At 44.5% G+C, this 142,652-nt stretch overlaps 5 protein-coding genes across 6 annotated transcripts in view; 2 read left to right on the forward strand and 3 right to left on the reverse strand.

Moving 5' to 3' along the window:
• The window catches only part of LOC125018047 (protein NLRC3-like), an 18,735-nt gene extending 13,201 nt beyond the window's left edge, over positions 1-5,534 (reverse strand). The window contains exon 1 of the mRNA XM_047601685.1: positions 5,405-5,534. Within this exon, the coding sequence (XP_047457641.1) occupies positions 5,405-5,505 (101 nt within the window). The 5' untranslated portion in view covers positions 5,506-5,534. The remainder of the gene's footprint in view (positions 1-5,404) is intronic.
• An 18,064-nt stretch (positions 5,535-23,598) lies between these two features.
• Positions 23,599-29,664, reverse strand: LOC125018091 (ribonuclease inhibitor-like). Of its 2 annotated transcripts, none has more exons than XM_047601738.1 (3): positions 29,037-29,664; positions 28,063-28,236; positions 23,599-25,039 (listed from the first exon to the last, which is right to left on the reverse strand). In XM_047601738.1, the coding sequence occupies exons 1-3, from the start codon at positions 29,297-29,299 to the stop codon at positions 25,030-25,032; spliced, it is 447 nt and encodes a 148-aa protein (XP_047457694.1). In that variant the 5' UTR covers positions 29,300-29,664; the 3' UTR covers positions 23,599-25,029. The 2 variants fall into 2 exon arrangements, with proteins under 2 accessions (XP_047457694.1, XP_047457693.1); XM_047601737.1 differs by lacking the exon at positions 23,599-25,039 and adding an exon at positions 27,567-27,887.
• Positions 29,665-37,939: 8,275 nt separating this feature from the next.
• Positions 37,940-116,926, forward strand: LOC125018036 (kalirin-like). The gene is given in 69 exon segments (XM_047601651.1): positions 37,940-38,238; positions 57,115-57,189; positions 58,898-59,012; positions 61,289-61,481; positions 61,553-61,726; positions 61,967-62,050; positions 62,127-62,258; positions 62,370-62,492; positions 62,630-62,752; positions 63,354-63,545; positions 63,629-63,760; positions 64,320-64,550; positions 67,768-67,890; positions 70,733-70,924; positions 71,039-71,208; positions 71,364-71,538; positions 71,609-71,662; positions 71,664-71,739; positions 71,742-71,888; positions 72,210-72,376; positions 72,911-73,030; positions 73,699-73,767; positions 73,863-74,012; positions 74,449-74,598; positions 75,142-75,256; positions 75,739-75,854; positions 75,959-76,081; positions 76,168-76,350; positions 77,038-77,159; positions 77,254-77,320; positions 77,412-77,521; positions 77,605-77,674; positions 77,753-77,842; positions 77,960-78,052; positions 78,130-78,241; positions 78,598-78,788; positions 81,509-81,610; positions 81,696-81,844; positions 81,955-82,057; positions 86,387-86,465; positions 87,923-88,087; positions 98,745-98,954; positions 99,443-99,528; positions 100,025-100,165; positions 100,709-100,804; positions 101,849-101,961; positions 102,039-102,105; positions 102,527-102,630; positions 102,724-102,793; positions 103,313-103,399; positions 103,503-103,595; positions 103,978-104,028; positions 104,343-104,420; positions 104,490-104,675; positions 104,892-105,063; positions 105,335-105,567; positions 105,892-106,178; positions 108,783-108,957; positions 110,857-110,922; positions 111,004-111,031; positions 111,662-111,824; positions 111,899-112,020; positions 112,394-112,525; positions 112,764-112,925; positions 113,646-113,724; positions 113,804-113,855; positions 113,990-114,138; positions 114,224-114,362; positions 114,499-116,926. Coding segments are annotated over 69 exon segments (9,135 nt in total). The 5' UTR covers positions 37,940-38,171; the 3' UTR covers positions 115,069-116,926.
• Positions 116,927-130,145: 13,219 nt separating this feature from the next.
• On the reverse strand, positions 130,146-135,478 carry si:ch211-67e16.11. Its single transcript, XM_047601692.1, has 8 exons — positions 134,716-135,478; positions 132,871-133,095; positions 132,324-132,515; positions 131,998-132,168; positions 131,339-131,470; positions 131,082-131,248; positions 130,436-130,696; positions 130,146-130,356 (listed from the first exon to the last, which is right to left on the reverse strand). Exons 1-8 carry the CDS (start codon positions 135,107-135,109, stop codon positions 130,207-130,209), a joined length of 1,692 nt encoding a protein of 563 aa, XP_047457648.1. The 5' UTR covers positions 135,110-135,478; the 3' UTR covers positions 130,146-130,206.
• A 1,022-nt stretch (positions 135,479-136,500) lies between these two features.
• Positions 136,501-142,652, forward strand: part of ttll4 (tubulin tyrosine ligase-like family, member 4) — a 10,199-nt gene continuing 4,047 nt past the window's right edge. Inside the window, exons 1-13 of the mRNA XM_047601687.1 lie at positions 136,501-136,623; positions 137,615-138,066; positions 138,471-138,708; positions 138,855-139,079; positions 139,183-139,246; positions 139,806-139,933; positions 140,050-140,160; positions 140,491-140,567; positions 140,672-140,866; positions 141,000-141,082; positions 141,168-141,296; positions 142,093-142,215; positions 142,306-142,404. Coding sequence (XP_047457643.1) covers positions 137,695-138,066; positions 138,471-138,708; positions 138,855-139,079; positions 139,183-139,246; positions 139,806-139,933; positions 140,050-140,160; positions 140,491-140,567; positions 140,672-140,866; positions 141,000-141,082; positions 141,168-141,296; positions 142,093-142,215; positions 142,306-142,404 — 1,844 coding nt within the window. The 5' untranslated portion in view covers positions 136,501-136,623; positions 137,615-137,694. The remainder of the gene's footprint in view (positions 136,624-137,614; positions 138,067-138,470; positions 138,709-138,854; positions 139,080-139,182; positions 139,247-139,805; positions 139,934-140,049; positions 140,161-140,490; positions 140,568-140,671; positions 140,867-140,999; positions 141,083-141,167; positions 141,297-142,092; positions 142,216-142,305; positions 142,405-142,652) is intronic.

A 142,652-nucleotide genomic window follows, 5' to 3' on the forward strand; every position in this document is an offset into this window, starting at 1 on the left:
CTGTCTTATCGTCATCCTTTGTGTAGCAGAACACAGACTCTCCCATGAGACTTGTTTCTCCACTTGGCGAGGACCATGGCTCCTGGTTTGAGGCCGAAGGATTCTGAGGCTGGTAGGTGTGGCTTAAGCTCTCCTTGATTTCCATCTTGTTGAGGCAAGGACTCATAAGACTGGAGTGTCCTTTCTCGAGTATGTAGGTTCTGAAGGCGTTCACAGGCGAGGGTCTGTGTACACCATTGATGCAGACATCTCCTGCTATCACCCAGCCAAGGGCTAATCATTGCGCAAACGGAGCGTGTGGGGGTCCATTACGCTGCTCCAGGACCTTGTGCACTTGGATAATGTCCCTTTCTAAAAGAAGCAAGATCTCGGCCTTGGGTTCAAGAGGAGGTATCTTGGAGGCAAGGGACTTCAGGCGTGAATGGTACTTTACAGCTGCTGGTGTGGGGATCTCTGCCCTATTATCAGGAAGTTGGTCACACTCAATAAGTGTTGGGGGAGCCAGACTGGTCCTCTCGTCAACCGATTCCACAACAAACCCCCTCGCCCTACGGCCTGCAGTCTCTGACACACCTGCACATGTTCTGAGTGTGTAAGGGGAGTTGTCATCAGCTATATCAAACATCTCAAAGAAAAATGATCTGGCCAAAGACCTATTACTCAGGTCATCTTGGCTTTCCTGGTTTGGCTTTGGGATATACGTACACGAGACATATTTTGGCACATGATTTCCCTGTAGTGCTGTCTCCACAGACCTCTGTGCATGTTGAGGTGGCGATCGAAGAAGGAGGAAATCCCTCTTCCTCCCCGCATTGCTCTTCTGAGGGGCTGATAGCTCGTCTTGTCATCCAGGGTGCTGGGCTACCATGAAGGGCCGCGAGGTGCTTATCACTGTTGCATTCTGAACACTGAACAGCAGCTTTGCAGTCCTTAGCTTGGTGGGAGGTCGAGGAACAGCAACGAAAGCATATACCATTCTCCCTAAGGAAGGCCTTACGTTCCTCCAGGAGCTTCTCTCTGAAAGCTCTGCACTTTTGCAGGGAGTGTGACTTTTTATGAATAGGGCACTGCCTCTTAGGGTTATCTAATCCTTTGACCTTATCCCTCTGTTCAGTATTGCCCACCTCAGTTCTATGCACTGTTATAGGGGTTCTCGCGGTTTTCATTGAGAATCTCTCTCCTTTAGGTGGCATAAGGCTGGAGGCTGCAGCAGCAAAGCTTGGGTCATTTCTCATCTTTGCTTCTTCGCGAATGAAACTGGAGAACACAGAGAAGGGTGGGAAGTTGACGTGATATTGTCGTTCAAATCTTGTCCCATGCACCATCCATTTCTCCTGAAGGCCGAATGGCAGTTTCTCCAAAATAGGGTTAATGCCTCGTGCAGTGTCCAAGTAGGCCAGAGCAGGTAAGTAACCCTCCTCCTTGGCTGCCTCCAGTTCGAGGAGAAGATCACCTAACTCCTGCAGTTGTTGGGGGTCTCTATTGGAGACCTTGGGGAAACGTTCGAGCCTGTTAAAGAGAGCAGTCTCCATTGCCTCTGCAGATCCGTAGCACTCCTCTAACCTTCACCAGACCATACTGAGGGCCTCAACAGGGTGTCTGATATGAACTGACCTCACTCTCCTCGCATGCTCGGTGGATTCTGGTCCAAGCCACTTAATTAGCAGGTCGAGTTCCTCACTAGGTTTCAAATCTAGGCCTTCGGTGGCGTTGGAGAATGTGGACTTCCAAGCCCAGTAGTTTTCTGGCTTGTCATTGAATTTCGTCAGACCAGCTGTAAGTAGATCATGACGAGCAAGGAACTTTGCTAAGTCTGATACATTTTGACTGGATTCTCCAGACACATGTTGTCCGCCTCTGCACGGACGGTTGTTATCCTGTGTATTATCTCTGGGTGACCATGAGCTATTAAGTTCAGAGAAAGACTGTGGTGCGATCCATTCACTTTCACTTTTAGGTGTGAAATGAACCAGGGGGCATTTCGCAGAGGAAACTGCTTCAATAGGAGTTGTGGCTTGCAGTGTTAAACACTGCCTCTCACGTCGGCTATGTGGTTTGTGATGTAGTGGAGAATCACCAGACGGCTTAAGGTTAACAGCTGCTGAGGGAGTCTAATCAACCTTAGTTTCCAACTGTGGATCGTTTGACGACTGATTGGCGTTCACATAGGCATACTACTCTTGAACATACTTCTCAGTTCTCTCAACTAAATGATTCGATGAGCCTTGGTCAATATCATGGTCTCCAGTCAGCTCCGTCATGCCTGCCGAATCCATGGCTGCTTCAAAGACAGTGGCTTCAGCAAATGCAGCCCTTTGTCCTGCTGTATTGCCTCCAAAGTGGCCTCAAGACGTGTCTCCTCTACTTTCAGCTGAGCCTTCTTTACTTTTACATCAATCTCCATTTGTGCAAAAGATGCCCTGGCACGTGCTGCTTTAGCCTTGGCACGTGCTTCTAATGCAACCAAGCTAGCTGCTGATTTGTAGGAGTGCTTTGACGATTTTGATATCTTTGGTGAGCGTGAGCACTTTGACCAAATCTCATAGCTCTTTTCCTCTGCAGCTGACATCCTGGCTGTGGTAGTTGAGCAGGCTGATATCTCACACACCGTGGTAGAAATCACTGTTGAGTCTGTCTTTTTACTGTTCTGCCCTTGTCAAAGAGTCCCCTTCCTTAACTAGACAGACAGATAACTCCTTCCACACACTGAAGTCAATTTTATAATGGATTTATTGGGCATCACCGCTTCCATTGACAGTATGAGAATAGGAAAAAACTAAAATGAAGAAATAACGTAAAATATACAATTAGTGTGATAAACATCATTAATATACATTTCTAATATGTATATATGCCTCATTAAGCCTTCCTGAAACATATGGCTTACGAACATAGCTATCTGAGCTTAACAGCCTAGCTCAACATAGTAGGTTACATAGTGAGCAATCAATAACACTTAATACAAACCATGGCTGAACCTAGCCATCCACACAAAATAAACATCTAAACACAAATATAACCATCTTATTCAAACAGTACTTACAGACAATGCTTCTATCAGTGATTCCAAAAGAAGATGCTTTAACTGCTCAGTTCCCAATGTGCCTCTTATCAAAGAGTGAAAAGAAAATTCCAAGATGGCTGCCTACAGGGGTCAAATGACAAGCCATGAGGCCCACATAATGCAAACAAGAATAAGTGCCACCTAGTGGCTGTAGAATGAACTAAAAGTATAGTGGCTTTCCCCAGACCATAACACAAAAAATGTTTAACAATGCAAAATATTGGTGCAGAGAATGACAGTATGTTCAGTTATGTACAGAATTTCGGCAGTGTGGAGCAGAGTCCAGTTAAGACCCAACTTTAAAAGTGTCTACAAAAAAACGGGATAAAAGATGTGCCTAAAACAATAAATGAGAGGGTGAAAAACACTAAGGTTTGAGAAACACTATCCATTTTCAGTGATGTATTCATGTTACCGGCCTCAGGGCTAGTTGGTAACTGGGCCAGTAGCTATTTTGCTTCACAGTCCTGGATGACTGTGGAACAGTGAGGAATAAGACAAGTTTGTCAGTATGTGTCCTGCTCAGTCGCCATTTTATTCTGACGTGACCTGACCGATGTGGCTGAGCTGGATGTTCCCCACTGAACCAGCCATTATGGCGACACCTAGTGTCACAAAAAATCAAACGAAATTAAATGAAATGTAAAATGTTTATACTGTAGCTTTTTAAGAGTTTTTTTTGAAAAAATAAAGGGGGGGAGTCAACATTTAATTTGTTTTTAATAGAGGTCATTTTCCAACACTCTACATCCACATATTATCTCTAACGTTTTGCATTATTTTCCTCAGTCTGTAGATCAGTTTAACCAGACATGTCCTTCCGTCTAATGTGTTGTCTGGCAGACAAATAAAAAGCTTTTGGATCGGAAAGTACTGTTCAGTCTAACTGCCTCTCAGACCCTTTGTCTGTTTCAGAAACATTTCTAATCAGTCACAAACACTTCGCCTCTTCTCCCCTGCTATCCCCTCTGAGCCCCCCCTCCTCCATCTCCTCTACCACCTCAACCTCACCAGACACATTCACTCCACCAGTCTTATTTTCCACACCACACACATTCAGTTCATCTCCAGTCACACTGCCCCCACTGTCTGGATTCACCTCACCTGTTATATCTACCTCCCCCTCCATGTCCCCCTCTTCACCTGTCTCCTCTGCCTTACCCTCCGTCCCTCCTTTACCTGCTACATTTGTCTCACCTGCCACATTCACATCATCTTTAGCGCTGTTTTCATTTACATTACTCACATCCTCTGTCACACCCTCCTGGCCTGCCTCCTGGCAGGCCCTGTTTACTGATGCCCCCTTCTCCACTAACAGGTGAGCCTGTGACTCCTTCTTCACAAACAACACCACCAACCCATTAATTCGTGCTGTAGATTTCACGCACCCATGCCCGATCACATCACCCACCACCAGAGCTACCTCCTCCACGCCGCACAGGGAGCCAGATCCCACTTTGATCCCGTGCCTCCGTGTCAGGAAGGACCCCGTGTAGACCACGGCGTCCTCATGCGCCACAAAAGACACAAACTAAAAAAAAACTGAACCCCACTGAACACACAACTAAAATGAAAAAAGACACAGTGAAGTAATCACTGAAAAAAAATAGAAAATACAGAAAACCTTTTTCCCACTCGTTCTTTCTTCCTCTGGCATTCTTTTCCCTGGAAGAGGAAGATCCTATCAATCAACCTTTACTTATACATCACTTTTAATATATCAAAAATGTGACACAAAGTGCTTTACATTAAGCCGTCCCCCCATAGCCCAGACTCATTCATGCACACACATACTGTATATGTGGGAGCATGCTCAATGTCGCATGCTCCTACCCCACCCTAACCCACTCTTAAGATAAAATACAGTAGGACTGAACACTGAAGGACTGAGTGAGGAAACACTGTTCTTTAAGAGCCGTCCACACCGGGAGATGTCACAGGCCACGGCCACAGAGGACGCCGGCACTGAGCCCACCCTGACCCAGACAGACAGGGGACCACACCCATAAAGTCCTGGAGCAGAACCCCCAGCCCTCCAGGCCAGACTTAACTCCCGGTGTGGAGTGCCCCATGAGGAAAAAACTGGAGCTAAAAACTAAGAAACAACAGAGTAAAATATGAATAATACTGAAAGGAATGAACAAACAGTAAAAACAACAAAAGCATGGATCTAACTTTGGGAACAGTTAAAAGGCCAGTACAGGGGGACCTCAGAGTCTGTGACAGGGTAAAAGCAGCTCTGACAGATAAGAAGGCCAAAGGCTGGTAAGACACTTAAAAGACACTAGTAAAAGGACTTTAAAATCAATCCTGAAACACACAGGGATTGTCAACACTCACCCTGCTTCCATTTTCCTTCTTCCTCTGTTCTGTTGTTTCGACTGTCGAGTGTGAACAAACTGAGTGAACACTTTCACTTTCATCGCTCCTCCCCTCTCCATTTCTAGGAAACCAGATGTGTGTGTTTGTCTCCGTTGGCTTGAACAGGACAATTTTGTCTTTGCTTCACATGTTGTCACTTTATCTTCACATTAAAATCATGTCAGGAACTAATTTTAAACCAATAAACGATGCACAAACAATGTGAAAACCTTTGACTTTTATTTTACTACTGTTTCCCTGCCCTCCATGTTCTGTGTCTGTTTGTGTCTTTCTCCTCTGTCTGCACAGACTGGGCGTGGCTTTAATTCTACCACCACTCCCTCATTGCTCCTCACCGGCTCTACTCTCACACCTGCATCTCATCGTCTCATCAAGATCCTGCAGTATTTAACTCTTCTCCTCACCACACACAGCCAGTTTGTTGTGGTACCTTTTGTGTTAACTATCTTGCAGCCACACCCTCTCATTATATCTTTGAAATTTCTTGGATGAGTGTTTTTTTGGCTTCCTGGATTCACTCTCCTGTTCATCGACCAGACGGAGATTTCTCCAGACTCCTGTTGATAGATTTTGTGTTCGTTGATTCTTCAAAAGAAGAAGACTAAAACTACTTCTTGTTATTTAGAAAACATTTGACATATAAAAAATATCACGTACATGGACTTCTGTGATTGTGATGCTCACAAAAAGGATAAAATAAAACAGCATTCCAAGTTTATAAACTAGACCAGTGGCCTTCAACCCCCGGGCCGTGGACCGGTACCGGTCCATGGGTCAATTGGTACCGGGCTGCACAGAAACAATACATAACTTACATTATTTCCATTTTATTTAGTATCTGATTCTGAACGATGTTTTATTTTGGAAAATTACCCGACCATCTGTGTGACTCACTCTTGACACAGGCCAAGATGCAAGATACAAAAAATGTATATGTACAAATACCTCGGCACAGCTTCGATGTGAACAGGAATGCCCGGGTTTTTCCCTTGTATATACTATTATATACAGCTTGCATAGTGATCTCCCACACTTTTTTAATGATCATGGCAGCACTATGCATCGAGGAAAACAGGAGAGGCAGCAGATATCGGGCTCTGTGCAGGACATAGTGATTTATTCTAATATTAGCCGTGTTTTGAAAGAGCGGGGATTTGAGGGAGGAAAAAACTGGTGCAACTCTCAGCGGGAGGTCTGACCCGGGACTTTTGCTGATGTGAAAGCACCAAAGGTGAGTCAACCTGGGTCGTGAAAGTGGTAAAATACGCATTATCTCTGCTTCTGTCCCCTCCGACCGTCCCGACACACTACTGACTCCGCTGAGTGCGCACACACACACACAAAATCGAATAATTAATATTTAGAACCTGTGGGCTATAAAAATCATTTTCATTGAGGACTGAGACTGAGGAGAAGGCAAACACAGCTCCATCCCTAACCCTAATCCTAACCCCACTTACTACAGTTTACTACAGTAAATTGACAGCCACTCCAGTTAAAAAGTTTAAAAACTCCCACTTAGACGAGTCACTTTTTGTAAAAAACAGCTCCTAAAATGAAGGCAGTTCTTGAATATGTGACATTAAAACAGTTAAAAACTATTTCTGTTAAAATGTCTTTTCGGTTGCAGTCATAAAAGCAATGAAAGAGAGTTTGTCCACAGAAAGGACAGTCGCTGGATACTGTCGGGTTTATAATGGATGTAATAATGGCTGTTGATTGTGTAGAATCTTCTACTTCTACTGTAGATCTGCAGATCTTTTGTTCAGAGGTGGTTTATAAAATAACCTTCCACACTGGCCTCACTCCTTTGTCCATGTCCAACTTAGTATTCTACACTGTGTCCTCTCAACTGGCTGTTTGCCTCTGTTTAAGGAGTCATACACCACCTTTCCTTAGGCAGCGTATAAATCCACCACATCTGAGGCCTTTTATTCACAGTCTAAAGAATTTTCTGGTCTGTCAAATCGACTTCAGGAGTCCACAGGAGGAAAAAAAAAAAAAAAAAAAAAAGGAGTCCACAGGAGCTCAGCATCCTGGAGAGACCTGGTGTTGAATTGTCCTCTATGACTCCTTTGATGAGAGCCTCCTCTAAAAGCCAGTAAAGACAGGTGGTTGGCTCAAGTCTCTTCCAGTTAAAACTACTCCATGTTTTAAAAAGTGCTTGATAAAACCGAGGTAAAAGAGACATATTTAAAACCTTTGGATCCATTAAAAACAGTGCACTATCCAGTCCCAGTCCTTCTGTCCTTTTTAAAATACAACTTGCCACATCCCTCCACACCAGATCTTTTGGACCTAAGGTATTTCTGTAAAAACTGCAGTCTGAATGTTAATAATACCCAGTGAAATTAATCCCAGAAAAAGTTGACTAGCACGGTTTGTAGCTTTGCTGTTAGATCTTTAGGAGGTTCCAGGGGTCAAAGGGATGATGCACCCAGGTTATTAATACCCAACAGTAGACCTCTATAAGAAAGTTTGGCCTTCAACCAATTCCATTTATTTAATCTGGCTTTATGTTTTCTATTACACCTTCCCAATTTTGCTGTCTTGTGTTATTGTCCCCAAGATATATTCCAAGATACTTAAAACCATCTTTTTTCCACTTTCGTCTTGGTAGTCTGGGTGGTAGCCTCATTCCTTCAGGAATATGAGGAAGTCTTTCACTGAAAGACCTCAGCAGATCCTCATCCTCTCTTTATTCAGAGCTAAACAGCCCAGAATAAAAAAACAAAGTGGTCTTCAACATGACGTCGATTCCCGTGGAACACTGAGTTATCTTCACATCTATGTCAGAAATAAAAAGTCCAAATGTCCTTTAAGATGATTTCACATTAAACAGATGAGCTCAGTATCATTAACCTGATGTGTCAGTAGAAACAGGAAGCTGCAGGTCCTCAACACTAAACACTGTTCCAGCCGTTTGTAGCAGTTCTCTTACTTTGTGTCTGAAGGTTTAGATTCATCACTGAAGTCTGGAGGATGAAGTCTGGACTCTTCATAGACAGACATCTGGATCCTGGACACTCTGCTCTGTCCTTCCAACTTATTTATGATCAGAAGTTGATTGTGAGTCTTCTTCCCTCCATAGTCGATAAAGAGAAAACTGACTCAAATGATAATAATGTTGTGTCAACACTCACCCTGTCTCATCATTCAACCTTCTTCTGTTCACTCAGAATAAACCCTGAGCTCATTTCAGAGTTCACTTCCTACTCTCCTGTTCTCAGTGTTTGTTCACCTGTTCAGGTGAGCTCCTCCCCTCTCCATTCACAGGAAATCAGATGAGTTTATATGTGAGGATCAGACTCACTACATGACGTGTTCATGAGCACCACTTTCAGTTTGAGTTAAATGGCTTTTAATAAAGATCACTTTATCTCCACATTCAGATCATGTCAATAAAATGTTATTTTCCAGATTAATAAAAACCAAGAATCTCCTGCATGTTTGACTGGATCTAGGTGTTTGTGTGGGACAGGTGACAGTGGGTTCAGGTCAACAAGCTTTCATCTCAGTGTCTGACCCTCAGCGCAGGAGCCCCCCAGGACCGAGTCCTGTCACCCTGACCCCAAAACTTTCTCCTCCCATCACAGTTCACTCACCATCCTTAAATCCACTGATGACACCACCATAGATCTCATATCCAGCACCAAGCAGCACAGTCAGTGGAGGACAGTAACTCAGCGTCACCACAACAACCTCCTGCTCAGGACGTCCAGAAGCTCGAGACACAGAGCCCCAGGCAACATTACAACCTCCATCCATATCTCAGAGTAACCATCACACATTCATTTCTACATCTTCACACACTTAACACAATCATTTAACAACACTTGCAGCTGTAAAGAAAGTATTTCCAGAATCCTTAAAGACTCTTCTGAACATCTGGATGAAAATGATAATTAGTCTGTTGATGCACCACAGAAAAGAACAATTTTAATCATTTATATTCTTCACATGTTCCAAAGATATCAGATAGGAAAAACATTACAGGTTCATCTGTTTAACAGGAAACTAAATGTAAAGGCAGATTAGCAGTGATTGTTCAGGTGGTTTAGAACATGGTCTGAACATATAGTTTCTGTCCCTGTCAATGAAAACTGTGAATTATTATTTACTGTAACAGAAGGACTTTCATCTTTACTAAAATACGAAGGAGCTCAGGGTTTCATGTCCAGTTCGGTAATAAATACCAGTTTATCTTAGAATAAGGTGATAAAAACCACAGGCTGCCTCTGTAAAGACAGAACGTTTGGTGTTTGATCAACACATAAAATATCTGTTCTTTATTTTAGTGTTGATTTCATGTATTTATAGTTTGTGGTTAATCAGCTGATTCTGATTCATCCTGCAGGGGGCGCTCACACTACACAGTTTGGACCAAATGTGACAAAAACAGATCAAACGTTTAGGAACGATTCTGACTCTAACACTGACAGTAGAGTCAACCTGTAGTTCTTGTGCATTTCGAACCCTATTTATGTATTTTCTCTTAAGCTGTAAAGGCTGTTCTGTGCTGTTCTGTGCATTGATTTCTTTCTTTTGTGTTTGTGTCTTTTTGTCTGGCTTGGGTTTTTCATGCTGCACCTGAATTGCTCTTAGGAGGCAGATAAATATACATGCAGAGATGTTTTATAAATGTAGTATTTTAAGAGACAGCAGGAAGCAATAAGTTCAGACATCACATATTAGTGACAGTAAAAAAGAACATGTGACTAGTGTAAGTGTATGTGAGACATTGTGAGGTGCTGCAGAGTCTCTGACATATGCACTTATCCATATTAAATGATGGATTGTAGGTCTGAGTCGTCTGCGTTTGAATCAACGTCCATGGTGACACAATTAAAAGTCACGTTGCTCCTAATGAGCTGAAAGTCTCTCCCTCTTGTGTTTATCATGTGACCTTCTTTCTCATCAGAGGTTTGAACAAATGATTGGGCTGGATCAGGTCGGTCTAAAACAGGGGGAAATGAAACATACGTTTCAGGATCAGGAATGAGTCTGAAGTCCATTTGTCTTGAGAGCCTGGACCCCGACCATGAACCGTGCAGAGAAAGGAGATTCCAGGCTGGAGAGATCTGGGCTCAAATCTGGTGATGACTTGTATGTGCTCGGTGGACAGAGTTTTACACTCAGCAGTGAGAACATGACCCAGAAGAGCCACACTGTTCTTCTGTGGGTGAACAAACAAGGAGGTCGTCCACATACTGAATGAGAGCAGAGGCCTCTGCTAGTTGTAGTGAATCTAGTCTGTAAGAGGCTGATTGTAAATTGTAGGTGACTCACAGTAACCGTGTGGTGGACGGCTCCATGTATATGACCTGCCACTGAACTCAGAGTTTCCATTGAGTCGTGTGCATCTGGAGCTCTGAGTGCTCACCAGAAAACATAGGTCGTCTCTATTACTGTGTCACTTTGTCTTTGTTTGGTTTTTAACCTTTTCAATGAGAATGAATCAGAACTTTTACTTCTCACTCGTTTGAGAATTTGTTTCCGTTCAGATCCTCAGACAGAATCCCGCCTCTCGTCTCTGACTAATTTTGTGGAGGTAGAGGTGTCAGGTCGTCACCCTCACACCCTCAGACCGATGGTCCGGTCCAAGACTCAGGAGGATCCTGTTTGTTAGGAAAAATTCAACAAGTGAGAAGTTAGAAATGATTCAGACTCAATGATCACTTCAACTGGTTTGTTTGCTAATATTCAGCAGCAGAAGGAAACACAGAGTAAAACCCTGAGAGTCCACACTCACGTTGGTTCTGTGCTGGTGCACGTGGAGCTGATGGAAAAGTACTTTCACCTGCTTACATCTTATTTTATTTTTGCGGAAGGTCAGGAAAAAGCAAGAAAAGAACAGGAAATGTCAAGTTTAATACAGTTTTACACGATGATGATGAACTAACTGCCTTTGACTTGTGCTCATGAACTCATCTGGGCTAAAAGACAGAATATATATGAGAGAAGTAAAAATTAAAATATCATTTTCCATTAGGTGTACGTTTTCTGGGCAATTAGATAATTTCATTCCTGTTTTACCATCTTACCTGGTTCTGAAGATATGTACATGCTCTGCAAGAAATCTGCTGCTCTCTGCTTTGAATCACTATGGACACGATGGTGTGAGCTCATTTATTTGATTGTAGACATGTTAAAGAATATATATGAGATATTATTCAATAAACCAATTTATTTATAGTATCTATATATATTCTTTTTAATTGCAGTTTTCCCCATTATGATGATGAAGTGTAACAGTAAACACTTGATGTTATTATGACTCTGAACAACTGAACTAACTCTGGATCTCCTCCTGTTTTAAAAACATGAGCATGAAAGACACTGGAAAGTCCCACTGCTTTGACAGACAATGAACTAACCACCAACACTGGAACGTCCCACTGTTTTTAGATACAGCCAACTAACCATATGTATTTGCCGTCCTGCTCTTTACAGGCAGAGAACTAATCACACACGGTGGAATGTGGTGCTACTCAGTGGATCCGTCTATTTCCTGGGAGCTTCGCACTAAAGGACTCTGATCGAGAGATATTGATGAGTTCAGCTGTAGTTCCTCTGAATGCCACTAGGTGATGCTGTCTCCTCATCCACTCTGGGAATATCTTAATTACACACAGTGAACGAACCACACACTTTTTCTCAGAAACAGTCAATGAAAAAACTAACCATGAGTTTGCAGCAGATTTTTTAGTTACTCTGAACTAACCACTGATACTGGAAAGTCCCAAAAGGAAAGAAACCACAGGAACCGGAAAATCCTAACTGACTTAGAGACAGTAAATTAAACATGTACTCTGGACTGTCGGAATATTTTCAGAGACAGTGAACTAAACACAGACATTGGAAAGTCCTTTCTTTTACATGCAGACACTCACTATTCTTACAGACATTTAACTAACCACACCATCTGGATGGTACCTCTGTTCTTATAGGCAGTGAACTAAACACAGACTCTGAACACTCCCACTATATTTAGAGGCAGTAAACTAAACAAATTGTCCCACTATGTTTTTATAGACATTGAACTAAACAAACTTTTCTGGTGAGGACCAGTCCTCATCAACATCTCTTCATTAGAGTCATTCAGAGAGTCAGTGTGAAGCTCCCAGGAAATAGACGTGTCCACTGAGTAGCTGTGTCATACAGTAAATGAACAGGTCCAGTAGGATATGAATAGTAAGAACAGTCAGGAGTTTATGGTGTGTTTACTGTCTGTAAAAAAAAAACAGTGGGAAAGTGAAGAGTGTTTGGTTGGTTCACTGTATGTATGAAACACTGAGGACCCTGCCATTTATTCTATTTTTATACTCAGCTGATGAACTTTAGCTGATTTTATATATTGTAAAATATGAAAATTTCTTCCCTCAGGAATATTTAATTTAACAACTTTGTGGAAGCAGTGGCTCAGGAGGTAGAGCAGTCGTCCAATAACTGAAAGGTTGCCGGTGGTCGGAGAGGCCGTAGACACATTGGCAGCCACGTTTCTCTCAGTCTGCCCCAGGGCAGCTGTGACTACTGAGGTAGTTCACCACCACCAGGGTGAGACTGTGTGAGCGAATGAATAATGCATACAATTGTAAGCGCTTTGAGCATCTAACAATGGAAAATATAAATATAATATTAATGTCTAATATAAAACCAGTGCATTATTATTATTATTATTATTATTATTATTGCGACTTACTTGACTCAGTTAACTCGACCAGATCAGAACGCTGCACATCAGAAAGACGACACAAGCAACCTGAGACCTGGTTCAAAATGTATGCGTTTGACAACTTTCCTTGAGTCAAGGCCACAGACAAACCAGTCACGACAGCTCCTCTGAACCCCCTCTATTGCCCAGCTCACACAAGGAGAGGTCACTTCAGCACCGGACAGCTCCTCTGAACCCCCTCTATTGCCCAGCTCACACAGGGAGAGGTCACTTCAGCACTGGACAGCTCCTCAGCGACCACTACAACACGTTCCTCGTTGGCCTCCCCATCCAACTCAGCAACAGATTACAAATCATCCAGAACTCTGCAGCCCGGATCGTCACCTGTACCAAATCATCTGACCATATCACCCCTGTCTTCATCTCACTCCACTGGCTCCCCGTACATTACCACACTCAATACAGGAACCTCCTTCTAACTTATAAAGCCCTCTACAGTCTGGCCCCCACTTACCTGTCTGGCCTCTACTCAGGAATTTTCTTTTTACTCTGATGAATAGAAGTTAATTTATGTGTGTGAATGAAAATGGTTACAGTTTCCTTAATGAAATGTGTGATGTCCAACCTTTGAGGTTACTCTTACCCTGAATTTTATTTATTTTTGGTTGTATACACAATTGTATTGTTTTATCAAGACAAACACACACACACACACACACACACACACACACACACACACAAACCAGGACAGTCTGTGATTAGTTTTAGTTTAGTTTAGTTCAGCATTTGTGTCCCACTGTTCTTACAGACAATGAAGAGGTTCCTGTAATATCAGGAAGGATTTACTGTGGGAGTCAGCTACTCACTGGATCCGTCTATTTACTGGAAGCTTCACACTGACTCTATGAACGGACTCTGGTAGAGATGTTGACGTGGTCAGCTGCAGTTCCTCTAAAGGCCACGAGAAGGTGCTGTTTCCTGATCCACTCTGGGAATCTCTATTACAGACAGTAGCTGCGCTTCCATGAATAGAAAAACAGTCACAGTTACCACAAACAGTGAATTAATCTGAGGTCCTGGCCTCAGCAACCTGTCCAGTAAGTTCTCCATTCCTACCTGACTTTATGAGCACACACACGTGTTTCTATAATCATTAATTTGAGTTCTAGCTCTACCAATCTTTGACTGATGATCACTCTCTCATGTAGCACCATCAGCTGTATGTTGAGCTCTTGTGTGTTTCGTGTTTAGATGTTACATATGTTCCTCCTTCGTGCTGCTGTGGAGGTTTCATACTCAAGTCAAAGGCTCCAAAACCAAAAGCTTAAATTGAACATAGCGTTGGTTCTTGCAGGTCACGTCTTCCAGTGCAAATCAGTGGTTAACAGGGAGCAGCTGATCTGACCTCCTCACAGCCTCTGATTGGACGCCTGCCTCCAGAGCGTCTTATTAAACTCCGCCCTAGCGTGGCCTCTTCCTCTGCTGCCTTTCAGAAACCCACCTCTTCCCAGCGCCTCCTTGGCTTTGTCCATCGCATAGTTTCTGTTTTTCTGTCTAAGAAAAAAATCGGAGGAATCCTGCAAAGAACTCAGTTGTGTTGTTGCTGATTAAACGAAGATAGAACCTTCCTAACTCTATGCAGCAAAACTGTGGACTCCTCTTTATCTGTTGGAGGTTTTGGAACATTCTGCTGAGCTTTGGGCCTAGTTACCTTGAAGGCGGAAGTCCAGCTCATGCCACCCAAAGCTTCAGACAACATCACTGAGGATTATGTGACTGTGGGTCATGTGCGTGAATTGTTGGACCAGCAAAAAGATTTCTACAGAACTTTGCTTGAAAAACAGAAAAAAAGCTTCAAGACTTGTCTACAGACCATCGTTGATTCCTCAAACAAGAGGATCGACGATTTGTCCAAGCAGGTTAATGATTTTAGGGTGAGTCTAGAAGTGACTCAGAAGGAATTTGATGACTTCAAAGTTTCATGTAAAACCTGGTCCAAGTGCTGCAGTGAAACCAAAGCAGACATGGACACAATGTGCAGAACTTTGATCTCTGTCTCAGACGAGACAGATTGTTTGGACGACCAGTCAAGACGCCACAATATTGTGGGAGATGGTTTTAAAGAGTCTGGGAAAGAAAAGGTGTTTGAATCTGAAGAAAAAGTGAGAAAACTATTCAATGAAAAACTACAACTGGATCATTTCAAACAGAGTTGGACTGAACTGGGAAGCCAGTGTTATCTGAAAATCCATGTTTTTGATTGATAATATTTTAACAAATTTGTAAAGTGAAGAAACGTAATCTGGTGTCTCGTATTCTGACGTGTCACATCATTTCGCCATATTCCTGTATTCTTTAACTAAGATTAATAGACCTAAACATACAAAAAAGATTTAAAAAATGCATAAAAGAATGAGTAAAGTAAATATCTCTAAATTTATTATTAATATAATATTGCTTGCCAGTACTTCATGGACTGACCTTCATGAAGAAAATCATGCTGATTATGCACATCAACATTTTATGAAAGTTATAAACTGTTGTTTCAATGATTTATAAATTGGTTTATAAATTATTTGCTGAAACTCTTAAGGTAGAAATTGTACAGAAAATATGCCTCAAATCCTACTCGTCTCTCCCATAGTGTTTATAAATCCTATAGAAATGAATACACTCATTCCATAAGATTTGCAAAGGAGAAATATTTCAGTAAAAACTGATATTAAACCACATGGAAATAAATAAATCAGTTGTTGTAAAGAGGGAAAAACTGTATCAGAGCTGCCTTCTGTCTTTCTGGATGGTGAAAATTCTTTACATGATATAGCTCAAAAGGTTAATGATTTTAGTGGATCTAAAAGTTTCATTATTTAAAGCTGATGAGCCATGTTGTTCTAGCAATTATAGACCCATATCTATCTTGCCACGTTTCTCAAAAATATTAGAACAAATTATAAACAAGAGGATACTTTCATTTAGACTAATTATTTCTAAACACCAGTGTGGTTTTTGGGAAAAAATCACTCCACTTATATGGCACCGCTTCACCGAACTGACAAAGTTACCTCTGCTCTTGATAACAATGAATTCACTTGTAGTATTTTTCTTGACTTTTCAAAGGTGTTTGACACCATTAATCATCATATTTCCCCGTCGCTAGCAAACGTTAGCGCTTGTAATTGAACCCTGGACCTCTACTAGTCTGCTCCTACCTCAGTTTCATGAAGTGTGCTCCTGCAGGCTGTGAGTGGACCCACAGCCTCCGAAGAGCAGAGACTTACCTGAGAGTTCCAGCAGCAGTGGACCTTTTCCTGGGCCCTCGCCTGTAAGTCTCCTTTCCTTGTTGTTTATCTGCTCCCCATCACTACAGGCTCCAGGTCGAAGCCCTGGTGAGTAAGTGTCCTACGGCACACAGTCCACTCCTTGTTCCATATCTCTCTCTGTTGGATCCTGTCTGCTGGCTGTTGTCCTATCTGTTCCAGCCATGGCTCCACTCTCCTCTCCTTCTGCCTGTGGCAGCTGCGCCTGCCTGGCCCAAAAGGTCTCGGAGGTAGAGGGTAGAATTTCCACACTCTACCAGATCCAAGAAGCCGAGAAGCTCCTGGAGACCATGATCCTTGCACCACCACACCTTCACTCTAACGCCACATCTCCCAACACCACCTCTCCTGCCGTCACCACTCACTGTCCCATCGAGAGACCTCCTTCACACCTGTCTCTGATGTCTCCTGGACACGGCTCGGGACTAAACCTAAGGCTCCATTAAGTTCCACTCCATCACAACAGGAGGAATGGTCACAGATCAGTACCAGGAAAAGGAGAATGTCACCGCAAGCTCCCCACTTTCATCTTCATCTGGAGAACAAGTACGTTATCCTGGACCTGCTTGATTTTCCCTCCTTACCCATGGGATCTCAGCGTCCTCCTCCATCCTCCAGGCAGTCCCATGGGTCCTGCAATTCTCCATCATCACCACCTTCTCCACCCACTGCACCAGAGAACTACAGCACCAGAACCCGGCGATCCACACCAAGCTTCACACCTGCACCCTGGCTGGCTCCTGACCTTCTCATCTCATCCCTTCATCCCTTCGACAGTCTGAGCTCACCAAGATCCACTTCAACCGCCTTTTGGATTTTCTGCCAACCTGTGAACTGTCTGCATTCATCAGTGGTCCCATTCCCACTGTTGTTGGTGGAAATGGCCGTTCCAGCCGTATCCTCAGCCTGCACACCTGGCTTCAGTCCATCTGCCGAGCTCACAGTGTTGCCTTTGTGGACGACTTCAATCTGTTTTGGAACTGCTTCTCCTTCTTCGAATCAGATGGAATACACCTCTAGGTAGCCACATGCTAGCGGCTAATCTGCAGCACATTGTTCATTCATTCTTGTCCACAGTCTCGTCACCTCCCGTCTTGATTACTGCAACTCTCTCCTCTTCGGTCTCCCCCATAAGTCCCCCCATGAGCTCCAGCTGGTCCCAAATTCTGCTGCACAAATCATCACCAAAATCCTTTCTTCCCCAACATCACTCCCATCCCTCAGGAACTCCACTGACTCCTGGTCACACAAACAATTCAATTCAGAATCCTTCTGTACACCTGCAGAGCTATCCATAACCTCACCCCTCCATTTCTGTCTGATAGCACGCTCCCTCACATCCTCCTCCTTCCTCCACCTCCCTGCCCCATTCACCTCCTCCATGGGGAGCAGAGCCTTCATCCACTCTGCTCCCAAGCTCTGAACTCTTTACCCTCCAACATCCCTAATATTGACTCTCACCCTGTTTATTAGCCAAAACCAGACTCAAACCCACCTGTTCAGAGTCGCTGACTCACTCCACCCTTAACTCCAACACAGCCCCACTTTTGTTTTATTAAGTGATGCACATTTCTGTCTGTCGCTGCTTGAATGTTTCTTGTGTTTGCATGTTTGAACGCTGTTTCTTTGTGCCCATTGGTGAGTCTATCTACTGTTGTATTCATCTCTTCCTTTCTGTAAAGTGTCCTTGGGTGACTTGAAAGGGGCTTCTTGAATAAAATATATTATTATAATTATATTTTATTTGAAAAAGTGTAAAAATATGGTTTTCATGATGACCACATACAAATGGTTAAAAAACTGTTTCCAACTGAAAACAGTTTGTTTTAAGAGTTACTATTCTAGTAAAGCCAGATTACACTGTGGGTCCCACAAGGGTCCATCCTTGGACCATTATTATTTCTTATTTATATGAATGATTTGTTTAATGTTTCTAATATCATAATGTATCTCCAATAATATCTGCACATGACACAACCTTGGTTCTCTCTCACTGTAACTTCAACACTTTGATTAAGGAGGAAAATGCTGTTTTAACTGTCTGCAACACATGGTTTAGATTAAATGAATTATCATTGAATATATGAAAAATTTAACCCTGTTATTTTAAGCGGTAAACAAAAAAAAAACAAAAAAAGTGGTTATCTAAAATTCTAATAGAATCTGTTGAGAAGCCGAAGGTGTCAAACACAAGACTCCTCATTTTGTCAGTACAAGCTGTCTCCTTATTCTTTAATTTATCCTTATCTTTCATATTGTAACATAGTTTGGGCAGGTACATTTCCTACTACACTCCACTCTGACGCTGATATATCTGCCTGTTACAGACTGTATCATTGTAGAAGCTTCAGCTCAAAAACAAGGGCAGAGGTTTTTGTTCATTTTTTTTTTTTTCAAATCAACTAAATGCCCTAAGCCTAACCACAATGTAATTGTAACCTTTAACCCTCACACAGCCTCATGAGGACTGACCACAATGTCTTCGCTTTGCACAAATGTCCTCAATCGTATGGTGTAAAACTTAAACTGGTTCTCGAAAAGATAGCTGTACAAGTACACACACACACATTCAACCAACAACCACCCATCCACCCGCACCAAGATCGGAAGTAAAACACCAGAAGACACCTGCTAACTAGCATAGCCAACAGCAGTAGGGAGAATGCTGCACATCATTGGGGTTTTCAAGTGGGCATTTTCCTTCACGGATGTTTATTTAAGTTAGGCCCTAGACACCTCAAGAAGCCTTAACAGTGAGCTCCAGGGTCATAGAGTCACCCTCTCAATGCAGCCACCACACAACCACAGACAGATTAACTTTTCTCCCTCTCAAACAAACATAATATGATTATTCTCCTTTCTAGCACATGAGGAATTTGCTTCAACACGTTTTTCCTCAGTTGCAGCTGCAAAGCATTTCAGCAGCTGGTTGTGATGCCAGGTGTATCTACCTTGAGAAAGACTAACCCTACAACCTGTCAGAATGTGGCTGAGCGTACATACACAGGAACAAAGTGGGCAGGCAGCATCCTCCCCTAACCACTGGTTTAGGTTCTGGGGAGATGGCAGCACATCGTAAACTGCCTCTATCATAAATCTAATCCTACTAGTCTCCACAGCTCTCTCCACGACACCTTCATTTTCTCTACACTCTCCCACTTCACCCACTGTCCTTGCTTAGCCTGCAACACTGCCTTAGTGCATATCATTACTTCCTCTGGCCTATGAATTTCCTCCACTACCATCTTCCTCTTCTCTGTTACTGACACCTTGCTCCACAGAGGTTTCCCTGCACACAGTCCCAGGTCACCATGTCCTTACTGTACATAACCCATGATATCCCTGAGCCTGAGGGCAGCCTGCACCTCCTGAACCACGTCTCTTGGGTTCCACTTCCTCCCTGTTTTAACCGTGGGGGCTGTAGCCTGATACTGGATCTTTTGACTGAGTCATCTCCAGTCTAACCTTAGCACACTTAGACTCCTCTGTTAGAATAGTTACTGGGAGCTCCAGTATGTCTTTCCCATACAAGGCTGTGATGCTTAAGCAGCGTGGGACACCAAGTCACCTCCTAGTTAATGACTTAATCGTCTTTTCAAGCTTCTCAACCTTTGTCAGAGGGACCTCATACACTGTCAGTGGCCACATTAGCTGGGGCAATAACCCAAATTGCATACACCATAACCTCATCTTTCCTGGAAGCCCTGACTGGTCTATGCTCAAAATGCCTTGCATCATTTCCTGCCTCAATCCTTCAAACTGCACTCTGTCACTAAGCCTTGCATCATACCTCCTTCCTGGACTCTTCACTGGCTTCTCAGCGCTGTGGGAATCACCTCCTCATTTATAACAAACTTCTTACCTACTACCTTTTCTTTAACAGCTGAGATACTCCCAGACTTACTCGGCTTCACCTTCATCATAGCCCACTGCGAGTTGCTGTGTAACTTATGCAGCAGTCTGCTAGTACATGAAGCAGTAGATGTCACAGTCATCATGTTATCCATGTAGGCCCTAACTGGGGTGAGACGAAACCCTCCATGCAGCTTTTCTCCACCTACCACCATTTTCGAGGCCCTAATAATCACCTTCATTGCCATTGTAAAGGCTAGTGGAGAGATTGTACACCCTGCTATGATGCCTACCTCCAGCTTCTGCCATGCTGTAGTATATTCTGCTGTCGTAAAGTAGATCTGTAAAATATGCTTTGACTAGGCCTTTGATACTACCTGGGACTCTAAAAAAAGATTAAAAAGCTTCCCATAACAAACAGTGAGGGACTGATCCAAATGCATTAGCCAGGTCTAGAAATACAACATGCAGGTCTCTCTTCTCTCGCTTTGCTAACTGAATTTGGTGCCAAATCCTGCTGTTGTGTTAAAAAAACGGGAATGGATAATATTTTGGAGATAGATGTTAACTCTAGAACCAGTTTTTGTTGGGATCCAACAAAAGACCTATATAATGTAGACCAACGTCTGTCAAGGTTCTCAGTCATCCAGGTCATGGTAATCCAAAAAAGCGTTGAATAAGGTCAGCTGGACTTGTAGAATTTCTTGAAGACGTTTCGCCACTCATCCGAGTAGCTTCTTCAGTTCTGATAAACTAGGACAAAGGACACTCCTTTGAGGATAACAACGTCAAAGTCCTGGCCAGAGAGGACAGATGGTTTGAGAGAGGAGTTAAGGAAGCCATCTATGTCAAAATGGAGAAACCTTCTCTAAACAGAGGAGGTGGACTGAGATTTAATTTACCAACTATTTATAATTCAGTTTTGACTTCTGTCCCCAAGAAGTTTCAACAACATTCACACATTGAGCCTCCAGGTTCCCATGGACAATAGCCTCGTTAGAGCTCTATTCATAGGGTAAGTTAGCCTAGGCACTCAGTTCCCCCCATTCAAGGACAGGTAAGTATCAGCCATTATGGTAATTAGTGACCCCAGTTTCTGGTCAAGCAAGTTTCTGGTGGGTGTTACCCACAGAGTTTTTCCTATTTAAACCTCAATTTCCCACTAGTTTATCAGAACTGAAGAAGCTACTCGGATGAGTGGCGAAACATCTTCAAGAAATTCTACAAGTCCAGCTGACCTTATTCAACACTTTTTTGGAATGTAGACGAACAAGATGAGAAATATGTAAATATGATTGAGTGAACCAAAAAGCGTTGAATAAAGTCAGCTGGACTTTGACGTTTTGCCACTCATCTGAGTGGCTTCTTCAGTTCTGATAAACTAGTGGGAAATTGAGGTTTAAATAGGAATAAACTCTGTGGGTAACACCCACCAGAAACTTGCCTGACCAGAAACTGGTGTCACTAATTACCATAATGGCTGGTACTTACCTGTCCTTGAAAGGGGGGAACTGAGTGCCCAGGCTAACTTATCCTATGAATAGAGCTCTAACGAGGCTATTGTCAGTGGGAACCCGGAGGCTCAATGTGTGAATGTTGTTGAAACTTATTGGGGACAGAAGTCAAAACTGAATTATAAATAGTTGGTAAATTAAATCTCAGTCCACCTCCTCTGTTTAGACCCAGACAAAAACAGAGTAATGTAGTGTTGCTGTTCAGTGTAGTGAGGAATGTACAGACTTGTACATTGGGGAAGCTAAACAACCCATCTATAAATGCATGGCCCAACACAGGAGAGCCAGCTCATCAGGAAACGACTCAGCAGTCCACCTCCACCTGAAGGACAAAGGACACTCCTTTGAAGATACCAACGTCAAAGTCCTGGCCAGAGAGGACAGATGGTTTGAGGAGGTGACTGAGGAACTTCACAGACATTATGGAGTGAATGACGGCAAGTCTGCAGCTGATGATGGAAATGTTTGTGCAAAGATGGACTTGTATTTCAAGGTCTTTGATGGATGCGATGATGTGATGGAGTACTGATGGAAAGAGATGGGAAGAGATCTGATTTCCTCTTTGGAAAATCTTGCTCAGCCACTATTTACAGATATTTGCTCCTTTACCTTTCGTTGATAGTGCTTTTTGCTTTTATTATTAATATGATAACCATTTTACCTTTTCATTTACCTTATTTGCTACATATTTATTCCTAGCTTGCTTTATATTTACCAACTGTATTTTTATACTATGTCTTTATGGCTTAATTTATGTGTGTGAATACATGTAAGAAGGTATGCGTATGTTTGTGTGGATGTGTGTGAGTTTATTACCTATTTTTATCATGTGTTTCTTTACTCATTTTATTTAACTTGTTTATTCTATCTTATATATCTTATATACTCTTCTCTACTTTTTCCTTTTTATTTTAATTTATTTAAAGGTTCTTTTTTGCTGTAACTTATGTTGCTATACAGCCATGTATTTATTATATTTAGTAATATTTCAGGAAATATATGGTAAAATGTTTAAATAAAATGTTAAAAAGAGATTTATACGAGATATTTTCTGGACTGAAGGTTTAAACCAAGGGTGTCAAACTCATTTTAGTTAAGGGCCCACACTCACACACTTTGATCTCTCGGGGGCCAGACCAGTAACACAATAGCTTATTAACTTGTAAATAATGACAACTCGTAATGTTTCCCTTTACTTTAATGTAAAGAAATATAAGTACGTGTAATGAACAACTGTAAATTTCTTATGAAGTGCAAGGTGCAAGTGCAGTTTCTTGTTTTATTGAATATTTTCAGCTGTTATCTTCAGTGTAATTTTTGCAAATTCATCCCACGGGCCAGATTGGACCCTCTGGTGGGCCAGTTTTGGCCCCCGGGCCTTAGGTTTGACACCCGTGGTTTAAACACTTGACCACTGAGACCAGGCTCCAGTTTATATATCTCATGCATTAAGTAAAATGATATACTTAAGTTTCATTATTCATCTACATATTGAGGTCGGGTGATTGTAGAGGAAAGGCTTCTTGGTGTTCTTTGATTTTCAAGTGTTATTTTCTTCTTTCTTGAGGTGTGCTTGGACTGTTACGTATTGAGCCAGCAATTCTTGGATATTTGACATTATATGGTTGAAAATGTTACATTTAAAGCCTCTAGCCCACCCCCTATAATGCATCAACCCAAATGAACATTTAAGCTTTGGACTGCTGCTTCAGTATGAGGTTTATTCAAGCCTCAGGCTTTATCTGCAGCTTTCTTTGAGGTCACGGGTTACGGGTAACTGCAGTACTCTTGTGGTTTTTAACAACTTTTATGTCACCTAACTGCTCCTGCAGGTTTTTGAGAAATACACCAATCACAGTACATGCAGTACTAATGTACAAGGACATTTGCACAAAAATATTAACTTTCACTTACAAAAGTAAGCTTATTCAAGAGAAACTCAAAGATTCAAACTCTGACAGAAGAATATCAGATTGACACATGTGACACATATAGAGACTGAATATTTCACTGAGTATTTCATGGCAGCTGGCTTTCACACTAAATATAACACAATGGTGATCCAGAGATATTCTGCTTTCTGCATTCTTTTGCAAGACAAACTTCATTACCAGCAATCTCTGTGGAGACATGACGGAGCAATATTCTGTTTTTGGCACTTAAATACTCAGTGGAGAGACAGATAAATCAATCACTCTTCATTTATAGAGAACTTTTCATACATAAAAATGGAACACAAAGTCCTTTACATTAAAAACAAACACCCCTACCCCCACCATGCCCCAGACCCTTTAAGTGCACACACACAGCATACTACACACATAAAAGTAAAATATGAATAATACGCAAAGGAACAAACAAACAATAAAAACAAACAACAAAAATAAATTAATTCATTAAAATAAGAGCAATTAAAAGCAGTAAAATGGTAAAATCCACATACATGAATAAATAGCTAAATAATATAAATATTGAGAGCATAAATCATAAGAATTTGGCATTCCACTGGTTCTGAAGAAGCTCGGATAGCCTGGAAAGATTTGAGAATCTTTCCAGGAGTGGAGTGGAACAGGAAGAGGGCTGATAGTGGGACGAGGAGGGGTCCCAAGGAATGGTGTCTGCTGCTGAGGGAGAGTTCATGGCTGAGATGATCCTGGATTGTGTGGCTGCAGTATCCATGAAGTCAGCTAGGAGAGAGTCTTTTTTCCGGAGTTCATCTGAGAGCCGTCTGATATCCTCTCTGAGGTTAGCAATGTCTCTCTTCGCTTTTTGACAGTCCACACAGAGCATAGCAGTGTTAAAACTACCACACATGCTAGCTTCAGGATGACGAGCGGCTAGCTCGGCTCCTTTTCCTCCAAGCATGTGTGCTTTTTGTAAAATATGACTGCACGTGGCACATACACAGTCCAACAGCGCAAAATTGTAAAAATCCAGAGTTGAATTTAAACAGCTGCTCCATCCAGAACTTTTCAGAAGTTAAAGCAAAGAGCATAAACAGAAACACATCTATATGCTGAGTGAGTGAAACTGAACACTGGCTGCATCACTGTGAGTAGAATGTGTTTTAGTTCATGTTTCGGTTGAACATGTGGTTTATTCTGCAGCATTTATCTGAGTCAGAGTCTCTCTACACACAAGCTGCTGCTGCTTCAACCTCTGGATCATCAGGACACAGCTCATCCTCTCTCAGCTCACATACCGTCCTCTTCACAAACATCATCACCTCCATCTGTAGAGAAGAAAGAAGAGAGGAGATAAATGAGCTGTCGTTCATCAGCTGTCAGTCAGTGACGCAGCTCATCCAGTATAAAGAGCAGCAGGGACTTCTGTCCTGTTCAGAGCAGCACTGGAGAAAATATATAAAAATGTGATGAGTGGACCTCAGCAGAGGTTCTGCTCTGTAGAAAGAGCACATGGTTACTAAATGTAATGCTGCTTCTGTGATGTGCAGGCTTCAGTCAGACTGATCTCAGAGCTGTGATCAGTTGTTGATCAGATGTGATGAATGACCACCACTGTCTCTATACATCTTGGAAGGCTGTCAGCTGGAATCCAGCTTTATTTCCTGGACACATCAACACAACAACAACAGTCGTCTTCACATCAACTCAAACACATGATCACAACAAGCTTCTGGCTCATCTGATTGGCTGACTGTTGTCTCTCTCTCTGTCTTTCTGTCCAATCCTGAAGCCTGTCTCCATTCTCCTCTCACAGCTTCACTGAGAAGCTGCAGGTTTACAGGAAACACTGGATCTTTGATACTAACTGTGTTTAGGACAATACTGATGAAAGCAGCATGGACTGACTGGAACCCTCTACTCACTCCAGAGTCTCCAGTTTATAGTCTGGACTCTCCACAAGATCAAGAAGCTGCTTCACTCCTGAATCCTTCAGGTCTTTGTTGTTTCTCAGGTCCAGATGTTTCAGATGGGAGGGGTTGGACTTCAGAGCTGAGACCAGAGAATCACAGCTGATCTGTGACAAACTGCAGCTCCTCAACCTGAATGTAGAATAAAATATGTAGATTAAACCAACAGTATCATCAGAGTCCATGTTTCCACAACAGTTTTATTTTCCAGCCACAGTGAGACTCATGGCAAATGTAAAATAAATACAACTGACATCATATCCACTCCACACTTTAATGATATCTACATACATATATAAACCAAATATATACATAGTTTTCATCTATTTACACTGTTTTATTTATCATCAAATCAAATCAAACTTTGTTTATACAGCACTTTACATGCAAACATAATTCAATATCTTTCTCTTGTCTTCTGTGCTGACTAACTCCCTCGAATCTAACACTGGACATTTCCTACAGTTTCTGCTACAAACACTAGTCTTGAACTAAAGGACATTTACAGATTCATGGAGGAAACTTCTGGAAGAACATGAATTAGATTCATTTGGTGATTAAACATATCAGATCTACAACAGTAACAGACAGTGAACTGACCTCAGAGTCTCCAGTCTACAGTCTGGACTCTCCAGAAAACCACACAGATGCTTCACTCCTGAATCCTTCAGACTGTTGAGACTCAGGTCCAGATGTTTCAGATGGGAGGGGTTGGACTTCAGAGCTGGTCCCAGAGAATCACAGCTGATCTCTGACAAACTGCAGCTCATCAACCTGAATAAAGAATAAAAGATGTAGATTAAATCATGAATAATTCAATCAGATGTGTTCAGGTTTTAAATGTTCAGCTCAACATTGCTGTGTCCTAATGGCCTTTAAGCTTCATTAACTTTAACATTTTCTGCTACAAACACTGGTCTTGAACTAAAGGACATTTACAGATTTATGGAGGAATGTTCTGGATGAAGATGAATTAGATTGAGTTGGTGATTAAACATATCAGATCTACAACAGTAACAGACAGTGAACTGACCTCAGAGTCTCCAGTCTACAGTCTGAACTCTCCAGAAAACTACACAGCTGCTTCACTCCTGAATCCTTCAGCTTGTTGTCACTCAGGTCCAGATGTTTCAGATGGGAGGGGTTGGACTTCAGAGCTGGTCCCAGAGAATCACAGCTGATCTCTGACAAACAGCAGCAAATCAACCTGAATAAAGAATAAAAGATGCAGATTAAATCTCCTCAGACATGTTTGAGTGACTTTGTCCTTGTGTTATTGTGGATCTCCATCACGTCTTCTACAGACATCATCACTTACTGATTAAACCCAGTAAAATGTAACACCAGTTGTAGCATCCCTTCACTGCTTCTCTGTGTATTTTAGAACAGATGTTAAAGTTTCAATGATGACTTTCAGTCTGGTGTGATGTTGGTCCCTGGTTGTGTCTCTGACATGTGAACCCTCCTCCAGTTGAGCTCTGTTACTAATTCCTGGGTGGAGGCTAAAAACCAGAGGAGACTCAGTCTTTGTGGTCAGAGACCATTGACTCTGGAAATGAGCTCAACCTTTTGTCTGCAGTCATTCCAACAGAGTCCTGTCTCTTCTCCAGCTTCTGTTTGAAATCCTCCCACTGAGCCTGAATCCTGCTTTGTTGGGATGTTTGGGCCTGTGTTAGGCTGCTGTTTAGGACTCTGCTTTAACACACACCTCACCACAGCAGCTGTGTGGCTTGTCTCTGTAGCAGCCATGTCAGCTTCTGATCCATCAACATCATCACAGCTCCTAACTTCATTTCCAAAAAAGCGTTGAATAAGGTCAGCTGGACTTGTAGAATTTCCAGCTGACCTTATTCAACACTTTTTTGGATTACCATGACCTGGATGACTGAGAACCTTCACAGACATACTCCTAACTTCATCTTCATCCAGTTTTCCATTCATGTCTTTCTCTTCTTTCTCTGACCTGTCTCTCTGTCAGACTCTCTGCAGCCTGTTTTTATCTGCTATCATCAGATCTTCAACAGCCTCATTCACATCCTCACACACTCTAGAGCCTCATCAGTCCTGACTTCATCTTCACTGACTGATGGAGCACAACATGAACCTGTGGAGGCTCACATCATCCCCCCGTCAGGACTCCACTTCTGTCACCTTTAAATGAACCCTGCTCAAGTCTTTCACTTCCATTTGGAGCCACAAGGAAAAACTATTGTTCAGACATTTGGAAAAACACAACATTTGATAAAAAGAAGAAACTCATTCAGATTTGTGCCCATGGAAATATTGAACATTTATCAATGAAAGAACATTTGCCACATCAGTCAATGATTTGAATTGATTAAATAAAGAAAACCTCCAACAGCTCCAGTCAGTGAACTGACCTCAGAGTCTCCAGTTTACAGTTTGGACTCTCCAGTCCAGCAGACAGATGCTTCACTCTTGAATCATCCAGCTCATTATAACTCATGTCCAGCTTTGTCAGATAGGAAGGGTTGGACTTCAGAGCTGAGGCCACAACTTCACAATGAGTCTCTGAGAGTCCACAGTAAGACAGTCTGTGATTAGAAAACATATAAAATCTGTTATAAAATCAGATCATTAACATTGTAGATCCAGACTGAATGAGCATGAAACAGAGTGAGGTGATGACGATGCTTGAGTGAACATGACATTTCTTTCTAAGAGGTGAGGTTACAACTGAATGTTACTATTTGTGTTTCTGTATGATGAGCTTACAGCCTGAAGAGAATCTAAAAGAAAATGAAGATGAATCCAAACAGAACTAAACTGATTCATCCTTCATAGAATGTCATGTATAAAACATCTTGGGACAAATAATGTAAAAATATTCCTCTAATAAAATGACACTTGTAATTTGACTGTGGTAATTGTGTCCTATGTAATCTCAGTAAAACCACTGAGGCATCCCCCAGCATCCTCCATGGTCACCATGACATCAGTAATCTTTGGAAAATGATACATGATACAGATCTGAATTTAAACCACTAAACTCACTGAATAAAGCAAACTATGAAATGTTGTGTGTCTCAAAAACCTCCAGCACAACCTCCTTCATTAGTTTTAACAGGGCTACATGAAGAAATGGTTGAGAGGAATATAGAGTCTAACAATTATTATAAAATACATCAATACCAGGTCACAACCAACCAAAATAATCTACATTTTTATACTAATAGTATTTTAAACAGCTTCAGAAATCAACTATTCCGATATAATGTATGATGTTTGAGGTAAAACTAATAATAATGACACTAATGTAATCCTGTGTAAACCTGAAGAACTAAACTACTAATATCCACTGATTGACTCTATTAATGATCACATCAGGACTCACTCAGCCTTTCTGCAGTTCCTCACAGCTGGGATCAGTCTCCATCGTCCCTCCCATGATGTTCTGTACTGACTCAGGTCCAACTCATCTAGAACCTCCTCTGACATCTGCAGCATGTAGGCCAGAGCTGAGCAGTGGATCTCAGAGAGTTCCTTCTTTGATCTGTTCTCTGACTTCAGGAATTCTTGGATGTCCTGATGAACAGAGAGGTCGTTGGAGACAGTGGAAGATGTTGATGCATCTATCAGGAGAGATTTCCTCAGCATTCATCTCCTTCAGGGTGTTGATGGTTCTCTGGATGATTTCTGGACTGTTCTCTGTCTGACCCAGCAGACCTCCTAAGAGTCTGTGGTTGGACTCCAGAGAGAGACCATGAAGGAAGCGAACAAACAGGTCCAGGTGACCATTTTTACTGAGCAGAGATTTCTTCATGGCTCCAAACAGGAAGTCATCCAGAGACTTAGCAGAGACATGGCGGCCTTTTTTCCTCAGGAAGTTCTCCACCACCTCTGTCTTCTTGTTGGTGTAACAGTGGAACATGTAGACTGCAGCCAGAAACTCCTGAATGCTCAGATGAACAAAGCAGTAGACTGATTTCTGGAAGATCACACTCTCTCTTTTGAAGATCTCTGTACAAACTCCTGAGTACACTGAGGCCTCTGTCACATCCAGACCACAGCGCTCCAGGTCTTCTTGGTAGAACATGATGTTTCCTTCCTCCAGATGTTCAAACGCCAGCCTCCCCAGCTTCAGAAGAACTTCCCTGTCAGCCTCCATCAGCTCCTGTGGACTCGTCTCATGTCCCTCATGGTACTTGTTCTTCTTCCTCTTTGTCTGAACCATCACAAAGTGTGAGTACATGTCAGTCAGGGTCTTGGGCAGCTCTCCTCTCTGCTCTGTAGTCAACATGTGCTCCAGAACTGTAGCAGTGATCCAGCAGAAGACTGGGACTCCACACAGGATGTGGAGGCTCCTGGAGGTCTTGATGTGGGAGATGATTCTGCTGGACAGCTCTTCATCACTGAACCTCCTCCTGAAGTACTCGTCCTTCTGGGCGTCAGTGAAGCCTCGTACTTCTGTTACCCTGTCAACACATGTAGGAGGGATCTGATTGGCTGCTGCAGGTCTGGAAGTGATCCAGACCAGAGCCGAGGGAAGCAGGTTCCCCTTGATGAGGTTTGTCAGCAGCACGTTGACTGATGCCTTCTGTGTCACATCAGACACAACCTTCCTCTTGTTTGAAGTCCAGTGAAAGTCTGCTTTCATCCAGGCCGTCAAAGATGAACAAAAGTTTCCAGGCAGCCAGCTGCTCTGCTGTGACCTTCTGTAATGTTGGATGGAAAACATGGAGCAGCCTGAGAAGACTGTACTGCTCATCTTTGATCAAGTTCAGCTCCCTGAACGAAAGCACAATCACCACACTGACATCTTGGTTTTCCAAACCCTCTGCCCAGTCCAGAGTGAACTTCTGCACTGAGAAGGTTTTTCCAACGCCAGCGACACCGTAGGTCAGAACCACTCTGATGTGTCTCTGTTGGTTGGATAAGGCTTTAAAGATGTCGTGGCACCTGATTGGAGTGTCATGGAGGGCCTTCATCTTGGAAGCTTTCTCAAGCTGTTTCACCTCATGTTGGGTATTAACCTCTTCACTCTGTCCCTCTGTGATGTAGAGCTCAGTGTAGATCCTGTTGAGGAGGGTTCCTCTTCCTCTTACATCAGTTCCTTCAGTCACATGTTCACATCTCCTCCTCAGACTGATCTTATGTTCACCTAAAACCTCCTGGAGACCAACATCTGCTGGAAAGAAGAACAAATGTGAGACATAAAGAAAATCATCCCTGTTTGAATTCACAGAAAACTATTTTTTTTTTAATTCAATATGCAGGATAAGGTGTGTAGGTTAGAGAAGAAGGAGACGTTAGCAGGAAAGCTAATGTGGGCTGTTGTTCAGAGTCCGTGTCTCTTGTGTCTCAGGCTGCTGTCTGGCTGTTAGTCAGTCTGACTGTCTGTAATACACAGCATTCACTCCTCTCTGTCCTGCTGTTATTACTCTGGAGCAGAAACAAAGCAGTGACATTTCACTGGGAGTTCATTGAGAATGATCTTTATAATGATCTTAAATCCCCATGATGCAGAACACAACAATGAGTCTGGATGAAATCAACAGGTTTTCAGAAAAGAGTCCATCAGCAGACAGATGTCCAGTCTTACTTTGTCCAGTGCTGCTCTGACTGGCTGTCTGCAGGCCTGGTCTTGTCCTGGGTCTTTTTCCACACTGGGGACAGGAGGAGTGTCCTGATGAAGCAGACTGGTCCCAGTATGAGGTGATGCACTGTCTGCAGAACCAGTGTCCACAGCTGGTAGAGACTGAATCCTTCAGGACGTCCTGACACAAAGCACAGCAGGACAGCTGCTCCTCCACAGAAACAGGACTCCTCTTCCTCTCTCTGTCAACACATTTCTTCATCACTAAAATCATTTGCAGATTGAAAATCTTCACAGACTTCAACACTTGGACAAAATTTATCTGAATATTGATGAGTGGACATTGTGAAATGGAGGTTCTCAGGTTTTACTACAGAAATACCATCAGTACTTCCTGATTCTAAACCCAGACTAGGATCTTACCTACCTGCACTAAAACATCTACATCATGACTATAAATCTTTCAGCAGAACATTTCTGTTTCATCCTGAAATCATCATCTTACAGGAGACACAGTCTCTTACTTTGTGCCTGAGGGTCCAGGTTCTCTGAAGGTTAGAGGGAATAATCCTTTGGACCCGTCACTCTTCATAGACAGACATCTGGATACTGTAGACTCTGCTCCATCCTCCTTTTCCTCCATCTTCTGGACTTCAGTCATTCTGAGGTAAACCAGTAACACTCAGTGAGATTACATCAACTTCAGTTATAGTCAGTCTTCTCCAGTCACACGATTTCTTCATTCAACCAGAAACCTGGTTACCACGATACAAGGAGAAACCAGCCAACCAACCACCGGACTCCACCTGGTAACTTTTAAAACGTTTTTAAACCATCCTGATGAAATGTAAGACCTAACACGATTCCTAAAAGCATGAAGATCAGTTTCAAGTTTGGTTTGGAAATTTTGGTGAGACCATGCAGGAACATCTTACAATGCAATCCAGCAATACCCCAATCAATACCCTCACAACAAAAACAAAGTAGCAAGTGAGAGCAAGGACGACATATATTATCAGATCAATAGCGCCACCAAATGGCAGCGTTCAACATCTGACCATATCAAATACTTAAGATCAAAACAATAACATGACAACAATATTTCATGGTTCATGGTGTGAATAGTGCACACCCAGTACACAGCAATCAATATATAAAGTCACCACACATAATATCCCACGGACATACTGTCATTTCAGCACCACAGACAGATGAACAGTTCTGTGAGGTTGTGTCTTCTTGCTGTGAAGCATCAGTGCTAACCACCACACCACCAAATCACAAGTTCCAGTTTTAACCCACAGCCTTCTCCCTCCCTGTCTTTATACTATCAAGTGAATTAAAATGTGTCCAGTCTTTACTCCGTTTTCTTTCATTCATTTTTCTTACCCTTTCTAATGCATGTAGTTACTGCCTCTGTCTCCCTGCCTCCAGTTCATGTGCTACTGTGCTCTGTGTGTTGCCTGTGAGTAACCCCTCCCTCCTAAGGACGACCAATTCTGCCACTATAAAAAATAAATAAATACACGAATAAATAAATAAGTACCTACAGATATGACATAAATGTTATTTATTTATTTATCCATGTATTTATTATGTATTTATTGATGCACGCACAGCATGCACAACAAACTGTTATTCGGATGTTATTTGGTTGATCAGTGAGTGCACAGATCGACTGCACATGCCTTGCTTCAGCCAGCCAGGTCGTCTGATTAGAAATGGCACAGCAACAGCAGGCAGGAGCTAACACAGACATGCCGGTAATAAAGAGTAGATGCCGTCACATTCATAGACATAAAGCGTAGACACAGCATTGACTGCTCCAGTGTGAGAAACGTCATCATCTTGGACTGGTCTTATCTCAGCCTCCAGCTGCAGCTGCTACGGTGCTGAAGCACTGGACTGGAGCCCTGTGCAGCTTCTCCTCTAAAATCAGTGGAACCAACAAAACAGGACACGAGGAATTACTTTTCACAAGTAAGACTGAACATCTCTATTGGTTGTTGATTCAATAGTTACTGTCCTGTAATAATCTGTTCAATCATGGCTAGCTAACTAGGGCTAACTCATTGTTAGTGCTAGTTATAAAAGTTATGCTATGAAAGTTAAATCTATGAAACTTTATAAATCATGTTTTTATAACAGATGCAAATGAAATAAGCCTAACGTGACTGATATAACACTGAGACTGAAAGGGAGTTTTTCCTTCAGGCAGCTCTGGAGGTTTCAGGACAGTTTTTGTAAAATGTCTTGAGACAATTTGTATCGTTACTGACGCTATAGAAATAAAATTTAAATGAACAGAATTGACTAGAGCATGTTGTAGTAGAACAGACAGAACGACTGTATCCATCTCTAGTAAAATATTTCTCATGTCTCATAGCCACTCCACCTACTTTCAGTGAAGAGAGTAAATGTGCTGTATGATACAGGTGCAGCCAGGATCATTCAATCAGAGCCTCAGGTAGGGTTCATGCTCTTCTAATTACAATGAATTCTACACATATTTACTATATTAATGTATATATTATTGTATATGTGTGTATATATTGTATGTTGGTGTGAGGCAGCACTTCGAGCTAAGCAATTTTGCCTGTTTATTTTGTACTTTCTCACGAGACCTTTGGTTGGAGTGGTTTCTCTTTGTAGAGCTTTTACTGTGAATCTTTGTACTTTTGCCTCATTGGTTTTCCTCCATCTGGAGTGATTGTTTGTTAAATAAAGTTGGCTTCGGCCGTACCTCACTCTGCGTCTGAGTTCTTTGTGTCCGGGCCTGACACAAACGTCATGTACCTGGACACAGACTCAAAATATTCTGTTACTGTTAAACCTACTGTCTGTGTGCAAAGTATGAAAATACCCGTTCTGAACGTAACTGATCGTCCTGTCCTGATAGTCACACATCTGATGTTTGCAGCAAAGAAAACCGCAGGAAAATGGTTTGAGAATCCTGTGAGTTCTGGTCACGTTCATTCCTTTTCAACAGGTGAGTGAATGGAGCTGATGACTCCCCAGCTCCACAGACATGTATACATACATAGTATATATGTCTATGGTCCTACAGGTGGTAGCAGTCAGTGTGGCGTCTACTCTTAATTCCAGGGGTGTCGCACTCTTGTTAGTTCAGGGGCCACGTACAGAACAACATGATCTCAAGGGGTCAGACCTTCAAATAATGACAACTTCAAATGTTTCCCTTTGTTTTAGCACAAAGAAGTACATTATGAAAGTGTTTGCATTTAATGAACTGCACTATTACAAAATCTTTTATGAACAACCCTGTTTCTTAAGAAACAGGGTTGTTCAATTTCTGCATGTCTCAGTGTTGTGGGTTTCTGACTGTGTGACAGACAGACACGGTCGCCTCTTATGAACTGCTTCCTCCAAATATCCGAGGGTCGATCTGTCAATCACACAGGGCCCACTGCAAAAGGTAAATAGTTCTGACTGACAGTGTTACTTTCTGCCATGCTGCACCGTTTCAAATCACACTACCCGGCTGGCTGTGAAAAGGCATGCGCAGTCTACATTTCATTGTGTGTGCATAAATGAACACATAAATAATTAGATGGATAAATACATGGCACTTATTTCATGTATTTAGTTTTTTTTTTTTGTTTGTTTTTTTTCACCAATCACGTTTGGCTAAAACAGAAAAAAAGACCAGAAAAAACACTAATCGCCTCCCAACGACGTGAAGCGGCTCCGGACATTTTAATGAGGGCAAAGTTTATTCCTCCTTAACTTAGGCGCAACAACATTTTTGACACAGGAAATTGGAAAATGTATAAGCTGACAATCCTCGTCTGCACAGCAGCGCCCTCTGGTGGCAGCGTGACCCACCGGACCCTGATGCAAAGACGCCACCGATGAAGATACATCTAAATAAAATCCGAGTCTAATGTGTTCCTTTAATGGAAAGCATTTACCTCTGACTTCTGACCTAATTAATCCAAATATTACAACAATGGGAGCAGATGATCGGCCTCAAACAGACCAGACTGCTCAGAGACTCTGCAGCAGTCACACGTTTGTGTGAATGTTTAAATTGAAAAGTGTTGAGTTCTGACTCTTGTTCCCTCTGCAGTCCACATGAATACAATAATAATAATAATAATAATAATAGTAATAATAATAATAATAATAATAATAATAATAATAAGAAGACTGTCAACACTCACCCTGCGTCAGTTTTTGTCTCAAAATTGAGCCTAAACAAACCGAGTAAACACTTTCACTTTCCTTGCTCCTCCCCTTTCCGTTTATAGGAAATCATGTGTGTGTCGCTCACATCCTGGACTCCGATTCAGAAACAGGAACTGTGAGCTGAGGGCAACTCTGGGTTTTTCATTTCACGAAGTTATATATGACAATAGATATGTTGCGCATACATAAATAAATAATGTTTATATTAATTATTATATTTATATTTTATTCGATATATATAAATGAATGATTAAAGTCTTATTACATATGGGAGAAATATAATGACCGCCCTCTGTCCGTCGTTGCCATGGTGACTCGTCAGATCAGGGCTCCGTTGATGGTGGCTTTTTATAGTCGTGGGGTTAGTGCAGAACTCTGAGTGAAGATAGTCTGAGTTGACTCAAAGCAAATCACCTGTTCTGAAACCGAACACTTTCCTGTCTCAGGGTCAAATCAGAGTTTAGTTTTTGTGTAACTGTCGCCTGGACTGATATGACGTATTAAAACACTAAACAAACAAACTAAACCAGTGACACTGGACAGTCCAGCTTCTTCTTAGAAACAGTAAACCTACTGTCCTACTGTCCGTCTCTTTGCTGGAAGCTTCACACTGATTCTCAATGTATCTGACACACCTGAGTTATACTGATGAGGTCAGCTGCAGTTCCACCACAGGCCAGAAGGTGGTGCTGTTTCCCTTCCGCTCTGGGAATCTCTTCTTCTCCTCTTTCCACAAATAAAGTAATTTCAGTTTTAACGCGATGATCAGTTCCACTCTCCTTAATATTCTGTAGACGACTGTGACGTATTTACTTTAACTTCCTGAGACAACGCTCAGCTTGAATCAAAGAGCAGATGTGTTGCTGCTGTTTGGGCCTCTGGTGGTGAAGGAGAGAACTGCAGTCTGGTTTCTCACTTCATCCACTTGTGGACTGGTTTCTCAGGTGTGACTGAGAAACCAGTTTGACGTCTGGGTGACTTGGACTGGATCAGTCCTGTTTTTATGAAATAAGGCGACTTCCTCCTCTTTCCTTTTGTGCAGCGTAGAGGAGAAACCTGGAGGTGGAGCTGAGGGACTGATGATGGACCCACTGAGCTCCTGTGGTTCCTCTGGTCTAGTGTCCCCTCCTCCTCCTCCTCCTCCTCATGTTTGATTCTTTCCGTCTCCTCCAGATGTTCAGATTAACTCTGGGCTCTGATCTTGTTGAGTTCTAATCAACTTTCCTTTCCTGGTCTTTCTGGAAATGTCCAGCACTGACTGACCTTCATTGTCTCCACCCTTATGCTCTCCTCTGGCATTGTTATAATTCTTGTTGGACTTTTTTTATTTAATCATTTTGGCTGAGCCCAGATGTCATTTATACTCTCGTGATGTATTTTGCACAATATGGACACCTTCGTTTGCAAAACAGCCATAAGATCCTCATACATCAATAATCAATATATATTGTTATCACAAATCATTTCCCCTAAATCAAACAGTAGGATGATGGGGCTTTGGTGGTAATTGAACATGTCAGCATTGACCATTAGAATTGATTTGATTGTGTTAGTTTATTAGTATTAACAGAGACTCCCTCATAGACTTCCATTCAAACCACATTTTTTAACATTGCTGCCATTCCCGTATGAAACCGTGCATTCTGTCATGTTAGTATTTCATTCAGAAGAAAACTAGTGATGGTTGATATTTTTCCGTGTCCGTGGATCCGTGGGACTTGGTACCAGGGGCTTCACGTGTGCAGGCGTTAGTCGTGACCTGTGTGTTATGTGCAGTTGTATCCACAAGGTGGCGGCAGCACACAGAGACAGAAGATGAGGAAAAATGAGGAAGAGGAGGATGAGGAGCAGCTTCTTCGTACTTCATGCCTTTAGAGCTGTTCCTCCTTTTTATGGTTCATTCATCTGTTCATCTGATCATTGTCTCCTCGTTCTTCTTTCATCTGTTTCTTCGTTCAGTTCATTGAGGAAACCTGGTGAGAAGTGATCAGTCAGCGGGAGCTTTTTAGATATAAAAAGAATAAATGAATAAAACAATAAAGAATAACTAAATACAGCCATAAATAAATACAATAACTTAAAGAAATAAAACAATTAACAAATAAATAAAATAATACATACACAATGAATACAAAACGAAATGTTTCATTAATAAGAAAATGAATAAATCAAACACTAGATACAGAAAATGTTTAAAGGAAATGATGAATATATATGTATATAATTAATAAATACAGTAATACATAAATAAATGTAATAATAAATGAATTCATTCAAATTTAAACTAAATAAACAAACAAACAAACAAACAGATAAATTAACGTTGATGTGCTGAATGAGTCTTTGTTTGATTTTAAAACTGCTGATAAAGGTCAATGAATGAGAGAGAAAGAGAAAGAGGGAGAGAGAGGGAGAGGGAGAGGGAGAGGGAGGGGAAAGGGAGGGAGGGGAGGTACGGGAGAGGGAGGGAGGGAGGTAGAGAGACCCTGGCGGACAGCGGAGAGGAGGTTGGACCGGGAACAATAGAGAGAAACGAAGCCAGCCCTGAACCAGCAAAGAGACGGACGAACGAAAGGAGGAAAGAAAGAAAGAAAGAAGGGAAGAAAGAGGGTGAGGGTGATGGAGGCAGAGCGAGGGAAGCGGGGGACATGTGAGGAATAAAAGCGCCGAGGCTTCTCCGTCCGTCTTTGTCTGTCGCTGGATTTTATTGAACCGGATTCCGGTATGAACCCCGCAGAGGCGGCCGAGGAGGCGCCGAGCGACCCCGACACGGATGCCTTCTACAAGCCGGGTAGGAAGAGCCAGGGGCGCGCGTGTGTGTGTGCGTGCGTGTGCATGTATGCGCGTGTGAGTTGATGCTCATCGTCTCCACAAAAGGAATCAAATCAAACCAGCAGCTGGAAATGTGTCCTGCACGCTGGAGGAGGAGGAGGAGGAGACGACATGGAGGACAGAGAGTGTGTGTGTGTGTGTGTGTGTGTGTGTTAGTGTGTGTGTTTACGTGTGTGAGTTACCGTTTGTTGTACTGATGCATTCAGGTACAAAAAGACAAAACACAACATGTCTGGTTGGTCCTGATGTTCACATTTGACGGGGGATGTCTCCTGTCAATCAATCGATCAATCAGTTATCTAATTGGTTCATTTATTAATCAGTGAGTCAGCTCGTTAATATTCCTCCAGACTGATGTTTGTTCTGCTCCAGCTGAGAGGAGACCTGTCTTGGTTTCTAGGTAGATTTCAGGAACTGATTGTGATCTGGATCCTTGTGAGGTTGTTGAATTGATCTCGTGAAGGGATTATTAAAAAGCCTGGAGCCAGCTGTGGATCAGTGACTCAGAGTCTGATCAGTCTGGGACAGACACACCCTGACTCCGTCAATCCTGCAGAGACACTTCAGTAAATCAAACGCACCCTTTCTGTGGGAGACCCCGGGTGGGACGGAGGGGGAGCTCCAGGACTCAGGTCTCCATCACATCCAGAGAAAATCTGCTGCAGAAACTCTGGAGTCAGTTAGACATATAGACAGATAGCAGTGAACATGATCTTCCGCCCTGAGGATCATGGGTAGTGTAGTGCTTACAGAGGCTGAGAGAAGGTGACAGACAGGTATTCCTGTGGATGGTAACCAGTTATGGTGAGGTTTTAGTCTTCTGTCTATGAAAAAGGATTCACTGCTGTTTATCCTCCTCCAGTCCACTCCACAGAAACACTAGATTTTCATTTTCAAATTGATCTTCTACCTCCTGCCTCCTCTGGTTAGACACCTGAGGGAGGAACAGAATCTCCACGCTTTAAAAAGAGTCGAGAGTTTTAAAAGACGGCCGCTGAAATATCTCAGAATGAATCAGGATGGAGGAGATCAGCAGCAGAGGATGGGTCTGGTTCTGGGATGCTTCAGTTCATTTAGAGACGTTTCACTTTGGAAACATGTGGCTCTACTTTCTCATCTCTCATGAGTTTTTGCTTTTGCCGTTAGACTTTTTAAATCCAATCAGAGTTGGAGCTTCTGTGGTGTCCTGGATCTCCGGTCCAAACCTAACATCCTGCTTCGTAACCAGAAGATGCAGGGTTTGATTTTTATTTTTTAAAAAAATTGTCAAGATTCGAGATATTTATTGTCATGTGAGCAGAAAATAATGTATTAATAAAAGAAATACACAGCCCGACCAAAAACAAAAGTCTCCACCTGGATGTAACTGAGCTCATAGTCCAGCGCCTCCTGGTGGATCATTAGTTCAGCAAGTACTTTAAGACCAACTGATGCAATGAGGAGCTTCTCATTTCTTCAACAACCATGTGTAAAGACAGAAAATGTTTGTCTGTTGGAGAAGATGTTAGTCTGGAGGAGAAGGGTCAAATCAGTGGCTGCATCAAGCAGAGGAAACATCTAGAAACTCATGTCTAGTGTCTACTGTACCAGTCTGGGGGCTCAGTGCTATGATGTGGGGGGCTCCAGACCTGAACCCAGAGAGAATGTTTGGGATGAGCTGGAGACTCAGACTCTGACATCATCAATACAAGATCTGAACTAAAAACACTAGATGGAAGAAACCTGGAGACACTGGAGAAGCTTCTTATTGAACCAATGGAGTCAAAGCTGGAGGAGCTCCGCCCACAGACTAGAGGGGAGAAGCTAAACCCACAGACTAGAGGGGAGGAGCTAAACCCACAGACTAGAGGGGAGGAGCTAAACTCACATACTAGAGGGGAGGAGGAGCTTTATTGTTGTTGGTGGTGACTTCTTTTTGGCCAGGCTGTGCATAAAACCTACAAAGACTAAAACTTTGAAATAACACGAGGAGTCTGAACCCTGAAGAGCTTTAATCCTGAGTTTAACTCTGGGCTTCACGCTGCAGATGGCGCTGATGTGGAAGTGGAGCAGGGCATGAGTCCGTGTTTAAAATAGTGTAGAAGCTTGTAGATTCATTAGTGGAGCTTCACCTGAAGCTAAAGCAGAGGATGACGAAGACTCTGATGGTTGTCTTCTTCATCCTCCTCCTCCGTCACCATCTGGTGCTGACGCTGCCAAACACAAAGACGGACTGCAGCTGAGAAGGAGATTGGCTGCAGTCTGCCGTCCCTCCAGGACACGAAGGCCTCCAGGACCCTGAGGCAGGAAGGAAACAGTTTGACTAGAAACGTCCTGATCAAGTTATTTTACCCCTGATCTGAACGCAGCCATAAACTCCCTAACCCTCTCTGGATGGTTTGTCTCCAGGAAACTCTTCTTTCTCTTCTTTTAAACAGCGTCCAGTGTTTGTTGTTGTTGTTGTTTGACCTGAGTGAACTCCGTGGATTGTGTTTAGATCATCTCCTGCTACCACCTCCCCACACATCGTGTTTCTGTAACAGTTTAATGGAGCGATGCTCTAAATTTGACTGTCTGAATGAGGTCCTAGTCCCAGCGGAGAAAATGGAATAACTGACGGGAACATGTCCTCCTCCTACACACTAGGGGGCGATGTGTGTCTTTTCAGTGGGTTAATATGGTCTCCTTTCTGGTTGACCGATTACATCATATAATGAACAACTGGAGTCATTCATTTAAACAACAACCAGATGGATAATAGTTCAGCTTTTTAATCTCGTATGTAATGTTTGTGCTGCTCCTGGTGCCGATATGTGACTGTGAAAGGCAGACAACAACTCCACATGCTGTTAGAAGACTTCAACAATATCATGTGTTCAATGCTGCTCTTTGTGACGTCGCTACTGACCCAGACATGTGTCGTGGACAACACTTGTGTTCAATAGAGTCAGGAAAACATGTCTAATCGTCACAGCGTATGTCGTTACTATTTCAGATATTTGTAAAGGGAGGAAAGACGATGTAAAGCGTGCACTCCAGTCCTTCACTGAGCAACATGCTACCAGAGAGCTATTCATAGAACCCAAAAGATACAGGAAACAGGGGTTTAAGGCAGAGTATGGGGCAGTTACTGTGTGCTAATAAAGCAGTTGCTTAAGTCTGCAAAAGAAAGCTGCATGACACACTGAGGCTGGGATCACACACCAGTGCAGCATGAGCACACGTTGTCTAGTTTAACTCTGACTAAGGCATATACATGCTGGAGAAAACTGATTTCCAGTCTCATTATCTGGGTGTCTTAGTGGGATAGGAACGATTTTAGTTCGAGTAGCGTGTTTACGTGCAGTTAAGTTGTCCAGTTAAAGTCGGATTAAGGCAATAATTCGTTTTTTTTTTCACGTGCAGGTAAACGTACTGAGTGGCTCACACCTCCATCATTGCGTGGTTACCACCAGGGCTCTGGCTCTTCTTCTACTGCTACTTTATTGTCTTTTACTTCTTTGTCTTCTACTTGAGTCTCATATTTGTTTGAACTTTTTTAACTTTATTCAGTTGTTGTTCAGTTTTTCCCCAAACACTGAAGCTGTCAGGACATCTGTACAATAACTAAGAGAACAAAGAGTGATTTTGTTTGGAGCCTTTTGTTCGCTGATGTTTGAGGAAGATGACTCATTCATTTGAGACGATGATGCACAAAGAAGCAGGAACTTAAACTCAATGTACCAGCTCTCATTAAAATTCTCCACTGTGTGTGGGGGCACCTGAACGCCTCGTTGATTCCTCCTCCTCCTCCTCCTCCTCCTCAGTTTCTTCCTCCTAAAATGTTCATGGAAAACGTCCTCCACAGTATCTGCTCGTCTGTCTGATCTCTGTCTAAATTGTGGTTGAGTTTCTTCAGACTGTGGGTAGATGTTGTAGAAGGAGGCGTCAGGTGGGAGGTCGTGGGTCACAGAGACAGATCTGACCCAGAACCATGTTCTTCTTCGTCCTCAGCTGTTTGTGATCATCCTGGTCATTCTGCTTTATTTCCATTCGTCCACTGGTCTACTGAGTGTAGAACAGCCTGAGCTCCGTCTCTCTGGACTCTTTGAATATATTTGGTAAAAATTGAAACTCGATGCGATGTCTGATTCAGACCTCACCACACCGAGGTCTCGTTGCATGCGGCTGAAACACTTGGGACGTGTTATGAGAAAGTTTCACTGCTTTAGATTTTGAATCAAAATAAAAGGAGTAACTTTTACCCAGAGGAATGAAAAACATCCAGAATCAGTCAGAACACGGCGCCTCTCACAGGAAGATGACGGCGGCTCCGTGTTATGCTAATCAGCTGGTTATAAATAGGATCCCGAATTTTCAGGCGGAAACAGGAACACACACATTCATACCTACACACACATGCAATCAGACCCAGACAGATGCTCTGATTGAGGCGACCAGGAGCCTTGTTCTTCTTAGTTCATCTATGGGAGAAGGCGAAGTCGGTCTGAGGCTGGAGGCAGGTGAAGCTTCAGTTCCTGTGTGTGCAGCTTTAACCCTTTATGGGGCGAGGAATCAAATATGGTAACTTCCACACATAATTTTAAATTGTGTCATTGTCTCTCTCAGTGAGGTTTATTGTCATGTGGTTTTCATTGAGCCAATCAGAGAAGATCCAGGAAATGTTGTCAGGTCTAATCAGGGTCTAATGTGGTCTACAAGGTCCCCCTCTGACCTGGTTTATTAGGAACCATGAAGAAGAACAAGTGTCCTAATGTTGTTGACAAGTGTCTGAATCAGCTCTGATGTTCTCATGTGTTCATCTGGATTTAACACAGGAACATTAAAGGATTTGTCTTTTTATGCCCTGAAATAACACTCACATTTTGAATTATTCAGTATTTCGATGAGTGTCCTATAAAGGGTTAAAAGCTGCATGGCCGACGTCATCAGAGTTCATTTTCTCAGCTTATCTGCTGAAAGCCATGAGTAACGTCTGTAGCCATGGAGACGTTATGTAGAGACGAAGAGAGAAGCTGCTCTCGGGGAAGTTTGCTGCTCCTGGAAGTGTGAGGGAGACGGTGGAGGACCGTCTGCAGACGTCTGGGATGGACGGCTTCTTTATGGAGGTTGTATTTAGAGCAGCAGTGTATTTGTTAAAGGCTGAATATCTGTAACTGGGCAGCAGGGTTTTAAAATGTAACTGCATCAGCTTCTGTGTTTCCATAGTTCTCCTCCATCAATAACCAGAACCAGCCTGGTTCAAGAGTAGAGGTTCAGGTTATCTCCTAATAAATAAATATCAGGTGAGGAGTTTGTTCTCCTTTTCTTTCTTTCTTTCTTTCTTTCTTTCTTTCTTTCTTTCTTTCTTTCTTTCTTTCTTTCTTTCTTTCTTTCTTTCTTTCTTCTTCTTTGTCTCTTCTGTTTTCGGCAGTGTTGTTTCCTCTCTGACCTCTTTGTTATTTCAGTTCTGCAGTGATGGGTGTCTTCATGTAAACATGTGTTGCCCTGGTCCTAGAGTTGGTCTCCTGGAGCTTCCTGAAGTTTTTCCTTCTCAAAGTCTGGAATCACTGCAGTTACACATCGAACATGGTTAGATACTGGGTTCTTCTTCTTCACCTCCTCCTCTTTCTTCTTCTTCTCCTCCTCCTCCTTCATTCTCTCTTCTCCCTCCTCCTCCTACTTTTTCTTCCGATCCTCCTCCTCCTTCGCATATAGAGACGGGCTGGTCCGCCTACATTCAAAGTGTTTGTGGACTCTGATGGTGGAGCTGAATGCAGTTGGTCTGAAGTGGATCAGTTACAGTCAGGGTCGGTGCTGACTGATGGGATGAGATGTAATCCAGTCACCTCGTGCTCCTCCTCCAGGTTTAGAGGCAGATTAACGTGCAGTCAGACTCTCAGAGACGACAGGAGGTGTCTTCGTTTAAATGAGTCGATGCAGGAGGATCACAGCTAATGACGGGAAGCTGCTGTTTGAATGGAGCCTAATGACACCACCCTGTCTAGTCCTGGAACATAAACCAGACCTTCATGATACGTCTTCAGTGAGTCCAGGTGTGAGCCCACAATGAGTCCTGGGTCTGTTAAAGACCACCTAGTGAACATTCATTCATCCACGTCTGTTCATTAGTAATGAGCCTTTTAACAGATTCTGGACCCGGAGCTGATGCTACAGGACGGTCTAGGATTTAGGGTCCGATACTCACACTGGTGTGTGATACATGACGGCACCAGTGCAAACAGCAGTAACCACACGAGAAGACGTAGATTTCACTGATTCATTTTGGTGCTTTAGCTTTTTTTGTTCCTCCCAGAACTTTATTGAAAACAAAAACAAAAGTCACGTCAGTTTTTCTCCTGCATGGATGGAAGTGAACCTTCAAAATGTCTCAGACCAAACGTTTGTCTAAAGTTTGTCTGGACGTCAGCTCTAAAGATGGAACTTCTGGAATTAGATTCAGCATTTTACTAAAACACCAGAAATCTAGTGTCTCTGCTGCTTTGTCTTAGTTTTATTTATATTATTTAAATTAATATTCTGTTCAACTTGCACGTCACAAAATACCTTAAAAATAAAAAGGCTCCGTTTTTGGAAGTTTCTATTTTTCATTCTTCTTTCATTCTTCTTGTATAAAGCACTTGTTTAGTTCTGTAACGGTACCCGTCCCTGTGGACGCGTCTGAAGACAACAATAAAAAACAAACAGAAACACACGTACGTATTCTGCTGTTTAATATTTTCATTTATATGCAACAGACACTGAAGTTACCAAATGTAACTGAGATGAACACGTCAGGGCTCTAACGAAGCAGTAGATACTGACGTTAATGAGAAGAGAGAAACAGATCCAGATGTCAGTACATAGGGCAGGTCTGGTTCGTCCAGAGCCGTGAGACATGTGTCAAATGTCCTGATCTCCACGAGTTCTTGTTTGAGTTCATAACTGGTGTCACTGTCGCTGTGAAGCTCAGTCTGCTCTGTAGGTGAAGTGGAGACATCGGTGAAGGGGGAGGACCATATCAACGTGTCCTTTTAGATGGCGGCAAAATCCAGAAACATGACTGTTGCGTATCCCTTCGTTTGCACACCTGGAGCCAACCAGGCCGCTTCACAAAGCTGAGTGCAGGGTTGTGTTAGTGACAAATGTCTCTGGGAAAGTTGCAGCTTCGTCCCAAAGGCCTTAATGTTTTCAGATAGTTGGTTCACCGGCTTTTCTGGAAGCAGCAGCATTCGTTGTCAGCTTTCCTTTTTCTACTTGATGTATGCGGCTGCGACCGCCTGCAAAGCTGTCGTTGTGACGACCCCTCCCAGTAAAGAGACGGGCGTCACATCCTGGGCTGTGACTGGTCCCTCATCTTCCTCTTCTTCTTCTTTGAGCTTTGATGGTAGTTGACAGACATTTGTCGACGCTCCCTGAGCTACATGCTCCAGTTGTGCGCTGGACTTTTAGACTAAATGTGGGGGTCACATAAAATCCGTCTCCGTGTTTGAAGCTTTAGTCGCCTGCAGGTTTAACTGTGAAGGTCCAGACAGATTTATTTGACTTAAGCAACAAATGACGACTGAAATATGAACAGATAAAAACTGAGAGATGCAGCTGAGAGACAGACGTGAAAAGAAAAGGCTTTTGGGAAGACTTTAGTAGCATTACGTTTAGGCCAGAAGGGAAGGCTTTGCTGGTTTTCACATATCCAGCGGTTCTCACCTCCATCCAGGACCAGGCTCCATGAAGCTCACACAGCGTCCTGTTCCTTTAAGCCAGGCTTCAGTCCTGAGTCACGATGAGGAAACTTGGGAGGAGGAGGAGCTACGCATCTATTATTGAGGAGTGTGTGTTTGTGGGTGAGGGTGAGGGAGGAGGGAGGAGGGAGGACGGAGGAGGGTCTCACCCCTGCTGTCATCAGGAACAATAAGATGCTGCTGAGGAGAGGAGGGAGGCAGGGATTCCCTCCCTCCGTCTCCCTCTTTGTCTCCCACTCCCACACCCCAGTGGCAGATGGGTGTGAAGAATAAAGTGTGTGTGTTTGTGTGTGTGTGTGTTTTGGTGTGTTTGTGTTTGTGATGTTGGGGTGACAGACAGGAACAGAGAGAGGCAGCTTAAGTGGATTAGCTCTTATTACCCACCGGGGGACAAACGGCTCAGAAAGAGAGAGAAAGAAGAGTGTTAGATGGATAAATACAAAGAGAGCATTTCCTCCTTCTCCTCCCCCACCTCCTCCCCCCTTTGTCCCCTCCCTCCTTAAAAGCCTTCCTCAGACAGCTGCAGCCATGTGGTGAGTGTGTAAATGTAATGAGCCTCAGTTCTGACTCTAATCGATCACAGAGACCTTTTAAAGACACGCGTGTGAGGAGTGTGACCAGCTGATAGACTACATGTCATTAATGGCCGTGGGCAGGTGTGTGTGGGACACAGGAAGCTTTCACCCTGATCGACAGAGCACCACAGGGCTGTTAGAAGCCACACAGGATCAGTCTGACAGGAAACGGTGAGAGCGAACCATCCACTGGAGCTTCTTATTTGTTCAGTAGCTCACGCTGCAGAGAGAAGAAGTCAGACATGTCCGACGCTTTGAGGAGTTCACAGGTCGAACATCCTTAGAATAATGATGTCTTCTAGGAAATGATTTCCCCTCAGAGTTCAGAGTTGACAGTGGTAAAGAATCTAAGTCCTAAAGAATCTTAAGAATCTTCTAAGGTGAGATGTGTTCAGAGCAGGGACGTCCCCAGTAGACTGCTCTAAATATAAGGTTTTAATTGGTGCTGTCAAATGCGTAAAATGTTTAATCAGATTAATCTCAGGGTTGATAATCACAATTAAATATCATACACATTTGATCTATATTAAACAGACTCAAACACTGAACGTGTTGATTGAGCTCCTTCAACAACTTTTTGTGTCTTTTTTTGTCCACCATGTGTCCACATTTCCTCTCTATCGCCTCTGATTCTACCCGGCTGGTCTTCAGCAGATGGTTCCTCCATATGAGCTGGTTCTGCTCAAGGTTTCTTCCTGTTGAAGGGATTTTTCCCTCAGGCTGCTCTGGAGGTTTCAGGCTGGTTTTTGTGAAGTGTCTTGAGACAATTTGTATTGTTATTGGCGCTATATAAATAAAACTGAATTGAATTGAATTGAAATTAGTGTGTCCCTGTTGCTACGGAGACAAACTAACTTGTGGACATTGTCCAACCAGAGCAGAGCTGACGCTTCTTATTGAGAACAGTGTCTCCCAGTGAACAGTGGCTGCAGGAGTGGACACATATTAGCAGCAGCATTGGCAGCTTGTCTTTGTCCTGGTTTGTCTTGGTTTGTCTCCAGCTGTTAGCCGCGTTAGCCCAAGTGCTAGCAGAATCCCCGGCTAACGTATGCTTGGCTTGGTTCATGTGCTGTTTGAAGCTGGAAAGAAAACTCCTTCCTGCAGAGTGTGATGATACTTTATGTGTCTCCACTGGTCCCTCTTGGTGTCTTTGTCCTCAAATGTCCCATGGAGAGGACCAACGTGCTGTTTAGCGTCTTCCATCTTTATGGGTTGGTTCTGCTGCCTGTCACTACCGGATCAGCTGGTGCTAACGCTAACGCTACTTGGACAAACTGAGACACGTTCACAGTCGTTCTGCTGCAGATGCTTCATTAATCACATTAATCAGGATCATGATTAATTAACGAGTTAACTTTGACAGCTCTAGTTTTAATAAAGCAAACGGGGGCAGCCTGTGCTACGTTAGCCTAGCTTAAAGCTACCAGCTGAAACGGTCTCGCCTACATTCTCATGAATGACTTCCTGTCTTTGAGGCTCTTCTTTTTTTTCTGTCCTGCCTCCAGTCTTCTCAAAAATGTCTGAGCACTGATATTGTCCTCACTGAGATCTCATAAAGAAAGCAGCCTTGATGAGTTTCAGACGATCTCAAACATTTAGCCTTGTGTTGTTGCTGGTCCAGTTCCGGACCTCTGGACCTGGACTCAGCCCCAGACTGGTTCTCTGCCAGGGATTTGTTCTTCAGCTGTTTCATCTGAGAGTCTCTCCTGATTGAACCAGACTGTCCATCTCTAAGTCCTCAGTCTGTGTGTAAATGAGCAGCAGCGCCACCATGTGGTCAGTAGAATATTGTATCAGCTGCTGCCTCTAATGGATCTTTACCTACAACTGGACCAGAACCAGGAACACATGGTTGGAGACTTGGAGACATGATCCAGATTTAGGAACAAGGCAGCCTGTACTAATGAATTCATTAATTGTGACTGAATTAGATGTATGTAGTTAGTTTCAGGTTAAAGGTGCGTGTACATCTGCCCCCCCTCCCCCCAGCAGTCGCTCATTAGTTCACTGCAGTCGGTAATTAGCCTCTCATCCTGTACGACACGGCAGTAAAACACTTTATTGGCTGCTCTTAGTAAACAAGGAAACTACTGTGTGTTTTTGTGCGTACCCGGGAAGAAGTCGAGCAAACGAGGTCTAGGAAAAGCACGTGTTCTTTATAAACTGCGATGACGACTGATGAAAGTATGAAGGGATTTCTGGTGTGGAGTTATTTCGGGATTTTGGCAGATGGAAGAAAAAGTTTTTGCAGTAAAAATAGTTGAGGGAAACTGGTCATGGTTTTATTCCTTGCTTTCTCATCAAACTGCCAATACGTGGGTGACATACAGTACTCTCTACAACACAGGTGTCAAACACGCGGCCCGTGGGCCAAAAACAGCACACCAGAGGGTCTAGTCTGGTATCCCTGATTTGTAATCCACTGTCGTACTCTAACCTCACGAGGCTGACACATCAAGATGATTAAATCACTCACAGCACAAAACACTGTGAAATCTCATTTTAAAGGATATTTTATTAAATGTACTTACTTCACTTGTTCTTTGCATTGAAACAAATGGAGTTGTCTCTACTTATAGGTTATTGTGCTGTTGTTTTACTGGTTTGACTCCACTTCAAAATCAAATAAAACCAAATACAATGAGTTTAACACCTCTGTTCTACAACACACTGTTCCTGAACGCCTCCTCTGCCCAAACAGGAACAATTCTGTTAGACAACAAACAAGTTCATTTCTCTCCATGACACAGTCTCCTTGAACCCAGCGCTAAACCTCCACTTGCATGTCTGACAGATCCAGGAGACTTACAGGGAAATCCTGCCATGTCTGTTTCCACCTGATGCTAATGCTGTTTTTATGAAGCAGGACGTCCGTCAGCGAGAGGACGACTTCAGGAAACGCCTCTTGTTCTTGTTTGTGCTTCTGGAGACAAGATGAGGATCAGAAACTGTCTGACAGAACAGAACACTTTTAAAGACTTTTAAATCCCTGAGCCCGAGACAACTGCAGCTGGTTGATAACGACGATTATGCTAAAGATAAATATGGATAAGTCTTTAGTTTCACATTAACTTTGGTTCATTTCTGTGTGAACACACTTGGCCTGAAGCTGCTCTCTGGTTTGTTGCCTCACATTTGTAATTTTAGCAAATTACTTTATTAAACTGCGTGTTTGACCCTCAGCAGATCGTTAGCTTAGCAGAGCGTGAGGAGAGGTCAGCTGAGGTTCAACTTTTGCCTCCTAGCTAACAGCTAGCTAAAAGCCTCTCACCAAAATTCAACTTTCTAGCTTTCTAACCTTCTTCAAACCTCCTGCTAACCCCCAGCTAACAATAGGTCTTTCTAGCTTCCTAGCCTCTCAGCTAATAGTAGCGCTTCCTACCAAACAGCTAACAGTAGCTCTTCCTAGCTTTTTAGCCTCCCAGCTAATAGTAGTTCTTCCTAGCCTCTCAGCTAACAGTAGTGCTTCCTAGCCACCTAGCTAACAGTAACTCTTCCTAGCCTTCCAGCTAATAGTAGCACAGTAGCTCTTCCTGTAGATTATGAATGATGAATCCAGACTACTGCCACCTGCTGGTATGAAGAGTTATTTCTTCTCAGGTGCAGAATGTTTGTACCAGCTGGTCATTGGCTGTTTGTGGCGCGTTCAAGTGCAGCTTTTTGGTCCCGACACAGGAGTTGTGCGTTGTTTGATGTCCAGGCCTTACGAGAGCGTATTCCCCAAATGATTTATTTATGTTACTCACCAGTTTTCTGGTTTACTGACTGTCCTCGGTTTAACTTCAGCTGACATTAAAACTTTGAGCGTCTCGGAGAGAAGATTTAGCATCCTGTGGTTTGGCTCAGCACTGTGAATCAGTGCGTGTCACTCCAGTCAACCACAGTGGTTTCTTTGCAGGAGACTCTTGCTGCAGTTGTGCATTGATGTGCATTGAAATCCTGAATTTCATTCATTCTCAAAGTTCATAGTTTCCATGCAGACTGAACGAGTGGAGCAGCTGGGGCTGATTCACAGCTCTCCCTCTTTCATCCTTCCTCTCGTCCTCTGTGGTAATTCTCGGCGACGTTTCTCTCCTGCCTTTGCTGTTTGGTAGTGCTTCTACCTTCTGGTTGTCTCTGAACCGAGCTCCAATTAAACCTCATTCAGAGGAGGCGGCAGTCACACAGAGCCGTACAGGAACACTTGTGTCAGGCTGTAATTGAGTGAACAGAACCTGGCTTACTGCAGCGTATTTATAGAACAGAGAGAAAGAGAGTGGAAACATTAATCCTTTATACCATCTGATCTTTGTGGCTTTGCAGCGACCATCTGAGAACGTAGTCTCACTGTTTTTACGCTTTTGATGCTCATCCAGAATTCATTAGGGAGTAGAACATTATTAGTGAGACAGCAGAGAAAAGGGCAGCGTGTGATCCTGCTGCCTGCTGACAGGCCGAGCTGGATGGAAACCAAAGTGAGCCTTGTCATCTCTTTAACAGGCTGCAGCTGAAGCTTTGAGTCGACCCTGTCCAGGGTAGCGCTGCCCCGGAGGCACGACATGAGGATCAACTCATGTTTTAGTTTTACTTGGCTGCTGCTAACATCTCTAGGCTCGTGTTGCCCTCCACTGATGCATTCTTATTATTCTTTCAAAAACCGAGTGTAGATCAGCCAATAATAATGCTGAGTGAATCTGTTGTGTTTCAACTCCTCTTGCATGTGCAACGCTGTATCACCTGTCAGATTTTTTTGCGAACTTGTGCTTTTGTGAATTCTTTAAGTAGTATTTTATTAAAAAAGTTCTACAAACAACATTTTTGAACACAGAGAGCAAACCCCCGTCTTATAAACTCTGTTATCTTTTTAAAAGCTATTGCTCCATTAAGCTGAAATAAGTAGATACAATTAACCACTACCTTAGCATAAATTAGCATCAGATTAGCATCAAATTAGCCTGTCCAGTGAATATAGTATAAAGTGACCTCAGCTGTTAGCGTTGACTGCTGCATTAGCATGAATAACAATATACTAACGCTTTTATATGAAGACGAAATTACACTGTCTTAGCAATTTGTTGCTAACTTTAGTAGCGAGTGTATGTCCGTCTAAAGTAAAATACTGTTAGCTGATAGTTAGCATGTAACATAAATAAGATGCGGTGGTTAGCTAACACTATCCGCTGTGTTCAGTCTAATGAAAATAGTGTTAGCTGAAGCATTAGCATGAGCAAGATAATCTTCTATGAAATGTTAAGAACGTTTACAGAATTGTGACTTGAATTCTGTAAACGTTGTCAGCTTTTATGATTTTATTCAGTTTTGTATATTTTTTGTTTGTCTTGTTGATGCTCTGCCCGGCTCCACCCACCTCCATCGTCCTGTGGTTACAATCACGTATTGATCGTCAAAAGCACCTATTATTATATAAAACCACGACTAATAATCATTGGTATAATGCGATGCTTTGTTGATCCAGTGAATGCGGCGTTACCACACTCTCACATTCCAGCTCTGACCGCTCAGTCTAAGTTTTCCTCCTCTCAGACAGCTGCTGTCTGGAGACTGAAAGCTGATCCAGAGACAGAGTGAGTTTCATCTGATAGCTCAAACACGTGTTCCATGTTTTAACATTTGGTTCCTTCTCGTCTCGGCCGCTGACGTTCCTCGAAGAACGCGCCTCTGCTTCCTCTTGACCTCTGACCTCTGGTTAATCATGTTCATGTGTGCGTGAGCGCCTGAGCGTCCAGCCGGGTCTCCTCCACGTCTTCACTTGTTATTCCTTTACAATAACTGAAACTGTCCATGAGAACACACATATATATATATATATGTAGCAAAAGGTTGCTAATAGACAGGGCTTTGTTCCACTGTGATTGTTTGCATAATGGAATTCCTTCATTTGAAAAGTCCAACAGCTACTGTTCAGCTCCAACCAGTGGATCCAGTGGATTTAACACAGCAGTGTCACAGCAAAAACTGAAATCTGTCTGAGACGAATTATCTTAAATCCAAATAAAATATGCTTGTATTTGTTTTTTTGTGTTTGTTTGAGCATTTGACTTAGACAAACTTTATTAAAAATAAAATAAATTAATTAAAATGTAATATATAAAATTAAATAAAAAAAATAAAAAACGAATAAAATAAAAATAAAAGTAAAGATCGAAGTAAAGTAAAATAAAACTAAATTTCAAGTAAAAATTACTTTAATAAAATATAAGTAAAAGTCTAGGAAAATATATTATAAATAATTAAATAATTATATAAATATATTAAAGTACAGTAAATAAAAATCAATTGTATCGGCAAAACTGTACAAAACCTGCATAGGAACAAGTTCTTTTCATCTCATTACTGTCTCAACTCTTCATCTTCTATTAATATAAATCTACTTGTTTCTAGTTTGGAGCCTGAGCCATTCACACTGTTCGCTATCTTTAGCTAAAGATGCTCCAGTTTGCTAATCAGCTGTTTGAATCCAAAATAAACACACTAACTGTTTATCCGACATCGTGCATGTGCTCCAACTTACGCTCAACAGAATTCTTTCTTTTATTAGTCGATCTAAATAAAATTAAAGATAAAATGCTCCGGTGATGTTTTAGTGTCAGTGTTTCCAAATGAAAACCTGTGACTCCAAGAGGAAAAGGCCAGAGTGTGTTTTCAGATCTAAGGTAGAACATAAATACTGAACCCTCCCACTGATGGAGGAATAAATACAAACAGTCGGGAAACAGGAACCAGAGAGTCGTCGTTTTTACTTTTATTCACTTCGATGTCAAGAAAATGTAGTTTTCTTTGTTTCTTTGTTTTATGTTTATGTTGTTGACCGCAGCCTTTGACCTGAGTGGACTCAGACTGAACCTGGTCCAGAGCCTGAACCTGGTCCAGAGCCTGAACCTGGTCCAGAGAGGTCCAGTCTGAGCTGCTGGTGTTGTGCTGAGTCAGCTGCCTCCAGATGGCTTCTCTCCATGAGGCTGGAAAGCAGCCCTCTCGATGGCGTCACCCTCCGACAGACGCTTCCATTCGATTGGCTCCTCCTGAATGAGTCAGAGAACATAAACACTCAGCCCGATAAAAACCCTCCAGGAAGTGTGTTTTTTTCTCCTCTTGTTTGGATGTGACAGATGAAGTAGTTCTACTGCAGCCTCGGGAATGACTCACACGTTCATAGAAATGTTCAAGGTCTTCCTCCACAGTATTCTGGGTTCCACGGCCTTCGGCTTTACGGCTTTAATGGGAGGAGGAAGAGCTCATTGTTGTCACCGTGGTAACGGCAGAACAGCTGAGAGTCTCTGGTTTTCTGTCCCTAATAAGATGGACTTCTCCTTCCTTCCTTCCTTCCTTCCTTCCTTCCCTCTTCCCTTCCATCCTTCCTTCCTTCCTTCCTTCCTTCCTTCCTTCCTTCCATCCTTCCTTCCTTTAATGGTTTAATGCTCATTGTCGTCACCATGGTAACAGCGGTAGAGCTGCGAGTCTCTGGTAGTTGTAGTTTTTCAGACAGAGGCAGAGTAGTGATGGATGTGGTTCTCCTGTGAATATATTCAGCATGAATTATTCATGTTCAGTGGTGCTGTCAGGTGAGTCCAGGTGTGGCCGGTGATCTGGTCTCTAGAGTCCAGGTTAGAGGAGGAGGGAGGACGTCACTGACTACTTGTCACTCGTGAGGTGTTCTAACATTAAACTCGTGTCTCCGTGGCAACACACGAGGGCTGGTTGTCGAGGCAGCTGTTGCCGCGGCGCCCACAGCCTCACCTGTTGCCCTCTACCCGGGGTGAATGTGACACATGCTGCAGCCAGTTTCTTTTTTTTTAATTTGCATGAAGCCGTTATTGAAAATAATTAGAGGGAGCTCTGTGGATGTGGGCGGAGCCGAGTCCTTCAGTCTGTCCACACGTCAACGTAAAGCTGGCGTTTATATCCTCCAGCAGCCTCAGCATCATCACTTTACAGTTCCTCCCCTGAGCTAGCTGCTAGTGGCTAGCTGCTAGCCGCTAGCTAAACTCTCCTCCTCCTTCTTCTCCTCCTACTCCTCCTCTTCTGTTTTCTCTTCTTCTTTTCCTACTTTTATCTATTCCTCCTCCTCCTTTTTATTCTCCTCCTTCTCCAGTCACAGAATATTAATAATGTTAATAATGTTGGAGTATTTCAGTTGTGACAGAGACTTTCTGAGCGACATGAACTCTTATTGTGACTGTGACTGTGTCTCTGGCCTTTTATCCTCTGCAGTGAGTTCAGGTGAAGCCAGAGACACAGAGAAGACGTCTGAGCTCCGTTCATGTGTTTTTAAGCTTCATTCAGAACGTGCTAACATGCTAACATGCTAACATGAGCGTCTCAGGCGGACAGCGGCTGGACAGCAGCAGAAGGAGGAAGACACTGAGCTCAAGCTGTTGATAAAGTGTTTTGTAAAAGATTATGTTCTGGAAATGAAGACAGAGACACTATGAGAGGTGAAGGACGTAAACAGGAACTAGTCTGCAGCCTCAGCGCTCACAGAGGCCATTTAAAAATCTATATGAACAGAATAATTCAGATTCAGATTTCAGGTTTAGACCTGGTCGGCTCAGACACAAGTAACAAGAAACTGCATCACAGGTTAATGCCCATGAACTAAAAACAGATGCTCCTCCTGCAGGTCCTTAGAACGTAGAACCGCTCTCCTAAAAAACAAATTAAATAGAAATGAAATGATGCAGTTACGGCTTCTGCTCCTCCAGCGACTCCTTGACTTCAGACACACCTGAGGACATGTGGACAGAGGACAAACTCTTACCTCTAACTCTTTACACTGTGGCCCTTGTAACAAGAACCTTTAGAGACATATTTAGTTTTTTATGTTGTTCAGGATGAGAACAAACACTCAGGGTGTGTCATTGCGTTGTGCTGCTACACAGTAAAACAAGTTCAGGTTTTTTTTGTGCGTTGACAGTTGAAAGTATTTGCATAATTCTCTTTATCTGCTCTGTCCTGGTTTCCTGGTGAGAAACAGCACAGGAGAATAATTCATTAAAGTATATAAGCCATGAAGCGATAACATATTACATTAACTGTTTTTCTTCAAAAAAAAAAAACTGGAACTTGATTGATTGATTGATTGATTGATTCATTCATTCATTTATTAATTCATTCATTGATAGATTGACTGATTGAGCTGTATTTATTTAAATATGTTCAAATTAAAAAGATAAATGATTGTAAAATAAATCATAGGGGAAAGAAATGTGCACTATATTTGAAAAGGAGCGGGAGGAAGTAAGTTCAACTTAAATGCTTCTATATTTTAGTTTTTACGTTCTTCAGTGAAAAATAGAACAATAACAACAACCAGCAGAGTGAATGTGACTCTGTTTCACACATATATTCACTGAGTATTATATATTTAATCAGGTCTGAGCTTCAGATCTATCTGGAACTCACAGACGTCTTTCTTGGATCCACCAGACAGAAGACGTTCCGATCCAGATGCATGAATTCGTTTTTCCGTTTCTCTCTTCCTCAGATGATAAAATGAATGTGACGATCAAAGTTTAGATCAGGATCAATTATAACTGAAGGTGTTTTGCATGTTCTTTTGTTTTTTTTTTTGGATTTGAGGTCAAAGGTCGGACATTAGCTGTTAGCAGTTTTATCATTAGCCCATTACAGCTGATGCCTAAACAAGTTAGTGTTAACACAACTGTTTTTCTATGCAAGTAATTTACGTTTTATTACAAAGACAAACACAGAGACACACTCTCATTTATGATTATTATTGTGACTAATCATTTTTGGTTGTTTTATTTCTGGAAGCTAATAGTAAAATTATTAATTAAAAATAACGTGGCCCTGAGGCTCCATCTCAGCCCCGTTTTAAATACGTTCCAATGACGGACGTGCATTTAATAATAAATGACTTTATGGAGTAGTTTGAAATGTAATCGCTCCAGTGGTGCAGACAGAACATTCACATAGATAGATAGATAGATAGATAGATGGATGGATGGATGGATGGATGGATGGATGGATGGATGGATGATAGATAGATAGATAGATAGATAGATAGATAGATAGATAGATAGATAGATAGATAGATAGATAGATAGATAGATAGATAGATAGATAGATAGATAGATAGATGGATCATCTGTACCTGATGAACTGAAAAGCCAAACCATAGTGTCATGAACGTGAAGCAGGTACTCAGACTGTGCGTGGTCAGTGTCTCTCTACCTTCCTCTCTCTGGTTCGATAGATTTTGCTGACTTGGACGTCTCGCTGTGGAATGTGTAGCAGCCAGGACTCACACAGTCACAGCGGGACGCTGGACATTTGGACTTGTTTTCTACCGAGGGGAGGGTAGAGACAGAGAGAGGTTTCATAACATGACAGACGGATGAACAGATGAACTGAGAGAAAAATAAAGACATGTTGGCTTCTTCTTCTTCTTCTGTGCTCTGCAGACACATCATGTGATCATGTATAAAAAGGTAAAAGGTAACAGCAACGTCATGCGTGTCCGGGTTCTCTCTCTGTCTTTTGCAGGAATGTTGATCTGATAATGGGATTAAATGCTAAAAGTTTTCCTCGGTCTCTTCACAGGCTCGTTCAGGACTGAAGGCATTAAGGCGTCTGATGTCCTTCCTGTCTTAAAGGAGAAAGTCGCCTTCGTCTCAGGTGAGTGTCGGTCAGAACCACAGACCCTATACAAATATGAAGCAAAGCTAGTAGAGCTCCCCCTGGTGGCTGGTCATAAGCTCCACCCCCTCCAGGTTAGTGGGTGGAGTTTGGGCCAAGCTAAACCACCAAATACACATAATGGCAACAAACAGTTGCCATGACAACCACTCCATAAAAAGGTCCTGTGATTAATTAACATCAGTGAGTCTGGAGGAGGTGTGGGCGGGGCATTAATATCGTGGCTCCGCCCTCTAACCGTACTGATCAGACTCTGGCTACAAAGTCACAAGATGGCGCCGTCCATATCCCCGAGAAAATAGAACCTGACAAGCAGTCAGTTTGGACCAATGAGAGGAAGAGGAGACGGGACATTTTCTTTCAGAGTTCACTGGTAGAATTCACAGTTCATTGGTCCATCAATGATGAGCAGATGCAGCAGAACAGGCCCAAACCAGGACATTAGCGCCCCCATGTTTCATGGAGGGATGAGGTTCTGATGCTGGAATGCAGTGTTGGTTCATCTCCAAACATTTAAACCAAACTATTCTCTCTGGTCTCATCTGTCCACTAAACATTGTCCCACATGTCCTTTGTGGACAGAGAGCAGTGTCTTTGGTTGTTGAGTGGATTCATCAACATGAACATCAGCCAATGTGAGAGAGGCCTTTAGCTGCTTAGAAGTTCCCCTGGGTTCCTCTGGTTCCTCTCCCACTATGATGGAGTGATGTTTGTTGGTGGACCACTCCTGTGGAGGGGAACAGTCGTCTTCAATCTGTCTGACTCTCTGTGGATTATTTGTGGCTTCCAGACTCTTTACAGATGGTTGTGGAACCTTTTCCAGCCTGATGAGCAACAACAACTCTTTTTCTGAGCTCCTCACAAATCTCCTTTGATCTGTTGTCATCACACACTTCAACACAAACATGAGACAAATCCCTGATTTATAGAAACTAAACCAGGACCTGAGTCTCATCACGTTGATGGAAACACATTTAATCTAGAGGAGCTCCTGTCTGATATTTAATATTGGCTCATTTTAGTTTAATATTGTGTTTCTCTATAGACTTTCAGGAAGTTTTGAGTCATTTTTATGAAGAAATGTAGAAAACTTAAGGATGCATAATACTTTAAGGGAATATGTTTGTGTTTCTTGTGTAAAACACAGATCATGTTCAGACTGAACTCAGATGAGATGAGATCAGAGTCGTGTTAAAGCTGCAGAGCTGAACATGAACCTGAGGGAGTTCAGCCTGAGCCAAGACAAGCAAACGGTCTGAAAAAGGCCAAACAACTGAACAGGTGGGGTGAAACCAGAACACAGCTCCCCTCGGTGGACGAGTTTGGTTCTGCAACCGCTGATGCGGTTGCAGAACCAGCGTTTCCATGGAGACGGAATAACAGCAGATCCATGAGTTTTACGTCTAAACACCAGCCACTGGAGGAGTTTATACTGATGAAGAGGAGGAGGAGGACTTTGAAGAGATTAAGAAGGAGCAGAGGAGATAAATGAGGAGGTGGAAGAGTGAAAAGAAAGTAGGGGGTTAAAAAGAAATTTAGCAGGAGTAAAAAAAAGATCAAGAGAAGAAGTTTCTTTCTTTCTTCTTCCATTCACGGATGCAGTAAACTACGTCTGTAGAACCTTTTTCTTTTTCTCTTTTTACTGCTGCTGATAAACGAGGAGTCGTGGTTTGTTCTTTCTTTGCAGGAGGTCGAGATAAACGAGGAGGACCCATCCTGACGTTTCCTGCCCGGAGCAACCACGACAGAATAAAACAGGAGGAGCTGAGGAGGCTGGTGACCTACCTGTCCACGGTCCCCAGGTACGCCAGGGCCCGGTAGAACCCAGCAGAACCCAGCAGAACCCGATTTAACCCAGTAGAACCCAAAAGAACCTACTAGAACTTGATTTAGCCCAGTAGAACCCAAAAGAACCTGGTAGAACCTGATTTAACCCAACAGAACCTGATTGATTTAACCAAGTAGAACCCAGTAGAACCTGACTAACCCAATAGAACTCTTCCCTTTTTTCTTTCTTTTTTAAAATCAAGCGTAGTTTGTTCTTCTGGTTTTTAGAATCCAACTAAACAAATGCCCGGGCTGTTCTAAGAACCGTTCTATGAACCGTTCTGTGAACTGTTCTGTGAACCGTTCTATGATCCGCTCTATGAACCATTCTGTGAACCGCTCTGTGTACCGTTCTATGAACCGTTCTATGAACCACTCTGTTAACCGTTCTGTGAACCATTCTATAAACCGTTCTATAAACCGCTCTACGAACCGCTCTGTAAACCGTTCTATGAACTGTTCTGTGAACCGTTCTGTGAACCGTTCTGTGAACCGTTCTGTGAACTGCTCTATGAACCGTTCTATGAACCGTTCTATGAAGCTCTCCACTCAGAGCCGGGCTGGTGGAGTGGAGGGTGGAGAGCATGTCGAGTGCTTCAGGGCCGTCCTCGCTGTGGAATCAAACGCTCCTTTATTCTCTGGGGAAGCAGAGAAGAAGAGGAGCGTTTGATTTACAGCCGTGTGAAAGCTGCAGTGTTTGCAGCAGACAGCAGCCGGCCGGTCTGAGCACGCTCAGAGGAGTCAGCCCCCAGCGCGGAGTTTAAATGATTAGAGATGCTAACAAGCACACATCAGGGCCACTGAGCGCTAGCATCAGACAGAATAGAGCCCTCGGATTGGCTGACAGCTCAGGGAACCAGGAAGTGATGAATGTAAACACAGAAGCCTCAACTAATCAGCTGATTCAGGGGAGAGAACAGTAGCTCCTCCTAGCTTCCCAGCTAATAGTAGCTCCTCCTAGCCTCCCAGCTAATAGTAGCTCCTCCTAGCCAATAGTAGCTCTTCCTAGCCTCCCAGCTAATAGTAGCTCCTCCTAGCCTCCTAGCCAATAGTAGCTCCTCCTAGCCTTACAGCTAGTAGCAGCTTCTCCTAGCCTCCCAGCTAACAGTAGCTCTTCCTAGCCTCACAGCTAATAGTAGCTCTTCCTAGCCTCCTAGCTAACAGTAGCTCTTCCTAGCCTCACAGCTAGTAGCAGCTCCTCCTAGCCTCCCAGCTAATAGTAGCTCTTCCTAGCCTCACAGCTAATAGTAGTCCATCCTAGCCTCCTAATTAATAGTAGCTCTTCCTAGCCTCGAAGCTATTAGTTGCCCTCCCTAGCCTCCCAGCTAACAGTAGCTCTTGCTAGCCTGCCAACTAACAGTAGCTCTTCCTAGCCTCACAGCTAGTAGCAGCTCCTCCTAGCCTCCCAGCTAACCGTAGCTCCTCCTAGCCTCCCAGCTAACAGTAGCTCCTCCTGGCCTTCCAGCTAACAGAAGGCACATCCCTCATAAACAGGCACATTTATTTATTATCCAGAGCTCTACTACTATTATTTTTGGGAGTAAATTGTTGACTACAGCTTTAAACTGAACCAGAATGGATTGAGTGTCTATCAACATGTCAGATGTCAAATCAAGGGTGCACACGTTCACAGATCCAGATTCTCATAAATTAACGTCAGGACGTCGGTCAGTGTCTGAACCACAGCAATGAATAAAATTAAAAAAAAAATGAAAATCTGTGTCATCCCTCCATCCCTTCGAGCCTCGCTCTGCTTCCTCCTGCTAACAGAGCTACTGTTTCCATGGAGACGAGTGGGGCCTCCTTGTAGTGGATGTGCTGCTGTTTCATTCATATTAATGAGGACCTGAATCCTCTCACACCTTAAACTGATCCACGTCTTATTGAAGGTGAAAGTGTTAAAGCTGTAGTTCAAATTAAAACTCCCACCCTGAACCAAATATAAAATAATACTCAAAGAAATAATTCTTCAGAAAAGAGAAATATGTTACTGATTCCTCCTCATAGCTCTAAGTAAATCATCTTCATCATCCCTTCTGTTGTAATTTAAATTTTCCCTAAAAACCTGAAATAGTTTGTAATATAGTTTGTAATTCACACTTACTCATGTCCTCTAATTAGTCTGGCGTTAGTCCATGTGCTGCTCCTGTAGACCCCAGGATGTTAACGGCTGTGTGTCCCTTTCAGATTGACGCTATATGAATGAAATTGAAATGTGACATTAACCGTTAACGTTCCGTCTCGTCTCCAGCGAGGACGTCTGTAAACGTGGCTTCACCGTCATCATCGACATGCGCGGCTCCAAGTGGGAGCTCATCAAACCTCTGCTGAAGACGCTGCAGGAGTTCTTCCCCGCTGAGATCTGCGTGGCGCTCATCATCAAACCCGACAACTTCTGGCAGAAACAGAAAACCAACTTTGGCAGCGCCAAGTTCTCCTTTGAGGTGGGTGCTTCGGTTTGGGGTGTTTGGAGACGTCCCCGGGTCTCGGCTAACGGGACGTGTTCTCCCTGTAGACCAGCATGGTGTCTGTGGAGGGTCTGGCCAAACTGGTGGACCCCTCCCAGCTGACGGACGACTTTGAAGGATCCCTGGACTACAACCACGAGGAGTGGATGGAGCTCCGAGTGTCTCTGGAGGAGTTCATGTCCAGCGCCGTCCACCTGCTGTCCAGGCTGGAGGACCTGCAGGTGACTCCTCCTTCCACTCCTTATTACCATCTACCTTTCCTCCTATTCCTCCTTCACCTCCACTCCATCTATTTCTCCTCATCCTCCTGTCTCTGTCCCTACTTCCTTTTTCCTCCTTTCCTTCCTCCTCCTCCTTTGTAAATTCGTCCCCTGGGGCCTGACTGGGACCCTCTGGGGGACCCGATGTTGGGTCGGGGGCCTCATGTTTGACAGCCCTGGATGGTTTTCTGTGACTTTCAGGAGCTTCTGTCCAAGAAGGAGTTCCCTTCAGACGTGGAGGGATCGCGGCGTCTGATCGAGGAGCACACCCAACTGAAGAAGAAGGTGAGAACAGGAGCAGAGACCTGCAGTCTGAGGAGGAGCTATAGCTTCTTCACCTCCTCCTCCTCCTCTCCTGTAGGTGCTGAAGGCTCCGGTGGAGGAGCTGGACCATGAAGGCCAGAGGCTGCTCCAGTGCATCCGATCTAGTGACGGCTTCTCAGGGAGGAACTGTATCTCAGGTTCTGCTGACTTCCAGAGCCTGGTGCCCAAGGTTTCTACCTCCATTTATCAGTGTTTAAAAAACAAAACGAATAAATGAAGCAAAGCCCCGGACTCTGTAGCTGTAGCTGAGTCTTTAGTGAAGTCTGACGTGTCCTGACAGGTGGCCAGTCTCCTGGATAAGCTCCACTCCACCAGGCAGCACCTCCACCAGATGTGGCACATCAGGAAACTGAAGCTGGACCAGTGCTTCCAGCTCCGGCTCTTTGAACAGGATGCAGAGAAGGTCGGTCCTGGGAGAGAGGGAGGGAGGGAGGAAAGAAGGGAGGGAGGGAGGGAGGGAAGGAGGAAGGGAAGGTCTGATGCTGTTTTCCATCTTGATGCGTTTCTTCGTCCTTTAGTCTGGTTGTGTCCTGTGTGCAGATGTTTGACTGGATCAGCCACAACAAGGAGGTGTTCCTTCAGAGCCACACTGAGATCGGCCGAGGATACCAGCACGCTGTGGAGCTGCAGACCCAACACAACCACTTCGCCATGAACTCCATGGTAGAGATGAGTTATAATGCTGCTTCCAGCGTATCAGGATCAGTATTTAACAGTATTAAAACTGTGTGCAGGGCATGGGTTTGATACAGCTTCTTTGTTAGGTTTTGGTTGGTGTTGCATGCTTCTATTTTGAAGAAGTAGGTTTGTACTTTTATTTTGAAAATTCAAAATAGGATTCCCTTTGGTCCCTGATGGGGCCTTGATGGGAAATCCTAACTAAATTTTGATGAGTAAGCTCTCAAAATTAAAAGTAATTTGGTGCTTTTATTTTGAAAGTGTGATGTAGGTGGGGAGGTGACCGTTGCCATGGCAACCCGTCCCTTTAAATGAGGGGTGAAAGAAAACATAAACACATTATTCTTATTCTTTTTTGTTCATAATTTATATAAAGCTGATTAATGTTAACAATCAAGGCTTTTATACATAAATGAAAAGTTCTTAGACAGACAAACAAATAACTAAATGAAATGAAATGAAATTACCAGGGGGCAGTAAATCATCCTGCTGGCAGTAACAGTAAAGGTTCAAACTGGTGCTATGGTTTCACCCCTGTTATTTATTCATTTATCATTATTATTATGTTTTTTTTCTCCCATCCCAGAACGCCTACGTGAACATCAACCGGATCATGTCGGTGGCGAGCCGCCTGGCGGAGGCCGGCCACTACGCCTCCACCCAGATCAAACAGATCTCAGGTCAGCTGGACCAGGACTGGAAAAGCTTCGCCGCCGCTCTGGACGAACGCTCCACCATCCTCGCCATGTCCTCCGTCTTCCACCAGAAGGCCGAACAGGTGAGGGAGGAAGGAAGGAAGGAAGGAAGGAAGGAAGGAAGGAATGGGAGAAAGGTTCTCATTCTCCTCTCTGCTCGTCCTAGTTCCTCTCGGAGGTGGAGGCCTGGTGTAAAGTCTGCAGTGAGGGGGGGCTACCTACTGAGATGCAGGAGCTGGAGATCGCCATCCACCGCCACCAGAGCCTGTATGAGCAGGTCACCCAGGCCTACACCGAGGTACAACCCCCACCCCCCATCATAGACCCCCCATGGCATGACATTACATTTCCTGGTGATGGCTGATGAAACTGGAGTATAAAGATGTAAAGATATAAAGATGTGGCAGCAGCAGGGGGGAGGTTCAAAGGAAAGATGGAATCACCTGTTAATTTACAGGCTCCTTGCTTGTCATGTCTGATGTCTGTGTGGTGCTGATGGACAGCTCCTTGAATGATTGATGTGTGGTGCTGATGGACAGCTCCTTGAAAAACTATAATACTGAAGGTGTAGCCAGATGTTACAGATGCTGTGTTAGCTTTAAGTTCTATCTTCAATAAAAAAAAAAGGTGCTCTGAGAATTCATTCTGCGTTCTCCGTATTTGTTGGAGGAACGCTCTGAAAAATCTTAGAAGTGGGGCCTGAGTTGGAAAAGGTTGGGAATCATTGATCTAGTTGTCTGGTTGTTGACTTGGAGACGTGATCCATATTTAGGAAGGAAGGAAGGAAGGAAGGGAGGGAGGGAGGTCAAACTTCCTCCCGAGCCTTTGACCCTTGACCTCTGTATCTGTGTTTGCAGGTGAGTCAGGATGGTAAAGCTCTGCTGGACGTCCTCCAGAGGCCTCTGAGTCCCGGAAACTCTGATTCTCTGACGGCCACTGCCAACTACTCCAAAGCTGTCCACTGCATCCTGGACGTGGTCCACGAGGTTCTTCACCACCAGCGGCGGCTGGAAAACATCTGGCAGCACAGAAAGGTCCGACTGCACCAAAGGCTCCAGCTGTGTGTGTTCCAGCAGGACGTCCAGCAGGTAGGAGGCGCGTAAGCCACCGAGCTAGCTCGACATGCTAACCCACGAGTGTCAAACATGTCTCATCAGGTACGCAGCAAGGAATTCTAATGGTATAAGGGAAGATTCATTTAAAAATATAGAGGATGCTGTGTTGTGGACATGGTGGACGGGTGTCAGTCTGTTTGATTAGTGATGTTCAGATTAACCTGCCTGGTTAACACAAACTGGCTCACGGCACTTTAGATTATCCAGCCTGAATCATCTAGAGCAGCATGAAGGAAAAACTCCCTTTAACAGGAAGAAACCTGGAGCAGAACCAGAACCAGAACCAGAATTAGAACCAGAACCAGAATTAGAACCAGAATCAGAACCAGCTGATACGGAGAGACCCATCCGCTGAAGGCCGGGTAGAGACAGAGACTTCATTTATTTTACTATAATCAAATCGGGCTGAATGTGATGGTCCTCTGACACCTGAGGCCCTGAACAGTGATGCTTCAGTCATGTGACCAGTGGCATGAACTGCTTCAAACATCCCTCAGCTGCTTCAGATGATTCACAGGAATCAGGTTGAGATGAGTCTTCAAAGTGAATAATGAGTCCAGAGAGATTTGGTTTGACAGTGATGAATCCAGAACAAACATTCTACAACACAACTAAACCATGATACCAGGATACCAGATGAGAATAGTCGTGACATAAACACTGGTGTAAATCAGTGAACGCTGATGGAGTGTAGTGCCGACATAAATCAAAATCAGAGCATGCGTATGGAGCTAGTGGCACGTTGAAAGTCAACAGTCTAGTGTTAATTATTTTTTATATGTTTTATTTATAATCATCTTTAAACCACATATCCATGTGGTGCAGTCGAACAGGAATGTGTGTGTGTAGCAAATCAAGTCCCATTCAAACATGAACCAATGAAAGACACGTCTCCATTGTTCTACATGTTATTGTCCACTAGGTGTCCTCATGGAGCACTGTGTCATGAAGCTTCGAGGAATGAAGCTTTCTCTGAATCACGTGTCCGTGGCCGTCGCTCCTCAGTGAGGAGCTTGTGTTGAACTCCACTCACCCTGGAGTCAGACGGTGCAGTGTTGTTTAGAAGTGTGTAATCATGTGAACAGATGTTTAGACGTGTGTGTGTAAGCAGAACACACGAGAGAGTTCATTCATCTCTGCTGTGTGTGTAATGAGAGCATTCCTGAGATAACACACTCTCAGATTAAACACTGCGTGGGTCTGGACAGCTTTTCCACAGAGTTTAATATCACACCCATATATTTCCTGAGGAGTCTGGAATCGCTCTGAGGAGCTTTTTATTTTGTATCATAGTTGTGATGTTAAAACGTTAAAGAGCAGAGCTGCACCAGCTCCGCTTAAAGATGTCGGATGTCGGGACCCAGCGTCGGGCTCAGCGCCGTCCGGCCTGGTAGTAAATATTTACAACCAAAGCTCCAACTAGACGCTGCTACACCCAGAGTAGCTAAAACAGATGAAACGTGACGGAGCGTTAGACGATGCCAGTTTAGGCTCATCATTCTTTGACCCTGTCTGTCTCAGATGAACAATACACAAGTTGTGTTACACTGCTGCTGTTGACCAGAGGGTAAAATCCTCAGGTAACTTAATGTCGGGACTTTTTACTTTTTATTGCAACAGTTACACATCCACAGTCACAATCCACTGCACAACGTCAACAACAACTCGAAACCACAGTCTTTCTTAAAGGGACGGAGTTATTTTACAACTAAAAACAAAGATGCAGAGAACTTTGAACACTGTGGACACCTTCTCACTAAACTGACTCCTTTTCCTCTGGTCCATCTGTAAAAATGTGTTTTGGTTTGTCTTACTTCACCGTACAGTATATAAACACCTCACCACAGGAGTCTCTGAAGGACTTAGGAGCTAGTTCCACTTTCTACCTGCCTCTTATGTCCTGTCATAGATTTAAGACCCCTGGAGGCAAAGACAGAAACACCAAACATGAACTACACAACTAGAATAGCTTTGTTTCTTGGATGATGCTGAGGTTGTGTTTCCCTTCATTAGGGGTCGTACTGACTGCAGCTTTCCTAAAACAACAGGATTCATTTTAAATGTCAGAGCTTTCCATCCAGGATTCATGATGCCTCTGCATCTTCTGACGTTAACTGTTGGTCACTGCTGATGTTTTTTGTGAAACTCGTCTTTCTGAGGGTGAAGTCATGTGAGGTTATCTTTTTGGGAAGAACCTGGATGGGAGCAGTTGGGTCTTGGAGCTGGGATGAGGAGCTGAAGCAGCTCGTCTGTCTGCGTCTCTTGTTTCTTGTCCAGGATTTTGTGGAGACACGTCAGCACATTGAACTCATTCAGAATAGGAGCATTGTTCCTGCAGTCACGGTGCATTTAATGTTTGTATGTTAAGGCCTCGCAGAGGCAAAGTTAAAGACCTGGCAAAGATTTAAAATGAGACCCGGGAGAGACTGTGAGAGAGTGTTTAAGAGAAGGAAGAAGACAAAGAGAGAGCAGAGACTGAAGAAGAGATCACATCAGGCCGTTAGAAATTCACTGGAAACAAGTCTGATCCAGTCTGAGCTGTAACTGCAGGAGATATGTGACCCCAGAGAGGAAGACGAGGATGAAGCAGGGAAGGAGAACATGGGAGGCTGTCGTCCAGCCGGTGACGTTACTCTGACACCATGAGGACACTCATGTTCACGAGACACGATGGACTGGTGATCTTACGCACATTTTAAAGTAGACCTGCTCCTCTAGGCTCAGCTAGGAGCTACACACAGACTCTCACAGTCTTCAGGAACTACTACTACTCCCAGTTTAGCCCGGTTGTTGGTTGTTGGTCAGAGGCTGAGAGTCTCCCTGGTCGTGTCCTTATCAGAGTCCAGACCAGAGATGTTAACGCCAATGGAGACACTAGTGTCAATGCTAATAAGGAGGCTAATGGTGATGTCCATGATGATGCCAATGGTAATGGTAGTTGCGATGCTAGTGGTAATGTTAATTGTGTTGCCAATCATGACAATAATGGTGATGCTAACAGCTAGCATGTCAGCGTTGTTACCCATAGGGTTATTTTAGCTCATATCGATCTGTTACCTGTTAGATTTCTGTCAGTGCTCTGCTCTAAGTGGGCATTAGCATCCTTTAGCAGCGGTTAGCATCATGAGCGTTTTCTGACTGTTTGTTCAGAGACGATGTCTTGATGCTGGCTGTCCTCTCTGTCCTCCAGGTGATGGACTGGATAGAAAACCACGGCGAGGCTTTCCTCAGCAAACACACCGGAGTTGGGAAATCCCTCCACCGAGCCCGAGCCCTGCAGAAGAGACACGACGACTTCGAGGACGTAGCTCAGGTGAGTCCATCGTCCTCCCTTTTATTGTCTCATAAAATAAAAACACTCCTTTTAACAGTTTCTTCTTCTGTTTTGTCACTGTCATCTCTTCCTTACTTCTCACCTCTAATTATTGAGTAATTATTATCATTTTACGATGTCTAAAACAGCGCCCCCTAAATGTTACGTAGTGAAACAGTGGTGAAATACGATGTGACACACTGTTGTTTTCAAGGGGGCCAAGTAGAGAAATAGAAGAATGTTGAACAAATCAGGTGAGGCCACTGTCATGACACTGCTCCCCTGTGATTGGCCAGGACTGTATCAAAGGAGGCCACGCCCACTCGTTGGCCTCTATCATCAAACCGTGGTATCGTAGTCATCATCGCGTCAATGAATGAAATAAGGCCAGATTCCACTCACTTTCATTAGTAAAATGATTAAGTGCAGTGAGTGCAGTGCAGAGATTTGGAGGATTTAGTAAAAATTAAATTTTACCAAACTACCTCTGTAGCAACAACTTCAGATAATATCTGACGCCTGAACTCGAGCCTGGTACAGAGAGGAAGAACAGTTTTCCCACATTTAATGTGGAGAATTACGTTGCTCTGAGTGGTTGCTGGTAAACTTCAGAGGTTATTTTACTGGCCACGTATTCTTTTTTCCCCAAAAAGTATATAAAGTTTTTGCATCACTTGGCTTCCGCAAAACATAAATCCACACACCACTGCCTGAATACGTTTGCCTCCTTCATCCTCTGTCTCTAAACCTCGGTCCAGGAGTCGGAGACCCGGCTACGGGTCAGGGCCAACATGAAAAACTCCAGGTTCTATCAGAAGTTTATTCTCCTTCTCTGCAGACATCTGTTAGTAATCTGGCCCTGATTAATCCCAAATTTTCTAAACCACCGTGCCTGGCAGCAGGAAGCATGAAGACGAAGCCTCTGCAGCACCATGTATGGTCACGAGGTTTTCCTCTGAGATTTAATCCATTCCTGCATTTCACTGCTCACAGCATTGGAAAAACAAGACACAGAAACCTGGTGAGGTTCAAACTCTCAGGAAGCATCAGAGGATATCATCAGAGGTAGAACCAGCTCAGGTTAACCTAAACTAGTTCACATTAACCCAAACCGGCTCATATTTGAGGTTTGCAAATTATCTCACAGGAAAGTTACTGCAAGTGCATGAGGGGTCCCACAAGGTTCAGCTCTCGGCCCTTTATTGCTTCCTATATGTATATAAATAACCTTGGACAGAACATCTTTTCATTTCTATGCTGACGACATCTTCTGCTCTGCATGTCTATGCTTTTGACAGGAACAGCTGTGACACCTGCAACATTTTTTAAATGCAGAGAAAACTAAACTTATGTTCTTCACCTCTTCAAAAACAGTAGGATCAACACTGACTGATGAAATGGTCAACAAATAGAGTCTACTTTTAAATAGCAAGGATTTTTGATTAATAACCATTTGTCTTTTAAGGAGAACATTCAGTATGTCGTAAAAAAGCTGAGGATTTTATTACAGAAACAAGTCTTGCAAGTCATTTTTATCTGTTATTGGCTTTGGAGATATGCTGCATGTGAATGTGTCTGTGCATTGTCTTCATGTGGGATAGTTTATATCATGCCTCACTGAGATTTATTACAAACTGTCTCTTGCCATCATTCACTAAAGTAAAGTCATCGTAAAGGTTCATTTAAAAAGCCATTCTGGGTAAAATCCCTTCTTATTTATCTAAACTTAACAATCTCCACCAAATGGACATTTTGCACTTGGTTGTTCCAAAAATAAGAACAGAATTAGGAAAGAAAGCTTTTAGGTTTTGGGCACCAGATGTTTGGAATAAGCTTCAATCCAAACTCCATCTATGAAACCTCATACCTGTGACTCTATTTAAAGCCTGATGAAAGCAGAGTGAGTGTTTAAATGATGTTCTAATGTAACATGTTTTGTTGTTGTTGGTTTATATCTTTTAATTCTGTAACTGTGTTGCTGCTACGTTGGACAGGTCTCCATTGAAAAAGAGATCTCAGTGGGACTAACCTGGTTAAATAAAGTCTAAATAGATCAAATTAGCCTCAAGCATCTTAACCAGATAATATTAGCCTGGATCAACTAATGCTAGTCTAAACCATAGCATAAACCAGCAAATATTAGCATAAACCAGCCTATATTAGCCCAATATACGCTCTACATTCTTATGGAGGATTCGTTACATTAGTTTCTGCTCTTTGTAAACGCGTCCATTGCTCCGGCCTCTAATCTGAATAAATTATTCACCACGTTGGCCAGCAGAGCTTCAGCCCAGGGATAATCCTGTAACAGAGTGCCTTAATCCTGTAAAGAGTGGTTGTGTAATCTGGTGTTTACTCTCTGGATTACGATTAACCTGCAGAATCTGCTGTGGATTACTCTCATTGGAGACAGACGCTCGCTTTGTTTCAGTTTTAGTTTTTGTCATTTGTGGAGCAGAAAATATGTTGAGGCATAAAACTAGAAAACCTAAAGCTACGTCTTCATATGAAAGGATTTGTTCATCATCTTTGTAGCTGACAGCTGGTCTCTAGGGGACATCCCAGTCTCTGGTTGCCATGGTAACCCCAGTGTATACTCACTGCTAAAACTTAGTCCAATGAGCCACAATGTTAAGTTAGTGTAATATAGTTATGTACCTGCCTGCACGGTTTAGTGTGTGTTTGCTGGAAAGACTTGAAGCTTTAGGCAACATCAGGACACACTGAAACATCAGGACACACTGAAACATTCCTAGCCTCTATGCTAATAGTAGCGCTTCCTAGCTTTCTAGCCTTTTCTTAATGAAGATGACGAAGATGTCCTCCTCCTCCTCTTCCTCAGAACACATATACGAATGCAGACAAGCTTCTGGAGGCGGCCGAGCAGCTCGCTCAGACCGGAGAATGCGACCCAGAGGAAATCTACAAGGCTGCCAGACACCTGGAAGTCCGGATCCAGGACTTTGTGCGACGCGTTGAACACAGGAAGCTGCTGTTGGACATGTCTGTGTCCTTCCACACACACACCAAGGAGGTGACTAATTAATCCATTACTTAATTCATCCAACCATTAGCAAACAGCTCTTCCTAGTGCCCCACTTAACCATTGATGATGATGGTGATGGTGATGATGTATTTGCGTCTCCAGCTGTGGTCCTGGATGGAGGAGTTACAGAAGCAACTCTTAGACGACGTGTCCTGTGACTCGGTGGACTCGGTCCAGACTCTGATCCAACAGTTCCAGCAGCAGCAGACGGCGACGCTGGAGGCTACACTCAACGTCATCAAAGAGGGGGAGGAGCTAATGCAGCAGCTCAGGTAACAGCCACACCCCCTCAACACCTTGACCAACATTCACTGGAACTAGAAAGGGTCAACAGCTTACCAGCCTCCCACCTCCTCCTTCCTCCTCCTCTTCCTGCTTCCACCTCATCCTCTCTCCTCTCTCCTCTTACCTCCTCCTGTCTTTGCAGAGATGCGGCCATGTCGACCAACAAGACGCCTCACTGCAGTTCCATTGCCCACATCCAGGGGGTGCTGCAGCAGCTGGACGAGGCTCAGGGCCAGATGGAGGAGCTGTTCCACGAACGTAAAATCAAGCTGGACATCTTCCTCCAGCTGAGGATCTTTGAGCAGTACACCATCGAGGTGAGAGGACGGGAAGCTCGGCTCCAGTCTCAGAACCAGAGTTCAGTCTCACAGCGCCGTCTCCCAACAGGTCACAGCCGAGCTGGACACCTGGAACGAGGACCTGTCTCGTCAGCTGAGCGACGGCGGAGGAGGAACAGGAGGAACAGGAGGAACAGGAGGAGGAGGAGGAGGAGGAGGAACGGGAGGAGGTGGCACCACCTCCTCCGGCAGCTCGGAGGACATCAGTGTGGCGGAGCAGCGTCTGAAACGCCACGCGGAGAGGAAGGCGGCCATGAACAACATGACCTACGAAGTGATGCAGCAGGGCCAAGACCTGCACCAGTACATCATGGAGGTCCAGGCTTCAGGTAACGTCCAAATATCTAGGCCCATATTTCCCAACCACAGGAACCACAGGAACCAGAGGAACCACAGGAACTTCTAAGAAGTTAAATCTTTATAACCTCTTACAATCATTACGAACTTTACCTTTTTATATCGTTTCCCTTGTCTACCGTATTCTAGTTTTTGTATCTTTTTGAATCTTCTGGACTCTAGGGACCAGATCAGTGTTCACACCGGGATTAATAAAGTCCTGTCTTATCTTGTCTTAGAGGTTAAAGTTCAGTTGTAGTAAATAAAGAGCTGACTATGGTGACGAACGTCTAAACGTTGTGGTTCTGTCTCAGGGATTGAGCTGACGGGGGAGAAGGACATGGACCTGGCCTCTCAGGTCCAGGAGCTGCTGGAGTTCCTCCACGAGAAGCAGCAGGAGGTGGATCTCAACACTCAGCTCACCCACGCCCGGCTGGAACAGAGTCTGCAGCTGCGCCACCTACAGGCCGAAGTCAAACAGGTAAATTGTCACTGACAGCCGGAGAGGAGCACAAATCTGAATCCTAAAAAAGGAAAACGATGCATTTAAGTCTTTGTCGTTAGAATCGAGGAGAACACGCTGCTCCTCCTGCAGATGTGAACATGCTGAGTGTTTCCACGAAACGCCGCTGCAGATGGAGGCTGCTGAATAATTTATCAGCGTCATGGCAACGTGCTAATGACACACACACAGCTAGCACTGCTACCCTCCAGCCATCCACCACCTGTACGACTCAGCCCAGCCAGGAATCACAGATCATTTAGTTCTGAACTAAGTTACAAGGAGCTCACAGCACACACTAGACACAAGGACTCAAGATCACCATGAACACTGGACCATTTGATCTAATATACAAGAAAAGGATGAAATTCTGAAGGATGTAAAAACCTTTAAGCGGCTTCCTTAAGTGTTCCTTGTTTCACATGTGACAATAGTGTTAAAGAAGGAAAGAGGAGGAGGAAGAATGAATGATTCTTCATCCAGGTCTGATCTAACCTGTCTCCCTGTGTCCAGGTGTTGGGTTGGATCCGTAACGGTGAGTCCATGTTGAACGCCAGCATGGTGAACGCCAGCTCTCTGTCTGAGGCCGAGCAGCTGCAGAGGGAGCATGAACAGTTCCAGATGGCTATAGAGGTACACGTCCTAATTACTGCTGCTAGAACCAGGTTTACTGCAGCTCTGCTCTAATCATTCCAGCGTGGGTCGGCTCCAAGAGGAGGAGGAGGAGGAGATGGATGCTCTGCATAATTATTTCATTGTGTTCTTATTTAAAGAACAGGAGGGAAGGAAGGAAAGAGGAAAGGAAGGAAGGAAGGAAGCTTAAACTCTCTGTTTGTGTGAAATCTGCAGATAAATAGACAATACCACATAACGATGAAATATAGTAAAAGATGAAGCTGCAGCTGTGTGAGACGTTCTCTTTGTGTCTGAATATTTATTAGTATTTACAGAGGTAAATATGTGAGTACATGTGTGTAACTATACAGTATGGAGCAGCTTACTGCCTGTTTTTAAATCACTTCATTTAATTTTTTATTGTTATTTTTTGGTTGAGAGAAGGTCCACTTAAAGCCCTGGATGACTTTGGTGGTAGGTGAGAGGAGGGGCGCTGCCCCCTAGTGGCGCCATGAGGGACATTAATAAAATATTATTAACATCAACCAAACAGGTTCTTTAAAACAAAGACTGAGCAATCACACCTAGTGTCACCAGGAAGGAAGGAAGGAAGGAAGGAAGGGTCAGTGGTGATGATGGTGATGATGATGATGATGATGACAGTAACCAGGTGTCCTCTCCTTCAGTCTCTCTTCCATGCCAACTCCCTCCAGAAGACTCATCAGAGCGCTCTGCAGGTCCAGCAGAAAGCCGAGGTAAACCCTGTCCCTCCGTCCCCCCCATCCCCTATGTCCTCTACTATCACATGTCCACATGTCCAGCTGATGCGGAGTCCGTCCTCTGTCTCCAGATGATGCTCCAGGCCGGCCACTACGATCCGGAGGCGATCCGAGGCTGTGCTGAGAAAGTGGCCGTCCACTGGCAGCAGCTGATGCTGAAGATGGAGGATCGTCTGAAGCTGGTCAACGCCTCCGTGGCCTTTTACAAGACCTCTGAGCAGGTGCTTCCTTCCTTCCTAGATTAGATTTATCCAGAAAGAAGCAGAAATAAATATAAATCAGTTACATTTCTGTACGTTTTTTGGACATGGACATTTCTGTCCTTAACGAGGACTGAAACGTGGTGGCTATGTTAGCCTAAACAAGAAAGAAAAGAGCAGCTGTTAAAATGATCCAGGTTCTCATGTAGAACCTCTGGTCAGTTCAGTGTAAATTATTCGTTCACAACATTTTTACTTTTGCAAAATTATCAATGAATGTGTTGTTTCATTAATAGCAAAATAATAATAATACATTTTACTAGTTACTTAAATCCATTTCAGAGCCTGGACGTTCTTACTTTTACTTGAGTAAAGGAGTACTTTTACTTTTTTACACAAGTGTCTGTACTTTTACTTCCTCTTACCTAACCCTGGGACATGTCCTCTGTTGGTCCAGGTGTGCAGCGTGCTGGAGAGTCTGGAGCAGGAGTACCGGCGGGATGAGGACTGGTGCGGTAGTCACGATAAACTGGGAAGTTCAGCCGACTGCGACCACCTTCTCCCTCTGATCAGCAAACACCTGGAGCAGAAAGAGGCCTTCCTCAAGGTCAGGCACCTCCCACTGCCACAGCTCCACAGGGGAGGGGCCTAAACGTCCCAGGGGAGGGGCCTAAACATCCCAGGGGAGGAGACCCAGTGGAGGACCCTCCTACTGTTACAACTCCACATGGGAGGAGCCTAAACATCCCTGCAATGGGCACTGCCATCTTGACCCCATGAGCTCATACTTAGCATAAACAATACAATTCCAGCAATTTAGTTAGCTAAAATCAAGATATCAGCGAATTTAAGCAATATAATTACATAATAATAATAATAATAATAATAATAATGTTAGCTGCTGTGTTAGCACAAACAGGCCAATAATAGCCAACGGTAGCCCATGAAAGATAACCATGTTAACCTCAACCAGCTAACAGTAGCCCATGAAAGTTAACTTAAATAACTGTATTAGCCTAAGTTGTGCCTAAACGAGCTGATTAGTCTGGCAGATCTTAGCTGGAGCAGATTCAGCCTTTTTACAAATAGTCCAACTTGCCTTTAGCTTCCCGCTAACAAACGAGCACGGTGTCTTCCCTCCATGTTGCAGGCGTGTACTCTGGCTCGGAGGAACGCCGAGGTGTTTCTGAAGTACATCCACAGGAACAATGTGAGCATGCCCGGAGCCGCCGGCCACACCCGAGGACCTGAGCAGCAGGTCAAAGGTCAGAGACATTCAGTCCATGAACACATTCAGATTCACAGAAATCAAGTTAGACTCCATTCTATCAGGTGGCTGGACTGGACCCCCATGGTCAAAAAGATTCTGAACGATAAAACAGGTGGAAGAGGAAGTGATCTCCAAAAGGCACGAAGTCACAGATGATAAAAAAAATCTATTTTCATCTTTCACATTTTCAGAATAACAGGAAAGGAAATAGGGCCACAGCAAAAGTTAGTTTTGACGTGACAGGATGTAAGGGGAGGGGCAGGAAGTAAGAAAACCCAAACTCATCAGCCATAACATTATGACCTAATAATGTCCTAATATTGTGTAGGTCTCCAAAACAGTTGTGACTCATCAGAGAACGGAGATCGTTTTATCTTCTACTTGCTTAATTGTTCACATGGACAGATTTTGTTTGTGACCAGGGGTACCTGGACGTTTGCATGCCACTGTCTCTTCATGCTTTTGTTCTGCGTGCAGCCATCCTGAACGAGCTGCTGCAGAGAGAGAACCGTGTGCTTCACTTCTGGACGCTGAAGAAACGCCGGCTGGACCAGTGTCAGCAGTATCTGGTGTTTGAACGCAGCGCCAAGCAGGTCAGAGGCCACCAGGGTTTAACAGGACTTTAGTTTAGTTCAGACGCCCCAGAGACTAAAGACCAGCTGTGTGTTCATGACTGTGTTTGTGTTTGTGTGTGCAGGCGTTGGACTGGATCCAGGAGACAGGTGAAGTTTACCTGGCCACGCACACGTCACCTGGAGAAAGCAGCGAGGAAACACAGCAGCTCCTCAGCGACTACCACCACTTCAGACTCTCGGCCAAGGTACGATCAGCAACGAGCTGGCTTCTCTTCTGTCACCTCTCCTGGTGTCATGAGACATTTTTATGTGTCGTTTCGTTCTCTGACAGCAAACCAAGGAGAAGGTGAAGCTGCTGATCCAGCTCGCAGACAACCTGGTGGAGAAGGGTCACGCCCACGTGTCGGAGCTGAAGCGATGGGTTAGCACGGTGGACCGAAGGTACCGAGACTTCTCCCTGCGCATGGCCAAGTACCAGGAGAGTCTGGAGAGGAGGCTGGGGGTCAGCTCAGAGGTGAGGGCACAACTTCAGCTCCATTAGATCTGAGCCCGTACTCCTAAAGATTCTCCTAAAGCATCCTCTCATTTAGCTCCTAACTCAGCCTGAAGTTCCCAGCGAGGACTCTTCTGGTGCTAAGGTCCATAAATGGAGTCACATCCACAGACTGAATCCTGGAATCTAATCTCTATGAGACTGAAGAGAAATAAATAGTGTGTAAACTCAGGTCCACTGTCTCAGTGTTCACATGCTGATAGTTGGATTCATTTCCATTCATGCTGCTCATTGTTGCTCTTTTTCTCAGACTTCATCCACTAGGATCAACTCTTTGCTCTGAGAATCTTTAGGAATACAGGTCCAGCTTATTTATTCTACTGAAATGTTCTTTGTTGGATCTGCTGCTGTGTCTGTGTGTTTGTATCATGTCTGACACGTGAACACATTTGAGGCTCTAATAGAACAAAATCCTGGACAAGTTTGACTTTGAGACATTTTTAGGACTTAAAAAGACGACATCAGGTCACAAGGTCACGTGTTTGTACCACGTGTTCATTCATTTACATTGTCCTCACCAAATAAACAAATACATGAAATAGATTAAGATGGTTATTAAATGTTCTTCAAGCTTCTTAAAGGTTATTAGAGGTTCTAAAGGTTCTCATGGTTCTTACGTGTCCTCTGGTTCCTGTCATTCCTGTGCAGGACAACAAGGACCTGGAGCTGGACATCATTCCCGCCAGCCTCACCGACGACCCTGAGGTGAAACTACGTGACCCCAACCATGAGATCAACGAGGAGAAGAGGAAGTCTGCCAGGAAGAAGGAGTGAGTCTGAAGAGGAGACAGACACTTCTTTCTTTCTTCCTTTCTTTCTTTCTTTCTTCCTCCCTCATGCTTCTTGTTTCTGATTGGCCGTCAGGTTCATCATGGCCGAGCTGCTGCAGACAGAGAAGACGTACGTCAGAGACCTCCAGGAGTGTCTGGAGGTGAACACATTAATAAAGCATCAGCTCCTGTTCCGTTCTGTTTGAGCCAGGGAGAAGGTGCTGAAGGTAAATGTTTCTCTGTGTGTGTCAGACGTACCTGTGGGAGATGAGCAGCGGCGTGGAGGAGGTTCCTCCGGCCATCGCCAACAAGGAGAACGTCATCTTTGGCAACATGCAGGAGATCTACGACTTCCACAGCAAGTCAGTTTATTTAGATTATTTGGTTTCTGGTTTTAAAAACGAGTGCACGGCCCATCCAGAGACATCTGTGTTTGTCTGGACAGTATTTTCCTGAAGGAGCTGGTGAACTACGAGCAACTTCCAGAGGACGTGGGTCATTGCTTCGTCACCTGGGTGAGAGTCCTCCATGTCTGGGTCGAGCCTGATCAAAGTCTGACATGAATATCTAACCCGTCCTCTCTGTGTGCCCAGGCTGATAAGTTCCACATATACGTGGATTACTGCAAGAACAAACCAGACTCCAGTCAGCTCATCCTGGAACACGCCGGCAGCTTCTTTGACGTGAGTAAATCTTCATTCATGTGGAGGGAAGGAGGTGCACTTCACCTGCTTCATCAGCAGGTGGCAGCGTTGAATCAGATTTCCAAGGTTTGAGTTTCAACATTTTCCTGTGAGCAGGACATTCAGCAGAGACGAGGACTGGCCAACTCCATCTCCTCCTACCTCATCAAACCGGTCCAGAGGATCACCAAGTACCAGCTGCTGCTCAAGGTCCATCAGCGTCGACACACGGCAGCTTCAAAGTGCTCACGCTGACAGCAGCTTAACGTTAATGTGTCGTCCTGCAGGAGCTGCTGTCCTGCTGTGAGGAAGGTAAAGGGGAGATCAAGGATGGTCTGGAGGTGATGCTGAGTGTCCCTAAGAGAGCCAACGACGCCATGCACCTGGCCATGCTGGAGGGTAGGGCGCCGCCATATTGGTTCAGTCACAGTTTTATCTTTCACAGTTTCAGTCAATGAAGAGTCACTGAACAAATATAGAGTAACACAATAAACCAATCAAGCCTGAAATTAATTAGATAATTAGCTTCTAAATATAAATAAATGTGTGCTAGTGTCAGTTTAAAGGTAATAATGAAAAGCTGACAACGAACTACATTTATGGACAGTTTTATCCAAATGCTAAATGCTAATCCATTATGAAAGAGTTTTCACTAGTCAAAGACGTCTCATTTAACTGTGGTAGCAAACGTCTGTGAAGCTGTTAATGTCACTGAGGGGCAGGGTTGTATATCTGATTCCTCCTCCTCCCCTCAGGCTTTGAGGAGAACCTGGAGGTGCAGGGTGAGCTCATTCTGCAGGATAGCTTTCAGGTGTGGGATCCACGCTCGCTGATCAGGAAGGGACGCGACCGACACCTCTTCCTCTTCGAGTTCTCTCTGGTCTTCAGCAAAGAGATGAAGGACTCAGCCGGCAGAACCAAGTACCAGTACAAGAACCGGCTCCTGGTGAGTGGCCATGGCCTCCCTCACCAGTCAGTCAGTCTGACTGTATGTCCACGCAGAGATGGGCTGATGGGCTGATAAAGTCTTGTGAAGCTTCTCACTGATTGAGCTGATTAAATATTTGAAGCTTCAGCCTCAAAGACGAACCAGTGACATCTAGTGGTCATCTGCAACTATAGCAGCCACCAACTTCCAAACCACTCACACATCAAGTGTGATCGGTACATCTGCATCAGTGCAGATAGTTTCCTCATTTCCATTTTATTCCTTTTAAAACCTTGACCAGTGTCGTCTCAGACTCATTTCATTCACACATATTGAGGCTGTGCAGAATAATTTACAATATTAAGAACATCTTCATCTAAAAAGCTACAAATTGCTTAAAAAGGACGTGGGGATGGGGTCTAAGACGCAGGGTTTTAATTGTTTTCTAAGCGTCTAAGAGATCTGATCTGATCCTCTGTATTTACTGCTGAAGTGGACTAGTCCTCATGTGGCCTCACAGACATTCTGCTAGAAACATTAAAACCTGCGTTAATTAAACAAGCGATTGAAGTAAAGGTTTCCTGTTTCTCCAGGAGGTGTTGTGTTGGTCGTGATCACTTTCAGTTTTAATGGGGCCTCTGTGTCACGAACTGATCTTAGTTTACTGTTGAAACTAATCACAAACCGTCTAAACATCAGCTTTCACCTGAAACATTTTTTCTGAATATTTTCCCTCCTAGCTTGGAGTGCATCGCCTTTAACTCGGCCAAGTGTTCTTAATATAATATCTTTAATATTCAACTTTTTTCTCTTTTTGGTTCTGCTACGTTCCATATTTACCTGATTATTGTTAATACTTTTCTATATAAATGAAAAAGATTTTTTGGTGGCTGTTTTTCGTGTTATTTGTTACTCTTCGTATTCTTGTAGGCCTGTATATTTCATTGTCTCCATTTTTCCTCCCACTTCACCAGTGAGTCACCTGTTTAAACCCTGGTCACTGGGTTTTTGTTCTTTGTTCTCCAGGTCCTGCAGCTTTTCATTTAAAAAGTTCTTACTTTCAACAAGGTAAACGGTCTGTCACTTAAAGGTTAAGATGTTTCCTGACGTTCGCTCTGGAAGATTTCATTGACAGTAAAAAAGACACAGAAGTGATCAGAAATGCTAATGTCCCTGACTGAAGTGACGCATGCTGACAGATCTACCATCTAAACCACCTACAATAATTATTCTCTCATAGCTGATGTAAATGATAAAAAGTTCTGAGTTCTGGTCCTACAAACTAATAAATAATCAGTGATGATGAATCCACCTGTTCTTATCTACCAGGCTCCTGTATAGTTCAGGTCATTTACATTCGGAAACGCCCTGAACTGACCATATGTGGCAGCAACAAACCCTTTAAGAACGTGTGAAGGGATTTTTTTTTATTGTCACTGAAATCACAGCAAAGAGGAAGAGTCTGTGCGCCGGAAAAAAATCACTGCTGCAAAATCAACAAGACTCTAAAGGATCATCTGACCAACATCACACAAACTTTACTGCAAATAAACGAGGCGCTGAAACAGATTGATGCATCGCAAATGTTAAATACATTTAATTAGAGCAAATTAAAATAAAGGTAAATGAAATTTCTCACATTCCAAACATTTACACTGAAGTTTGTTTCTACAGCAGCGTTTAATAGAGACGTTATTTGTGTATTGAATGAATCCTTCCCTGTTCACGTAACTGTTGTGTGGTTTATTGTGATGTGGGTCAATCTATGGCTCCATGTTATGTTTGGGAATCCAGCAATGGCCCGAAATCCTGGTTTAATTTGATCCTGGGATGATTCTGCTCAGTGTCGGCTGTGAAATGTCGCATATATCTCTCCAGAGGCCGAACGTCCCAGTGAGGACAGGAGATGAGCGCTGAGCTGGCTCTGATTTAAAACACGACTCTTACATCACGGATAAATCCATCAGCGTGTTCTAGATGAAGCTGTGGAACAGATCAGATTAATTAATGATACCTGAAAACACACATGTCTTTTATAGCTGGTCGTGTTAATTATTCAAAGTGTCTAAACTAAACTAAACTACCGACTGAACATGTTTATAAGAGGCCGGTAACATGTGGTAACATGTGAAGTTTGAGAAGCTGCTGAACGCTGAGACTATGTTAATGCTTCTAAGTGTAGTTCCACTTTTCTACCACTAGTTTGTGTGTAGCAGTCAGAATTGTGTGTAAATTTACACACTTTTCTATGCACAAGTACAAACTGATAAATGTCAGACTTTGCGTTGGATGTTCTCGCGCTCTCAATATGTCAATCAATGCAATATGTCATCAGCTTCTGCTTTCATTGATAAAAGTCATTATAAGATTCAACCGACACATTTTTATCAGGTGAACAAAACAACTTTGTTTTTTGACTGTGTGTCAACTGTGATTCCTCCAGAACAAAAACCGCCACCAGAGAGATTCTACAAACTTCCGAGACTGAAACCATGAATGAAAAATAAAGCTCCAACATGTTCATGACCAGCATCTACTTACTTCGTCCTAAATAGGCTGGAATAATACGAGTTAATACTATTCTCTGAAACCGAGCCACTGGTTTAAAGGGTGGTATGGGTCCAGTAGTGAGGTTCTTTTGCCTTGTGAGTTACCTTCTGGATGTTTGTGTGTTACTTAAACTCACCCCATTTGATGGACTTCAGCCTCCTCCTCTCCTCCTCGTCTTCCTCCTGCAGACTTCAGAGCTGGGAGTGACTGAGCACATTGAGGGAGACCCCTGTAAGTTCGCTCTGTGGGCAGGAAGAACGCCTTCATCTGATAATAAGACGGTGCTGAAGGTGAGAGCATTTAAACTAATTATCATCATTATTATGATTATTATTATTGTCTGATTATTCTGACGGGGGTCATGTTGCGGTGCAGGCGTCCAGTGTGGAGGCCAAGCAGGAGTGGATCAAGAACATCAGGGAGGTGATCCAGGAGAGGATGACTCACCTGAAGGGGGCGCTGAAGGAGCCTCTTCATCTCCCTAAAACTCCGGCTCTGAGCAAACCCAGGAACAGCACTAGGAGGTTAATCTCCTTCTTTTATTTCCAGTAGATGTGAACCTCACTGGTCACGTGATATTGATTCCTGGCTTCCTGAATGTTTCATATACGTTTATATAAATGTGTGTATCCAGGGACGGAGGTGAGGACGGAGACAGCCAGGGGGACGGCAGCAGCCAACCAGACACTGTGTCCATCGCCTCCAGGACGTCCCAGAACACGATGGACAGCGATAAGGTAGAGACTCCTCTGGTCCAGGCTTGTATTCTGGTGGTCCAGGCTTTTATTCTGACAACAACACACAGAAACATTAAAAACTACAATAAAAATACTGAAAAGATCAGACGGCACAATAAAAGCTTTAGTTTAAAAAGGATTAAAACCTGTAGAGTGACGGTCGGGTGGGCCGGCCTCTCACAACAGGTTCAGGTGGAATCTAAAAATGAGTAACGGTACAGAGGTGGAGTGGAACCAGGATGACCAGACCTTTAACTTTAGACTTTTATCCTTTAGATCTCCTCCTCCTCTTTTCTACCAACATATGTTCTGTTGCACATAAATATCTCAGAGTGTTTCTGCTCCTGATGTTGTTGTTCTAGTTTATTGTTTCTAGGGTTTAGGAAAGTCCTCCTCTCTCTATTTCTGGATCCTCCTCCTCCTCCTCCTCCTTCTTTTTGTTGTTCTGCTCTGGTTTATTGTTTCTAGGATTCAGAAAAGTCCGTCTGTCTCTATTTCTGGATCCTCCTCCTCTGTTTTCCTGAAAACTTTAAGGAGAAAATTGTCTCAGCTGAGGATCATGATTCAGCAACTAGATCTGGTTTTAACTCCTCACATCCTAAAGCTGGTGTAAGGCCGGTCTAAGGCCGGTCTAAAGCCGGTCTAAGGCTGGTCTAAGGCTGGTCTAAGACTAGAGTAATTAAATGAGACTCTAAGTTTGCTAACTAGTCACAGAGTTAAGCTAGTGTTGATGCTGAGTTAATGCTAATTCTGCTATGCTAGCACTTATCACCTGCTGGTGGCGCTGTTGTCTGTGCTACAGATGCTAATCATGAATGCTAACAGTTAGCATTGTGAGGACCGGTCTGAGTTGAGTCCTGCTGTCTCCAGTGAGGGCGGAGGCTGTAAACCGTCTGTGACCTAAACACCAGCCACTGGAACGAAGCTTTAAATCTAAATTTAATCAGACTCAGACTCCACCACAGGAAGGACTCCATCAGACCAGAGACCAGAGACCAGACAGAGACCAGAGAGTCCACATCATCTAAATGAACTCTTTGTCTCAACACGTCGTCTGTTCTCCTCCACAGCCCAGTTCATTCTCCTTTTCATTTCTTCCCTCCTAGTGACATTTGCTAGATTAAGGAGGCTAAACATGAGTAAGAGGGGCGGGGCAGGACCAGGACCGGGACCAGGACCAGGAGGAATAAATAGAGGAGGTGGAAACAGACGTAAACCCACAAAAACCCCAGAAAACAAAAACAGAAAAAAAAACTCCAGTGACACAAGCTTCAGACAAACAGAGTGACAGAGACTAGAGGAGACCTCATGTGGACCTGGTTTACACTGGTCCAGGTCTTTGTTGTGGACCTGGTTTACACTTGTCCAACATGTGTGTTTCCTCATGAATCAAATCATTCAAACTGAATCTGTACAGTAGCCATCTGCTGGTCACATGACACACACACTCTCACACATAACACACACACATGACACACACACACACACACACACACACACACACACACACACACACACACACACTCCCATATGACACACACACATAACACACACACACTCACATATGACACACACATTGGAGACACACACCCAGTGGGAGGACGTGTTGTTGTGAAGCTGCTTCCAGGGAGAAATGTGAACACATTGACCTACACACTGAACTACACAAAGCTGTGGCTGTTGGTTCAGGGAGGGAGAGGGGAGGGCGGGGGAGGGAGGGGGGAGGGAGGGGGAGGGCGTGTTTGTGGCAAAGACACAACCGAGGGAGTTGTCAAAGACGAAGGGAGAGAGAGAGGGAGACGGACGAAGAGATCGGACGATGCCAAAGTGGATCAGCTTGAAACTGTTCAAGGAGAGCAGCAGAGTGAGTAGACTCGTCTGGACCAGGGTCAGAGCAAGACCTGGACCCTGGAGGCTCGGTCTAGGTCTAGGTCTACTCAGGGTCTGAACCGTGGTGGCTCGGTCTAGGTCTAGTTCTGGTTCTAGTTGTGGTCGGGGACTGTGATAAATAAGTTATGATAAGTGGTTGGTCTCTTCTTTTAAAGCTGCTGGTTTCTGTGTGTAAAGCTCAGGTTTTTACTGTGCTGCTTTCAGACCAGTCGGTTGGAGTCCAAAGGTCAAAGTTCAAGAAGCTTCTTTACTTCAGGTTTAGTTGTTGGTTTCTGATTCACTTGCTGTGTTTCCATTCATTCTCAAAATGATCCGAACCCGAGCGTCTCAATATAAACTGATAATGTCTAAAAACCTCTGAACTATCTGAAGCTAAAACACGTCTACGCTCTCATGAGGTGGTTTTCAGACGTATCGATAGAAAAGGACAATGGAAACACTTTTTTAGTGTTTCCCAGTCACCACGTGGTCACGTGACCACAAAGTGACGAGAATTTAAGAGAATTGTGGGAATTATCACCAGACAAGACTTTATCGGAGTTAAAACACCCTTCAGTGGAAACCAAGAGACTCTGGACTTAATCCACATTCCACAAGTGTCACTTTTATTTTGAGAAAAACTGTGATAGAAACACAGCTACTGATAAAAGTTGATGGCGCCTCTGGAGTCCAAAGAACATGACGCAGCATCAAGACGCTTCTCACTGAGTCTCTGTTTCTACTTTAGTAGAAACTTCAGCATATAGATCAGTTTACTAGTGTTTCTAGACCAAGTAAAACTAGACTGGTTCTAAATAACAGGCTTTTTCCTGAATATTGTCGTCATGTTTGGTTCACGGAGGAAAACGCTAGCAAGAGGAGAGAGCTAGCAGGAGGAGAGAGCTAGCAGGAGGAGAGAGCTAGCAAGAGGAGAGAGCTAGCCAGAGGAGAGAGCTAGCCAGCTACACATGATAGAAAGAAACACAACATTACAGCCCCTTTCCTATTGGTGGAAACATGCATCCATCAGCCAATCAGGACATGATGTGTCAGTTTAGAAACATTTAGACATTATTACTGATTGGACACCTGATAGTTGTGGACATGGTCCTAAATAGTTTTAATGGAAATAGTTGTAAATAACTAAATGTGTTGATGAGCTTTAGAAATGTCCAGGTTAGATTTACATTCTAAGTTCTAGAAATGGTTGGTTCAACATGTTTGTGGTTTTCTAACTTGTTCCTCCTGGATCTGATGGTTCTAGTCTGGTTTGAGCTCCAACGTTTAATACAGTAAAGTCACACAAGTTTATCAGAGAAAACTTGGTCCAGATGTGGACAAGATTCAGACTGGTTCAGGTCTCTGTTGTGGACCTGCTCAGACTTTTAGAGTCCAGATTACCCCAGAGCAAGGAGCTGAAACCAAAACCACTCTGGTTTCTTGGTCTGGACCCTCTCTGGGAGGAGTTTCCGTGGACTAGAGGTGGATCTGACTTTTCCAGGAAGGTTCTCTGTGCTTTCATAAAGCTGAAAATAAAAAGTTATGAAACCCGGAGAAATGGAAAACTCTCCAGTTCTGACCTCTCTTAAAGGTTTTACTTTCCCTGGCTTCTGGAAAATAATGTAAGATTGGAGAAGACAAACAGAAACGTCACAGGACAGGGACAAAAATATGCGGAAAATAAAAATGAATAAAAATAATAACCATCGGAGTCTTTTAGTCTCCTAGAAGAATAAAAACTAAAAACCAATTAAAACACATTTCTACATGAGAAAATAATAATAGTAATAATGAACAAATAAACTTTAAAGCAAATTAATTTAAATTCAGTTCAGTTTGGGTTTTAGACTGGTTCAGGTCTTCGTTGTGGACCAGGTTTAGACCGGTTCCTGGAGGTGAAGCGTAGTCCCAGAGCAGCTTCAGTCATCCATGAAAACTCAAAACACCTGAGAGAGAGAGTGTGTGTGTGTGTGTGTGTGTGTGTGTGTGTGTGTGTGTGTGTGTGTGTGTGTGTGTGTGTGTGTGTGTGTGTGTGTGTGTGTGTGTCGGCCATCTGTCGGCCAGAAACTCACCTGGAGGATCTTTGTTGCTAGGAGACCTGTAACCGGGCAACAGTGACCTAATGACCTCACACATTAACACACACGATACACACTGATAGTGTCCAGGTGTGATTATTAACCTGATGATGACGACAACAAGAAGAGAGCAGCTAAAAAAGAAAGAAAGATACTGGACAAAGGACTGGGACAGGGTTGGACCAGGTCTGATGGACCAGGTCTCAGTGGGACAGGTTGGTGTTGACCAGCTGATCGTCTGAGTGTTTGTGGTGGAAACACGTCTGTTTGTTTTGTCGACAGGAAAAGAGAAAGTTAAAAAAAAAAAGAAAAAAGGCAGATCATCGTATGAAGAGAAGCTTCTTTCATCTTGAGATGATGAGATTTATTTTCATGTCTGCAGCTCTCTGGAGGATGTGAACTCACCGTCGTCCTTCAAGACTTCACAGCGGGGTCCAGCACGGAGATGTCGGTCAGCACAGGTCAGACCTACACACACACTAACACACATCAGCACAAATTAACACACATTAACACACATGTACAGTGGCGGAAAAAAAGTTTAGGGACACAATCTCAAATATTATCATGAAATATTTGTGTAAAATCTTTTTTGTGTTTCAAAGGTGCGGCTGCATTAGACACAAACACAAACAAATTATATTTATTGTGTTTATTGTTAACAAGAAAAACTAACAAAACTGAATTCTTGACAGTTTCAATGTCACAGTTGTTGGAATCAAAGTGAACAAATAACAGAATGACCAGAATGGTTTGCTCTTTGAAACAGAGCTTTTGATAATCCACCATTTCGACCACGATTTCCAATGGGGCTCATTCAGGGGCCACTCTAAGACCTGGATCCTGTGCTCCTGCAGCCAGGTTCTACTGGTCCTGGACCCTGTGCTTCTGCAGCCAGGTTCTACTGGTCCTGGATCCTGTGCTCCTGCAGCCTGGTTCTACTGGTCCTGGACCCTGTGCTCTTGCAGCCAGGTTCTGCTGGTCCTGGATCCTGCGCTCCTGCAGACAGGTTCTACTGGTCCTGGATGTGAGTCAAGGGGCTTTATCTGGTAGAAACATCCAGTTTGGACCTGGACACAACAGAGCACGTGCAGAAGGGACCATGTGGGTTTGGAGAATGAGCTGAATGTGTGATGACAGACAGTGAGATGAGCAACACCAGCAGCATCATGCATCAAAGCCTGATGCTGCCTCCACCATGTCTGACAGTAGCTACTGTCCATGCTGGAGATGATGCTTGGCCTGGCCTTCTGCGTAGCAGAACATTAGCAGGAGGAAGATAAAGCTGGAAACTGGACTCATCTGACCACAGAATCTTCTTACAGGTCCTGACTGTCCAGTCCTTGTGTTCTTGGGTCTAAGCTCTGTCTCTCATGAGGCTTCTTCACAGCCTTGTAGGACCTTAAGTCCACCACGTACATGGAGGCTGGAACACTGGACACCAGTTTGGTTTGACCACTGCTGCTGGAGCTCCTGTGATGTCATTGGCTGGTTTTCCTGCAGATGTGGATCAGGATGAGGTCATTGGTTGCTGTAGAAACCCTTGGACGCCCAGATGTTGGTTTGGCTTTTATTTAGACATGAAGCAACAGAACAACGTGTCTGTAAATAAGAAGCACGTTCTTCATTAGTGGATCACTGGAACCAAAATGACCCAGTGCTCAACATTTCTGATGGATTTTTATGGAACCAGTCAATTTAAAGTTCTTAAAGTCTGTTTTAGGATTTGTTTAGTTTTTTGTTTGTGACTGAACAAAAAGAAACTGCACTTAAAGACCTAATAGTGATTCCTCATGCGATAGTTCACAGATACATGGGGTCCAAAAACTTTTTCCACCACTGTACATATCAGCACAGGTCAGACCTACACACTCATCAACTCACGTCTAAAACTTGTCTCCTGTCTCGTGTCTTCCAGGTCAGACCGTCGAGCTGTTGGAGCGTCCCAGTGAGAGACCAGGATGGTGTCTGGTCCGGACCACCGACCGCATCCCCCCCCAGGAGGGTCTAGTCCCCAGCTCGGTGCTCTGCGTGTCCCACTCTCGGTCCAGCGTGGAGATGGACTGCTTCTTCTCAGGGAAAGGTAGGACCAGGGTTTTATCTCTTTATTTGACAGGGACACAGGGCTGGTGGAGCTGACGTCAACGCCGCCACATTAGAAGGAAAGCACGTTTTACTAGTTACTAAGAGGTCGATAACTGACAGCAACTAACTGACTTGTGGCCCAGGAGGCCGGAATAGACGGAACAAACAAAGGGAGGGGACATGGTTTTATAGGAATCCCAAAGATGTGGATTCCTGCAGTAAAACAAGAAAACACAGCGGTGACTCCTCAAGAAAGATTCTCCTCAAGAAACAGATTTGTCTTTCTATCAGGGACAGAATCCAGCATCCTCTTCCACTAATGAGACATAGAACAGGACAATAGTCCCAATCAGAGAGGATGTCACTGAGAAGATAAAAGTCAACAGTTACAGGATTGGTTTGATATCAGCTTCTGGTTGAGTTTAGAAGGTTTGTGGTGTCTGACCAAACTAAAACACAATGTCAGTCCATTAACTCCACCAATCCAATGCACCACGATGTGATCGTAATGACTCACATTCTGCATCCTGAACCTGAATACTAGTTAATATTAATCTGATTTGTGGATTTCTGATGTTGTATCAGTGGAGTGGATCCCATCTGATTTCAGTCTGAACATGATCCGTGTTTCAGTCACTTACAAAAGTTACAGAAATCTGCAGCACATATGTAACCCACATTAAAACAATATAGGAACAAGAGATAAATGATTGGACAATAAACAGAAAAATATGCCCTTAACGTTACAGTGAAAACATGCTTCAGAGTTTTCTACTTCTCTACATAAAATGCCTCAGAGCATCCTGAAAGTCGACAGAGGAACACACACATTAGATTAAAATGAACCAAAAGGTTCCACAACCATCTGTAAAGAGTCTGGAAGCCACAAATAATCCACAGAGAGTCAGACAGATTGAAGACGACTGTTCCCCTCCACAGGAGTGGTCCACCAACAAACATCACTCCATCATAGTGGGAGAGGAACCAGAGGAACCCAGGGGAACTTCTAAGCAGCTAAAGGCCTCTCTCACATTGGCTGATGTTCATGTTGATGAATCCACTCAACAACCAAAGACACTGCTCTCTGTCCACAAAGAACATGCTGGGACAATGTTTAGTGGACAGATGAGACCAGAGTAGAATAGTTTGGTTTAAATGTTTGGAGATGAACCAACACTGCATTCCAGCATCAGAACCTCATCCTCCATGACACATGGGGGCGCTAATGTCCTGGTTTGGGCCTGTTCTGCTGCATCTGCTCATCATTGATGGACCAATGAACTGTGAATTCTACCAGTGAACTCTGAAAGAAAATGTCAGGACATGAGTCCATGAGCTGAATGTGAAGAGAAACTGGGTCATGGAGGAAGACAAGGAGCCCAAGAACACCAGTGGTTCTCCAGAAGAACCAGATGAATGTTTAGGAACAAGTCAAAGTCCTGACCTTCATCCAATAGAAATGTTGGAGCATCAGCTGATGAGAGGAAACCACCAACATCTCACAACTCAGCTGGTTCTGATCTGAATGGGATCAGATTAGACCCTGATCAGCTGTTACCAGGAACATTTAGTTTAAAGGACTCACAGACTCACACACTAGACACAAGGACTTTCAGGATGTGTTGAGTCATTTTTATGTAGAAAACTGTGAAGCTGTTAAACCTTTGAATCATGTTCCCTGTCCGTCCTGTAGAGGGCGCCGTTTAACTGAACATAGATTTCCTGCTCCTCTTTCTAAACCTCTTGGACAGTAGATGGAAACAGGGATGGTGTGAGCTGGTTGTGAGCTTCAGCTCCAGGTTTGGTGTAATCAGCTGATTTGCCTGCTGCAGCCACAGAGTTTCCTGCTTTCGTCGATGACAAAGATGCTTTGTGTTACTGCAGCGCTGATGCAAATGAGACGACTGCAGCCGCTACTCATGCAAATGAGCACACTTAAAGATATTTAGGAAGTTTCCAACGCACACACACGGACAGATGAGCCAGAGGAACCACAGCGTCATCATTTACAGTCCATGCGTCCTGCTTCCAGCTCACAGACCAAAATAAAACTAATTTTACTGTGACAGCGCCAGCTTTATATACATTTATATGTCATATCTCATCCACGTCAGTGTTTGACTCCCCTGATTCCTCCCCTAGGACGAGTATCTGCAGAGTTAACACTGTTTAATTATGTGGATGAGTCAAAGCTGTTAATTAACTCTGTACAGTCACTGGTGATTAAACAGAGAGGAACCCCCCCCCCATGTGCTGGTCTTGTGACTGCTCTGTAACTAGGTCTCCTCGTCCTCTCTCTGAAAGACGCTGCAGCTCCAAAGTTAAACTGAAAGTCAGTGTTCACTTCGTTTCAATCTGGAGGAAATAACAACGTTCTCCCTGGTTTGGAGAAATAATGAAGTTTGCGACAGCTGTCAGTCAACATGTGATTTTACGTTACGTTTTCTCTGAAAGAGAAACACATTTAGAAAGAGCAAAACAAAATGTGAACAATGAATTTGAACCAGTTCACTTTAACCCTTCACACTGAAAGAGTGACATTATAGGACAGAAGAAAACTGTTTTACTTTAGTGAATTTCTTCAATGTTCCTGAGTTAAATCCAGATGAACACATTAGAACATCAGAGCTGATTCAGACACTTGTCAACATTATCGCATTAGAAACATTAGGACACTTGTTCTTCTTCATGGCTCCTAATAAACCAGTTGTGCTCAGAGTCCATGCAGAGGTGGACCTTGTAGACCACATTAAACCTGAGATAAGATAAGTTCGGACTCGATTTATTCTCGTGGGCAAATTAGGGGCCTGAGGATATGGAATATGATTCCTCGCTCTATCAAGGGATTTTAATCTTTGAACTAGTTCTTGTTTGGTGTGAACGTTCACAACAAGCAGCAGCAGCGACTGGAGAGATGACGCAGAAAAAAAAAAAGCCCATGAAGGGTCTGGTCCAGCCTGGTTTCCTGCTGCAGGAGGACGTGGAGGATAAAATGGGACACTGCAGGAGGAGTTTATCTAGGCTACCAGCCTCCTCCCTCCTGGCTCACCTGCTGCAGAGACCTGGGCTCTGGTCCACGTGAGGACGAGGATGATGAAGACGGACTTAGACCAGGGGGCTCAAGGTCACTTTAGTTCAGGGGCCACATTCAGACCAGTTTCATCTGTCAAAATGCAGGCCTTAACTTTAATTAATCCATTCATTCTTGTGTCTGGAGTCAGTCTGCTCATCAAAAATAAAACCAGATTAATAGAGATTAAAAATGAACGATATTTAATCGCGATTAATGGAAATGAATTCTCTGAGATTAATCTAAATACACATGTAGTTTTAGTGTAAAAAGAACATAATGAACGTGTTTACATTTAATCAGCTGAAATAATTTAATGAACAACTGGACATTTCTGAAGAAAAAGAAGAGTTTGTGTTTAGTTCCAGGTTTTAGTGTTGTGTTATGTTCACGACTCCACAACTAAAACTGTGTCAAACCTACAAATACCAGATACTTTTATTGGAAAGTTCCTTCCTTCCTTCTTTCATTCATGCCTAAATTATTATTTGATTTCCTTCCTTCCTTCTTTACTTCATTCATTTTTACCCTTTACTTTCATTTCTTCTGTCTTTCCTTCCTTCCTTCTTTTCTGAGACTCATCAACTTTGTCCGATAAAGAAAGGAGTGTGATTGTGTGCAGACTCCTCCCTCATTTTCTGTCCCCTTTCTCTCTCTCTCCTCCTCCCCCTCTCCTCCCTCTCTCCTCCCCCTCTCCTCCCTGTCTCCTCCCCCTCTCCTCCCCCTCTCCTCCCTCATACTCTCTCTCTCTCTCTGTTGAATCTCAGTAGTTTGAATCTCTTCGTCCTCTCCGTCAGTTGAACAGGTTACAGATCCAGTCAGACCAGGTGTGTCTCACAGGTAGACGCACACATATAGAAATATAGCGATAGACCGACTTATACTTATTTATACCTGTGTTTATATATAGACGCGTAAATAGAGTAAATAGAGCACAGAGGTGAATGTAGGATGCGTTGAACGTGAATCAGGATGAAACGAGGACGTCGTTGCTGTGGATGGATCCTCGATCGATGCTGCTGCTGCTGCAGATCAGGTGGGACACAGAGACACGGAGAGACGTGCAGAGACGTGCAGAGACGTGCAGAGACATGCAGAGACATACAGGGACATACAGAGACATACAGAGACATACAGAGACATACAGGGACCACAGCTCAGGTGGACTCATGTCCACTCTGGTTTCTTTACAAAGACCCGACTGAGTTTGAGCTGAAGAATAGAGAGGAGGGCGGGACATAGAGACATGGAGACACAGGGACATAGAGACATGGAGACACAGGGACATAGAGACATGGAGACACAGGGACATAGAGACATGGAGACACAGGGACATAGAGACATGGAGACACAGGGACATGGAGACATGGAGACATAGAGACAGTATTTAAGTGTACACCTGTGGACTGTCTGTTTGCAAAAGTGTTGGTGATTACAAATACTGGTTCAGTCATGTTAGCAGCATGTAGAGTCATAGTAATATAAGCAGATGAATGGATGAATGGATGAAAACAAACATGTTGTACAAAAACCCATGTGTTTAAGTAATATGAGGAGGTGCTGTTTGGATTTTTCTGTGCTTGCGTGGAGTCTGTGTGAACCAGGAAGTGTTGTCAGGCTGATGATCAGATGTTGTGTATTGAGCAATGTGTTTAGTTCCAGCATTGAAGGCCTGACTATTGGGGTGTGTAGCTGGGGTGTGTAGGAGTTTATGACTCAGACTCTGGTGCTACAATGTTAGCCTAAACAAGCTAATGATAGGAATTTATTCCAGTGTTTGATGCAGTGAACTGGTTTTAAATGTTGTTGCGTGGATAGATGGATGGTAGGTGGGTGGATGGTTAGAGGGGTGGATGATACAGGGGTGGGCTGCTGGACGGGTGGATGGATGTGCAAAGACAGTGTGCAGAAATGTCACACTGCACCTTTAAGAAACGCATGCATGTGCAGGTTAGCATTAGCCAAAGGTCTAAAGTTTAACCTGTGTGTGTGGACAGATGTTGGACTTTGTTCGTGGTGTTTTTCAGTCTGGAGGTCACGTCGGTATGTTGCTGGACTGGTTTCACTCTAGACTCTAACTCTCCTGATCCTTCACTGGGTTCAGATACGAGGAGGCTGTTGTTGTAAAGTGATCCATTAAAGCTGAAGATGAGCAGGAAGCGACTCCTAATGGACGACATTAGAAGACCTCCTTAAAAGTCTGATGTGGAAGTGAGACTGGAGCATTTCCATCGTTTCCTCACTCATGTACTTTCATTTCCATTTAGTTTGTGGCTCTGACTGAGTTCCCAGTAATATCTCTGAGTTCCTTAGAAGACATTTTTAAGTTGTTTTCAGGCCTTCAGTCAGAAAAGATCTTTGACTTTCATTATTCTGAGCCACTGTGAGTTCATGTGTGCACGACCCACCACCTTTAAGTTTACATTTCAAGTCAACAGTTTGTTTTATTTAGTTTTTCTTAGTTATACATTCTCACTGTTCTCCAGAAACTCTTCCAGATCACCAGACGCTTTTTACAAAATCTCAAAAACCTCCACGTGGCCTCTTCCAAGAAACGTCTAGAACCTTTAGGAGATCTAGGTCCAGATTCTGAGACACTTTTTTTGTGAGATCCCAAAAAGCATGAACTACAAAGTAGGCGGTAATGAGGAGGAGGGAGGTAAAAGGTCGGAGCCAAGGAGAGAAACTGAAAGTTTGAAGGTTGAGCTCTGGACATGACTCTGCTAACGTTGATGCTGCTGCTTTGTAGACGTTTCCATTAATGCTGCTTTTATCTCAACTCGAGCTTTATTTAAGAAGCTCCTTGAAGACGACAGCAGTCGATCGAGCTGCTGTAGAGAAGAGGGCACAGGACTTATACAAAGAGAAGTAAGAAGATAAATGGATTGTAATAGAAACAATCACAATACACACTATGCTTTGAAAGTCTCCAGGGAGCGGATCGTCTCAACGTCTTGGTTGTGTTACGAGGTCTAACCTCCTGCAGACGCTGATCCTCTGATTAATCAGTGTGGCGGTTGCGTGTTGAGAAAGAGAAGGAATGTGATCGGTCCAGATTACTGTCGGTTCCTGTCAGTGATGAAGCATGACGGGAGGAGATACTGAGCTCCGGAATACCTGTTCTACTCTCGTCATTTAGATCTGATCATAATTTGAATTCCTCCTCTCTATGACTGTGGTGCAAAAGAGAAACTAATCTGTGTTCAGCTTGCATAAAGAAATGTCCCACTTCATATTACAGGAATGCTGTTTTAGAAGGAGGATACATAACCTTCGCAAGATATCTAGAAACATTTAGATCTGAAAACACAGTTAACTGAGAAAAAATTTAGATCGTCAAGAAACTTTTATGACTTTTATTTAAAAGACATTTGCCTAACATAGCCTAACCTTTGCAAGACTTGAACCCATGAATGTTCTTCCAAAACACCTTTACAAGATTCAGAAAAATCTTCAGATATATTGTGAGATCCTGAAAAACATTTTAAAATCACGATGAATTCCAACAGGATCTCTAGAAACAGATCCCAAGATCTCAAAAGCCCCTTCCAAGAAACCAAGAATACCAGGAAACCTCTGTAAGATGAGTGGAATACCTCTAGAAACTTGTGTCAGATCCCAAGAAACTTTTGTAGGATGCTGAAAGATTTTTACAAATTCTCTAGAAAAGTTTCCTGGATTTCAAGACAATTTTGCAACGTCCCACAAAGACAGTAATGTTTACAGAATCTCTTGAAACTGATCTAACCTCCAGTGTTCCAGGTAGAATGAGAGCTGGATGAAGTCTGGTCCTAATCCCTAAAGTTCCGTTCAGATGATGTGAGACCACAGCACTAAAGTCGTAAAGTTTGAAACAGACCTGGGACCTTCGGGCTAAAGCTGGGTCGGAGGTTTGGTTCCCTGCCTGGCTCAGAGGCCGTGGCAGACACTGAGTTTTGTTTCAGCATTGCACTGTTGCTCGGTACAATGGAGGCATTCATAGACGAGGTCTGTGTGTAATTCCAGGATGAAACCGAGTGTGCGCTGGTTCTGCTGCTTTAACGTCGACAGACTGAACGTCAGGCCGCTGCATGTGTGATTAAAGATAGTGACGGATGGGAGTTCTAACAGTAGACGTTCTGTTTTCCCGTCGGCTGCAGAACAACGGCCTCTTTGTCTCTTGGTCTCACCTGACTCTGATCGTCAGTGTGACACCACGCTTCAGTTACTGTGGCTTCAGCTGGAGAGGAGCAGCCGCAGGTTACGGTCGAGTTCCTAGAGATCCTCCCACTCTACGTTTGAGAGATCTGATGGCGTACCAGCCACTGACCACAGGGTCGGCGGGTTCTCCCTCTGATCCAGTTCAGAACAGACACTGTAGCTCGTTGGGAGTTTGGAGTAAACATGAATGTGAGTAAACTACTGCAAAAAAAAAAAAAAAGATGAAGAAGGAAATCCCAAGTAACTTTCACAAAGGTTGAGGGCAGAAACCTTTAGAGTGATCTCCAGGAACTTTTGCAAGGTTCTGAGAAATTTCTGCAAGATCGCAATTAAGTTTCCAGAACCAAACCACTGTTTGTAAGGACACTAGAACCTCTCAAAACTTAAACAAGACCCAGACAGTAATTTAGTGAATTCACGAGGACACTTTAAGAAATCTCTAGAAACTTTTGCAGGGTTCCTAGAAACTGTCTCCAGAAAACTCTCCAGTCGGTAGAAGAGAAACCTGATTTGAAATCTTAACATCCACTGCTACTCCCAGTTTGCTTTCGGTATCAGCACCCTGAGGACTTGACCTGTTTCACCTGCTTCTGTAAGTTTGTTTTATCTGACGCCATCACGCATTCCTCTGTGAGGACTGACTCCTGCTTGTTATCAGGTTCATGAGTGAAACGCTCAGCAGACAGACCAGAGTTTCTTGTGGTTCCTTTACATTTTCCCTAAATCCCGAAGCAGGTTGAATCTACATCAGCACTTTTCAGACGTTTTCCTTGACAGTCACTGTTGGTTATATTTAAAACCGACCGATGCTTCCTCCCCGGACGCTTCCTGAACAAAACACTGTCTGAGCAGCTGACGGCAGCACTGTGCTTCTCGTAGGGAGGAGACGTTAAAGCTGTGACGTCTTATCAGTCGACTTGTTGGTGAGTTGCTGAGGTCGGCCGGCTGTGAAGGCCTCTCAGTGACGAACACACAGGTGGAGAGGTGAACTGTGACATGGTTCCCTCTCTTTAAAACACACCACTGAGTCAGGAATGTTTGTTGATGTTGGCCGTGGAGGGAAGTCTTGTTCTTCTAGAGCCTCTGAAGGATGGAGGGTTTGGTCTCGGCTGGTTTAGAGGCTCTGTTAGCCAAGTCAGGTCGTCCAGGTCTGAGTTTGCCTCTAGTTTGAGTTTTCTTGAAGATGTTTAATCAAAGACACGACAGCTGAATGAGGTTTGTAGGAAAACACTTTTAATAGATCCAAGAAACTTTTCAGGAGTTCTCTGGACGCGCTGCTTCTGCTGGCGGCTTTTCAGTTGTTCAGGACGTCGAAGATGAAGAGAAACCAGATTTCACATTCAAATCTGAAGACTTTACACTCGTGGCTGAGCTTGGTTTATTTAAGATATCATCAGTGTGAGGTCGTGACCTGTTTCAGTGAAAGCGTTAGGAGGCTGAAATGTTTCCACTTCTCGTCTGCTTCATCTGTATAAATTAGCTGGTTTCTTTGTGTCATGAGTTTGTGTCTCGTGGGAGAAGCAGCCTGAAACGGAGGCGACCTTGGCTGCAGAGATAAACCCGTTTCATCTGCCGCTGACTGATAACGACTCAAACAACAACCGCCGCTGATACACACTCATTAACCAACACCAGCCTTCACAAACATATCTCTGAATGCACGCCGCTGCATTTTAATACCAGAGTGTGTGTGGAATAAAAATACACTGTGGTTTTCTGAACATGTGACTGGCTGTAATAGTGCTGGTTTTATTACTGGGAGTACGACATCACATGTTTCTGCTTCAGTGGTGAACACAAGGACGCCGTCGAATAAAAGACAGACCAGAGAAGAAGAGGAGGAGTGAAGCCCAACGTAAATATGAAATAAGAAATAGAACAGATGGCTGCACGAGTGGAGATCACAACAGTCTGAGGACAGCAAATGAAATATTTATCAGATGTGTTGTTTTTCTGAGACACTCTTCTGGGATATGATGAAACCCACGACCTGAAAAGTGCTGGATGCTGGAACCACGACTGTAAAGTTATCAGACCGGCCCAGCAGATCTGTCCTGGACTTTACTCCATGGTACAAAAACATTCATAGACGTAGGTGGAGAAGTCTAAAACTTTGAGAATGTGATCCACCTCTAGTGAAACACATATCAGAACATTAAAACAGTAAAACTAAAACAGGTCTGGGGTGAGACATCAACACAAGACAACCCAGACCATTCATGCTTTTTATTACGTGTTAACGCAGTAAAAACTAAAAGTTTAACCACTCATCAAAACACCTCAGGAGCTGACCTCTGACCTCTCCATTTATTTCCTGAGTAAACGAACACCACAAAGCCACGGCTCATCGCTGCCAGCTGAGTGCGATCAGCTGATCCACCACACTCCCAACACATGACTGCTGCCTCTCACACAGCCGGATGTGTTCGGATGTTTCAGGCACAAATAAAAAATAAAAACACCCAAACGTCTCTGTGTGACGGCAGCTTCTGTAAATGTCAACAGCTAACAGCTGTAGCTAATCGCTAACCGCTAGCAGAGGGAACCTGTGACACATTTCTGTCGTCGTTGGAAACGTGATGCTGAAGATCATGAGACTGAATCTGGAGCATGAACAGATTATTTAGAGCAGAAACCTGCCTCAACAGAAATATATGAAGAATAAATGGAAGTTAAATCACACCTCATCTACACAGATGCATTGGTTTAAAGTGCAAACTAAATTAATACATTCAGATTTTATTGCTCACATTACTGTTTCATTGCCCTCGGTGGGAGGGATAGAGGGAGGCGAGGTGGGGGGAGTTAGTGTGGTGTTGAGGGTGGTGATAATAACTCTGAGTCAGGCTTCATATGTGAGCATCGAACATCAATAAAACATTTAATATCCGGCCATAAATTCCTTGTTGATTTCACTTTGGACAAAGTCTCATTTGAAGCCTAAACTAGAGAAGCTGTTTTTTCTTTCCATTTAGACCAAGCATCACATAGCTGGAGCTAACCAGCTAGCCTCCGCTAACAGAGAAAACGTTTTTATTTCTCAGTGTGATATGAGAAACAAAAACTTTCTCTGTTAGCTGAGGTTATATATATATATATGTGTATATATATATATATATATATATATATATATCTTCTGTCTCAATATTTCATCAAATCCAAAAACAGCTGATAAAAATGTTGCTGATCTAGTTTTAATCATCTCCTGGTTCCTTTAGAGTCTGTCCACATGATTCTACGTCAGCTATGAACCACATGAAGACTGGACTCATAGAATCTGAACCTTTAGTCTCCATCTAGTGGTCTAATGGTGCCACTACAGATAATACACAGAATGCAGCTATGCACCTAGTCCCAGTTCAGTAACCCGGATTTTTCCTTCCAGAGAACTACCCCGTTGGAAGCTCTGATGGGAAGACGGAGTCGGTGGCCAACCTCCAGCCCCAGGCGTCCCTCAACTCGCTGCAGTCCTCCAGCTCCCCGGGTCCCAAACGCTCCAGCAACACACTGAGAAAATGGCTGACCAGTCCAGTCCGCCGGCTCAGCCACGGCAGCTCGGTCAAGAAGCTACCCAGCAACAAACACAAGAAGACAGGTAAGACCCACCTCACAATTCAGGATGCACTTATTTCATTATGTGTGAACATAACAGGGGTGGTAGCTCCTGGCTAAAGTAGTGCAAAAAACTAAAGAAACAGTATAATAAGCACTAAAATAAAATAAAAAATTACTCAGAGAACAAGAAGAGATCCTCTCCAAGGAGTGAAAAGATGTTAGCTGCTATGTTAGCATAAACAAGACAATATTAGCTGCTAAGTTAGCATAATGTTAGCCTAATAGCACAATTGCCTAAGTCATATTTGTTTCTGAAAAACTAAAATTTTAGCAGCATATTGGTATTTTTGTGGATATTGTACTGTATTATGTTATGTTAGCTATGTTAGCATTTACTAGATAATGCAATTAAACAAGTTCACGTTAGCTGCTAAGTTGGCATAAACAATCCTGAATCCTAAGTGAAGCTACAGAAGTTCTAAGTTAATTTACATCATTAGAGGATTGATTGGTTTTGTTGATTGATAGGACCAGGAGCAGGACGAGAGGAAAACAGGAAGAGCATTGATCTGGGTCAACCGGAGCTGGCTCTGCAGGACGACGTTATCGATGAGGTAAGACGTGAAGACTCTCCGCTATAGACCTCATATACGTCTCCTCCAGACTCACTGGTGTTTTCAATGAATCTCTTTAAACCTACACTCTTCTCTTACTCCAGCACCTACAAGGAAATGGTTGGCATGGCAACTGGTGGTTGCCATGATGTCACATCCTGTTTCTATAGCGTCAAATAACAAACTAAAACAAAACTTCCTAAAATGACTGAAACCATCCTTGAGTAAAAACGATTTGGCATGCATTTTAGTGTTTTAGTATGGCTCAAGCCCCGCCCACTAACATGGAGGGGGTGGAGCTTATGACCTGTAGTGCAGCCTCCAGACACCGGGGGAGCTGTATTAGTTCATATTTATATACAGTCTATGGATGGAAGGTTAAGATCATGAGAGATGAGACTAAATAACCTTCATGGAACAAACCTCTGACTCGTTCATGTTTGAAGGAGGAGTCTGCTTTACCTCCTGACCTGCTGCCGTGTCCTTTGTGTCTCAGAGAGTCCCGAGAAAAGACGGAAACATCCTGTCCAAGACAGGGACGCAGAGCGGTGGTGAGGAGGAGCAGGATGAGGAGGCGCATACTCCTCTACCTCCGCCCATGGAGATCATCAAAGACCCCTCGGCTCAGGACGACAAGGTGAGGTCACGTAGACACATCAGCTCCACTGTTCTGTCACTCCTTAGTGATTAACACATAACACACACACAACGTTACCTGAGAACACAGAGACATGCTTCATATCAGGACTCCGGAGCTACAACCTCATCTTTTTCTGCTGTGGATGAAGCTCAGAGAAATCTCTGGTTTATATTGGATCCCTCTAACTTTTGACCAGCTTCAGATTTCTGAAATAGTTGCTTTAATCTTTGCTCATGGCCACAATCTTTCACGTACACAAACAAAGGCTGTATCAGAGCGTAGGAATTTTTCTTGGCTTTCATCCGGTCTGAGTTTTCTACCTGTAGGACGTACGGCTTGGCCCCCAGTCTCCTCTAAGGGGGGGTTCAACTCTCAGTCTGAATTTATCCTCGTACACTTGTAGTTGTTCAGGTCTTCTCTTTAAATCTTTCCTCTGCTCGTCCTCCCTGCAGTCTGCTGTTTAACTCTTTTTCTTCTTCCCTTTCTTCCTAACACTCTTCCTCTTTTCCCACCCTCCTCCTCCTCCTGCTCCTCTCTCAGTCTTCGTCCTTGCTAACGTCTCTGCAGTCGTCCTCCGAGGTGCCCAGCGCTGCAGAGCTCGTTAGCGCCATCGAAAAACTGGTTAAGACCAAGATGGTGAGTGTGGGCGTCAAGGTCAGAGGGACCAGGTTTAAACCAGGCTCCTGATTTAAACCTGGAACCGGTCAGGAAACATGGACACATCCAGCCTGGGTTCAGGAGGAAGCACACGATGTTGGTTCAGTTTTCACTCGTTTTCAGGAAGTTCATTGAAAGCAGACGGAACAAAAGCTGTTTTCATGTCTCATTTGTTTGAAGCAGACTCTATTTTTACCTCTGGTCCAGGTGAGCAGACCTTGGCTGATTATTCAGGCTGCGCTGCCCCCTGCTGACCACTGGTCATGTAGCAGCCATCTCTGATTTGGCCTTCACATCTTTGTCAACTTCTATGTTTTTGCGTGTGTTTTTATGTCTGTGAAGCGTCTTTGAGTTTTGAAAAGCGCCATACAAACAAAATGTATTATTATTATTATTATTATTTATTACACCACAGGTGTCAAACATACGGCCCGTGAGCCGAAAGAGGCCCAGCTCACGGTCTAATGTGGACATGAATTCACAAAGTGAAAAAAATTACAAAGACGACTAAAATTTATCAATGAAAATAACTTTTACCTCTAATTTATCCACTGGGTTACTCAGTGACTAGGAGTAGAACCAGGACTAGAACCAGGACTAGAACTAGGACTAGAACTAGAACCAGGACTAGACAGACCAGGACTAGAACTAGGACTAGAACCAGGACTAGAGAGACCAGGACTAGAACCAGGACTAGACAGACCAGGACTAGAACCAGGACTAGACAGACCAGGACTAGAACCAGGACTAGAACCAGGACTAGAACCAGGGCTAGTCAGCAGACCGACATGAGTCCAAATTACACTGATTTATATTAAAGTTCATTTTTTTGAAGGGCAGTTTATTAAATGTAAACATTGTCCTAATTCCCTTGTTTGTTACTTATAAATTATTGTGTTATATTATTCAGTCTGAGTCACATTATTCAGATTAGTTTAGGTCTTCGTTAGCAATGCTAACTCTGCTCATGCTAACTCTGCTCATGTCTTTAAAGTGATTCTGGTTTCTCTCTTCTTCCTGCAGACTCTGGAACCAGGAGCGTACCCGGGATTCATGTCTCCGCCAGAACAAACCACTCCTGTCCAGCCACGAAACCCTGAACTGGAGCAGAGAGCTAAAGCCATGAGAGGACGGATGTGAGTGTGAGCGTCTTCATCAGCCTCTTCTCTGGCAGCAGCAGAGCTGAACTCACTCAGTCTCCTTGTCTACTCAGGTTTGTTCTCAACGAGCTGATCCAGACCGAGAAGGACTACGTCAAAGACCTGGGCATCGTGGTGGAGGTGAGTGATGGAGGAGGAGGAGGTGGTGGTCATGGTGGTGGTAACCATGGTTACATTAGCTTCACTAATCAACATTAGATGAAGGACAGAAACATGGAGAACAATGAACCAAGATGGAATCCACGAGGACAGAGATGATGGAGACATGGAGACATCTAGGTCGTCTTCTAACACTCTAGACATTCAGGACAAGGAGGAGGACATGGAGGAGGACACCTCCTTCTACTCCTTTTCCCCTCTTCCTTCTCCTGCTTCTCATCGTCCCTCATTCTGCTCTCACCTCCTTCTCATCCAGCATCTGCTCTTCATCTTCCTCATGAGACCTACTGGTCATGTGACGCACTGGTCATGTGATGTCCTGGTCATGTGACGTCCTGGTCATGTGACGTACTGGTCATGTGATGTGTCTGTTTCTCTGCAGGGCTTCATGAAGCGCATCAAGGAGAAAGGCGTCCCAGACGACATGAAAGGAAAAGACAAGATCGTGTTCGGGAACATCCACCAGATCTATGACTGGCACCGAGAGTAAGTCCAGCTGTGGAGGTGTCCAAAGGTCGGCCCTGGACCCTCAGAGGGGCCACGTACAGACTGACTAATGATCTTCATCTTCTGTCTCAGTTTCTTTGTGTTAGAGCTGGAGAAATGTCTGGAAGACAATGAACATCTCCCTGAACTCTTCATCAAACACGTGAGTCACTGAGGAGGAGGAGGAGGAGGAGGATGATGGTGATGATGGTGATGATGATGGTGATGATGATGATGGTGATGATGATGGTGATGATGGTGATGATGGTGATGATGGTGATGGTGAAGATGATGATGATGATGGTGATGGTGATGGTGATGATGATGGTGAAGATGATGATGATGGTGATGATGATGATGATGGTGATAATGGTGATGATGGTGGTGGTGATGATGATGATGATGATAATGGTGATGATGAAGATGATGATGATGATGGTGATGATGAAGGTGATGATGATGATGATGATGATGATGAAGATGATGGTGATGATGAAGATGATAATGATGAAGGTGATGATGATGATGATAATGATGAAGGTGACGATGATGATGATGATAATGATGAAGGTGATGATGATGAAGGTGACGATGATGATAATGATGAAGGTGATGATGATGATGATGATGATGAAGATGATGGTGATGATGAAGATGATGATGATGAAGGTGTGTGTTCCAGGAGAGGAGGCTCCACATGTACGTGGTTTACTGTCAGAATAAACCCAAGTCAGAGTTCATCGTGGCCGAGTACGACTCGTTCTTTGATGTAAGACATGTTTATTATTATTAATAATAATAATAATGATATTAACATTAATCTCTATTTATCCTTATTTCATATTTATTGATGGTTCTGGTTCTGGTTCCAGGGCGTCCAGCAGGACATCCAGTCCAGACTGAGCATCAGCGACTTCCTCATCAAACCCATCCAGAGAATCACCAAGTACCAGCTGCTCCTCAAGGTCCCACTGCACTCAGTAGACCTAGGTTCTACCAGATCAGGTTCTACTAGACAAAGGTTCTACCAGATCAGGTTCTACCAGATCAGGTTCTACTAGACCCAGGTTCTCCTAGATCAGGTTCTACTAGACCAAGGTTCTACTAGACCAAGGTTCTACCAGATCAGGTTCTCCTAGATCAGGTTCTACTAGACCTAGGTTCTCCTAGATCAGGTTCTACCAGATCAGGTTCTACTAGACCTAGGTTCTCCTAGACAAAGGTTCTACCAGATCAGGTTCTACTAGACCTGGGTTCTACCAGATCAGGTCTAGTGGTTAAGGCTGTCGTAGATGAGGTTCTAGTGGATGAGATGAGGTTCTAACTCAGTGTCGTGTTTCTCCTCAGGACTTCTTGAAGTACAGCTTGAAGGCAGGAATAGACTGTGAACAAATTGAGGTAAAGAACCACATGTTTCTCCTTCTATAGAAGTGCTTCCTGGTTGTCATGGCGGCCATCTTGGTTGTCATGGCATCGGTTGTCAAGTGTCGTTAGCCTAATAGCATGAATTGAATTTGTAGCAGCACGTTGTGATTTTTATTGATATTGTAACAAGTGATTGAGGTAATTGTGCTACAGGCTAACGACGTGCTGCGTTTAGGACGTCTCTGAAGAGTATTATGGGATTTTAGTTTGAAATATCAAAATAAAAAGACACGAGGGTTAGAGGAAGCCGTGTGCATTGACCTCTGTGTTGGACGTGTCTCTGACAGAAAGCTGTAGACCTGATGTCTCAGGTCCCCAAACTGTGCAACGACATGATGAACCTGGGCCGCCTGCAGGGCTACGAGGTGGGTCATACGCCAGAATATTAGGGACGTGTCGGGGGTCTGGAGGCTGACCCGTGTGTCTCTGTCCAGGGGAAGCTGACCAGTCAGGGCAAGCTGCTGCAGCAGGAGACGTTCTTCGTCACGGAGCAGGACGCCGGCGTCCTGTCGCGCTCCAAAGAGAGACGAGTCTTCCTCTTCGAGCAGATCGTCATCTTCAGCGAGCTGCTGAGGAAAGGCTCGTCCACCCCGGGATACCAGTTCAAGAAGAGCATCAAGGTGAGGAGACCAGGTCTGAGACGGGGGGACGTGGTCACACGGGACCAGTTCTACCTGGGACCTGGTCCTGTGGTCCAGATATTCCACCCTACATCTGAGATTTCCACTTTCTACCAGATAATAAAACTCTATATTAGACATTAGCGGAGGTCCCAGATGGACCTAGTCCTGTGAGGACAGGGTTTTTGTGTCGGTAACGGACTGGGTCGTCCTCAGGTGTCCTACCTGGGTGTGGAGGACAGCGCTGATAACGACCCCTGTAAGTTCGTCCTGTCGTGTCGAGGTTCGTCGGAGCGCTTCACGCTGCAGGCCGCCAACGTAGACATCAAGCAGGTCTGGGTCCGACACATCCAGGACGTCCTGGACGCACAGAGCAACTTCCTGTCTGGTGAGAGCATTAGCATTAGCAGTAGCATTAGCATTAGCATTAGCTTCATTCCAGAAAATACTGAAGATTCAAAATACAGAACAACATCCTGAAAACCAACACTCCTCTTCTTCTACTACTATTTCTCCTCCTCCTCCTCTCCTCCTCCTCCTCTCCCTCCTCCTCCTCTCCCCCTCCTCCTCCTCCTCCTCCTCTCCCCCTCCTCCTCCTCCTCCTCTCCCCCTCCTCCTCCTTCTCCTCTCCTCCTCCTCCTCCTCCTCCGTGCTTGTAGCTCTGCAGTCTCCCATTGAGTACCAGAAGGAGAAGAGCTCCTCCCTGACCAGGAACCGTTCGTCCTCCGGGACCCGCCCCGCCTCCGCCTCCAACCCCGCCCCCTCCTCCTCCTCCTCCTCCTCCAGCCGACCGTCCTCGGCCGTCGGCCTGGGCGACAAGGAGCTGGAGAGGGGGAGGAGCCAGATGAAGATGTCCACGTCCAACGGGGGCTCGTCGTGCTTGGACTCCAGGGTGAGTTGGAGCAGCAGAGAAGTAGGACGTGGATGTATAAATAGACCTACTAGGACGCAGGAGGACAAACACTCTGTCTCCTCCCGGCTCCTGGTTTAGTTTCTGTTAGTCATTTATTACTGCTCCTCCTCCTCCTCCTCCTCCTGCTGCTAGAACCTTCTGATTGTCCCACATGAACCAGTAGTTAAAAGTCAACTGTAAGCATCATCCTGAAAATGTTAGCTCCGCCTCACTTAACATTAATTTACTCCTCCTCCTCCTCCTCCTCCCCCTCCCCCTCCCCCTCCTTCTCCTCCTCGTCCTCCTCCTCCTCCTCCTCCTCAGGACTCTGATGGCTGTAATGGCGTCTCCTCCACCATGTTGGTGACTCAGGACTACACGGCTCTGAAGGAGAATGAGATCTCAGTGGGTCGGGGGGAGGCGGTCCAGATCCTGGCGACCAATCAGCAGAACATGTACCTGGTTTACCGGCCGGCCGACAGCCAATCACCAGCGGCCGAGGGCTGGGTCCCGGGACACGTCCTGGCCCCTCCCACCCGACTCATTAAAGACTCTAGCTCTACTTCCTGCTTCCCGGCCGCGGCGGCAGCGTCCGATGCCAACAATATCAAGTAAGTCCCCCCCCACCCACTCCCACCCACCTCCAGAGCACTCCTTACCCTACTCGGACCTCCCCCCTCGCCTCCTCCTAACTCCTCCTCCCCGTTTAAAACCACCCCCCCTCAAAGGTGCAGGACTCTCCAGAGACTTTTACCTCCAAGAGGAACAAGTTCTGAGGATTAATGGAGGAAGCATGTGGAGCTAAAACCGGACTCTTATTTCAGTTCTAACATCTCCTCTACTCCTCCTCTTCTCTCTCCTCTCTCTCCTCCTCTGCTCCTCCTCCTCCCTTCCACTCCCCCCTCTGCGCTCCTCCACTTCTACCCCCAACTTCTCTCTATCTGCTCCACTCTCTTCTCTCTCTCTCTCCTCCTCCTCTCTCTCTCCTCTCTCTCCTCTCTCCTCCTCCCTCTCCTCCTCCTCTCTCTCCTCCTCCTCTCTCCTCCTCTCTCCTCCTCCTCTCTCCTCTCTCTCCTCCTCCTCCTCCTCTCTCTCTTGCCTCTCCTCCTCCTCTCCTCTCCTCTCTCTCCTCTCCTCCTCCTCTCCTCTCCTCCTCTCCTCCTCCTCTCTCTCCTGGTTGTGACAGATGTTAAACTCTCCTGGATTCTTTCTCTCCATCTTTCTCTTCCCTCCTTGTTGTCATTTGTTAATTATTATTTTATTTGTGGATGAAGCTGGAGATTTATTTTTCCTTTTTCTTTTTTGTTGTTGTTTTTTTTGTCGGCACTTCACTGTAAAACCTTTTGTTTTTATTTTTTCTTTGGACTGAGGCTCTTAGAACATTCCTGTAAAAAGAAAGAAAAGAGAAACTCCCTTTTGCACTATTTATGAGAGAATGAGAGATGAAGTCAGGCTGTGCAATATGTCTCCTTTACTGGCTGTCACTAGTCGATGATTTAAATGTATTTTAAATATGTAAAATAAAACCTTTGGGACTGGAGCATGAGTTAGTGCTGGAGATCATTCACAGTTTGTAGTTTTTAATATTTGTAAATAAACTACAACATCAGTGAACAGCTGGTCTCCTTGTGGTGAACTGGGATCAGTAGTTTATTACTGGGGGGGTGAAAGGAAGGAAGGAAGGAAGGAAGGAAGGAAGGAAGGAAGGAAGGAAGGAAAAAGGGTCAGAAGGAAGACAGAACGAAGGGAAGAGAGAAAGAAGGAGGGAGGGAAGGATGGAAGGAGGGAAGGAAGGAAGGAAGGATGGAAGGAAGGATAGATGGAAGATGAGAAGGAAGGATGGATGGAAGGCAGGATGGAAGGAAGGATAGATGGAAGGAGGGAAGGAAGGAAGGATAGATGGAAGGAGAGGAGGATGGAAGGAAGGAGGGAAGGAAGGAATGAGAGAAGGAAGGAGGGAAGGAAGGAGAGAAGGAAGGAAGGAATGAGAGAAGGATGGAAGGAGAGAAGGAAGGAGGGAAGGAAGGAAGGAATGAGAGAAGGATGGAATGAGAGAAGCCTTTTTGTATTTGTTGAAGTGACGTTTTATTTCTTTCAGTTTTTACTAACCTCGACGGTTCAACGCTCCACAGACGATTCAGAGGAAACATCCTGATGTTAATTCAGTAAAACGAGTCTGCGTGAGTCCACAGGAAGGTTCTGGTTCTAGTTTAGTTTGGTTCTCAGCTCCAGGTCCAGGATCTGTTCAAAGGCTCATCACTAATAAACACGTCACTTATTCTACGAATGAGTTCAACAGTAGCAGCTCTTTAATGGACCAGGACCAGGACCAGGACTCACTGTGGGTTCACACCAACCAACACAAGGTTTTACCAACAATCCATCAACCCCTGGACCAGACCTGGACCAGACCTGGACTAGACCTGGACCAGATCTGGACCGGATCTGGACCAGACCTGGACCAGACCTGGACTAGACCTGGACCCAGAGTTTCTAGAAACACCACATAGCTCACATGTTCTCCAAAGGTTCTAGTGAAACAGAACCAGGTCCACTCTCCATCTGGACATTAGGATCAAACCAAAGAACCCAAAGTTCCTCCACGTAGTGTTTTTACCTCTTAAAGTGATCTGGCTCCAAAATGCTACTGATTCACTACAGGAGGCAACGTTCACACAATTCAACCTTTGACATTTTATTTCTCCTGGACGTCATCACATTCTACCATTGAGCTCATTATACGATCCAGAAGAAGATGGAGATTTACACATGGAACTCCCCAGGACCCCAGCCACCAAGGCTACATGCTACATAGCAATGCTAAGCTACCAGCCACCAAGGCTACATGCTACATAGCAATGCTAAGCTACCAGCCACCAAGGCTACATGCTACATAGCAATGCTAAGCTACCAGCCACCAAGGCTACATGCTACATAGCAATGCTAAGCTACCAGCCACCAAGGCTACATTCTACATAGCAATGCTAAGCTAACAGTTACTACAAGATGGCTTGTGTTAATTATCTTTAGTAGCAACGATGATGATAATAATAATAATATTTTAGGCGCCTTTCTGGCGCACAAGGCTACAGTTACGCAATACACTGAGGAAGGAAGGAAGGAAGGAAGGAAGGGAGGGAGGGAGGGAGGCAGGGAGGAAGGAAGGAAGGAAGGAGGGAAGGCTGCTTGATGTTTGTTGTTCCTGTACTGTACAGGAAGTCGCTGTCGTGGAACACGCTACGCGCCAGGAAGCGCGTCGAGGCCAAGGAGGCGTCCTCTGTGGGGGTCAGAGGTCAAGAGAACGGCCTCCTCCTCCTCCTCCGTAAGCCCAAAGAACCCGCCCCCCCTCCCCCCCTCGCCTCACCCGCCCCAGTTGCGAAGGGCAGTAAAGTGAGTAAATCAGGCCGGCGGCGCACGCTGATGATGTCATGTGTGTGTTCCGTAACCCCGCCCCCACACTATGTTATATAATTTAACTTCCTATCCCCAGTGATACCCCCCCCCCCACTGTCGGCTCTATACGTTATTATTATTTGTGCAGATCTGCTTTTAGTTCATCAAACGCTCAGAAATTAATAAATAATAACTTCACAAACCGTCCTCTGAACGTTAGTATTTATCCTTCTCAAAGTTTAAATTTAGAAGAAAACAAGTTTGTGCTAAAATAATTATTATTAATTTCTTTCTGCTTCTTAAGTATAACAACTTTTCAAAGTAAAATTTCCAATATGCAATAAAAGAGCTGATGAACAGGCTTTAATGGAGCCAGGATTTTCCATCCGGCCGCGTTAGGGACCAAAATAAACGCATGCAACAACAACCAAAACCTCATAAAGAGGCTGTGCAGAATCCATGGCTTTCAAAAGAGCAGAGCTGGCACATTTCAAACTTCCACAGGATTTTCTAGTGTGATTGATTCTTTGAGCCTTGGCAGCAGCTGATCTGCAGTCAGTGAACGGTGGGAACTGGAGCCGACAGTGACGAACGCTGGCACTAAGGAAGAGCCTGATTTTAAGTTTGAATTCACACAGTTTGATTTATTTGGATTTATTTTCTTCCCTCTAACCCTGCGGCCGTGAAATAAAGTTTGTTTTGTGTGTTTTTGTGGTGGTTTCTTTCTCCCTCCTGGTGCATGAGTCTCTGTCTGCTGTTTCTAACCAGGACTTTAAATCATCATTCATGACAAAGAGCTGCAGATTAAACTGAAGCTTTATCACAAAGCTCCTGAATTTAAACTTTGAAAGAAACTTTTTAAAGTTCAAATAATTATTACAGTTTTCACATCGCCCTCCTCTGGTCAGAACCAGCCACAGCAGCTTCTATATAATTTGATCTGTGGACATGTTTAGACGTCTTGTTTTACCTCCTTTAATTCGAGGAGTGATGTTCAGCTCCAGGATAAAAACCTGGGAGTTAATCCTCCTGAGACTCAACATTATGTTCTCCGAGGTATTTGGGCTTAGTTGGACCTAAGACGTATAAAAACTTAACATCATCTTGGAACAGGAAGTAGTTTTTGGGGAAAAAAATAAATATGTCTTCATATATGGACAATGGGATTATTTCACTGTCTAATACAATAAAGTCACCGAAGTGTAACAACATATAAAACTACTTTAATCCCTGATTGTGGCTGAAGAGCAGAAATGCAAACAATGAAGTCTCGATGTCCTCAAACAAGTACTCGATAATTAGCCACATTGTAGCTTGTTACTATTGACAGAATTTGTTAAATTCAAAAAGTTAACTATCATAAACAAGTTTCAGAATCTGATGAGATAAAAAAGTACAAACCATTCAACACCAAGAAAAAGCGGCTGCAGGATGAATCCAATGAGATTCACACCATCATGTTCTTTCCTGACTGGTGCATTGACCCTTTACAGCCACTGGGTGACACAATACAGTTTCCACTTATGAGGACACCAGGTCTAAATGAAGCACAAACTTAAAACTTAATGTCCCCATATGAGGACATAGGGTCTCAGGAGGATATGAACAAAGAGAAAGACGAGGAAGAGGAGTTTTAAACCTCGTAGAGAAGTTTAAATGATTTTAATTTAAAGATAGAGATAAAGAGAATATTCTCTTTGCTTTAGTTTTTATGATTCTCTGAAGCTGAGCAGGACGTCACTGAAGCTTTGAAGCTTTAGAAGCTTCTCATTTCAGGCGTTTTAGTGTCTTCTCTTCGTCTGTGTCTCTTCTCTGTGCTCTTTTCCTACAAACATTCATCTCCTTCATGACCTCCTCCTCCTCCTCTGCCACCTCCTCCTCCTCCTCCTCCTCCAGGACGTCCACACTTCAGATGAGTCAGACTGTGACGACGACCTCGACCCAAAGACGGGGATGATGGAGGTACGACCTCTTTACTCCACCGTTCAAAGCTGCTTCTTGTTCAGAATAAACTCAACTCTTTCTCTTCCAACTGTTTTCCAGCTTCTGAACCCAAACTTCATCCAGGAAGGTGAGACATGCACGTGTCCTGACACTTCAGTGGCTTCCACTTTGTTCTAAAACCACTGACCGGTGCCTGTGGAATATTTAGTAGAGACTGGACCCGTTGCTCAGGTGGCGTAACGTCACAGCGCCACCCTAGTGGACACATTAGTAATAACTGTTCTCATTTAAGTCCAGACTGGACCATGTGGCTGTATGTCTTTGCTTCCAGTGGTCTAATGGTGGTACTACAGATAACAGACGGCCATGTGCTGGTCCAAAGCACTGAATAAAACAAAGTGTGAATGTTAAACAGAAGACTGGAATGTTTCAATGAAAATAACTTCTAGTCTGCTTCTTTATCATCCACTGTTTTAGAAAGGGAAGTGGACAGAACTCAACACTTATATTTCATAAGAAATGTCACCTTTTTAAAGGATATTATATTAGATATAAACATTCTCCTAATTTCCTTGTTCTTCTTTGCATTAAAACAAAAGATTAAAATCTGTAGTTGTCATTATTTATAGGATATTATTCTGGTCTGTTCCCTTAAAGTTTGAATTTGGGATAAAACACAGAACATTTGCACTCTCGTTCAAGTTTCCATGAAGTTTTATTCCTCCAGTGAGAATGAATGAAGCTGTTGTGTCTCCAGTGGCTCCTGAGTTCCTGGTCCCCCTCTCTGACGTGGTCTGTGCCTTCGGGGAGACTGTGGTCCTCTGCTGTAAAGTCTGCGGTCGACCCAAACCCTCAGTCACCCTGAAGGGTCCAGACCAGAACCCGGTGACCAGCAACAACCGCTTCACCATCGACATCAGGTACAGGAACTACTTCCTCCGGTTCCTCTTCCTCCGGTTCCTCTTCCTCCTCCTCATCGTCTTCCTCTCTGCAGGGATACCGGTGACATCCTGTTGAAGATCTGTAACCTGTTGCCTCAGGATACAGGTATCTACACCTGTGTTGCCGTTAACGACCACGGCTCCGCCTCCTCCTCAGCCTCCATCAAAGTTCAAGGTAACAGCAGTGGTCCAAAGGTTCACATATTTCTCCTGAAGAGAAAAGAACAAAGCAAAGATGAGATATTTATCCTTTAATGTAATAATGTGTTTTTCATCTAAGAGAGTCTGAAGGTCGGGACAGACACTAACAGCTGGTTTACACGTAGATTCGTTTGACTTGCTCAGATTATGATTGACAGGGTTCCTGTGGATTAATTCAGATTAATCAGATTAATCAGATTAAATCTCCTTCGTGTTTAATCTCTGTTGATTCGTTTCATTGTTGATGATCAAACAGACTCCAGGAAGAAGAGAATATATCTGCACCGAACAAGTTCATTGAACACCTTCAACACCTTTTTGTGTCTTTTGCCTGGTTTTGTTGGCAGGTATCCCAGCAGCCCCGGGGAGGCCGGTGGCTCAGGAGGCCGGAGGGACGGCGGTGGTGATCCACTGGCCTCCTCCGGCCTCATCGGCTCATTGTGCCGTCAGCAGCTACACCGTGGAGTACAGACAGGAAGGTGAGAGGGTTCAAATTAAAGTGAACACAGCTCTGTTTTATTTATTTATTTATGTGGTGAGGAGGGTGTAAATGAATTAACACATACTGCTACACGCAGTAAAATGAAGTCTATACAATAAAAGCACACAGTGGCTCTGAGATGAATGGAACTGGTTCAATGAGGAAATAGCAGCATTTGAAACAGTGTGGTGAGTATTTCTGTCCTGTTGTGTTCATGATTTCTCTCTCCTCCTCAGACTCGTTGCTATGGCAGCAGCTGGCCAGCAGCAGAGAGGAGTGTGTTCAGGTCGACGCCCTCATCCCCGGAGGTCACTATCAGTTCAGAGTCCGAGCCTCCAACCGCTGGGGGGTCGGCCCCCCGTCTGAGCCCTCCAACATGGTCACGCTGGCCAGCAGCAGTAAGAGACCTCAAAGCCCATTCATAGAAACTAGCTGGAGCTAACAGGCTAGCATCAGCTAACACAGGAAACACACACACAAACAACATGGAGGAAACATCCATCTTCTTCTGGATCGTATAATGAGCTCAATGGTAGAATGTGATGACGTCCAGGAGAAATAAAATGTCAAAGGTTGAATTGTGTGAACGTTGCCTCCTGTAGTGAATCAGTAGCATTTTGGAGCCAGATTCACTTTAAGAGGTAAAAACACTACGTGGAGGAACTTTGGGTTCTTTGGTTTGATCCTAATGTCCATATGGAGAGTGGACCTGGTTCTGTTTCACTAGAACCTTTGGAGAACATGTGAGCTCTGTGGTGTTTCTAGAAACTCTGGGTCCAGGTCTAGTCCAGGTCTGGTCCAGGTCTAGTCCAGGTCTGGTCCAGATCTGGTCTAGGTCTAGTCCAGGTCTGGTCCAGATCTAGTCCAGAAGTTGATGGATGAGTTCAGGATGATGTCGTCACTATCAGGGTGTGGTCCTGGTCCACGGTCCTGGTTCATGGTCCCGGTTCACGGTCCTGGTTCACGGTCCCGGTTCACGGTCCTGGTCCATGGTCCTGGTCCATGGTCCTGGTTTATGGTCCCGGTTCACGGTCCTGGTCCATGGTCCTGGTTCATGGTCCTGGTCCGCGGCCCTGGTTCACGGTCCTGGTTCACGGTCCTGGTCTTGTCTCTTTCAGACTCTGGATGTGACGGATCAGGAATCCAGTGGAAAGAAAACTTTGAGTCGAGCTTCACTGAGATCTGTGAGATCGGGAGGTAAATCTGATTAAATAATGGATTAGTTTTTATTTCTGACAGACTCCTTTTAATCCAGCGTCTCTCTGTCTTCTACCAGAGGAAGATTTTCAGTGGTGAGAAAATGTCTCAACAAGTCCACAAAGAAAGAGGTCAGACCGGTCAGATTTCTGTGTTTTTATCACTTGATATTGTTTTATCTGTATATATTTATTACCATACTGCCTCTATAACGTCACGTAAAAACAGTTACTGATCCATGGATCCGTGAATGAATGTCCTCCAGGTGGCCGTGAAGTTTGTGAGGAAGAAGATGCAGAAGAAGGAGCAGGTGGCTCATGAGGCCGACCTCCTGCAGCAGGTCCAGAACCACCAGATGGTGGCGCTGCTGGACACGTACGAGTCTCCAACGTCTCTGATGCTCGTCCTGGAGCTGTGAGTCCTCATCTATTAAACCAACAGATTCTTCCTCTCCATCTCCCTCCTCTTCCCCCTGGTTAACTGCTGATGTCCTCCTCAGGCTGGAGGACGGCCGGCTGCTCGACTACCTGGTTGCCCATGACGACCTGATGGAGGAGAAGGTGTCGTTCTTCATCAGAGAGACTCTGGAGGCTCTGCAGCATCTTCACACCTGTAGAGTAGCTCACCTGGACCTGAAGGTGAAGGATCTCAGCACCTCCTTCTCCTGCTTCCCAGCATGCATCTCCTCCCCTCCTCCTCCACCTCTCTGTTTATTGACTCCTCCTCCACCTCTCTGTTTATTGACTCCTTCTCCTCCTCCTCCTCCTCCTGCAGCCTGAGAACCTCCTGGTGGACCTCCACTCTCCGACCCCGAGCATTAAGCTCATTGACCTGGGAGACGCCGTCCAGCTGTCGTCCCACCGCCGCTACGTGCACCTCCTGCTGGGGAACCCGGAGTTCGCCGCCCCGGAGCTGATCCGGGGGACGCCGGTGTCCGTGGCGACGGATGTGTGGAGCGTGGGCGTGTTGGCCTATGTGGCGCTCAGTGGCGTCTCTCCGTTCCTGGACGAGTCACCGGAGGAAACCTGCGTTAACATCTGCCGCCTGGACTTCTGCTTCCCAGACGAGTACTTCCAGGGCGTGAGCCAGGCGGCCAGGGACTTCGTCACGTCGGTGCTGCAGGAGGACCCCAGGAAGAGGCCCAGCGCCACCTCCTGTCTGCAGCACCCGTGGGTGGGGCGCGGCGGCGTGCACGGCGGCGAGTACTCCAAGACGCCCCTGGACACCACCAGGCTCGCCACATTCATCGAGAGGAGGAGGCAGCTGCACGACGTCCGACCTGTCACCAACATCAAGGGTCTGGTAGGAGGAGGAGGAGGAGGAGGAGGAGGAAACACGCTGTGATGACATGGACACAGAATAACCCAAAGAAGAGGCTCAGCCAGGAGGGTGCTGGGAAACATCTGGTCCAGAGGAACCTGAGGACCTGTACTCCTAAAGATTCTTAGAGCAAAGAGCTCCTCCTAGAGGACGAATACTAACAAGATCAGATCAGAAAAAAAATCATTTCAGCCTTTTTGTAAAAAACAAACAAACAAAAAAATTCAGGACGTTTCCAAAGTAACTGAATGCTGTTCATGAACATCCTGGAGCTCATTCATGGTCTTGGTCCCTTTTTAAAGACGAGACTCTGAAGTTTCTAGAATCTCTCTAAGTGGTATTAAAAATATGAAGTTGTTGGGTTCACCTGAATTTTCTTGTTAGTTGAATCCTAGAATGACTTTTATCAGTGAAACCAGAAGAAAATGACACATTACATCATGCAGCATTAACTCTCTGATTGGTTCATGAAGCTGCTGCTGCTCCATGAACCACCCAGAGGAACGACAGAGCGTTAATATAAGTTCAGACCACATCTGTTTCTCTGTGGACTCTCATCTCAAGTTACTGTTGAGGCTTCAGGCGAGAAGCCAAAGCTAAAACAACCTCTGGGTGATGACGACATGTTGTTTATTCATAAGCTAAAGCTGTGGCTGATCTCACTCTGAGTCCTGGATCCTAAAGAGTCTTAGAGCAAAGAGTTGATCCTAATGGACAAACTCTAAGAAAACTCTTAGAACCCTGATGTTCCCTACAGGTTGTTCCTAGATGGAGGTAAAGAGGAAAGGTTCCTAAAGAAGGTTCTGCAGTGAGATGTGCTGAGAGCAGGGAGGAGAACTTTGAGAGGCTTAGAGAGGAGAACATGGTGGAAAGAAGAGGAGGAGAGATATTCTCCTGGAGCAGGAATCATTTTACCTGGTTAATACCACATGGATGAAGAGCAACAATGGTTTTAAAGTAGATCTGCTATTTATTTCTCTTCAGTCTCATAGATCAGATTCTAGGATTCAGTCTGTGGATGTGACTCCGTTCTATGGACATTGGCACCAGAAGACTCCTATAGGAGAATCTTTAGGAAGACTGGCCCAGGTTCTGAAGGAGGAGTCTGGTCGCCTCCTCTGATGGGAGCAGGGAGGAGTTGAAGAAGAACGAAAATCCTGATGAACTTGTTGAATGTTTATTTATTTCTCATCTGAGGAGGATCGTTTACAGACCAATAAGAACCGTCCTCTTTCTACTCATGAATGTACTTCCTGTAGAATGTGCTCCTCTCCGTTAGCATTTAGCATTTAGCATCCTGCAGCAGCGACGAAGGAGGAGGAGGAGGAGATGGAGGAGGAGGAAGAGCAGCTTCCACCTTAGATGTGTCTCTGTGGCCGAGATGTTCAGAAACATCCTCCACCCGGCTTTATCTTTTCTCCTCCCCCTGCTCCTCCTCCTCCTCCTCCTCCTCCTCCTGCTCCTCCTTCTCTCTAGTTTAAGCCGGAGCCTCTGGGTCAGGTTGAGTCTGTGTTGCGTTCGGGTGCAGTCAGGTAAATTTTTCATTTATGAATCAGCCTTAAAAAGAAAGCTTTTATTTGTGCAGAGGTTTTCATCTGGACTGTGAATGAAGCCGTAGACATGTTCAGTGTTAGTTCATTCTGCTCCAGCTTTGACCCCGACTCTGAACAACCAGAACCAGAACTCCTCTTCCTCCCCCTCCTCCTCCTCCTCCTCCTCCTCCTCCTCCCCCCTCCTCCTCCTCCTCCCCCTCCTCCTCCTCCTCCTCCTCCTCATCCTCCTCCTCATCCTCCTCCTGGGGCCATGTAGCTCCGTGGTGGCTCCATCTCGGTGAATGCTCTGGTTTGTTACTCTCTTTACCAATAAACGAAGCTTGTTTCTATGTGTGTGATGATTAATTCCTCTCATCCAACAAACATCCAACCACTGATCCACAGACACACACAAATGCTTTAATAATTAGTTAATTAGTTAACAATTAGTTAATAAGTGAATAATTAGTTAATAGCCTCCCAGCCTTTATTTAAACGTTTGTTTTCATGTGTGAGGCTGTGAATATTTTCCTGTTTAGTAGAAAACCAGATCTCCAGTTCATCAACTCAGCGTTAATAAATAATTTACTCAGACTGGTGATTAATTGTCAGTTTAAAATAAAAAGTCCAGCAGAGTTATTATTATTATTATTACTCACATCCACACTTCTCAGATACTTCAAAAACAGCTAAAAAACTAAACCAAACAGACAATTAAATATTAATAAACTAATAATAAATAGTAAAAGTGCTTTAAATGAATCATTGTATTAAAACGGACCTGGACGTTGTACTGACTCCAGGCTCTAGGTGGCAGTGTGGTCCCATCGTATTTATCTTGAAACAGGTTCATGAACACTGGTCCTGAGATCCAGTCACAGCTCAGACCAGAGAATAAACACTGGCCACTTCATTAGGAACACTGCTTTAGTTTCTAATACCTGAAAACATCTGAGTCCATTCACTGCTGTACCTAATGAACTGGCCACTGAGATCTGACACCTGATTCATTTATATTCATTTACAATTTACACCAAGATCTAACAACAGAAAAAATTCAAATATTTATTTGCTTATTCTAAGGTCCTCTCACGTTTCTTTTTCTGTCTTCAGGTGTTTTCATTTGTGCAAATACTGACCTGACACGTGTTCCTATTATTTTGACACAGTGGTCAGTGGGCTGGGCTAAATACAGGTGGAATGATGTCACAGGTTCACAGGTACCTAACGAACTGCGCATCATTTACATGAGGACGACTTCCTGTTTCCAAGTTCCAAATCCCTCCCCCCTCTCTCATCCCCTCTCGGTTTTCACTCCTTGACCCCCCCCCGTCCTGTTTTGTACCCAGACCCAGCCCCCCCCCCCCCCCCCCGTACATGAAGTCAGCATCCAGTTTGTCTTCAGCCTCTTTTCTGTTTCACTAAACTTTCCATTTGGCTTCTGGAGCCACATTAAAGCTGAGGCGCTGGGAATGAGATGGGGGGGTGGAGGGTGGAGGTCACCCCCCCCCCCCCCCCCTGCCAGTCATGCTTAGCGGCATTAGAGGCCTCCTCCGTGGAGTCAACTCATGGCTTTTGTCTCTCTGCCCCCAAAGACCCCCTCGCTGGATGGTAATGAATGTGAATGAGACTGTGTCTTCCTGGGGGGGGCTGTGGGGGGGCAACTTCCATCATAAGTCTGATCATGTCAAACCACTTCTCCTGGACCCCCTTCCAACATAAAACCTGTTCAGACCTGGTTTAAATTGGAAGACAGAAAATCTGCCACCGCAATCTAGTCTGGTCTGGTCTGATCTCTCTGGTCTGATCTGGTCTGGTCTGGTCTGGTCTAGTCTGGTCTCTCTGGTCTGGTCTCTCTGGTCTGGTCTAGTCTCTCTGGTCTGGTCTGGTCTGGTCTCTCTGGTCTCTCTGGTCTGGTCTGGTCTGGTCTGATCTAGTCTGATCTGGTCTGGTCTGGTCTGGTCTGGTCTAGTCTGGTCTCTCTGGTCTGGTCTAGTCTGGTTTCTCTGGTCTGGTCTGGTCTGATCTGGTCTGATCTGGTCTCTGGTCTGGTCTGGTCTGGTCTAGTCTGATCTCTCTGGTCTGGTCTGATCTGGTCTCTGGTCTGGTCTGGTCTGGTTCTCTTCTGTCTGGTCTGGTCTGGTCTGGCTAGTCTGGTCTGGTCTGGTCTGGTCTGGTCTTCTGGTCTGGTCTGTCTGGTCTGGTCTGGTCTGGTCTGTCTGGTTGTCTGGTCTGGTCTGGTCTGGTCTGGTCTGTCTTCTGGTCTTCTGGTCTGGTCTGGTCTGGTCTGGTCTGGTTTGGTCTGGTCTGGTCTGGTCTGGTCTGGTCTCTCTGGTCTGGTCTGGTCTGGTCTGGTCTGATCTAGTCTGGTCTCTCTGGTCTGGTCTGGTCTGGTCTGATCTAGTCTGGTCTGGTCTCTCTGGTCTGGTCTGGTCTGGTCTGATCTAGTCTGGTCTCTCTGGTCTGGTCTGGTCTGGTCTGGTCTGATCTAGTCTGGTCTGGTCTGATCTGGTCTGGTCTGGTCTGGTCTGGTCTGGTCCAGTCTGGTTTCTCTGGTCTGGTCTGATCTGTCTGGTCTGGTCTGGTCTGGTCTAGTCTGTCTGGTCTGTCTGATCTGGTCTGGTCTAGTCTGGCTCTCTGTCTGGTCTGGTCTGGTCTGGTCTGGTCTGATCTAGTCTGATCTGGTCCTGGTCTGGTCTGGTCTAGTCTGTCTGCTGGTCTAGTCTGCCTGGTCTGGTCTGGTCTGCGTGTCTGGTCTGGTCTGGTCTGTCTGGTCTGGTCTGATCTATCTGATCTGGTCTGGTCTGTCTGGTCTGTCTATCGGTTCTCGGTCTGGTCTCTCTCTGGTCTGGTCTGGCTGATCTGGTCTCGGTCTGGTCTGGTCGGTCTAGTCTGGTCTCTCTTGGTCTGGTCTGTTCTGTCTTGGTCTGGTCTGGTCTGGTCTGGCTTTGGTCTGGTCTCTCTGTCTGGTCTAGTCTCTCTGTCTAGTCTGGTCTCTCTGTCTGGTCTGTCTGGTCTTGGTCTGGATCTGGTCTGGTCTCTCTGTCTGGTCTGGTCTGTTGGTCTCTCTGGTCTGGTCTGCGGTCTGATCTAGTCTGATCTTGTCCTGGTCTGGTCTGGTCTAGTCTGGTCTCTCTGGTCTGGTCTAGTCTCTCTGGTCTGGTCTGGCTGGTCTGGCTGGTCCTGGTCTGGTCTGGTCTGGTCTCTGGTCTGGTCTGGTCTGGTCTGGTCTGGTCTCTCTGGTCTGTCTGGTCTGGTCTGGTCTGGTCTGATCTAGTCTGCTTGGTCTCTCTGGTCTGGTCTGGTCTGGTCTGGTCTGGTCTGGTCTGATCTAGTCTGGTCTCTTGGTCTGGTCTGGTCTGGTCTGGTCTGGTCTGTCTAGTCTGGTCTGGTCTGATCTAGTCTGATCTGGTCTGGTCTGGTCTGGTCTGGTCTAGTCTGGTTTCTCTGGTCTGGTCTGATCTCTGGTCTGGTCTGGTCTGATCTGGTCTGTCGTCTGGTCGTCTAGTCTGGTCTCTTGGTCTGGTCTGTCGGTCTTGGTTGGTCTGGTCTGGTCTAGTCTGGTCTTCTGGTCTGGTCTGATCTGGTCTCTGGTCTGGTCTGGTCTGGTCTGGTCTGGTCTCTCTGATCTGGTGTCTAGGTCTGGTCTCTCTGGTCTGGTCTGTCTGGTCTGATCTGTCTGATCTGGTCTCTGGTCTGGTCTGGTCTAGTCTGGTCTCTCTGGTCTGGTCTGTTCTCTGGTCTGGTCTGGTCTGGTCTCGTCTTCTGGTCTGGTCTGGGTGGTCTGGTCTGGTCTGGTTCCTCTTCTGGTCTGGTCTGGTCTGGTCTGGTCTGGTCTTCTGGTGTCTGGTCTGGTCTGGTCTGGTCTGGTCTGGTCTGGTCTGATCTAGTCTGGTCTTGGTCTGGTCTGGTCTGGTCTGGTCTGGTCTGATCTAGTCTGGTCTGGTCTGTCTGGTCTGGTCTGGTGATCTGGTCTGGTCTGGTTGGTCTATTGGTCTGGTTTGGTCTGATCTAGTCTGGTCTGGTCTCTCTGGTCTGGTCTGATCTAGTCTGGTCTGGTTTGGTCTGGTCTGATCTGGTTTGGTCTGGTCTGGTCTGGTCTGGTCTGGTCTCTCTGGTCTGGTCTGGTCTGGCGTGGTCTGGTCTGGTCTGGTCTGGTCTGGTCTGGTTTGGTCTGGTCTGGTCTGGTCTGGTCTGGTCTCTCTGGTCTGGTCTGGTCTGGTCTGGTCTGATCTAGTCTGGTCTCTCTGGTCTGGTCTGGTCTGGTCTGATCTAGTCTGGTCTGGTCTCTTGGGTCTGGTCTGGTCTGGTCTGGTCTGTCTGGTCTGGTCTGGTCTGGTCTGGTCTGATCTAGTCTGGTCTGGTCTGATCTAGTCTGATCTGGTCTGGTCTGGTCTGGTCTGGTCTGGTCTAGTCTGGTTTCTCTGGTCTGGTCTGATCTCTCTGGTCTGGTCTGGTCTGATCTAGTCTGATCTGGTCTGGTCTGATCTGGTCTGGTCTAGTCTGGTCTCTCTGGTCTGGTCTGGTCTGGTCTGGTCTGGTCTGATCTAGTCTGATCTGGTCTCTGGTCTGGTCTGGTCTAGTCTGGTCTCTCTGGTCTGGTCTAGTCTCTCTGGTCTGGTCTGGTCTGGCGTGGTCTGGTCTGGTCTGGTCTGGTCTGGTCTGGTCTGATCTAGTCTGATCTGGTCTGGTCTGGTCTGGTCTGGTCTAGTCTGGTTTCTCTGGTCTGGTCTGATCTCTCTGGTCTGGTCTGGTCTGATCTGGTCTCTGGTCTGGTCTGGTCTGGTCTAGTCTGGTCTCTCTGGTCTGGTCTGATCTGGTCTCTGGTCTGGTCTGGTCTGGTCTGGTCTCTCTGGTCTGGTCTCTCTGGTCTGGTCTAGTCTCTCTGGTCTAGTCTGGTCTCTCTGGTCTGGTCTGATCTGGTCTCTGGTCTGGTCTGGTCTGGTCTCTCTGATCTGGTCTGGTCTAGTCTGGTCTCTCTGGTCTGGTCTGGTCTGGTCTGATCTAGTCTGATCTTGTCTCTGGTCTGGTCTGGTCTAGTCTGGTCTCTCTGGTCTGGTCTAGTCTCTCTGGTCTGGTCTGGTCTGGTCTGGCGTGGTCTGGTCTGGTCTGGTCTGGTCTCTCTGGTCTGGTCTGGTCTGGTTTGGTCTGGTCTCTCTGGTCTGGTCTGGTCTGGTCTGGTCTGGTCTGATCTAGTCTGGTCTGGTCTCTCTGGTCTGGTCTGGTCTGGTCTGGTCTGGTCTGGTCTGATCTAGTCTGGTCTCTCTGGTCTGGTCTGGTCTGGTCTGGTCTGGTCTGATCTAGTCTGGTCTGGTCTGATCTAGTCTGATCTGGTCTGGTCTGGTCTGGTCTGGTCTAGTCTGGTTTCTCTGGTCTGGTCTGATCTCTCTGGTCTGGTCTGGTCTGATCTGGTCTCTGGTCTGGTCTGGTCTGGTCTAGTCTGGTCTCTCTGGTCTGGTCTGATCTGGTCTCTGGTCTGGTCTGGTCTGGTCTAGTCTGGTCTCTCTGGTCTGGTCTGATCTGGTCTCTGGTCTGGTCTGGTCTGGTCTGGTCTGGTCTGGTCTCTCTGATCTGGTCTGGTCTAGTCTGGTCTCTCTGGTCTGGTCTGGTCTGGTCTGATCTAGTCTGATCTGGTCTCTGGTCTGGTCTGGTCTAGTCTGGTCTCTCTGGTCTGGTCTAGTCTCTCTGGTCTGGTCTGGTCTGGTCTCTCCGGTCTCTCTGGTCTGGTCTGGCGTGGTCTGGTCTGGTCTGGTCTCTCTGGTCTGGTCTGGTCTGGTCTGGTCTGGTCTCTCTGGTCTGGTCTGGTCTGGTCTGGTTTGGTCTGGTCTGGTCTGGTCTGGTCTGATCTAGTCTGGTCTCTCTGGTCTGGTCTGGTCTGGTCTGGTCTGGTCTGATCTAGTCTGGTCTGGTCTGGTCTGGTCTGGTCTGGTCTGATCTAGTCTGGTCTGGTTTGGTCTAGTCTGGTCTGGTTTGGTCTGATCTAGTCTGGTCTGGTCTCTCTGGTCTGGTCTGATCTAGTCTGGTCTGGTTTGGTCTGGTCTGATCTAGTCTGGTCTGGTTTGGTCTGGTCTGATCTAGTCTGGTCTCTTTGGTCTGGTCTGGTCTAGTCTGGTCTAGTCTGGTCTCTCTGTCAGATCAGCTGATGGAAACAGGATTAATTCATCTTCTTATTATCACCAGTAACATCTGTCATCCTCCACTCAGCTTCTCATCTAATCCATCCCTCCCTCCCTCCATCCATCCATCCATCCATCCATCCATCCATCCATCTCTAATCTCTAATTCTGTTTATCTTTCTCTAGTCATCATTCTTTAATAGTGAACTTTATTCTGGTCTCATCAGCTTCGGGTGATTTTAGTCATAAATATTAAATATTTGTCTTTCTTTCTTTCTTTCTTTCTTTCTTTCTTTCTTTCTTTCTTTCTCCGACTGAAACTCGATGCTCCTAAAGCTGCAGTTCCTGTAACGTCCACTGGAGGCTCTGTATTTACCTATAGAATGAAAGGAAACATAATAATACAGTCTAAATATAACGTAGATGGTGAAGTCGATAACAACCACATCATGTGACTGTTTGATGAAATGGTGAAACTAGACCTGGGACCGGGCTCCAGTACCACAGAAGTCCGTTCTCTTTTAGCTCATAGACTCAGAGTAGTTCTCAGTATCAGGACTTTGAAGAGACTGAACCCAAAACTGAGACAGTTCCTAAGGAGAAACCACACAAGCTGGAAGAAATACATAAAAGTAAATTAAAAATAAAATGAATATTCTGATATTCTTCTGTAGTCCCAGGTCTAGTTTCACCACTTCATCTAATGGCCTGCAACAGTCACATGATCTGGTTGTTATGGTCTCTATAGGTCCACTTTATTATCTACATTATATTTAGACTTTATTCTCAAAGTGCAGGATAAAAAAAACTCTACCTCGTCCCGTTTGTTTCTGACTGATCCTCTTCCATAGTCTCCTCTTAGAGAAGTGCTGCTCATGTTTCATCGAGGTCCATTAATCTGTGCAGAGCAGCAGATGGAGTCTGGGATCAGGTCTGTTCATTGACTCAATCAGTCAAATGAAAGCAGACGACAGGTCACGATTCAGACTCGACAGGTCGAGCTCAGATCCACCTCTCATCACTTTTACTGATTGGATGGAGGAGTGTTTGATCCTGATGGACAAACCAAACCATCCTGTTATTTATGCACCAATGACGTCAGTTCAACAAGATTTAATCCTGAAAATGAAACTTATTGATTACTTTATTTTTACATTTATATACGTAGCTGTAACTCTGATCATATAAAACAACAACGTGACTTCATCATCATCACTTGACTCCAGCTTTTAATAACTATTTTACAATAAGTTGATATTTTGGGAGGTTAGCAAGTTATTTAGCTATGATAGCGACAAGTAGAGCTGTCAAACCCTTCAAATGTTTAATCAGATTAATCTCATGGTTCCTGTGGATTAATTCAGATTAATCAGATTAAATCTCCTTCATGTTTAATCTCTATTGATTCGTTTCATTGTTGATGATGAACAGACTCCAGGAAGAAGAGAATATATCTGCACTGAACGAGTTCATTTAACACCTTCAACACCTTTTAGTGTCTTTCTTTGTCCACCATGTGTCCACCATGTGTCCACCATGTGTCCACATGAATGTGTCCCTGTTGCTACGGAGACAAACTAGCTTGTGGACATTGTCCAACCAGAGGAGAGCTGACGCTTCTTATTGAGAACAGTGTCTCCCAGTGAACAGTGGCTGCAGGAGTGGACACATATTAGCAGCAGCATTGGCAGCTTGTCTTTGTCTTGGTTTGTCTTGGTTTGTCTCCAGCTGTTAGCCGCGTTAGCCCAAGTGCTAGCAGAATCCCCGGCTAACGTATGCTTGGCTTGGTTCATGTGCTGTTTGAAGCTGGAAAGAAAACTCCTTCCTGCAGAGTGTGATGATACTTTATGTGTCTCCACTGGTCCCTCTTGGTTTCTTTGTCCTCAAATGTCCCATGGAGAGGACCAACGTGCTGTTTAGCGTCTTCCATCTTTATGGGTTGGTTCTGCTGCCTGTCACTACCGGATCAGCTGGTGCTAACGCTAACGCTACTTGGTGCAGATGCTTCATTAATCACATTAATCAGGATGAAGATTAATTAATGTTAATGAGTTAACGTTGATAAATATAAGTGACATGTATTTTAGTCCCGCCCACTAGCATCGAGGGGGTGGGGCTTAAATGAATTCCACATGCTTTGAGGAGCCGTCATGGCGTCCAGTAGTTTTACTAAATGTTTATGTGTGGAAAAACACAAACGTCATTAGAGGCATAAACTGATGAGAAGGGGACAGAATGATGGATGAGTCTGACAAACTGCGTTTGACTTAATGAATATTCAGATAACATTGGGAGGAGAAGATGTAAACAGATTATTTAGGGCAGTGTGATTCACCAAAGCTGAAACTGACTGGGTGACTGGTTTCTGTGTCTTTATTTAGTTTGAAAGCCTTAAAGTCTTAACAGGCTCATCAGTGATATAAATGACTGGTTAGTGTTGTGAGCAGGAGAAGACACAGACACAACTAAAGGGTTTTACGCAACAGAAGCACTTGCATTTGTTCCTTTCGGTCCAGTCAGAGTCCAGTCCCACATCCTAGACCCGACTTCAGTATTTTTTGCACTAATTAATCTGCCTTACTGTATTTTTGCTTCACTGTCTCCAATATATTTTATAGTCTGAGCAACTATTTAGAATCACCACCACACTGAACATACAGAATGTTCTTAATAAAACAATACATATACAAACCCTTTCATGTTTCTGTTTTTCTCCGTGACAAGGAGAAAAACGTGTCCCATACATGAGATAAATGAGCAACGTCTTTTGTCTGATGTAGATTTCTGTGATAAATATTCGTTTCATCCTTTGCTGTGTTTGCAGTTTAAAACCAGGAGGTGAATCCTGAGCGTCCCGTCTGCATGTAAACACTCTGGATGTGAAAAGCCTGAATGACGTGTGCAGTCTCCAGGGAGAGATATTTCTACGTGTGACCGAGGGTTTCTATCAAATATTGAAGGTGGCCGTCCAAAGATAGCCAGAGTGGTGGGTCTGCTTCCAGCTTAAAGAGAAACTCAGCAGTCTGGAGAGACGAGAGCGCAGCGCTGTCCTCGGGTTCTCTTCTGCACTCAGCTCGTCCTCACGTCTTCAAGAAAAACTGTTGAAGTGAAAGAAAAATGTCAATCTGTGCACCTTGAAATGAATCATCTGATCCCTGGTCCCGGGCTGAGAGCCACTTAGATCAGTCAGAGTGGCTCTAATAAGACTGTGTCATAAATATTAGCTCAATAATTTACAGACAGGTTCATGCAGAGTTCTCCGACCCTGGAGCTAATAATAATGAACAGCAGAGCAGCAGAACATAAAATATAAAAATCTATTCAAACTACAGACAAGAAACAAGACAAAGACAAAGTGTAAAAGTGGTTTTATGATCAAGGTTCAACTTTAATTACAAAAAAATCTCTTCCCACCTCAGACACCTTAAACAACTACATAATACTTATATATTAATCTCAGACACCTTAAACATCCAGATAATACTTATATATTAATCTTATTTTATTTTATCTACTGAGACCAAGTCCTTTCCATCGTGGATCATTAAAGTCTAAACCAGCTGATGTTAACCTAAACTAGACAAACTTTAATATTAAGTGGACTGTGGTCACGAATATTAACTTAAATAATTCACAAACGGGTTCATGCAGAGTTCATGAGTGGGTTGGGGGGGGGGGCAGTAGGACTGCTGGAGACAACAGGGACAAAAGTAAAAGATTTGTGGTTAATCAGAACGTAAATATATTAAAATTAAACCAGCTAATGTTAGCCTGAACCAGCTAACTCAAAGATACATCAGCTAATGTTAGCCTACCAGCTAACTTAATGATAAACCAGCTAATGTAAGCCTGAAGCAGCTAACCCAAAGATACATCAGCTAATGTTAGCCTACCAGCTAACTTAATGATAAACCAGCTAATGTTAGCCCGTAGCAGCTAACTTTAGTCCATGAAGGGTTAAGGGCTAGTCTTTTGGTCGCTACCAGCCTCCATGTGAAGTGAAGACAGCTCAGACCTTGTGTGTTTGCTCTTTATTTAGTTCTGGTGACAGACTTGTAGTTTTATTAATTCATAGTGAAGTTGGTTCATGTCTGCAGGAGGATTTCAGAAACTTTGTTCTTAGCGCTCTACACTGGATTCAGTCTGGACATTTTTTACATTTTTCACTGAGACAGCTGGAAGCTAAACGTTGCAAAGGTTCAACGACTAATTTACAGCATTCTGATCGAATAAAATAAGCTAATCTTAGTCACTAAGTTATCCTTAGCAAGCTAATCTAAGTCACTATGTTAGCCTTAGCAAGCTAATCTTGAGCAAACTAATTGCCACCATGTGATGCTAATGTTTGTTAACCTAATTATGGTGTTGTTAGCCACTTTGTTAGCCTGAACAAGATAGTTTTAGCCAATATTTTAGCCTTAGCAAGCTAATCTTAATCACTGAGGCTAACAGTTAGCAAGCTAATGACCTGGTAACCAGGGAGGTCAAACTCATTTTACTCAGTTTGATAGTGAGATGTGTTGATTAAGAACTAAGAAGGAACTGCAGTTTTGTGCATTTGGTTTTGTTTTTATTTTCTGTTTTCTATGTGTTGCTTAAATATAATTCAGCCCTTAATTCGGCCCTTATGGCCCTTGACCGTTAGTCCCTCTTGTAGTTACCTGTAGGTGTCTCAGTTATTCTCAGTCTTCTATTTAATGTTTGCACTTTAGACCCTCTGACGGCTGCTTTGGGCCGCGGGCTGTATGTTTGACACCGGTGCTTTAGAAGTTGAGGCGATTGTGTTACTCAGGTTGTTTTGGTGAAAACATCCTGGATGGGATGGAGCTGTTGTTGTTTGCAGTAAAACTATCTGAGCAGCCTGAGGCCAGAGAGGCTGATGGGGATGAGGTTTCAGGAACCTAAACATGTCCTTCAGCCCAGGAACCTCCCTACACAAGTTCATTTATTTAATAGGATCCCAATTAGTCACCATCATTCATTATAGGAGCAACGGTTCTTCTTCCTGGGGCCTAACACAGAACCCAACAATAATAATACTGTACATAGACAAACAGAGGAAGGGAGGAAGGATGGAAGGAAGGAACAAGGGAGGAAATTAAGTAGAGAAGGAAGGAAGGAAAGATAGATGGAAAGGAAGAAGGAAGGAAGGAGGGAGGGAGGGAGGTGTGTTGTTGTTTGCAGTAAAACTATCCTACGAGCCTGAGGCCAGAGAGGCTGAAGGAGATGAGGAGATGAGGTTTCAGGAAACTACTTGTGTTCATGGTGCAGAACCTAAACGTGTCCTGTAGAAACTTGTAGAGTCCAGTTAGTAAAGACTGAAGCACGTCCTCCTACAGACTTTATAAAGCACTGGATGACTCCTCGCTGCTTTTATTCCTCCATGTGGATGATTGAAGAGTGTTTCCCAGATATGGACCATGAGCCGGGTAGATGATAATATCTGTGTCATTTTCTAGACCCAATCAGCTGATGTCCTCAGATAAACCAGTTCTCTGCTTGGTCTGTTTTAGAGACACCTTCTAGAGACATCAAGATGAAATGAAGAAACAGGGACAATTATGTTCTCATTTATTTTGACAAAATAACAATAACATGACAAAACTGGAAGGAAGGGAGGAAGGAAGCAAAGAAGGAAGGAAGGGAGGAAGGAAGCAAAGAAGGAAGGAAGGGAGGAAGGACATCAGAGACGTCTGTTACAGATACAGATAAAGTTGCTGGTTTCTAAAAGCGCTTTATTGACATACATGTTGTGATAGTTTACATCTCTGTACAGATCCAAACACAAACGATGAACAACTGAACAACTGAACAACACAAACCCTGACAGACGTCACAGAGTAGGATGGAGAGGTGAGGACGGGGGATAGAACTACGACAGTGCTTCAGATCCAAACCATGAACCCGTCTCTGAGCTTCTCTACATAGAAACACCACCTCAACAAGATTACTAGAATATCATAAACAAAATAAACAAAAACATTATCACAGGACACTTTTCTCCTGGAACCTCAGACTTCCAGTCATGTTTATATGAACCTGAACCAGCTAACATTAGCCTGAACCAGCTAACATTAGCCTAAATCACCTAACATTAGCCTGAACCAGCTAACATTAGCCTGAACCAGCTAACATTAGCCTAAATCACCTAACATTAGCCTGAACCAGCTAACATTAGCCTAAATCACCTAACATTAGCCTAATCCAGCTAACATTAGCCTAAACCAGCTAATATTAGCCTAAACCAGCTAACATTAGCCTAATCCAGCTAACATTAGCCTAAACCATCTAATATTAGCCTGAACCAGCTTACATTAGCTTGAACCAGCTAATATTAGCCTAAACCAGCTAACATTAGCCTAATTCAGTGAACATTAATTACACTAAACCAGTAAACATTAGCCTGACCCAGCTGGCATAAGCCTAAATCAGCTAACATTAGTCTGAGTTGAAAGCTGAAATAGCTATCATTAAACAAAACTAGCCAGCCTAAACCAACTAACATTAGCCTACCCTACCTCATGTTAACCTAAGCTAGCCATGGTTAGCCTCAGTCTAAACCAGAAAAAGGTAACCAGACACTGGCTAGTATTAGCCTAATCAGCCATTATTATTCTCAAAAACGTCGCTTAAACCAGCTAATGTTAGCCTGAACCAGCTAGCTGAATAGCTAGTGTTAGCCTTGGCTGTTCCATTTCCCAGTTCATTAGGTACACTAGTAACGACACACACGATTCAATTCAGAAAAAGACGTCATGAAACAATAAACTACAACAAGACGAGTGTTTTGTTTTAGAAATGAACTCCTGGATGTTTTCACGTCTGAGGTTAGAATAAATTATACAAAATCGCTGGCCAGTTTATTAGGTACGCTAGAAGGAAGGAAGGAAGGAAGGAAGGAAGGAAGGAAGGAAGGAAGGAAGGATGGACACATGTGGTCTGGGATTAGGTCTGCAGTTACACCTCGTCTTGAATCCGGACAGATGTTAATTTGGATATTGTTGGTGTGAACGAGCTCATCGCCATGGTTACAAGTTCATAGTTAGGACATAAACCAGAACACGACACAAACACACACGTCCACAATCTATCTGGTCTCAGTCTGGTCTCTGGTCTCAGTCTGGTCTCTGGTCTCTGGTCTCAGTCTAGTCTCAGCCTGGTCTCTGGTCTCAGTCTGGTCTCTGGTCTCAGTCTGGTCTCTGGTCTCTGGTCTCTGGTCTCAGTCTGGTCTCAGCCTGGTCTCTGGTCTCAGGTCTCAGTCTGGTCTCTGGTCTCTGGTCTCTGGTCTCAGTCTGGTCTCAGCCTGGTCTCTGGTCTCTGGTCTCAGTCTGGTCTCAGCCTGGTCTCTGGTCTCTGGTCTCAGTCTGGTCTCAGTCTGGTCTCTGGTCTCTGGTCTCAGTCTGGTCTCAGCCTGGTCTCAGGTCTCAGTCCGGTCTCCGGTCTCAGTCTGGTCTCAGTCTGGTCTCTGGTCTTAGTCTGGTCTCTGGTCTTAGGTCTCAGGTCTCGGTCCGGTCTCAGGTGCGTTTCAGGTGCCAGAGAGCCGTGGGCAGGTTCTGGCAGCCCTGGTACTCTCGCTGTATCTCTCCAACCGTCAGTGGTGGGGTGGCGTTGCAGGGCGCCCCCGCCAGAGTCACGTTCAGAGGGAAGAGGGGGGAACCAGCGACCTGAGGAAGACCAGGAGGAGGGTAGGCGTTACCATGGTTACACAAACCTTTAAGATCCTTGCCTCCCTCCTTTCCTTACCTTCAGGTGGTCCAGGAGGCAGGTCTCCGGCCCAATGACCTCCCATCCTCCCTCTTCCTGGCCTGGGCTCAACCTCTGGTTCTGGTTCTGCCGTGACGGGCTCTGGACCAGGACTACGTTAAGGTGTTTCTGGGACCCTCGTAGCCTCTTGGCCAGGACGCCGCTGTAGCTCTGGTCCACGAACACCAGGACTCGTGTAGCCCGGCAACCGGCTAGGTCGGCTAGCAGCTCGTTGACGGAGTATCGCTCCTTCAGGTCGGCCTGGAAGCAAGAGCTATCATTAGCATAAACAAGCAGCTAACTAGATTCACAGCTAACAGTAGCTCCTCTTTGCCTCACAGCTAACTAGCCTAACAGCTAATCTTCTGAATTACCAGTTAATATAGCTAATTTGGTGCCTCTCAGCTCACAGCACCTCCTCTTAGCCTACCAGATAACTAGCCTCCCAGCTAACAATAGCTTTTCCTAGCTTCCCAGCTAAAAGCATCTCCTCTTAACCTACCTGCTAACAGTAGATAACAGATGTAAATGATATTTTCCTGCTAAGGCTAGATTTAAGGTGATTTAAGGCATCAGATGTTATTTATTGGGAGTGACTATGGTGAGAGATGTTGCTATGCTACGTTGCTATGTGTGTGTCTCTTACGATGCCGTTCAGGTTAGCGTCCCACAGTAACATGGCGCCGTCGCTACGAGTCGGCGAGTTGAGGAACAGAACCAGCGAGTCTGCACAGTGCTGCTTCCTGCAGATGTATGAAACGTGGTTACGAATCACCTCCTTCTCCGTGGCCGAGTAGACGCCCTCCACGTCACCTGATGGGATCAGAGGTGGTGGTTTAAGAAATAATAGGAGGATTAATGTTGTAGCCGCTAAATGTGGTGCTAATGTTTGCGTTTTCCCACCAGGAAGTTGTCCGCTGGTGGCAAAGAAGGTCTTGATGTGATCTTTGTGGAAGCCGTTGTTCCGAAGCATCTTATAAAACCTCTGGAGATTCTGGACGTGGCGTTGAAACGTGATCTGCTGCCTCCACCCTCCTGCACACAATACACAAAAGATATTAATGCACTGGCCACTTTATTAGGTGGCCAGTGCATTAGAATTACTGGACATTAGGATCAAACCAAAGAACCAAAGTTCCTCCACGTTGGGTTTTTACCTCTTAAAGTGAATCTGGCTCCAAAATGCTACTGATTCACTACAGGAGGCAACGTTCACACAATTCAACCTTTGGACATTTTATTTCTCCTGGACGTCATCACATTCTACCACTGAGCTCATTATACGATCCAGAAGAAGATGGAGATTTACACATGGAACTCCCCAGGACCCCAGCCACCAAAGCTACATGCTACATAGCAATGCTAAGCTAATGGCCACCAAGGCTACATGCTACATAGCAATGCTAAGCTAACAGCCACCAAGGCTACATGCTACATATCAATCAGTCCAGTCTCCATGTGGTTCATAGACTCTGAAAGACCCTCTGAAAGAAGAACATCGGATACATTTGTTTTTTGGATTTGATGAAATATTGACACACAAGAAGAATTCTGTCATGAACCTGAGATGAGGACGGCGTGGTCGCAGGTCTGGTAGAGGCGACAGGACATGTGAGTGGCGAGAGGCTGGTGGTGGCAGCGTCTGGTGTTTTTATTCAGCTCACAGCTGGAGACGGGAAGACTTGGAGACGTGAAGGGTAACAGCTGAGGACACCGGGCGAACTCTGCGTGGTCTGGGAGGAAGAACAAAGATCATCATCATCGTCTCTGAATGCTCAGTGCGTGCGTAGCATGACCTCTAGGTTTGCTATAGGAGCTGGATATCATAAACTCGACGTATGCAACGGCCATGTTCCAGTTCAAGCCTCCTGGACGATTGAGGACATACCGACGCATCGCAGTCTCTGGGTGCGGTTGCTGTCTCCGACTGCGACCACTAGGGGGAGGAAGTGGACCTCGCAGAGGCCTCCAATGGTGCTGCTCACACGTCCGTTACCCATGAGCCTCTCTGGCCCGGTTTGACGACGCTTCAGTTGGTTCTGACATCGACCCTTCAGAGCCCAAGTCAAACACTCCTCACCTGGACACACAGAGGCAACCAGTCAGATCTTTACAGCTAGCTAACGCTAGCTCCTCCTAGCCTCCATGCTAACGCTAGCTCCTCCTAACCTCCATGCTAACACTACCTCCTCCTAACCTCCATGCTAACGCTAGCTCCTCCTAGCCTCCAATGATAACACTGGCTCCTCCTAGCTTCCATGACAACACTAGCTCTTCCCAGCTAATAGTAGCTCCTACTAGCCTCCTAGCTAACAGTAGCTCCTTCTAGACTCCACGCTAACAGTAGCTCCTCCTAGCCTCTATGCTAACAGTAGCTCCTCCTAGCCTCCATGCTAACAGTGGCTCCTCCTAGTCTCTATGCTAACAGTAGGTACCCAGGTAAATTCCGTCCAGGTGGGAGCACCTCCTCTTGGTCACATTCACGTCCACGTAGAAGAGGACCACTGGGTGGCCAAAGTTCTCTCCAGGACTTGGATCCAGAACCAGCACGGCGTCGTGGACCCCTGAACCAGGACCCCCACCTCCTCCTCTGAAACCTCCACGTGGCTTCGACCTCACCATCACACCTGAGGAGTCCGGCAGGATGGCCATGACTTTACCTGAGAGAATGAAAGAATTACACTAGATTATTATTGTTGTTGTTTCCCCCTGTGACACTGGTTCAATAAGAAGCTTCTCCAGTGTCTCCAGGTTTCTTCCATCCAGTGTTTTTAGTTCAGATCTTGTATTGATGATGTCAGAGTCTGAGTCTCCAGCTCGTCCCAAACATTCTCTCTGGGTTCAGGTCCAGAGTCTTTGTGCTGCTCCCTGTCAGACTGGAGCCTTTTTTCCCGATTGTCCTCCCTGATCAGTGGTTTTCTGTTCAGTCCCTTGAGTTCCCTTCACATTGTCCATGGTGTGAAATGCTCTTCCTTCCACTATTAAACACAGCCCTGAGTTCTACTGCTGCTTTTCTTCCAAACGTTTCTCCATCAATCAGGATTTATTTCTTCCTGGTAGAACATGGTTCTTCACTGTCCTTCCAGTCTGGAATAAAGGTCTTAAGCCAGTTTTAGTAGTTTCTAGATGTTTCCTCTGCTTGATGCAGCCAATGATTTGACCCTTCTCCACCAGACTAACATCTCCACCACCAGACTAACATCTCCTCCTCCTCCAGACTAACATCTCCTCCTCCACCAGACTAACATCTCCTCCTCCTCCAGACTAACATCTCCTCCTCCACCAGACTAACATCCTCTCAATACCTCCTCCTCCACCAGACTAACATCTCCTCCACCAGACTAACCCTCGACTAACATCTCCTCCTCCACCAGATAACATTTTCTCCACCAACTAACATCTCCTCCACCAGACTAACATCTCCTCCACCAGACTAACATCTCCTCCTCCACCAGACTAACATCTCCTCCACCAGACTAACATCTTCTCCTCCACCAGACTAACATCTCCTCCACCAGACTAACATCTCCTCCACCAGACTAACATCTCCTCCTCCAGACTAACATCTCCTCCTCCAGACTAACACGTTTTGTGTCTCCACATGGTTGTTGAAGAAATGAGAAGCTCCTCATTGCATCAGTTGGTCTTAAAGAACCTGTTGAACTAATGATCCACCAGGAGGCGCTGGACTATGAGCTCAGTTACACTAAGTTGGAGACTTTTGTTTTGTTGGTGCATGTTTAAATCTACTGGTTTAACTTTTCCACTGCTGCAATTTGAAGTTTAAATTGTTTTAATTGTTTCAAATTATATTTAATGTCAGTGGATCTAATCCAGTAGTGGAGGACATCAGAGGTGGAACCTGCAGCAGGTTATTATTTCTAACAGGGTCCTGTTCACGGGCCACACTTTCAATGAATGACTTAGTAGTTTTAATTAAATGATTGTTTGAATTAAATGATTGGATCCTGTTGTTGGTTTATTAAGTTCTGAATGGTCTTAATCCAAGCTGCTTCTTTCATCTCCAGTGTGTTATTAATGTAACTTTATCACTTTTGATTTTTGATTTGATTTAAACTTTTATTTTAAAAATGTGAAAATAAAAAATGTTTTTTCTTTTCAAGTTAATAAATACTTGTATGGTCCTACCCCCCAGCTGACTGATTAAACTAATGACGTCTACAAACAGGATCAATATAAAGGTGACTTTATATTTGATGGAATAAACTGTGTATTTCCTGGTGGTGTGTGTTTGTTGGTTGTTGAGTCTGGGTTCTGACCTGCTGCAGGGGGAGGTTCTCCCAGGTACACGGCCACGGCCGATGGAGCCGGTTCAGCCTGACGTCGACACTCGGCCTCGGACAGCGAGGACGTCCGCAGACAACGCTCCAGCTGGTCCCACTGCAGAGACTGGAGACCAGACCGGACCCAGAGCTCCAGACGACCCGGGGCCACCACGCCTCCTCCCAACGGGGCCACCACGCCTCCTCCCAATGGGGCCACCACGCCTCCTCCCAACGGGGCCACGACGCCTCCTCCCAACGGGGCCACGACACCTCCTCCTCCCAACGGGGCCACGACGCCTCCTCCTCCCAACGGGGCCACGACACCTCCTCCTCCCAACCGGGCCCTGAGGAGGAGGAGGAGGAGGATGGAGAGGAAAGGAAGCTCCATGATGAAACTGATTTCTCCTCTTGTTCAGATTATTTCAGATTCTTTCAGTGTTTCTCTTCTTCTTCTACTCGTCCTATTTCTCCTGGTTCATCCTTTCTCTTGTTCTTTTTATTCCTTCATCTCCACCTTTACTCATTCATCAGATCATTTATTCAAACCTTTTTTCCCCTTTGTTTTTATTCCTTCTCTTCAGTCTCCAACATCCTCAGCTTCTCTTCTCTCCTCCTTTTTGTTTCCTTCGGATTCCAGGAAAAATTACCTCAAAAGCAGAAAATGAAACTTTGTTGTTTTGTTTCCAGATTTTTTCTTCTCTTCTTCTTCTTCTTTATTTTTGTTTTGCAGAAGCTTCAGGTCCTGATCCTGTCTCTTCTTCTTCCTCCTCCTCTTTGGACATGCAGAGCTCTCCACTCCTCCCTTTATCTATCAGACCCCCCCCCCCTTCTGGGCTCTGACATGCCAGGGAGGCATAAAGACTGAGGGGATGAATAGTGATGGGAAAAAGAAGAGAGGAAGCAAAAGAAGGAGGGAAGGGAGAAGGATAATTAGAATGAGAAGATGGAACGAAAGGAGTGGAATAAAAGAGGAAACTAGGAGGAGGGGGAGGAGCAATGAAGAGGAGAGGAAGGATGGAGGAAAAGAAGAAGAGGAGAAAGAAAAAGGAATGGAAGAAGGGATGGAGGGACAAAAATGGAGGAAAACAAGAAAAGTGGAGGAATAAGAAGGAGGAGGAGTAGTGTGTCCTCTAGTGGTGGCATTCAGGAGGTACAAGAAAAAACAGGAAAGATAAAAACATTTGGATTTAAGTTTATTAATAATATGTTTATGAGGAGAAGCTGGTTGTTATTAACACAGAGAATGAGAAGCATAAGACATTTTATTTATGGAGCAGGAATAAAGCGATTCACATGATGGAAAATGAAAAGAAAATGTCTGAAAGTTTATTCTTAAATGTACTTACATGATTGCAATACATTATATTAATATGCCTTATATTTTATTGCATTGTCATATTCTGAGGGTGTCGTGTTTGATATGTGACAAATAAACTGAAACATTTGATTTCGAGGAGTGAATTAAATATTTTTCCGAACAGTTCTGTTCCCTATTTCTCTTTTATTCTTATTCTTGTTATTATTAGAAGAATGGCTTAAAGCTTTATTTTAATTATTTTATATTCAATTTATTTTTTTTATTTATTATTTTTTAAGGTATATATTTTTAATTACATTGAATTGTTTTTATTTTATTTATTTAAATGTAATTTATGTTTTAATTATTTTATTTCATTTTATTTTATTTTATTTTATTTTATTTTATTTTATTTTATTTTATTTTATTTTATTTTATTTTATTTGCCTCCGTGCCACTAGGTGGCAGCAGTCGTTCCGTCTGTCTGAATAGAGGATCTTCGGCTGTGAATGAGATGTCTCACTCGGACTCTTTCATCGGTTTATTTTCTGTAAAGACTCAGTAGCGGCTCGAATCAGATCGTTATGGACATTACAGGAGCAGAAGTAAGTTTTATAAACTAATAAAAAAGTTTTTTATTAGTTGACACCTCTGCTTTAACCCGCTCAAACCTTTTATAACAAAAATTAGTTAGTGTTTGGTCCCGGTTGCTAAGCTAATGCTGCTGCTGCGGTGTTAAACAGAAGGAATTCAGCTAGCCTGAATGCTAGGTAGCTAACTAGCATGGGACAGGTGTAGCTGTAAAGGTGTTTTATGAATCCAGAGGAGGAGGTGAAAGGAGGAGGTGAAAGGAGGACGAGGAGGACGAGGAGGACTGGTCGTTTAACTCAACTGAGACACAGCTGTAGCCACGCGAGTCTATGCTAACGTGAAGCTAACCATGTGTTTTAATGTAAACACGTGAAGTTCTTGTGTGAAATCTGACATCAAAATAAAACCAAAAAGTAAAAATAAAAACTACTCGTTGTTTGAATTGATATTTAATTTAAGTGTATTTTATTTTACATTTGTTTTATTTTATCCTATTTTACATTTAACTGTTTATTTTCATTATAACCTTATGTAGTTTATGTTTATATTTAATTATTTTTACTTTATTATACTTTTATCTCTTTCTCTCTCTCACTGTTGTTTTATTTATAAAAACTAGACGTTAAAGAAAAATTATAATTATGATGCTGTAGCTCAGGCTAACTGGATAGCCAGCCTGAGTGTAGTGAGCTTGGTGTAGCTAGCTTGGTGTGTTAGCATTAGCTTCATGACGTGTAGGGATGAGACATATTTTAGAACCAGATGTAAGATCTGTTTATTGATTTATCTGTGATTATTTACATACATTTATTTTATATTAGTTTAAAGTTGGATTCTCCTCCTCATTCCACCTCCTCCTCCTCCTCCTTCTCCTCCTCCTCTCCTCCTCCTCTCCTCCTCCTCTCCTCCTCCTCCTCCTCTCCTCCTCCTCTCCTCCTCCTCCTCCTCCTCCTCCTCCTCCTCTCATCATCTTCATCAGGTTCTCATGTTTGACTCTGGTTTCAGGTCTGAAGGATCAACTCCTCCTCTGAAGAGATGAAGACATGACACCTCCTCCTCCTCCTCCTTCCTCCTCATCCTGAGTCATGCCCACCAACCAGTCCTCCCCGTGGGTGGGGCCAAAGCTGCAGGCATGCTCAGAGGCAGAAAACCACGCCCCCACCACTGCCCCCATCGCCGCCATGGCAACTAAAGTGCCTTTGAGTCTGGACCAGTCCAGGAGACAGGACCGAGCCAAACCTCCCTCCTCCTCCTCCTCCTCCTCCGCCGCCTCCACCTCGGGGTGGGAGAGAGGAGACGCCAAGAAAACCAGGAGCCGACCCCCCCCTGTGCCTGAGACCCCCGCGCAGCAGCCTAATGGGAAAGGGGCGGGGCCTGGAGACCACAGGGGGCGGGGCTACGACGTGTCATTAATGTGTCAAGATCTGTTTATTAGAGGAAGAACGAGTCTGCAGCAGGTAATCAGATTACATCATCACATATTCAGATTACACCATCACATATTCAGATTACATTAAAGTAATCAGATTACACCATCACATGTTCAGATTACATTAAAGTAATAGGATTACACCATCACATGTTCAGATTACATTAAAGTAATCAGATTACACCATCACATATTCAGATTACATTAAAGTGATTACGTTACACTAGCAGGTAATCGGATTACATTAAAATAATCCGATTACACTGTCAATTTACCTGATTACATCATTATTATTATTATTATTGTGCATTAATGTAATCCAATTACTGAGGCCAGCCAGTTGTAATCTAATTACAGTAATGTAATCAGATTACAGCAACAGGGTCATGTGATATAAATGATGTTAAATCTCTTCCTGTGTTTTGTTGCCAGCCTGAACCTGCAGACTCCTCCTCCTCCACCTCCTCCTCCTCCTCCTCCTCCTCCTCCTCGGCTCCTCACCTGTGCCTTAGTGTCCTCCACCACCAGGAGGCAGCGTTGGGGAAAGACGTCTCCTCCCAGAGGATCCAAAATGGCCGCCCAGCCTCTCCATCCAACCAGGATGCTCTGGGGACACACACAGGAGGAACTACATTTCCCAGCAGCCTCAGTGCCAGTCAGGCCTCCACAGGTAACACGTCTCTTCTTCTACTGTATCAGTTCAGATAAAGGAGGACATCCTCCTCCTCCTCTGCTCCTCCTCCTCTGCTCCTCCTCCTCTGCTCCTCTATTCATCCTCTTCCAGTCTTGAATCTCGTCGATGCTTTTATTTTGTAGAGCCAACAGGAGTTGCTCCCTCAGACGTGGCCTCCGTCACCTCCCAGATCTCCTCCTTCCACCTCCCCAGACAGGAGCAACCGACCACCTCCTCCTCCTCCTCTGCCTCCTCCTCCACCTCCTCACTGACGGAGGAGGTGTCTGGAGTCCAGGGGGGAGCTGTGCAGGTGGATGTGGCGGAGGAGGAGCTTCCTGACGAGCTGGAGGCGTCCTGCAGCGACGACGGTAAACATCCACCTCCTCATCTCTGCTCCTCCTCCTTCTCCTCCTCCTCCTCATCTCTGCTCCTCCTCTTTCTCCTCCTCCTCATCTGTGTTCTCCTCCTCAGACGCTTCAGACTGCTCCTCCATCATTGGGAGCTCCTCCTCGTCCTCCATCGTCCTCCTGTCCAGGTGAGACTCTGTTTCTTTTCTGTTTTTCCGTTTTGTTGTCTTTCAGCTTTTCTGAATGAGTAAAGTTCATTATCTAGTTCTAGTATCTAGTTCCACTCCCCCCCCCTCTTCCCCCCTCCCCACACGCTCATTTGTTCATCCGTTCATTTGTTCATCCGTTCATTTGTTCATCCGTTCATTTGTTCATCCGTTCATCCGGAGTCTTTGTGCCTGAGGCTGAAAGCTGCAGACTGTGGTGGAATCCTCTGCAGCTTTCAGCCTCTCATTGTTCACCAGGGTTCAAAACATACCTGGATAGACCTGGATGGATGGACAGAATGCCCCCCCCCCCCCCCCCCCCAAACCCCACCTCCTCTAGCACCAGGAGCTGTAGGGTTAGTCAGTGTTCCCCTGTCAGAGGAGGAGGAGGAGGAGGTCTGCTGTTGCTCCATCGCTGCTTTATTTATGACGGTCATGTGAGTGATGATGTTTAGCGTTTAAACAGGAGGAGGTGGTCTCCATGGTAACCGCTGGTCCAGGTCTGTGTGGTATTAAATGTATAATCTGACTCTGGTTCTAGTGTGGAGGAGCCGATGTCTGTGGATCCTGGAGAACCTGGAGAACCTGGAGAAGAACGTCCTGCTCTGGTTCCCAGTTTGTTTCCCCTCGTTCCTCCAACGCTTTACTTCAGCACAGCCAACGAGAAAGGTCAGGACTCCATCCCATCGCCTCCTCCGCTCTCATCTCCCCTTTCCTCCTCTCCTCATTCCTTCCTGTCCTCCTCCACGTTCTTCATGTGTTCTCTCTGTTGGTGGGTTCTTCAGTGGAGCTGCTGCCGACGGAACAGAAACGACATTTAAAGTGGAAGATGAGCGCCGTCACTCCCAACGTGGTCAAGCTCATCGTGGCCAGATCCCACTTCAAGACCACCAAGAGTGAGTATGATTATAGGAACCATGAACTTATCCAAGAGTGAGTCTGATTATAGGAACCATGAACTTATCCAAGAGTGAGTCTGATTATAGGAACCATGAACTTATCCAAGACTGAGTCTGATTATAGGAACCATGAACTTATCCAAGAGTGAGTCTGATTATAGGAACCATGAACTTATCCAAGAGTGAGTCTGATTATAGGAACCATGAACTTATCCAAGAGTGAGTCTGATTATAGGAACCATGAGCTTAAATAAGACTGAGTCTGTCTGAACCGGTTGTTTTGAGGAATAGTGAATGAATCGTGACTTCTGTCTGTTCCTCACATAGAAAACCATGACTGGTTGGGCTGCTGGGGACACCACATGAAGTCTCCAGGCTTCAAGACGCTGGGAGAACACCAGAAGGTCAGCGTCCATCCTCCCTTCCTTCCTTCCTTCCTCCCTTCCTTCCTTCCTTCCTGATGAAACTAAAACAGATCACCAGATAGAACCTTCTCCTCTCCTTCCAGTTGAACCACTTCCCGGGAACGTTTCAGATCGGCAGGAAGGACCGACTCTGGAGGAATCTCTCCAAGATGAAAGCCCGCTTCGGCAAACAGGAGTTCAGCTTCTTCCCTCGCACCTTCATCCTTCCTCAGGACATCAAGCACCTCCGTAAGGCCTGGGAGGACAGCGGCTCCCGGCAGAAATGGATCATCAAACCTGTACGTTTACTTCCAGCTCCATGAATGGTAGAATGATGATAATGTCGTGGGAATCCTCGTTTCTTTGGTCTTTCTTTGGGAGCATCACCTCCTAAATGTGAAGTTGTGTCTTCTGATTTAATGTCTCCGATAGCCTGCGTCTGCCCGAGGAACCGGGATCCAGGTTATTCACAAGTGGAGCCAGATGCCCCGTAAGAGGCCGCTGCTGGTGCAGAAGTAAGATGCTAATCTGCTGGTTTGGAGGCTGTTTCCTGTGTTTTCTTCTGAGCTAACGCGTCTGTTTTGGGTGTTTGTGTTGCAGGTACCTCCACAAGCCCTACCTCATCGGCGGGAACAAATTCGACCTGCGGATCTACGTCTATGTGACGTCCTACGAGCCGCTGAGAATCTACATCTTCTCTGACGGACTCGTTCGATTCGCCAGCTGCAAGTGAGTTTTAACCGCGTCTGCCACAAATGTAAATACTAGTTAGTTAACTCGTTAATATTAATTAATCATGATCCTGATGAATGTGATTAATGAAGCATCTGCAGCAGAACGACTGTGAACGTGTCTCAGTTTGTCCAAGTAGCGTTAGCGTTAGCACCAGCTGATCCGGTAGTGACAGGCAGCAGAACCAACCCATAAAGATGGAAGACGCTAAACAGCACGTTGGTCCTCTCCATGGGACATTTGAGGACAAAGACACCAAGAGGGACCAGTGGAGACACATAAAGTATCATCACACTCTGCAGGAAGGAGTTTTCTTTCCAGCTTCAAACAGCACATGAACCAAGCCAAGCATACGTTAGCCGGGGATTCTGCTAGCACTTGGGCTAACGCGGCTAACAGCTGGAGACAAACCAAGACAAACCAAGACAAAGACAAGCTGCCAATGCTGCTGCTAATATGTGTCCACTCCTGCAGCCACTGTTCACTGGGAGACACTGTTCTCAATAAGAAGCGTCAGCTCTGCTCTGGTTGGACAATGTCCACAAGTTAGTTTGTCTCCGTAGCAACAGGGACACATTCATGAGGACACATGGTGGACAAAGAAAGACACAAAAAGGTGTTGAAGGTTTTGAATGAACTCGTTCAGTGCAGATATATTCTCTTGTTCCTGGAGTCTGTTCATCATCAACAATGAAATGAATCAATAGAGATTAAACATGAAGGAGATTTAATCTGATTAATCCACAGAAACCTGAGATTTATCTGATTAGTAAATATATAATCGTCTCTCTAGGTATTCGTCTTCCATGAAGACTCTGGGCAACAAGTTCATGCACCTGACCAACTACAGCGTCAACAAGAAGAACTCAGAGTACCAGGCGAACAGCGACGACAAGGCCTGTCAGGGACACAAATGGTAACGGACAGAGACGAGGAAAAGCTGTGTGAAGAATGAAACTCTGGTTTGATTGTTGAAGTGACTTGAGCTCCGTGTCTGTGTCCTCAGGGCTTTGAAGGCCTTGTGGCAGCACCTGGGCTCAAAGGGCGTCAACACATCCTTGATATGGGAGAAGATCAAAGACATCGTCATCAAAACCGTGATTGCGTGAGTAATTTTAGTTTATTTGTTATTATTAATCCTAATTTAATCATGGACCCTGAGAAACCTCATCCCAGAATATCTGGTAATGTACAGATTAAACCAGATTAATACCCAACATGTTCACTTACTTCACAATAAACCATGAGAAAAACGAGTTTAGGCTTATTATTTGAATTCAATGTGTATTTATAGAACAAAGTTGTATTTTTCTTTTCTTTTAAAATCTGGAGACTGAAATGTGTCCGATGTCT

This window comes from Mugil cephalus, chromosome 12 (genome assembly GCF_022458985.1).
Source record: "Mugil cephalus isolate CIBA_MC_2020 chromosome 12, CIBA_Mcephalus_1.1, whole genome shotgun sequence".
Lineage (NCBI taxonomy): Eukaryota > Metazoa > Chordata > Actinopteri > Mugiliformes > Mugilidae > Mugil > Mugil cephalus.

Coding starts and splice junctions, on each gene's coding strand:
- si:ch211-67e16.11 (XM_047601692.1), bottom strand. CDS start 135,109: ATGGAGCTTCCTTTCCTCTCCATCCTCCTCCTCCTCCTCCTCAGGGCC. Junction 132,516..132,870: donor CCTGGACGGAATTTACCTGG/GTACCTACTGTT, acceptor CTGTGTGTCCAG/GTGAGGAGTGTTTGACTTGG. Junction 131,249..131,338: donor CACCAGCGGACAACTTCCTG/GTGGGAAAACGC, acceptor TGATCCCATCAG/GTGACGTGGAGGGCGTCTAC.
- LOC125018091 (XM_047601737.1), bottom strand. CDS start 29,299: ATGCTGAGGAAATCTCTCCTGATAGATGCATCAACATCTTCCACTGTC. Junction 28,237..29,036: donor AGGAACTGCAGAAAGGCTGA/GTGAGTCCTGAT, acceptor TTCTAATCACAG/ACTGTCTTACTGTGGACTCT. Junction 27,888..28,062: donor TGTAAACTGGAGACTCTGAG/GTCAGTTCACTG, acceptor TCTGAACAATAG/TTTTTCCTTGTGGCTCCAAA.